Raw genomic sequence first — 142,851 nt, 5'->3', positions numbered from 1 at the left:
AAAAAATTAAATACTTAATACAATGTGAACATTGTACTTACAGAAGCACTGTATATGGCCAAAACCAATATTTATTTCTTACTACATGCAGCAAAATGCAATAATAAGTTCACTTGTCTGTACATTCTCCCACTGAGAAATTGCACAATGAAGTTTAGAATAAGATAAAAAATCAATCATGTGGGAAATGCGAGTAAGCCACCATGTGAGAAAATAAAGCAATCACAAGCACACACACACACACACAAAGTTTCCAGTGATGGAACTAGTTAACGAATAGGTTTTCTGTAGAAGTGAAAATGCTTTATCTTTAAACCATCTATGTTTTTATCCTTATCTACTCTTTTTTTCTTCAATCATCATAGGTTAAACATGCTGCATGGTTAAACACTAAACAATGGTTTCTGTTGCCCCTCCCTTTTTTTTTCAAAAAAACATACATCAAAAAGCAAGGTATTAAGTGGAGTTTTGTCTTTGTAATGGATTGAATGATATTTACCGGTCATTATATTAGATGAAAATAACATAGGTGCCAAATATTTTCCTATTTTCGCTATCGCACTGGTTGCTACAATGGAACAGTTGTTATCGTGGGTGGTGTCTTTGTAACGAGCAGCGACTGTTATATAATTTATGTACATAGAGAATGGCAAAGAAATACATGAGGATGTAAAATATGAACAATAAGCCAGTATTTAGAGTAATTTACACCTCAATATATATGTATAATGTATATATATATTAGGGTGGCCCTTATTTTTTGATTTTTTAATTTCAGTTCGCCCAACCCCCATTTTTTTCCTTTTATTCCAAGAAATTATTAGAGACCTCAATTGTTCAAATCAGAGGTTGGGAACCTGTGCCTCATCACGGTAGGAGTGGGTAGCCAGTGAGTGCCAAAGCGCTTGAAGGTAAAGCATTGTCCCTTCAATGGCGAAGCAGGTTATAAGCTTGCGCCTAAGCGGTAGGGGTGCAAACTACCATAACTCACTAAAACTGCTATAACATACTAAAGATTCACTGTGCTTGTGAAACTGCCCTTTTTTTATCTCTTGTGGCGTCCATTATTTTATTTTACCCTTCCCATGTGGTTGGTGTTGCTTTTCCCCATCTCATTTCATCTTCAATCTTAGTTTTTTAAATTAATTTATCAAAAGGCCCTTCTCAAGGCTAAATTACTTAGTATTATTTTTTACTTACAATATTTTTTTGGAGTTTATGCTTATTCTTTCTCCTTTATTTCATCTGGAATCCAATGCATATTGAGACAGTTTATTCTTCAAGCGCCTTGGTAGGTGCAGGCAGTGACTTGTTCGTTCATGTGGCACTCCACCTTCCGCCGGGCTCTCGCCCTCAGTCTGCTCTAGTTGCTGTCCGAGCCAACTACAAGTGTAATTATGGCTTCTAATTTGAGACGTGGTGATTGAGACATTTATTTAATTTTCAGTGAGTGTCACTAAATTACCGGAAGCAAACTTCCATCTAACAAGCAAGTACTATCAGTGCTATTTTATAATTTAAGTGAAAGTGCCAACTTAGTAGTGAGCGAATGCCTCATTTTTTGGGAGAAGGCAAGAATTCCTACAAGAACGATACCTCATTGTGTAGAAAAAATTATGAAGATGTACTCTTATTGGCGCAATCTTCAAAAAAATGTTCACCGTATGTCAGACACTCAGAAAGAACATGAACGTAAGTTTATATCAAATTTGAATAATTTATTTGACATTGATCACACAAATGCTTTGGAAATTATAAAAATTGATTAAGACAGAGAATCTTTACAGAGTCAGAGAGCTGGGGCGAAGGGGGATGTCTTGGGGGCATCCATATGAAGCTAGCATAGTGTGAAGAAAGGTCATTATTGAGAGTCGGAAAATGTGAAAGCAGACGTGCTAAGGCTCATTGTAGTTCTGAGATCGCTGGCAATGTCATAGATTCATCAGAAGAATTGTCAGGCATTGAGGATATTTCTGATTAACCTGGGCCTTCATCAAACATTACCCAGACGTCTCTTGAGGAATACATGGATGTGCAGATAGGTTTAGGGATGAAAAATTAAAATGGAAGGAAATGTTTTTTAACTCCAAAATTAATGGTTGTACTCGATCAATGCCACATTAGTCAGCAAAATGCTGTATTATTCTCGAAGCAGCAGCTGAATCTTTAAGGTGCAACATAGATGAATTGGCAATCAACCAAAATACGATCCAAAGATATCGGGAAGCTTTTCGTAAGACGAAGGCTACTAAGATTAAAGAATTGTTTAAATAAAATGAACCCAGTATTGTATCCATTCATTGGGATGGTAAATTGTTACTTGCTTTAAATGTGAGAGATTTATAAAGTGAAAGGCTACTTATCATTGTTACATATAAAGATCAAGAAAAATTACTCACAGGGTAGGAGCAAGCTATGGCTGTATGGAATGTTCTGAAAGATTGGAGATTTTGGAAGATAAGGCTCAAATTCTCTGTTCTGACACAACCAGTTCCAACGCTGGTCGTATCAGCGGTGCAATTACATTTCTAGAGCAGTATGCAGATCGAGAGATGATATATTTTCCATGTTGGCACCACACGTATGCATTCGTGTTACGAAGTGTTTTCGAGCATGAGTTACCTCAAGTGACCAGTAGTCCAGATGTTTTCTTTAAAAAAATCAGAAAAATGGAATAATTTGGAAAAAGAAAATTACATGGACGGGTATAAATACTTGAATGAAATATATAGTGAGAGCAAAAAATATATATATATACTGAGTAATGTGAATTATCTTTTTAATGCACGGAAAAATGGAGACTGAAGCACGATCATCAGGAGCTCGTTGAATTATGTATAGTTTTTATTGGAAGGAACTCAGACTCGACTATCAAAATCAGGCCACCGGGAGTAAATGACAAAGGCAATTTACTCCTTTAAAATGTTTTTATTTAGACAGCCATTGGCTTTAAAAGTTTCTGAAGTGAACTATCTGAAGAACATTTGTTTGTTGTAGCGGTGTATGTTACAGCATGGATTGGACACCTTTGATTTTATAATGATAGTCAATTTTTATCATTTATCAAATTTTTAATAAGGTTTTCTAATGAATATTTACAAATTAAAAGTTATTGAGAATTTAGATATGCTATCTAATAATTAGTTCAAGGTTGTTTTTTTCAGAAAAAACTATAGAATATTTCATTTCTCAGAAAAGATTAAATTTGTCAAAGAAATTGTATGTTGACATTAGCTTTCTGAATCTCAGTATAGATCTTTGGGATAGGCACGATTCTTATTTAGTCACGAGAAACATTCCGGAATCTCAGTGTTGTTAATGAGACAGCTGAAAGATGGGTGAAACTGATGCAAGATGTTAATGGGCTCTTAACTGTGGATGAAGAGCAGAAGCAATTTCTTCTCCGGTGTGTCGAAGACCACAGAAAGCAGTACCCGGATTGCAAGAAGGCTACTCTTAAATGAAAATTTTTTAAATATGCCCTTTTAAAGATGCCATTTCATAATTTTATAGCAAAATCATAGTTTCTTAATATGAGTAATAAATAAACATTTTCAAAAATCAAGGAAACAGTTATTTTCCGGATATTATGCTGAGGTGAACTCGGAAAGAAAAGTCATCACGTCTCCGCTGGGACTCGAACCCAGGCCCTCTTGCATACCGGGCAAGCATGCAAGAGGGCCTGGCTCCGACGTGATGACTTTTCTTTCCGAGCTCACCTCAGCATAATATCCGGAAAATAACTGTTTCCTTGATATCTCTGGCTGAGAAAAAAAAGCCATCTATTTTCAAAAATGCTTAATTTTTAGCAAATTTTTTCTCCTACATCTTCATTCAATCAAGCTCGATGAGGCACGGGTTAATCCTTATATATTGAAGAAATATTTAGTATACTTTCACCTTATGGTAAAAGGAAAAAAATTAAGGGGTGGGCTCATATATATAAAAAATGTTAAGTAAATTTTTTTCACCATTATAATAAGGGCCACTCTAATATATGTACCCAAAAACGTTTTGCTCTCTTAAATTTTGCCACTCTGTGCAGTTGTACATGCCTAAATGTGGACATGCAAATGATAAACATGAAATATTAAAAAAAAAAATCTAATTCTCAAAACATGAACTGTCTTCTTCGATGCAGTACATCAAAACAGGTAAGTCAAACTGAGGACATAGAATATAGACTTGTCTTTAACAATTTTCAAACTTCATGTCAGTGTCTGGTTATTTTATTAACATTTATTTCATGCAAACCTTTAAATCAATTCATAAGTGAACAGTTTAAAAAATTTTAATTTATAATTTTTTACACTACTCTTTTGGCATGACCTAGAATTATTTTTGAGAGTTAGTGATGTTCAGAAGAAAATTTTCTCCGCTTCGAGAAAAGTACATTTGTTGAATGTGTACAGTATTTTGTTCCGCATTAAAAAGACCAGTGCAAATTTCACTAATTCACATCTTGAAAAATTAGCAGGAATTAATCATTTCTTTCAGTCACATATCTCACCGAATTTCGGTCTAAGTGTTCCCGGGTAAATTTCTTTGAGTATATTTAAAGAAAGACAAAATCCACATTTTGACACCTTGAAAATTAAAAGAAATGGATAGTCTCAATCACTGATATAATTTATTTGAGTCCATAAACAAAAGACCCAAATTTCTCTAATTGACATTTTAACACCTTATAAATTAGTATAAATTAATAATTTCAGTCACAGATGTCTTATCACAATGTTGTGGGATAAAAATCGCTGAGTATAATGGAGAAAGACACAAATCTCACTAATTCACAATTTGACATCTTGAAAATCAGAAGAAATCGTGAATTTTGCAGTCACCAATATTGTTATAAATTTTCATCCAAATCTTGCGGGTGAATTTCTTTGAAACTATTAATGAAAACGCAAATTTTTCTAATTCTTCATTTTGACGTCTCAAAGATGAGCGGAAATTAATAATTTTAATCACTGATACCTTTTCAAATTTTCATGTGATGTGTGGTAAATTTATTTGAATTACATTAAAAAAAGGATGAAAATTTCCTCTAATTAACATTTTCTCAATTTGGAATTTCACAGAAAAATTAATAATTTCGGTTACCGATATCTTTATTTTGAGTAAATGGAATAAAGGCACAACTCTATTATCAATTCGTATTTTGATATCTTGAAAATCAGCACAAAAAATAGTTTATTCACGATATCTTATCGAATTCCCCCACTCTCCCAAATATTGCTGGGTGATTATTTGTAAAAATCAAAGACGGAAATTTTACAAATTCATATTTTTATGTCTTGAAAATTCACTCGCTGAAATATTTCCGAATTTCCTTCCAAATGTTGCATGGTGAATTGGAGTGTATTCCGAACAAGAGAGAGACATTTTACTTATTCACTATTTCCCATCTTGAAAATTGGTATAAATTTTCATTCGAATTTTCATTGAAATGTTGCTGGGTGAAATTTCCTTCAGTGCATGGAAGAAAGACCGGTTTCACTAATTCATATTTTGACATCTTGTTAATTAGAAGACACTAACGATTTTCGTTACCGATTTATTTCGCGTTTCCACCCTAATGTTTCGAGAGAAATTTTTATGAGTACATTGAAGAAAGACACAAATTTTACTAATTCACAATTTTGACCGCTTGAAAAGTAGCAGAAATTAATAAATCAGTCATCGATATCTTTCCGAATTTCCACCGAAATGTTGGAGGGTAAATTTCTTCGATTACATTGAAGAGTCGCACACCGATTTTACAGATTCATATTTTGACATTTTGAAAATTAGGAGAAATCAATAATTTTTGCCACTGATTTCTTCTGAGTTTTCACCCAAACTCATAGAGGGTTTACTCACTTGCGAGAGAAATATTTTTTTTTTATATTGTGAAGAAATATACACAATTTTTTTTGATAACCACTATGTGCATCTTGAAAACCAGCAGACAATATCAGTCACCGATGTCTTTCAGAATTTTCACTCAAATGTTGCGGGGTAAATTTCTTTGAGTACATTGAAGATGCAAATTTCTCTAATTCTTATTAGGGCATCATAGGTGTAATGCTTTCGATTTTTAACCTTATTAAAATCTTGCGGTCGGAAATTAAATTCTTCCGATTTTTCGAAGCTTTATAGAAAAATTCCTAAAAATCTTCAAATTGTGCTTTGCTTGAATGAAAAATCTTGAAAAAAATTATTCTTTCTGTTCTTGCAATTCCACGCTGACCACGTTTTCTTACGAAAAATAAGATCAATTTGATTTCACTTACGGAAAATCGGTAATTACCGCGAAATATGATGTCAAAATCGGGCAAAGCTGTCAACCATTGCTAAAAAAATCGGAAAGGCGAAAAATACGGGAACGTCTCGGAAAAAGGGGTCATATGGTCATCGAAAGAAATACCAAAAATCCTGTTTTCCCTCCTTTTATTTGTATGAAATGTTTTTTTTCGGTGCGAAATGTTTCATCACGTGATAAACTACAGATTTGTCAAGTCTGAGAATTGGCACCCATGGGGTATTTTTAAAATTGATACAAATTAAGAAATTCAGTCACCGATATCTCCCGAAAGACAGTTTACTTATTCACAATTTGATATTTTGAAAATTATCAGAAATTTTTAACTAATGTTTCAGCTACCGATATCTTTCCTAAAATTCCACGCAAATGTTGCGGGACAAATTTCTTTGTTTTTGAAGAAATTTACCCCGCTTTTATTTATTCATGTTTTAACTTCAGAGTAACTGCATTTACGAAAAACGTCAATTTCGACGTCTTGAAAATTAGCATAAATTAATAATTTCAGTCATCGTTATCTTTCCAAATTTTCATCCAAATGTTGTGGGCAGAGGCGGATTTAACGGCGGGCGCGTGCGAAGCCTCGAAAAACCCAAACTCACAATTTTTCTAATTCAAGGTTCCCAATATTTTCTTTTGCGCCTAGGGCTTCGACTGACTTTAAGCCGCCACTGGTTGTGGGGTAAATTTGAGTGCATTAAAAAAAAATTCAAGTTTCTCTATTTCACATTCTGAGGTCTAGAAAACTTGTAAAAATTAACAATAATTTCAGTCACCGATATCTTTATATTTTTCATTAAAATGTTGTGGGATAAATAACTTTAAATATATTGAAGAAAGTATTACTAATTCATATTTTGACACCTTGAAAAGTATCAAAAAATCAAGGATCTCAATCACACCTATATCTTTGTGAATATACATCCAAATGCGTAGTAAGTTTGTTTGAGTACAATAATGAAAGATGCAAATTTCTCGAATTCATATTTTGACATCTTGAAAATTAGCAGAAATTAATAATTTCAGTCACCGATATCTTTCCAAATTTTCATCCAAATGTTGCGAGTGAATTTCTTGGAGTAAATCGAAGAAAGAGACACATAAATTCTACCAATACACATTTCGACGTCTTGAAAATTAGTAGAAAGCAATCACTTTAATCATCTCGATATCTTCCAAAAATAAATAATTTCTTCAATGAGAAATCTTTCCGAATTTTCTCCCAAATATTTCGGGGTAAATTACTTTGAGTACATTAAAGAAAGATACTGATTTTAATAATTTATATTTTGAAATCCTGAACCTAAGGAGAAATTAATAATTTTCGTTTTCATTACCAATGCTGCTAGTGAATTTCTTTGAGAGCATTAACAAAAAACACGTTTCACAAATTCACATTTTTACTCTCTTAGAAATCAGCAGAAATTAATATAGTTTCAGTCACCGATATCTTTCCAAGTTTTCATTTATATTTTGCGGTTGTATGAAATATCTGTATGCATACTCTGAGTGCATGAAAAAAAAGAAGAAAAAAGATGCGAATTTTTCTCTAATTCATATTTGACGTCTTGGAAATTAGTAGAAATTTATAAATTTCTGCTAATTTTGCAAGATGTCAAAATGAGAATCAGTAAAATTAGTGTCTTTCATCAATATTTCAAAATAATTTATCCCGCAACATTTTGATGAAAACTCGAATGATATCGGTGACTGAAATTATTCAGTCATCGAGTACATCCAAAAAAGACGCAAATTTCCTTGACCCATATTTAGACATGATAATTAGCAGAAATCAAGAATTTCAATCCCCGATACCTTTATTTTCATTTATATGTTGCGTGGTAAGTTTCTTTGAGAATATTAACAAAAACTTAAATTCCACTAATTCTCTCTCATATTTGGACATCTTGAAATTTAGCAAAAATTAATAGTTTCGGTCAGCGATATCTTTCCGAGTTTTCATCTGAATGTTTCGGGTAAATTTCTTTGAGCACATCCAAGAAAGGCGCAAATTTCCTTGATCCAATATTTTGACATCTTGAAAAAAAAAAAAAGCAGAAATCGAGAATTCCAATTCCCGATACCTTTTTGAATTTCCATCTGTATGTTACGTTTTCTAATGTACATTTAAAGACAAATTACACTGATTCGCATTTCGACATCTTGAAAATTAGTAGAAATTAATCGTTTCAGTTATCGATATCCATATCTTTCCGAATTTCCATCCAAATGTTGCGGGGTAAGTTTCTCTGAGTACATTGAAGAAAGACGCCAATGTCTTTAATTCTCATTTTGACATTTTGAAAATTGGTGGAAACTAAGAATTTCAGTCACCGATATCTTTCCGAATTTTCGATTCGAATTTCGCATGGTAAATTAGTTTGAGTACATTGACGAAAGACAATAATTTTAATAACTGTCATTTTGCCATCTTGTAAAATTAGTAGAAATTGATAACTTCAATCATTGACTACATCAAAAAAGATCACAATTTTCCTAACCCATATTTAGACATGTTGATAATTAGCAGAAATTGAGAATTTCAATCACCTATACCGTTTTGAATCTTCATCCATTTGTTGCGTGGTAAGTTTCTTTGAGAACATTAACGAAAAGTCAATGCCACTAATTCATATTTTGACATCTTGAAAATTAGCAGAAATTGATAGTTTCAGTCACCGATATCTTTCCGAATTTTCATCCAAATTTTGCGGGGTAAATTTCTTTGAACGCATCCAAGATAGACGTAAATTTCCCTGATATGACATCTTGAAAATTAGCAGATATTAATAGTTTCAGCACCGATATCTTTCCGAAAGTTCATGTTGCGGGGTAAATTTCTTTGAGTACATCCAAGAAAAACGAAAATTTCCCTTATCCCTATTTTGTCACATTGAAAATTAGCAAAAATCGAGAATTTCAATCACCGATACCTTTTGATTTTTCATCCACATGTTACAGGGTAAATTTCTTTGAGTACATTAAAGACACAAATTTCACTAATCCACATTTTGACATCTTGAAAATTAGTAGAAATGAATCGCTTCAGTCATCGATATCTTTCCGAATTTCCACCCAAACGATGCGGGGCAAATTTCTTTAGTGCATTGAAGAAAGACACAAATTTTTATGTTGACATCTTGAAAACTAGCAGGAATTAATAATTTCAGTCAATGAGGGAGTAGGTGATGGAAAAAGGTGTAATATTTAGCAAATTGATATTTTTTACATTAGGACGCGGTATACATATTCTAATTTTTCTATATTTTTCCAAATTACTATTTCAGGCGCTGTTTTTTTATTGCATCCGATCTGGTGAAGTCACTTTATTGTATCTTACAACCTTTTTCTCTTCAAGTTGTATGATTGAAACTTTCTCCGTTCGCAAATTATGTTAATAGGAAAAAAAACTTTCCCTTTAAAAAAGTGTTCCCACAGAGAGCAACAGGCCTACAACGGTACCAATATTCAATTACTACACTTCACTCGTAGTTAGAAAAATTTATGGAAGATGGCAGCATTATAACAAGCATTATACAGAAATAAACTTAATATAGGTTCACAACACATACACGCACATTTTTCAGCATGGCCCACGTCTTCTTCGACCACCTGCTTGTATCTCTTTATTAAGACAGGGCAGCGGGCCTTGATTGGTTAGGAGGGGAAAAACTTTCTCAAACACCCTGCATCGCATTTTATGTAATAGACCTATTTTGACAACGAAATTTAATATTCTCATCTAGAAATCGATTCGTTTCTCTTCCACCAGGTGGAAATCACGACATCTTTACTCTGTTCATTTGTGTATTACGTATGTGATATTATAATTTTTTTAAACCTTTCCATGCTATCCATTAAAAAAAACTAATTTAAGCGATAGTAAGCTTTCAATTTTCGATGTTTTATCGATTCGAAGGTGCTTATTTTTCCCATTTAAATACCGAGTTCAGTTAGAACTTTCCCCTTTTCATATAGCTTGTTGATTTAAAAAAAAAAAGAGCAAGAAAAAAAAAACAAAACCGTGGCGTAACATTTACGAACGAGACTTTCTCGTGATTGAGGTTTATTTTCGGCCGTCAAAAACTCTAATAAAGCTCAGTATTCTATTGAATGTCTTACGCTGAGGCTTGAAAATTTTTTTATTCTCACACCAGGATTCGATGGTGCAAAATCATTAAGATTTCGTGAGTAATTTATCGATTCGCTACTTCTTTTTTTGTATTGCGTTCGTATTTATTTGATTGGATAAGGGTGATTATTCTTTCGATAGTTCTTACTCGACTTCGATATCTTCGTACCGAACTTCGAATTTATTTTGATGCGCCTTAAGAAACGTCTTCTTTAATCGTTTAATGAGTCTGAGAATTGCTTTCCAATGGAGCTTTGGTGTAGTTCTGAAATTTCATTTAAGAAGCGTGTTAAGTTGGATCTTTAAAGAATTCACAGTTTCGTTCGTGTGTCATTGGAACTCGAAGAATACTAAATTAATCACCGTGGTTTGATTTAAATCTGTACAACATAGTCGAAGTCGATTGATTTGCGTTTGAGAATGAATGTATATTTTTCTGGGATAGGTATTAGATGAAACCGAATAGGACCCTTAGATGAAAGTTCTCGAAACATTGAAGTGAATATGTTGTAATATCGGTACGGATGAGCAAAACAATAGACGAGATTTTCGTGTCAGATTACAGCAATCTTAGAGCAGGCAGGCATCTACAACCCGTCACCCAAATCCACACCTAAGATTGCTTGTTGATTGTATCCGATTTCGTGATTGCGAGGTATTGGTGGACATCTCAATCAAACTCTCCACCCCTGTTGTGTTCAAGGAATAGCGCACTGGTTCTCAAACTTTGGTCACCCGTGGTTCCCTTGCTGTAGTTAACGCTCATGCGCTGTTCCGCAGAACTGCCAAAAAGAACCACTTTAAAGCACCGAACACATCAAAACCAGAAGCTCGCTGCAACGTCCCTGGCAAACGTTGGCGACACCTCTAAGAGCCACGATGCACACTTTGAGAACCACTGGGTTAGCGTATGCTCAGTGGCGTCGAACCGGAGGTGCTGTGGGTGCTAGAGTATACACGGAAATTTGTGGCCGAGCATTATCCCCCCCCCCCAGAATTTATTCAGAAATCGAAATTTCCTACATAACACGTAAGACGTGCGCCCTCAGGGTTGAAACACTTCCAACGCCTCTGCGTATGCTGATGTTTGAGCACACACGTTGTATGTTATCCAATTTTTCCGAGTCCATGAGGAGTATGGGACGGTAATCGCGACTTATAATGGAAGATACCTCTTTGAAAGTACCGCAACTAGTTGCTTGATGAGCCAGGAAACAGTGTTGCGGATCCCTGTCGTAATGTTGAAAGAGTGATAAAGTAAACGCAAAGGGTGGATCCTTCTTTGGAGCACCAGACCTGCCTGCTGTCATTAGTTGTGTCTCTGTGAAAATATCCGTTCAATTTTTTCTCATAGACAGAAGCGTATTTACAAGGAAGGGGGTGGGTTGCTTAGTGGGCTATAGCCCTGGGCGTCAAGTTCAGGGGGGCGATAAATTTTAGGAAGAAGGTCAGGGAAATTAGTAAGATGGGATAAGGGCAGCAAGACTTTTATTAGTCACAAGGGGTCAAATCATAAATCTATGTCTGCCTTAGAGAGTGAGTGACCAAAAGAATGACATTTGCATAATTTCTTGCTCATTCTTTTGGTAAGAGTGTTTTGAGCGATCAAAAAAGTTTTGCAATCATGTGAGCGAATAAAATTTTGACCTGGAGAGCGAGAAACTAGATCAATAAGCGACCAAAAATGTGACTTGAAATGTGACAGTGTAAGCATAGGAGTGACGTAGAGAGCGAAAAATTGTCAGTGAATGACCAAAAAGATTTACCAAGAAAGTGTGTAGGCATGGTGAGTGACGAAAAGAGTTACCTAGAGCGTATGCGAGCATGTTACCAGTCAAAACAGTGTGCAAGAATGTGAGCGATCAAAACAACATGCAAGCATATGAATTGTCAAACGAATGACTACGCCCAGATCAGTGAGCAACCGAAAGAGTGAACTGGAGAGAGAGAGTATGAGCACGGGAGCTAAACTGGAAATAGCCCTGCTGAGCGGCAAATTTGAGGAATGAATAGTGTTCAAGAAAATGAGACCAGAAATAGGAGAAGAGCGGCAAAATTAGCCGCATATGATATAGAAGCAGTTGCTCTCAAATTTTTAGTTCCCTTCACCCTAGCGATGACCTGTCTACGGCTCCAATTTTTAGCTCATTTGCTCACATGGTCACTCCTTTGCTCATTAACCAACTCATTTGCTCACGTGGTCATTCATGTGCTCAAGGATTTGCTCAATCGCTCACTCATTTGTACACTGACCCTCTCAACTGTTCATTCACTCCTCACAAGAGAGCTCACTGAAGCGTGAGGACACGAGCACCAGCATGGTTATGCTTGTGCAAACGCGGGGCTTGAACAAGCATGAGTTATGAAATTCGTCCAAGCCTCATGCCTCTTGTACAATCACGATGCTTGCGCAAAAGCCTCTTGTACAATCACGATGCTTGCTCAAAAGCCTCTTGTACAATCACGATGCTTGCACAAAATCGTCTTACACACGCTCAAACATGCTTGTGCAAAAAGATTAAACATGCGGGCTTGTCAAGCTTGCAGTTAAGTGTTTAGCTACCTTTGGGGAGTGGACAACAGTTTCAGACCAGGAATTCCAAATGCTGGTGATATGTAGCCCCACCCATTTTCTTGACAGCTGAGGGAATGATATCAATATCATGTAATTTCTGAAAAAAATTTTCTCATGTTTTGTTTTTCTTTCAGTTGAAGGTAAAATTTGGAATAATGAGGAGACAAAGGTATCCGCAAACGGTTTCGGCTCCAGACGAAGGAACTCGAAGTAAGCAAGAGGATTCCACTTCGACTTTCGAGAGTAGTAGCCAATCGAGTCAGCAACAGTCCGACTTTACCTGCTGGCCCCAACGTAACTTCGATGCCTCGTCGAGTTCCCGTGCTTCCAGCCGCCTCTTCCCGATGGAGCAGCAGCAGCAGCGGGGATCCACCAACTCCTTCCAGCAGTACGGCGGCGGGGGCGTCAACAACTTCGGTTGCACGGGAGAGTCGTTCCTGCACAGTTTCTTACCAAGCTTCATAGACAACCTGGATTATGTCAGCTATTCGTCCGGCGGAGACTTTCCGGACTACTGCCACCAACAGCAGCAACGGAGCGGCACCGAATCTACGGAAGACTACCAGAACGATTCTTCAGATGGACAGGAGGTTCCCTCGACGCCAACCGCATATCCGGCCCTGTCTCCGAACGGCACCGTGTACCTGGCGCTCCGCAACTGCATCCGGGTTGATATAAACGCCGAGAAAGCCGTCTTCATCACGAACGGTCCCGCCAGATGCGTCGGCGTCGTCAACGGTGCCGGCGACAAGTGCTGCATAATCCACCCGAACGGTAAGATTCTGCAGGATGGGACGACCGTCCACATGGAGACGGGAAACAAGGCCGCCAAGATCTGCCACAGGGGCATCATATTCTCGTCGACGGACCACAGTCTCGCTTATCTCGTGGATCCGTCGGGAACCAAGTCCACGTCGGAGAGGTTCCGCGAGCTGTCCGGAACCGTCGCCGCCAACATGTTCCGCAGCGGCATCCCGCGCACTCCGGAAGCCATCAACATCTGCTGCAGCATGGTGTCCGAAGCGAGCTACAGGAAGTACAGCAACGGCGACGAGGCTTGGATCATAGGTGGAATCAGGATAAAGTTGAACATGTGGGGCGAAGTACGCATCACGACGCACTGCGGTCGTAGAGTCCTCAAGACTTCTCCAACGATACAGTCGATGCTCGTGTCGACTCCGTTCTTCTTCGCGGACGTGTCTTGTAGCCCTTTCAGGTACTTCATAGTACGGCGGGGTGAGAAAACAGTGACTTGCGGCAACAACGGCATGCTAATTCAAAATGGCAGTCAGAAAGCTGGTTTCAACCGGTTGGGAATGCTGGTTCTACATTGACATCAGTCAGCACGAGTTAGAATAGGCTGTGTTGTGTGAACACGTATTTTTTCTTCTCTCAATTTTTTTTTCCTATCTTTCTTGTATTTGACATTCTTTTTGTAGAATATCTCCTTTGAGTTCACGCAATCGAAATTGAGACGCAACTAGTCATGTAACGTTCATGTTGAAGCTTTTTTCTTTGTTGATATTTTCGGCGTTGTTTGTATAAGATATATGAGGACAGAAATGCCGATAAATTATGCTTTCAATAAATTTTTCTAATTTACCTCGTTCGGGTGTGGTATTACATGAATTGTGTTATCTTGATCACATTTCATCGAGTTGAAAACGGGAATTTTTTTGGGGAATAATGGCATCGCCAATTATCGCCAAAATAGGTGCGCATTGTTTCTGAAACTAAAGGATCATTAAAAAACCAATCAGAGGGAACCAATCCAGGACACTCACATGCCACATGCGATTGCACACTGTTTCAATCGTTCACGTGCTTTCACACTGTTTTGATCGCTCTTTTCGTCGCTCGTCAACCTGGTCCCTCGCTCTTTAGATCTATTTTTAAGTCACTCACATACTGGAACACAGTTTTAGTCATCCACATGCTTGCACACACGCACACTCTATATCATTCTTCTCCTTACTTGCATACTTTTTCGGTAATGTTTTGATCACTCACTGATCTAGTCCCTCGCTCTCTTGTCAGAGAGACGGATTTGTGGTTTTACCGCCCTTGACCTATAAAAATGCTGCTGCGTTTTTCTCATTCTACTAATTTTTTTGACCCACTCATTCCTCAAACTTGCCGCCCTGGGCGCTATAGCCCATTAAGATCCCCCCCCCCCATGTAAATACGCTTCTAGACAAAACACGACATCACAAAAAGCATGAGAATACGAGTGAGTTCCCCCAAAACATATATGCTCAACCCATAGCCTCGCGGGCTAAATGTGGCCCTCGGAATCATCTGATGTAGCTCACGACCTCAAACTTACATTTGCAAAATGAAACAGCATATTACCAGATCACTTAAGCGACCCGTAATGCAGTTCCACATCACTTCAGCAGCCTGTGACATATTCTCGAATCACTAAAGTCACTCTGGTCCATTTACAGATCACTTAAATGACCCGGTGGCACAGGACACTTAAGTGGCCCGCAGAGTAAAACGTGGTGACTTTTATTAAGAAATTTAGTTGAATAGCGTTTCTGGTGCCCGAGAGATCGGACAATATTGAGAAAACCGATTTTTTCCTTTGCCTTTATCTGACCGTTCCGGCAAAATTACTGCGTGACGGCACCAAAATGCACCCTTGCCCTTGTGACAGAGCACATTCTTTTGTCGCTGGTATTATGGTCCGAGACCCCTGTTTGTCTTGGGGGCCCAACAAAGAGAAAATCTCAGTATAGAAAACTTGGCTCCAGGAATGATGGGGGCGGGGGGGGCTGCATGGTGAGCATTGAGATACTTGCAGGGAAAGGGGGAAAAATTATTCCAACATAAAATGTGTGTGCCCTCTAATTTTTTTCTCAGATGTTTTGCCGTGGAACGCTGATTTCTACGAAAAAAACTACTATGCATTGAAAGGGAAATTAAATAGAGATCAGTTGAAGCTCGGTGGTCATTGAAAGCTGTACTGCGGTATTTATATCTGTAATATACTTTTGATACACGCCGTCCAAACGAATTCGGAGGGCTCCGGGCCCAAAAACTTTTTGGGGGGCCCTAATTTCATATACTATTTCGGGATGAAAATTTAGCATCCAAAAAAGGTATAAATAACTACAGAATTATTGAGAATCAAAACCTTGACTGAAGGAATGATTTTACAGTTTTTCCAATAAATTTCCAGATATATATAATTTCTGAAAAAAATATTTTTAGAGAACTATTTCCAAAGTATTTCAAATATAGTTGCGGAAAGAAATAATTTTTCAGAATCATTGAACGAAATGATATTATATTCAATTTTAAGGAAAAATCTTAAGGGTTATTGAAAGAAATAATTTCTGGCTTGTTTCCAGAAATAGATTTGGACTTAATAAGAGAAACAGTTTCATAATTAGAAAATTCGAGTTACACTTGGTAAATTTGAGTTACAATTAGTTTCTGGGCTATTAGGCCACGGTCTAAAACATTTTCTTACTGATGTTTCGCCCACATCTGTGGCAGACATCTTCTGAGGTCATGTTGGAGTAAATCGAGAAGTTATCCATACTTAGAATAAGACAACCATAAGTATTCTTTATGGGCATTGCATAATATTTCATCATGCATATATATTGTTTGTAATTGCATTTTTAATTTGGTTGCTGTATTTTAGAAATATATGACATCCATATTTGTTATGGGCATCTTTTTGCTCAGCCACCTCATTGGGCATTTTGCCTGTTGTGGCGTTGTATTTGTATTTGTAAAACGCATGTAGGTTTCTGCGACAAGTGAGAAATGGCTTCGTTCTATATTTTCTAAGAAGGCATATTTTTTGCTGGTAAAATTTTAGTATCAACCGTTTATTGGCTATGCACAAAAAAAGGCATAATTTTTTCATGGTAAATTAATTTTACAAAACATGGATGTTTAGAGTCTGAGAATGAGAAGGATTAGAAGTTCGTTTCTCCTTATAACATATCTTACTCATGCATTGGACTGCATTGTATATGTATAGCTGAGCGATCACTGCCCCAAAGAAGTCATCAATTGACCCAGGCCGTGCAGGAAATGAGGGAGCTCTGAACCGGGACGGGACGGTGGGGGCATATTGTATTGGAGCCTATTTTATTTTTTACATCAAAAATGCACTGCAATGAACCATGTCAGCTTAATTTAGGTACAGTATTTAGTACTCGATTGAATTGACCAGAGACGCCCTCAAGGGTCCGTGACATGAAGTATATGTCCGCATATGTGGTAATATAAATGAAAAAAAAAAGTAGATTTTTTTTTTTACAGCAATAAAACATGGTAGGTGTGTTTCAACTATAATAATAATTTGTGTGTGGGGATAATAAATTTTAAAAGTAATACAATGAATAATTGAGAGTAATTTGTAACGCGAAGGGGCCCCACAATAATTTTCTATACGGGCTCCGCGTCTGGTAATACTGATCCTGGAATCGACCTAATTCTGAAAGACCACAAATCCTTTATATTTTGCTTAAAAATGTGATTTTGAAAATAATGCAGTTATTATGAGCTATAGCCTCTTCACATCTGAGCTAAAACTGAGTATTATGAATGATTATTTTTGATTGATTTGTGTTTATTGTACATGTGTGGAAAGTGTTCTCTTTAACTGTACCTCAGGTCTTAGCTTGATAAAAGAATCATTAAAAACTATTTAAAACCGTTAAAAATAAGGTACACATATGTGTATCTTTGAAGCAAAGAGGGTAATGGTGTGTGTGTGTGTGTGTGTGTGTGTGAAACAGCAGACGAAGTAATGCAACGAAATTTTCGCTAGTTTTCGGACACTTTATGCAGCATCTAGGCTCTTTCAGTTATTTTGCCCTTTTTTCCATTAATTATAAATGTCTATTTTAAGCATTTTAGATCCTTTTTACCTGCTTATTTTGACCATTTTTAGTGCCTAAACTTCCGGGCTCTAATACAGTAAAATCCATCTTTTACGGACACCAACGGAACCAAAAAATTCGTGCGTAAAAGAGGGGTGTCCGTTAATCAGGGGTTTGGAATGCATGCTATTATTACACGAGGGGAAAATATTATTTGGCCGCAAAAGAGGGGTGGCCGTTTAGAGAGGTTTTACTGTAATAATAAAAAAGAATCTATGTAGCAAGTTTTGGAATCTAAAACTAGGTATTGGTATTTTTAGACACAACATCAAGAGAGTATTATGCTTCGTTCGAGTTAATTGTTATGATGTCAGTTTTGTGTGGTGTAATGAATCCCGAAACAAAGCTAGGAAAGATACCACATACTGATTTCTGATATCTACAAATTTCGTGACATGTAATAACCACTCTCAAATAATCACACAATTTCCTAAAACAATAAGAATACAAAGGGGAGAAAAAATAGCATATCGGTACTTTTGAGGTGAAATTCTCACAAAACCGAGGGGGTTTTGCTACACCCCAAACGCAGCTGCCACACACACAAAACTGGACACATCATTCGCCTACGCACTGTCCATTGTCCTTTGTTATAATAGGGTCTTTTTCTTTTGTTCGGTGAATAATTTCTTTCGGCCATTTTTCATTGTCTTATTTTTATACATTGGAGAAAATCGAGTGAAGACTGACGTAAGATGACTTTTTCCTCTGGTCTTAAGAAAAGTCATTATATATAAAAAAATAATAATACGATTATTACAACGATTCTCCACAGAAGATAATTTACGCACTCTTCCGCGTCCGCGAACCATCATCGTCCTTCTTCTGGACAACATTAGGACACTGGGATTCGTCCTAGATTTTTTTGTTCTGACTTTGTCCTGGCTGTGATGTGCCCAACTATTGTTTCTATAGGGAGAAAAAAAAATGATGCAGTGATGCGGCCAAATGTAATCTTCTTCTGTCGATTCTTGAATTCAACGTGGGCCGGTTTTCCAACAAGGTTGTCATTTTATATATGAGTTGGATAAAGAAACCATTTCCTGGATGCTACATGCTTAGTGGATGATCAATAGAAGGCCAGAGGTTTTTGACACAGTTTTGATTGAAGTGGATACATATGAGATATCATGCGATGCCTCGAAAATTTTTCGGGCTGAAGTGAACGGTCAATATGTTGAAATGACCACTCGGAATATAGGGAAAATGCATGCGACAGTGAATGTGATAAATCGGTTGTGCTGTGCATAATCGCCCATCGTTTCGGTAAGCTTGATAAATTTATCACTTTTACCGACGACTACGCGCAGCACCCAAGCGTCGTTGGCTAATTTGATAAATTCTAGAAACATTATCACTTTTACTGATGATTATGCATAACACCCCCAGTGCAGTGGTTCTCAACCGGTGCTCCGAGGAGCCCTTGGTGCTCTGTTGTGCATCAGTAAATCAGATTTTAATAAAAAGGTCTACGAGGTTCCGCCATAGAAATATTTATATACTAAAAAGGCCTCCGTGAGTCAATAAAGGTTGAGAACCACTGCTGTTTTGGTTACTCCCATGCTTAAACAGTTTCTTGGTCGCTCCTTTGGTCGATCGCTGACCCAGTCCTTCACTCTTTTGGTCACTTCCATTCACACACACTTTACAGATTACTCTTTTGGTCAGTCATATGCTTGCACACTTTCTTGATCATTCTTTGGCCATTCACCCACCGAGTTCTTTTCTCTTTTAGTCACTCCCATGCTTAAACACTTTCTAAATTCCTATTTTGGTCAGTCACATGTTTGCAGACTTTCTTGGTCATTCTTTCCTTTGACCGCTTTACTCTTAAGGTCACTCCCCTCTCACACATTCTCTAAGTCACTCTTTTCGTCAGCCATATGCTTGGACACTTTATGGTCACTCTTTTGGTTACTCACTGAACTGTCTCACTCTCTGGGTCACTCTTTCAATCATCCATATACTTATACATTGTTTTCGTCACTCACGTGCTTGCAAGCTCTCTAGGTCAGGGGTTCTCAACCTGTGCTCCGTGTACTTTTCCAAGGGGCTCGGCGGCAGCTCTTCAGCAGCAGGGCAGTAAAATAAATTTGTAGATCTGATAAATAAATTTAAAAAAAAGAAAAAAAAGACGTTGCTACCCCCTATAGAAATTATAGAGTAAAAAGGGCTCCGCAAGTAAAGAAAGGTTGGGAACCGCTGCTCTAGTGTAATTGGTGAATTTGATAAATATGAAAAAAAATCCCCAAAAGCGTCTAGTATGTTTGATAAATCTAGTCGGACCCGATATAACGAACTCTCATTTAATGAATTTCAAGATTTAACGATTTAAATCGTGATTTCCTGATTAATAATTAATTAAATCGAAAATTTGTTAAATGGACGAACATTAAAAATTTGTTAATGCTCGTTGTATGAGGGTACAGTTGTAAAATTTGTCAAATAGATGCTTACTATATCGGGATACGATCGCAAAATTTGTCAAATAGGAGCTTACTATATCGGGGTATTTGTAAGATAATAGTTCGTTATATCGAAGTCCGCTTTCAGTGAATTATATGATGTTTGGAAAAAAATCGTTAAATCAAATTAACAAATCTTGAATTCTATTGCCAAATTTATTGCAAAATTCTAAATTCTATGGCTAAATGCTAAATTCTGTTACTAAATGCTAAATTTTATTGCTAAATGTTGAATTCTATTATTCTATTGTTAAATGCTAAATTCTATTGTTAAATGCTAAATTCTATTGTTAAATGCTAAATTCTATTGTTAAATGCTAAATTCTATTGTTAAATGCTAAATTCTATTGTTAAATGCTAAATTCTATTGTTAAATGCTAAATTCTATTGTTAAATGCTAAATTCTATTGTTAAATGCTAAATTCTATTGTTAAATGCTAAATTCTACTACTAAATGTTATTTTCAAATTTCTCTCATTCCCGAAAACTTAGACTTAAAGATAGAAAAGTTCGAGTTGAGGGAAACTTTTAACACTAAAATACGGAAAAAGTTCTAGGGCCGAGTGAAAACTTCGACTTAAACATATATTGGAGTTATCGGAGTTCGACTTATCATGAATTGACTGTAGCTAGTGAACTATTAATATCGAAAACTCATTCGATTCGAATATTTTTTCCCATAATATTTTTCCAATGATTTTCTATTGTTCAAAACCTACTATTACATTGTTTCAGCCTGGAGAGACACGTTAAAATGTAAACAATGGCAATGAATATATTTGTGTTCCTAATGATATTTAATCTGACTATACAACACAAGACTTCCTGGAACAACTAAACAAAAGGTAATTGTTTCTGGTACAATCAAGCTATGTTATTTTTATTTACAACGTCACTTTTCACAGAAAAAGTCCTTTTCCTCTTCCTTATTGTTACGAGTAATTTATTGTCGGACAGAAACAGTGTCGAGGAAATTGTAAAAATTTTTTCTTATTTGATGTTTGTTTCCTTTTTCATGTTTTTTTCATGAATTAAAAAAAAATGACGCTTTGTGTGCCTGGCCTTTGGTTCACCCAGGGCCTCCCTTATGGGTGTGCGACAGGTGCGGTAGCATCGAGCCCCGCACTCATGGTATAAATTATTGGAGACTTTCACCAATTCTTAAATTATTTCTTGCATTGATTCTGAATTTTCATCAATTCTGGAATCACTTATTTCATTCATTTTCAATTTTTTCATCAATGGCGGAATTATTAATTTCATTAATTCTGGAATTATTTTTCATCGATTCCGGAATTATTTTTAGTTCATCAATTCTAAAATTTCCATTAGTTCTGGGAATTTTTCTCTCACTAGTTTAAAAGTAACTTCAGTGCTGAATTTTCATCAATTTCCGTGTTAATTTTTTTTTTTTTCAAATTTCAAATTTCCTTTATTTAAGATTTTTAAACACAGTTACAAAACATTTAGGGGCTAAGCAAGCTTGTGAGCCCACAAAACAATGTCCGATACATATCTGTCGGCATAAATAATAACGAGAGAAAAAAACACACATATATATATAACACCAAGAAATAAGTGGCAACGGGAATGGAATTGATAAACAAAAAAATTTGGCATTTAGCAGCGTATGCAAGATAAAAGAAGATTACATTACAACATCAAACAGGTAATTTAAATCTTCTTGAGCCAAGATTTTAAATTGATAAAAAAAGATGTACATGAAGATTGTTCTTTTATTAAATGAGTAAGTAAATTAAATATTTTGGGAGCTAAATAAAGGAAAAATTTTTGGAAATGAGTTTTATTTGGCCTTGGTACCTGTATAGTATGACGTCTAAATTGCATTCCAGACTTATGTAATTTCAGACTGAGATGGCCACTTCTTTTATAAAACATTTTTAAACTTTTATAAACGTACAAATGTTGCAGAGGGAGTAGCTTTAATTGATTGAAAAGTGGAAATGTATGCGTGAGTCTATTTTTACTCAGAATGATACGGATGAAGGACTTCTGTGTGACAAAAAGTGAAGAAAGATTGCTGACGTATGTCCCACCCCAACATGTAATGCAGTAACTCAATCTAGATTCTACTAACGCAAAATAAAGAAGTTTTAATATAGATTGGGAACATTTATTCCTGATAAAATAAAATTTCCTAATGTTCCGATTTAATTCTACACTCAAATAATTACTATGCGTTTTCCAGGATAGTTTTGAATCTAAAAAAATCCCTAGATACTTAAAGGTGTCTACTCTATTTACAACTGTGCACATACAATCCGAGATACAGCCATCTGTCACACTATGATATTTTAGGACACCAAAATCATCGAAAGTACCAGAACCAAATAACATATATTTAGTTTTATCTATATTTAATTTTAAATTATTATTTCTAAACCAGATATTTATTGAGTTAAGATCATTTTGCATGTTATTCCTAGAGTTAATTGAAAAGTTTTCAGAGTAACAAAGAGCTAAATCATCAGCAAAAGCAGTGATTTTTCCTTTCAAATTAAAGTTACACAGGTCATTTATATATATTAGGAATAAAATAGGTCCAAGTACTGATCCTTGAGGTACACCAGATGTAATTTGTCTTTTAGAACTCAAAACGAAATTTACTTTCACACTTTGAACTCTGTTAGTAAGATATGTTTTGAAAAATTTAAGTGGCAAACCCTGAATTCCTGCATATTCTAGTTTGGTTAGAAGAATACTGTGATTCACGGTATCAAAAGCTTTGCTGATATCTAAACATAATGACGCAACTTTACAATTATTGTTATCTGCTATATACACATTTGAAAGAAAATTAACAAGAGCGTCCTCTGTACTTTTTGCCTTTCTGAATCCAAATTGGTTCTCACTAAAAAAATTAATGCTGTCAAGAAATTTAATTATTCTGGATTTAATTATTTCTCCTATGACCTTTGAGAAGACAGATAGTAAAGAAATCGGTCTGTAATTAATAACATTCTTTTTGTCCACTTTCTTGTGTATTGGAGAAACGATTGCAACATGACAAGTAATAAAGAGGGCCACAGAATGAAGAAAATATCAAAAATTCAGATAAGAAGAAATAAATCTTTCAAGTGAGATGTGGGAAAATGCGCGACCGTTTACAGAACTGTCCATGTACTGTATCAATGTTAGCTGGGGATGGAACGAGAATGAAATATGATCCAAAAGGGGGAAATGGACGAAAAAGCTTAAGAAACACAGTTTCTATAATATAAGCACAAGTAAAAAAAAGCTGTTCAAGGCAAGTCTCTTACAAAATTTCTCAAACTTTTTACGTTCATGTGGATTTTGAATATTCCGTGGCCCTTTTGCTCGATATCGAGGCACTTGGGTATCATTTTGAACTGCACTTCCTTGGAATCACAGCCTTATATATATATATATCACCACGTTGAATATAATCTTTTTCTTAAAATATCAAGTAGCAACGTAGCTCTCATATGAACGAACCTCACATGAAGTACCAAGGTCAATCGTTTGGGAAACCCTGCGCTCATGACACTCACATGGATCCTGGAACATAAGCACCGGAACCTGGAGGGCCGAGGCTGATTTTTGACCAATTGAAAATCTAAAATTAGTCAAACCTCTAATTGTAATTCTTCGCGATGTTGGCGTCGGAAGAGTCACTGAATTCACCTCGCTTATAGAACCATAGCCGATTTACGGTACGGGAACTGACTTTGGCAGGCGCGGGTCTAGGACTGGGTAACCAAATCATGCGACTGAGAAACCGGAACCTAACGCAGATTAATTTGATAAAAACTGGGAAATCTCTAAAAAATGTTTTCAGAGGGCATTATAGTGTCGAATCGTAATGCAGTGAATGAAATTTCCTCTTAGCACTAGAAGAATGGGATTTTGTACGGTTTAGTTCATTGTTCTCAATTTTTTCTCATTTCAGACAGCTAAAATAAAGTGAAAATTTTCGCGAATCGGCATGAATTGGGAAAAATACTAATATTCGAACCGATGAAAAAAATATTAGGAAGAAAATTTCCTCTCTATCAGTTCTAACTTATTACATTTCACATTGCCATTAAAAACACAAGAAATCCCCGTTAAGTTAGGACTCCCCTGCTGAAACCTATAGAATAAAAACAAAACTATATTTTATAGTTCTTGAAATAAAATGATTGTTGGCTTTAAACCGATGAATTGAGTGGAAATGCGAACAACATGTGGTGAAGTGATCTATCTATAGGCAAACTTAAAAACATATTAACTGGTATTTTAGCGCATAAAAATTTGAACCGATATTATAACATAACTTGTTCGATTTCATTCTGCAATATACACCGGTAAGAAAACATCTAACTGCTTGAAAAACTATAATAGAAAGTTAAGTTTCTCATTTTTGATATAGGTGGCAGCAGAAATTCTATATATATTTTTTCTTGGACTGAACACAACGCATAAAACCTACAATCAAAACAACTAAGAAAAACACACACAAAAACAAAGACATTACGATGACACAGACATTCAAGGGAATAAAAGTACCTTCCTGTGTGGGTCAGTCAGTTCTAGCAATTAAAGAGTTAATTTTGGAGAGATTTTCTTTCCGGATATTTTGAAGAGAAATATTTTGTACAATTTTAGAATCAATCGCAGAATTTTTTTCCATCTCGGGCACTGTATACTATACAGCAGGAGTGGCCAACTTCTTTCTGTTCGCGGGACAACATAATGGTCAGCTATAGCGTCGCGGGACGCATCAGTGGTGCAACTTCGGTGTACAAGCCGCTCCATTATTAATTGAATTAATTTCGTCACTAGAAACAAGTTCGTAAGCAATTTGTTAATCAAGAAATCTTTTCCGGCTGCTTTTACCTTGTCGCGGGCCCCACAAAATCACTTCACGGTCCAGACGTTGGCCACCCCTGCTATGTAGGGTGTCCCGGAAGTGCTAATGCGGCTTTTATCTCATCAATTGTCCATCAGATATATAGTTTAAATTAAAAAAAAATGCTCAAAAGCCGTTCAAAAATTCCCGTTACCAGTTTTGAGATTGAAACTAGTGTCAAAAAATAAAAAATTAAATTTTTATACGGTCCCCATGTTTTATACTTGTAATTTCCAATCAGAAAGTTGTTAGCCCGTCTCTCCGAGGCCAATAATATTGACCGAGATATACCCGAATTCTCGAAGACGGCATAAATGATGTAAAGGGGCATTGTCCGTTAGTTTGTTTTCATATTTTTTTCCATGTTATTTGAATTAAAAAATCTCAGCGAATATAGCGCTTAGAAACATGGAATTCTTTCCGTTGGCCTCAGGAGATACAGGGCAACAACTTCAACTGGAAGTTAGAGGACAAGGAGAACGTATAAAAATTTAGATCTATTTTGCGGCACACTGCATTCTCACTCTGAAAACTGGTACAGGGTAATTTTTGAACGCATTTTGAGCATTTTTCTAAATTAGAATCGTACCTCTACTACGAACGGTTGATGAGATAAAAGCCGCATTATCATTTACAGGACACCCTGTATAATAGGGCCATATATTGAGTTAGCTTGCATAAAAAAAAGAGGAAATATATTTTTCCAAACTACGACTTTTCTTCTATGAATCCATCGGGATATTTTATTTCGCTGGAAGTGAAGTTCCTCGTTTTCCAAAAACACCTGTTGCAGCATATGAGGGCCCCATGACCGCACTGGGCTGCTAAATTAGACCGCAAAAATTGAAATTGATCAAAATACGGCCATTACACATTTGCATCATAGCTGTCAAAGAAAGCATTTCTGTAGAATTTTATGCATGTGAGCAGAAACACTTGCATTATCGTCGATGAAAAAAATTATGAAAAAAAACGAAAGTAATTTTTTTCATGACAATTAAATTTATCACAGTTTTAAATTTTTTGGCTATTTTTTTACGTGACCGCGTCCTGCATGTTGTCGACATTTTTACATGCCCGGGGCATGTTGGGAAATACAGTAGATATACTCAGTAATGGTGTAGTTATTGAAAAATCTGAATTAAAAAAAACTAACAAAATGAATATTCTGAATTTAAATTTTATTGCATGCAAATATACATATCCAGGTCAGAAAATATTGCTTTATTTTATAAGATTTTTTTTTCAAGATTTCATTTCCTTATGGTTGCAATAAAATGCATTCGAAAAAAAATTCCAGTAAAACGAATATATTTCAAAATGCAAGAAAAATGATGTAATAATACCATACAGTTATACAAGGTAGAATTTCGTGGCATGCATAAAAAAATTGCAATAGAATTATATATGGACTAATTCATCTATTATGAGGCGGTGGTTCTATTAAATGCGATGATGATCATCATATACGATATGATGTATTTCTGGTTAATCCGTCAGTATTTCGTGACGAGAGTATTTGCGTAACTGACGTACTCTTCTTTTGCAGCACTTTGATCCATTCCTGAAAAATAAAGTTAATTATAAAAATTTAAAACCCCACAATGGCATGTAATCAACTTCCAATTAATACCACCCAGCCCAGAAAAAACATTAGGAGGCAAGTAAAGCTGTGTGAATTACAGCCAAAAATCGTCAATTCAAGTAATGTTGCTAATTGTAGCCAAAAAATTTGTCAAAGGAATTTACACTATAAAAGTTTGATAAAGTGATGAAAAATGTCACCAATAAGATTATTGGTTACATTCTAGAAAATGCAACCGATTATCTTATTGGTAGCATTTTTCACCACTTTAGCAATTTTATCAAACTTTTACAGTGTAATTCCGGCCAAAGGCAGATAACTATGTCCCGCTGTAGGTGTGGTAATATGGTATGGTCATATACATGTTTGTCGCATATAACAGTCATGAAAAAAATTATATTATGATTTTCATGAAAGTTATCTTAATTCTTGAATGCAAAAACTCAAGTAAGCTTCGATTGAAAATAAAGGGGGGGGGGGAACGGGACATTACATAAACAAGTTGGGACGGCCAAAATTAAGGGAACATGTCCCGTAAAATACAGGTGTTATGGTCACCGATTTATATTTAAGTTTCTGGCCCGCGGACTGAAAAGGTTGTGTACCACCACCACCAATTATTAACGTTATAACAGAGTTCAACTGCACGTCCAAAAAAACTTATTACGAATACGGTCGCTCAAATAGGGGGGCCACTTTTGAGTGCGAACTATTTAAAGAACAGAGACGAATTTACGAGAGAGTTGCGAAACGCGTTCAACGTACGACCAGTATCTTCTGAAATATAGTGTATAGATGTAGTAATAGTTGGGAAGGGGGTCATCTCCGGGTCAGATCTCGGTGGGAACAAGGCACGTATTCAGCGAAAAAACTAGTTTTACGCGTAATATAAATTCCAACTATTGAAGGGGAAAAAGATTTAGAGCAAAATATTAATAGTGAATGAACGCTTTTTTCCAGTTTTATTCGTGGAAGCTGACCGCCAAGTTTTTTTTTTTGATATAACCTGTGATTGAGTTGAAACACGTGTGAAAACTAGGATTTCAGAAAACTTCGAATTTTTGCGGTTTTTGGGACGGCAAATATTTTCCGATTTGCTCGAACTTCCAATACTGTATTTAGCGAAAAACACCGAGGAATTTAAGGAATAACTCTAATTGCACTGAGGAATAACATTAGCATTTCTTATACTCGTAGTTGTCGAACACGGGGCCGCAACTGGGGGGTCGGGGTGGGAAGCAGGCGGGTCTAGTGCCTCGGGTGCTGGACCAGAGGGGTCGCAAATCTCTTCACATTACAGGGGTGGGGGCGTCGAAATGCGTACTTGCCCGGCTGACCAAGCACCTAGTTGCGACCCTGTCGATATCTATCACGAGAAGTATATATCAGGACCCACGAGAAGGGCGTGGTAGCCCAGGGCGATGAGATACTCGCCTAAAGTACCAAACGATGTTTAGGAGGTGCCCCCGGCTGACCAAGCATCTACTTGCGGCTCTGGTCGCACATTCAGCAGAGGCGCATTTATGATTTTGCCGCCTCTGGGCTATAGGAATTTTGCCGCACATAATCGGGAAAAGATTCTCTTCTTGAAAACAGGAGTGACATTTTGCTGAGGGTTTTAATGATTTTCACTGTGTAGATCAGAGAATTTTGAAAACCGCTTAAAAGGGTTATCGTTATTTTCTGCAGTAATCGTCTCAGTTGGTTTTCTGTGGTTTTCCAACTGCGTCGTGAATGCGACCCGGTCCCCATTCGATTACGTTTCCCCGCAGAGTGGACCTACAACATGATGTATTCACATAACGATGATGAATTCAAACACTTACCGTCTTCACTTTAAAATATGGAAGAAAGCTGACAGCAAGAACACGAAACAAGCACAACTATGACGCCATAAATATTTTAGGGGCCACACACACATTCCGGCATGCACCGATTCATTAGAAATTCCGCAGAGGAATGTGTACGAGGTGCATGCACAGTTAAGTAACTGTAGTCCCGTCTAATTTCATAAATATAAAGGAAACCATCTTACCTTTCTTGCCGTTCCATGCTTCCCATTTGGCTTTACCTTTCAGGTCTATCAGGCCCGGTTTACCTGAGAAAGTATTCACGTATTACTCGAATTGCATTCAAATCTATTGATTGTTAGATATCCATAAAGAAAAAGTAAAATTGTGTTTCTTGAACTAAAAATGCTGAGCCACCTGGCGGACGAGCGGTCAGCTTGCCAACCCGTTCTGGGTTCGAGGCGTCCGAAAATCTGTTCGTCCCATCAAACTTCATTAAACCAAAACTACAGCCGAAACTTAGTACAACTTCAGGGGACAGAGTTGGCTAGCTGAAAATGTGGCCAACATGAATTATCCGATCTGAAAATGTGGTTCATAAAGCAAAAATTGGCACAAATATGTACCTAGGTATAAGCATAGTTGCACCTAGCAAAAGATGCCAATATGAATAACTAGGAAAAACTTTGGGTTAAACTGCAGTTATATGCATTGTTTTTTTTCCCAGCTTTGTTATTAGAACTATAACGCGTCATGTTACCAAAGCCGTACAGATTTGTTTTAAGAGACTGATACGCCTTCTGCCTTCTTCACGAGCAGTGGGGACATTTTCCAGTGCTGTTTTTAGAGTAACTTCATTACATTATAGTCACTAGTTTGTTTTAATTTTCCGTTCAACCCTTTCTCATGAAAATATTTTCTAGACTACGTTAATTCTCTCCAAGGTAAGTTCATGTTCATCGGAATTTTCACTCGATTTCCATATGTGACGGTACATCCTTGTTCTGATGTCAAAACATGGACGATGTTAAAAGTTTAGAATATTCAGTCGAAACAAGGATTGCATTACGGAAAACAGTCAAAAACATCAATGAAGCTATATTCGGATTTTTTGTAGCCGTGTATAAAATTTGAATGTTCCGGAAATTTCTTTTTTTATACAGGGTGTCCTTAAGTGCTAATGCGGTTTTTATCTCATCAACCGTCTGTCGGAGTGGTACGATTTCAATTTAAAAAATGCTCAAAAGGTGTTCGAAAATTACCCTGAACCAGTTCTAAGAGTGAGAATACAGTGTGTAACAAAATAAAAAAATATATAAATTTTTTATACAGTTCCCCTTATCCTCTAATTTCCAGTTAGAAAGTTGTTGCCCTGTCTCTCCTGAGGTCAACCCAAAAAAATTCCAATGTTTTTAACTTCGATATTCAATGAGATTTTAATTCAAAAATCGGAGAAAAACAGCAATCGGGAAATAACAGCAAAAACTAATTATGGACAATGCTCCTTTCCCTCATTTATGCCTTCCTTTCCACAACTTTTCTCCAATTTTTGAATTCGAATATCCGCGAATATTGCAGTTAAAAACATGGGATTCCTTTTGTTGGACACAGGGCAACAAATTTCGTATCGGAAGTTAGATGACAGGGGGGAACCGTATAAAAATGTAGATTTTTTTATTTTGTGACACTATTTTCACTCAAAACTGATATAGGGTCATTTTAAACATTTCTTAAATTGAAACCATACCTCTACGACAAAACGATGGATATAAAAGCTGCATTAGCGCTTATAGGACACCCTTTATACAGAGGTTCTATACGAGTTCGACATTTGACTGCGCTATAGAATCATTTAAATTGCATGCTTACTCGTAGTGTTGTCACCAACCGTGGCCTGCTTGTAGAGAGCGTAAAGCTCGAGGAGTTCACTGTCGGACGGACGGTTCTTAAGGTTCTTGATTGCATCAGCTGCAGCGTTGAATTTCTGTTGGAGAAAAAAAATTCATCCAGTTCAAGGTTTCGCAAGACAAGACATTAACAAGCATGCAAATATCGAACCGTGGAAAATATAGTCTGTCCTTGCTAACGTGAAAACAGAAGGGACCAAGGAAATCATTTCAAGTTAATCGGATGGAATGTTCTCCGATAAAATTTTGACAATCACTTTTAGACGGAATCAACAATGTTTCACTTTCACGAGGTCAAACTGTGATATCGCTCACCAATAATATAGCGACTAATAATTTATTCTTCATCTCTCCAAGCTGATTTATGTTATTTCAGGGATTGATCGATTGATCGTGACGGTAAATAGATCAATTGCTATTCGTAATTAAAAATTGTGTTAATCGACTCGATCAATCAATAAAAATTTTAATCGAATTTTGATCGATCAGTTTATAATTTTAATTTAATCAGTTTAGTCAGATAAAGTATGTTTCTATACGAAACATTTCAGATAAGTGACCGTATTTAAAAATAATTGAAAATCAATATTTTGATCAAATTTTAGGACACGAGGAAATACAAGTCGATTCAACGAAAACTAGTGACGGTTTCTAAAATTACCGAACAAAAAAAAAAGATCCAAGTTGAGATTTTCCGGGATATGACAAGCACGTTCACAGCATCTCGTTCCTTTCATACTAGAGACATGAACATAAACTCGAAAGTGAAAATTTTGCAACTAGTTTGATCACTTATATATGCTAAGGTTTTCCCAGAAACGCAGGTATGTAAACGCATGCATCCACTATTGAAACACATTTTACAAAACATTTTAGAAAGAATTACTTCCATGGAGTAACATGGAAAACGACTTCTAAATGTTTACTCGGCCCAAGTTCTAGAAATTTGCACATTCATGTTTCTGGTGAAGGGGGGACGATATTAAATAACTTCAAACGGGTGCGGCCTTTATTTCTTAATCTATTTCTGTATTTTGTTTAAATCCATTCAGTGGATAGATTCATGAAATGAATAGAATATATTCTTATAGTATCAATCAATTATATAGTTACCAACACTACGTTTGCTATGAATGAATAGCATTTGAAAATAAGTCAGTGAGTGACCGAAAAGTGACTTGGAGAGTTTGCAAGCACGTGAGTGAGCAAAAGAGTTACCTAGAGTAAGCACATGAAGCATGTGAATGACCAAAAGAAACCTAGAGAGCCAAGGACCAGGTCAGTGAGTGATCTGGTGCTGACCATGCTGCGTGTGAAAGCATGTCAACGACCAAAAAAGTGATCTAGTGATGTGAAAGCTTGTGAATGACCAAGAGCATGTGAGAACGTAAATAATTAAAAGAGCGACCCAGCAAGGAGCCATGTCAGTGAGCAATCAAAAGAGTGACCTAGAGAATGTGTGAGTATGTGAGTGATTAAATGAGTAACTTCAAGAATGCGAGACCGAAAGAGTGACTTAGAAACACAGGTGTACTTGCAAGAGTAGAGGGAGGTGAAGCGGGTGGTGAATTCGAGGAAAAAGTCAAGAAAATTAAACTAGAATTTTGTTAAAGGGCGGCAAAACCATAACTGCGCCGCTGCCTATGGTCCGCGGACCATAGGTTGAGAAACGCTGCTCTATTGCATTGGAAAGAAAAACCTGTTCCTTCGAAAACAGACAATGAGAAAGTTGTTCTTACGTGTAATAATATTCCCATCCAATGTTTTTTGTCACGCAACCCTCTCTCTTCAAGGAGTAATTATAGATAGGGTTAAGAAAAAATGGTTGCGTTTGTCTTATCTTCTCTTTACAAAGCGTTGCCGCTTGGATGAGTTCGTTCCTGTGCAGCATCTTCTAAAGTTTGTTTTCAACAGGGTCTCCTCCAGTCACGTTTTATCCCAAGGAACCATTTCTTTTTTCGTATCCAAACGATTTCCGTCATGAAACATTGTTCTTCCATAACGAGTTTTCCTCTCTAAAACAGATAGGAAAGTCTTTCATTACTGTCTGTGAGACGAGTTTTTTCTTCGGGAGATTTCGGTACATTCTCAAAAGGTATCCGAGCTGAACGAATGGGCAATGAAGCAAATTTATTGAAGCGAAGTCATATTACTGTTCACATCTCTCGATACTGCGATAATAGTCACAGCCTTCCTTAGCGGTATACGACAGGTGCGATCACACCGGGCCTCGCACTCACGCTTAGAAATTGGAGTCTTCCATCAGTTCCAAAATTATTTCTTACATTTACTGTTAATTATCACCAATTCTGAAACTATTCCTTGCATTAATTCTGAAATTAAGCGATATAAGGAATAACCTAATATAAAAAATTATGAGTGCAGAGAAACAGTATAACCGATTGGTCAAATAGCGATAAATCGGTAGCCAGACTAAGGATTTGTTCACGTGGATAGGGTATTAGGATTGTTTTTCCCTCAACAAGATCAGTTGATAATGCGTAATATGATGCTAATGAAAGACTAAGTATAAGGTGTCCCATAAAATTCGTAAATAGTTTAAAAATTCATAAAAGTTGAAGGAATCTGTACATTTGAATACGGTTAGCGGAAAAGTAGTCCTCGCAAAAGGGGATTTCAGGAAAAAAAAAAAAAAAAAAATTATAAATTTGTCAATAGAGAACACTGAACAGAAACAAATAACTACATAGATATATGCGAATTAGAGTCCTATAAAATGTAGGGTGTCCGATTAAGAGCTCATATCTGAATTTTCCCTGTTACCGGTGCTTACATAAAAGTATTCAATGTGATGTTGACATTGGTGGATAAAGCATTTGAAGTTTTTTTACCTCAGCTATGAATCACCGGCCGAAGATTTACCAATGTTTCGCACATAAAAGAGATTGAAGAAAGGTTCTGTCCAATCACCAATGATTTGCTTTCATGCAGTGTCCTCTATCCAAAAAAATTGTCCAAATAAAAACCGCCCTTCGTGAGAATAACTTTTTCGCAAACCGCATTCAAATATACAAAAATTCCTTCAAATATTTTTTTAATGAATTTTTAATCTATTCGCGAATTTATGGGACACCCTGTACTTTGTAAAATATAAACGATTCAAGTGTGACCCGTTTCCGTGACACAGTCGATCTGGTAGTTAAATTTTAAGACGTAATCAAAAGAATTGGATATCACGATGTCTCGACAAGATCGGCAGACATCATTCCCATTATGATAAATTATGTATTTTCCGAGCGTTGTTAACGGGCCGTAAGTGTAATCTGCTTTAGGGAAGGTATATCACGGCTAGTCTGGTACTCAAATTTGAATACGTATTTCACATCGATGAACCATCGTTAGATTTTTCTCATAGACAAGCTTATCTGCGTCGTATACTCACCGAGATTATAGCGTCCAGATATACCTTATAAAGACGCCTTAACTGAGATGAGCGTTTGAAGTGTGACCGATTTCGGTGATGTGACGGTAAACTTCTCGAGTTCAAATTCTGGTACCTGGCCCACAGGGTTGCAAAAACGTACCGTATTATGAAAGTCAATTATTGTGTGAAAAAGCGATCCGAAATCAAACACTTCATGTGATAAGAGATAAAGTATTCAGGTCGTGTTGCCGACATCAAACTTGTCATGCAGTGTCATCGGTACACGTACTTACACGCACGGTAGTGAACTGCTGTGTAAACTACTGTCTACTTAATCATGATGACAACCAGTTTACGTGAACGCGTCTTAAACAGGTCAATGCGACTGGAGAAAAACCCTTAATAATCTTCCTTTTGAAACACGTGCCCTTTCACTTTTAACACGAAAGGGGAAAAAATACACCAGAAATAATCTTATTAACAAGGCCGCAACTAGGAACGAACATTTGCTGTCACTCTGGCCAGTATCAATTTTGGTGCCTCCCCCCCCCCTCCCATTTATTTTGAACGGAAAAGAGTAAACTCTGTGCCCTTATCGATCACCCAGGGCACCGGTCACCCCCCCCCCCCCGCTCTCCCTTAGTTGCGGCCCTGCATATAATGACCAGGACATTTTTTTTTTCCCAAGACATTCAAGACGTCGTAGATTAGTGAAAAAAATGAAAAAATCCATTTTGACGATGAGCAAACATCTAATGACCTCGACATGTATATGAAAATAACAATATTCCTTCTTATTAATCATCCATTACCACAGATGACGGTGTTTTCTTTCGTCGCGTCGCAGTTCAAGGCGACGAATCAAAGACGCCATTAAGTCCAGTTTTCGGTTGCAGAAATGCCGATTCATTTTGAACTGACCTTTAACTATTGGGAAATAACTCTTGAGCAATCAGTAAGAAATACGGAAAACATTCAATTTCACTGGCACTTGTATCAATTTTCCTCCGATGACAACTCCGGAAGTTTCCAAAAGTCAGTGGGTTTTAGGATGGATATTACAGGTGGAGATTGACTTGAGAATATGGAGGGGGAAGGGCACGGTTATGACTGAGGAGGGGGGTCATGGTGATGCCAATTCATGTCTATGCATATACGTTACATCAGTCGGCTTCTCCGTTGACGCTGGGGGGGGGGGGAAAGACCCCATGCCCCGCCCGTATTTCCGCCTATGATCGTTCGAGTTGCGAGCACTGCTTATGCTTATCAAATGAAGAGCACCTTTACGGTAACGTTGCATATGCCTGAAATCTACATTAATCGTAATTCTTGAATACAATTTTTACAGGGTGTTTTAATTGAAACGTTGATCAAGTGCTCGCGAGCACGAAATCGGGCATGAGCATTGAGCACTCTTGGTACTCGCTTGCAATAGGTAGAAGATGGCTGTGCTAATTAACTTTTTTTGACCACTCATTCCCCAAATCTGCGAACCCGGGCGAGAGTCCACTTTGCCTCGTCTGTCTGTCACCTCCTTTTGGTCGCTCACTGACCTGATCCCTCGCTCTCTAGGTCCCTCTTTTGGTCACTCCCATGCTCACACACACACACTGGGCAGGGCCATAATTACGATTTGGGTGGTGGGGGGTGGCAAACGTGATTTTTCAGCCCTTCCAATGAAGGAATATGAAATTATTCTTCCTTTAAGGTGTTTTTAGTATTTCCGTGAATTCTGTAATTATGTATACCTTTTGTGGATATCGGATTTGGTCTCTCGAACTATGTAGCCTACATAAAATCATAGACCTCAAAAACTGTTTCGGATCAGGGCTCCCCGAATCCGTTACGACGGCTCTTTTAATGTATCTAATGCAATCGTTTTTCTACGCAAAGTAGCCATTTTCTAAAAATGCTCGGTGGGGCCGCAGCTAAAAGCTCGGAGGATCCCATTTGGCCCACGGGCCATGAGTTGGAGACTCCTAGTGTACGGTTGGGTAGTAGTAGGAAAAAGTAATATTCGTAGAAATAAAGTTGCATCGTTACAATGAAATCTGAATTTCCCTGTATATTCCCCCTTATGGTTTACCTCGTGCTCTAACGAAGTATTTCCTGGTGATTGTTAATTACCTCCGTTTCGAGGAAAAAAATTCGAGAAGCAAAGTCTAGACGTTTTTTTTTCCTCTCTCTCTCTCCTTAATTCCAGAGTTCTCGATAGTGACTCATAAATTTTACACGAGGAAAAGAAAACAGTTATCTAGAGCTATATTACGTACGCGAGAAGCTTATTTTCAAAAAAGGGAACATTTCCACTTTTGCTGAATTTACGGTAGAAGTAAAAAACCATTTTTCTTCATAAAGGAATGCTTTATTAAAAGTAGAAAATAGCCTAACAGGTAGCAGAGCATAAAGGAGTGGTATAAGAATATTTAAATATTATGTTTCTTGATCAACATCAAGGGAGTTAGGCCGGGATTATACTATAAAATTTTCATAAATGTTTATTTACAAAACTTGATAAATGCAAGCAATTAAAGTGAACGAATACATTCGAACAAATACAACCGGTAACCTTATTTGGTTGCATTTTTTCATGTTTTATAAATGAACTTTTATGAAACTTTGTATATAAGGCCCGGGATCGCACTATAATTCAGATTTTGTAAATGTTCCGTTTTCAAAGCAAATTAGAGGAAACGCTACCTATTGATGCAAAATGGAACTAGTTAAGTCTGGAAAATTGGAAATTTATGCGCCACCCGTTGATTCCGGAATGTTACACCTAGCCAAGTAAGGTACCCTTACTTCTCTCGTGAATAGCACAGAAAAAAAAACACGGTCATCCTGCACTGGAACCTAACTTATACTGGGCGCTACTGTGAGGTCGTGTGCAAATCGCGCTGGACTCGTCCTGAGGATCCAGGTTCGAACCCTGTTGACGGCACTGTGGTGGTCGGCTGATGGTGGTTTTCTGCGGTTTTCCAGCTTCGAGGTGGCCCATAGTTAGAAAAATTTATGGCAGATGACAGCACTACACATAACATTGAAAACAAACTTCACGTTAGGTTCACAACACGTACACGCACATTCCAGCATGTACCAATTCATTAGAAATTCCGTAGAGGAATGCGTACGAGGTGCATGTACGGTTAAATAGTAGTTTCGGGGTGCGAATGCGAGCCGGTCTTCTATTTGGAAAAGTGTCTCCGCGGAGAGCAGGCAGACCTACAACATACTGACATAACATGAAAATTTAAGTATGTCCGTCTTTATTTCAGAAAATGTAAGACAGATGGCAACACGAAACAAGCGCAACTCTACAACATAAATACGTTAGGGCCACACACTCAGAACACACATTCCGACATGTGCCAATTCGTTAGAAATTCCGTATAGGATTGTGTGCGAGGTGCATGTACGGTTAAGTAGTAGTGGAACCTCCCATAATGGATGGACACTCGTTAGCGGATATCTCCACCAACTGACTTCTTGTGGATGTCAGAACTTTTGAAACTATGTGGATGGGACTCAATTACTATTTACTAACGAACACTCCTCGTCAGCGGACAAAATTTTCGGTCATTTGGATGCTCGTTATCAAGAGGTTCTACTATAGAATGTGACTTTGAATGTGGTTCTAAAAAAAGTGTCGTTTTGAAAAAAAAAAAGCCTTATTTCAGGTAGGAAAATTGCTTCGTTATGTTCCGTTTTTCAATGAAAAATACCGAAGTGAATGAATAAGGTGAATATGTTGTCTTTTGACAGAAATGACGCACTTTACATTATAATTTCGACCAAAAATATTCCCGTTTGAATAAACACTGTTGCATAATCCGACAGAGCTCATCCCAAAGATTCAGAAACCGGTGAAAAGTGCCTTTAGAAGAAAAGTGGAAATTATCCCTTTTGAAAATAAGCTCAATTTTTCATTCAATTTTCACTTTTAAATATAGTATTTCTTCTTCTACTCCTATGCGCTGGACTATTTCCACTTTTGTGAAGCAGCCCATTCTGAGAAATAAGTTAATTTTACTTCTACTGTAAATTTTCTAAATGTGGAAATGTTCCCTTTAGAAAATAAGCTCCTCACATATATTCATCTACGATAAGGGCTAAAAAAAGTTTTATGAACAGTAAACTTAGATTCAGATAAGACAAAAGCCTGGGCTAAAAAAATATTAATCTTTACTCAAAAAACGTTCAAGGGCAAGTGGACGTCCGAGTGTCAGCATCTAATAAGAAGTAGTCTTCCATCAGAGTTAAAAAAAGTGTTCATTTTCAACTCTGCTCTTATAATTATCAGATAACTGAAGTTACTCATCCATCTAAAAATAGGACTAAAAATATCTCATTGACTAGAATTCTAGAATTTCCCATTCTATAACTTTTAGAACTCTTTAAGCGTCATTGACGAGATATCTCGGTTTCTTAAAAGCCTCTAATTTTAGCATTGACAATCCCAGATATCCTGTAAAGTTGATTTCTCAAACGTTGACACTTTTCCCTGTACTCTCAGTTTGCAACTGCCAAAAATTCGAAGGAAGCCTACTTCATTTTAAAAAATGACATTCTGCCGGGTGTTTAGTGATTTCTGCTGTGCTGCTTAAAATTCTTAATATTCATACGCCCCATTCAAAATAGTCATGTTTTTAATAAAAATAACATTAGTAATTTCATAGTTTGGCTTTTAGGTTCGAAGCAATTCAAACGTTAACTAACTTGGATTTATGCTATTATATTAATCCTATCGAGCATGCATAACACTCATTAGGACGAAATGAATCTAAATTTTTAATTTTTTCATTTGAAGCCCGATTAAACACGATAGGCACAACTGGTCGGAAGACTCGCGCTACCCAATAGAAATCTAGATAACGTAAAGATTTTTAATAGAAGATCCCCAGCATACACAATAAGCGGTCACGAGTTCAAAACAATACTCCGATCCATAATCATGAAATACGTATCCTTTATTTTCGAATAGGGATGTTCCTCTAATCTACGTACTATCAAATGAATCGATATTCTCCGACATGACAAAACATTCGCATATGCATGTGCGACTTCCATTTAAACCTCACCAGGGCAACGCGATCGTTCAATATTAAAACATGATTTAACACGAAGGGAAAATGGTATCCAGCGTGCGTTAAAAAACAAATTTAGGGAAATACTGTATATACAGTACTGTAAATACTGTATATACTGTATAACTTAGGCCGGGATTACACTATAAAAGTTTTTTAAAAGTACTGCTATAAAACATGAAAAATGCCACCAATAAGATTATTGGTTACATTCTAGAAAATCCAAGCGATGATCTTATTAGTAGCATTTTTCAAGTTTTATAATAGGACTTTTTATAATGTCGTAAACGTTTTCATTTCATATATTTACCAAGTCGAAGCCCGTTTTTAATGAATAAATTCACCATCACGAACTCAGTTCCTTATTAATAATTATAACATAAAACTAATTAATTGCCATGAACTTTATAGTTGCTAACACTAATTAAGCAATTGTTAAAATTATTTACTCCTGACGCTGATTAAGCAATTAGCAATTATTAAATTACCTATTACTATAACCTACTCCGACTATCAATAATCGTCATGACCATCAATTGGTTCATTGTAAACGGGTTAACTGTTCAAATTAATTAATTTTCTCCCAACAGTATGAAGATTAAATCAATTAATGATAATTGGTCATTATTTCGTTAGCGTCAGGAAGTATTGAGTTCTAGGTGGTTGATTAATTCAATAGTTAATAATTAATTTAGTGTTTAATAATTATAATTAAGTAATTAATGAGAGTCAGGAACTAAGTCCGAAATGAAAACGCTTACAAGCGTATTTCGAGCTTTTACCGACTCGCCTTGGTAAAACCTAGGTTTTATCAGTCTTCGGGCTTTTACCGTAACAGTATATATACAGTAGACTCGACTATCCAGCTTCCGTACTATCCGCGGCGTAGTTAAAAAATAATTATAAAAAAAATTCTCAGTAATAAAACGGTGAGTAATTTACTTTCCCAGGGCGTCGCGAATAATCATTTATTTCATTCAATTAAGCTTACGTTTCATGCTTATATTTTGTTTATTTTGGCCCTTTCGAGCAGCCTAAAATCACTAAAATCCCTTGTAAAATGTTATACCTTTTATAAATGAAGTCGGCTTTCTTCCGATTTTCAGCAGGTACGAACTAAAAAGATGTAGTGAAAAGTGTTCTATCGACAAATCCACTTTACAAAATACATGAGCTTGTAAAAGTTAAAACAAGAGGCTTTTAAGGCGGCGAGATACCTCTTCAATGCCACTGAGAGGGTTAAAGAGCATTTTGTACAGTGTGTACATGAGCTTATATTTTCTGCAATTAAGTTGGGCATTATGAAATTTACCTTAAAATTTGTGCAATATCTTCATTCTCTGACTTCCATTTTTTGTAATAAATTTTTAAAACATATATACCGCACATAAAAGATATTTATAGAGTACTGGCCTGTACTAAGAGGTCAGAGAATATGGATAAGAGGATTTTGGTGTAAAAAGTGAATATAAAATTAACTTATTTCACAAATTCTACAATCAAACCACGAAATAACGAAATCATAACTATCAAATTTTACGATCTTACCCCGGTATAATTACCTCCCATTTAACAACCTTAATTATAACCAACGACGTTAGGGTATTATTGCCGGTAAAAGTGATAATTTTTTTTTGGTGCAGTATATTTATCAAATTTGCCAACGCTTGGGTATTTTGCATAATCACCGGTAAAAGTGAAAATTTATCAAACTTACAGAGATGCATATTATGCATAATAACCGATTTATCACATTTACTGTAACATATATAGCCCCTCCCCAAAAAAAAAATGCAGATTTGCCCAGGACCCTAACTTATGAGGGAACAAGCCCCGATTGTTGTAATCAATATTTTCATCGATAAATTAATTAATTATTTATACTCACATCGTCCACAGACATTGTACTCAAAGACGAACGGATTTGTTGTTTAATCACAGAGAAGCTGCGTAACCAATTGCTTCGAATGATCGACCCGAACTGGTTCCAACTCATCGTTTGGATTAAAATTTTGTAGCCAACGATCAGATGGGCGCCAAAGGAAGCGACTCCTGGCGGATTCCGCTCCAATTACGAACAAGGAAAAACAACATTTTCATTTTCATAGGTTGTAGTATTTCGACATTATAAAATAACAAAAAGAAGAGTTTTGTCCCTTTTTCCTTATATTTTTACAATGATGTCACCAGGAAGAACATTCATTTTCTGTCCCAACCTTTACTTTTTTACGTTACACCATTTTTTTTGCTCGCCAATTGCTGTTTTCTGCGGTCAATGAAGCGAATAGAGTTGTGTAAAATAAAAACACAATTTTCCTCAAGTTTTCGTTTCGAATTTTATCTTATGTATCGTGAACACACTCATATGCACTCGTCCATACCAAACACAACACGCAAGTCGAATATTTAACCCATATCTACAATAGCATGAGTCACATCATCACTTTAGTTCAGCAACTGGACTTCCCCCAGCCTCAACGGTCTAAATTCACTGATTCCGGAACTATAATCAAACTCGGTTATAACGACATTGAAGATTGCGTGTAATTGTGCCGTTATAATCGAAAGACGTTTACGAGATTCGTCAAATATCAAAAATGTGATCTCATATGCAATCACACAAATACTAATCATGAAGGTGAGATTTCGATACACTCAGGGTGACCATATTCTATCGACAAAAATGCGGGACACTGGGATCATAAAAACCAAAAAAATTTCACCCCAAATTTTGCTAATAATCAGTGAAAATTACCGATTAGTGCTTATAAACAGGCCATGGTGGAAAATAAAGCGCTACAGTAACTCTACAGTGAATTAAAATGCAAAAAGTAAAGGTTGAACATATTGGCACATATACATATAGGAGTAAACTTGTAATTTGAGCGTAGTACACATTGAAACACTTGTAACAGCAGGGGCGGCTTAAGCGAGGGTGCAAGGGCGCACCCGGGCTTCAAGATTTAAGGGGCGGCAGACATCATTTTCGAAATTGAAAGTTTACATGTTGAAAGTTCACTTGTTATATTTTGATATTGATCTTACTTTGATGTGTGTGAGAAGAAAGATGTTTTGAAACTTGAGAACACAGACAGTAGCTGTTAAACTAGAAATAAGAATGCACCCAGTCACCGGAGGCAAGTATCAGTTTCGGTACCGTCACTACTGCATAATTTCTATGGAGCCGCAAAGTAAAGGCAAAAGGGGATATTCGACCTCTCCCTAGTGAAGTGCTTGGAGCATCAGAACCTAGTTGCTGCGTGGGAACAGAGAGGAATTTTCTTTTGCACACCGTGTCCAGTGCCGTTGCTATTATAAGGCAGAGGTCTTCAACGTTTTTCTAGTCGTAAGCACTACCTGTATCCATCATTAAAAGAAGAGCACCCTTACAGGAAGTTCGACATACGAATGCATGAAATCAAGATTGATTTCAATCCTTAAATGCAATTTGTACAAGGTTTTTGATTTTAACTTTGACCAAGTGCTCGCGAGCATGAAATCGGACACGGGCATCATCGAGCACTCTGGATGTTCTCGGGAGCACCGTGGTACTCGCGAGCAACGGGTTAAAGATGTCTGTTATAAGGATTCGGCCTTTTCGGGAGCAAAGACGTTTTTTCTCTTTAACAAATGTATGGATATTTTTTTAAAGGTTTCCCCCCCCCCCTCCTATTCTTTTTTTAAGTATGCTGTTTGGTAACGTTGTATGAAAAAAGAATAAAAAAGAAAATTTAAAATAATGCAATGGGAACTACAGAAGAAGCTTAAACATTTGGTCTGTCTCAAAGTTTTGGTTTGTCATCGAATTTTATGACCATGTGAGAAAATGAATACAGTAGAAACAAAACAAAAGCAAAATTTTCCATAGCAGAGATTGGGAGGAGTCTTCGGAAAGTGATATGAAGAAGAAGAAGCAAGACTGAAGACACGTTTACCCAGGGTTTCTAAAATATATGGACACTGAAAAAAAATAACCAATGATAAGAAGCTGATAGTCTGAACACAAGAAAGGGTCAACTTTCTTCAACTTCAACAAAGAAGAAAATATTATTCTTTGATCAGCAGCAACTGAGAACTGAAGAAAAAAAAAAGAATAGTATCAACAAACATCCATTCCTCCAACAATAAGAATTATTCCGTAAACTTGACTATAGCAAAAGTGGACATTGTTGGGCATATATATTCGCAGACTCGCTTTGTTGATATTTTAGTTTAAGTGGATACTTGGTTAAGTTCGATCCTCAAGGAGACGACAGTGCTATGATGCAGAAATATGCAGTTGGATAGATGATCTATTGAGGTGAGTGATATGAAAATTTTATGATAATTTATTCTTTTTCTCTATGCATGCATGTACACTACATCCAGCAGAAGACCTTTGGGCTGGGAATTTTTACGGGCCCCTCTATAGTGAATTCGTACGGGTATAGTGGAAAAAAACAAAGCAAAAAAGATAAAAATCATCACTATCCTTGTCATCTTGTGGGAACCACGATGTATACGCATATGCTTATAAAATTCCGATATTATGTGTGACGAGTGAGAAATTCTTTTACATTTTATCCTGTTAGCAGTGTTTCTCGATCTTTAAGTTCTTGTTAAGGACTAAAATTTCTAATTACAATTTTAATTACACCCTTCCGCTATATCTTATGTTTTATTTTTGAAAAGCCGGTGTTCTGCGAAAAATGCATCAAAGACAAAATATATATCTTAGCAATATCTTATATATATCGTAGAAAGGGAGCTCAGATATTTTTGTTTACAATTTAAATTTATCACCTAATAAATTAAGCTTTGCTCTGCGGCTGCTAGACAGTCTCAAAGATGCCGCTAATTTTTTGGTGACTGATAAATTCATTTTTGTGTTATACCTACGTATACGTAGGTTATGTATTAATGTATTTATCTATGGCTATAGCATTTAATTTTATATTATCAGAAAGAAATTTTTTCCTTTTGATTCCAATAACTAGCCCCTTTTTGCCTTCACCTTTCCTTTTTTGGTAATTTGTGCGGCGCAGATTGAGAATCACTGCGTTAATTGAAAGTTTTGATTTAATAAATATTATGTTGACGTCAAACGTGTTTGAAAATCAGAAAAAAAGCAACGTTGCTACGGCAAAAATATCGAATTCAATAAGAGAGTAAAATATTACTAAAAGCTCGATCCCTACGATCGTGTTCTAACTAAAAACGTGTTTTCAGTTAGGTTTTGTTTATTGATGCTGTTAACATGAGTCAATCTTGATCATAAAGTAACTATAAGTTTTGTTTTTATCGGTAGCAGCAGTGAGTATCAGAAGTGTTTCATATTCAGTGACTGCTCGGCCCTCGGCCTTAGCTTTATATTATGTGATGAATTTTTACTTCTGAATTTGTTCTGCGAATGCTGTTTTGTTCCATAAATAATAAAAAATGGTTTGAATAAATTTGAAAATAAAACAAACGACATGGTAAGACCCAATGAATGAATGAACGCCAGAACTTTGCCACTGGACTTATCCCGTTGCCGAGATCTGTTCCAGCCCAGCTTCGTGGCAGAGTCTGGAACAATGGTAAGACCCAAAAGACCGCAACTAAATTTGCTAGTCAATTTACTTTATGCTAGAGTAAATACAACATTACCTAGACCTTTCAGTTCATGAGTCGGAAACCAAATTTAAATCTCTAGATACGTGGTGACTTTTTCAAAGATTGCATCCGTTGAGAGAGCCCATGCCACCTTCCTGTACAATATCACCAGAAATTTCACTTCCTATTTTGTCTTTTATGCGTCAAAGTCGTCTAAAAGTGTCTTTCATTGGTATTGCAATAAAAATAGTTATGATAAACGAATGTTTATGCTTATTTAAGTTCCGTGGAACCAACCACTTCATCATCAATGGTTTCGTTTTTATGAAAACATTGAAACCTCTTATTCTTGAAATAATGTTTCTACCTTTTCTGAGCACGCGCATATAATGAGATAGTTAGAAAGAAAATATTATATTTTCTATTTCTACTTAACTATTAAGCTCCTCATCATATTGGATTTTTTGCGCTCTAGGCAAGCACTTCTGTGCGTCTCAGAAAAAAAGAGGCGAATATTTGATTACGAAAATGAACACAATGTCATACAGAATCCGAAATTACATTTTAAAATGAATTTCTACTTCTTTTTATTAGACATCGTCGTTAGTAAATTAGAAGAAAGGTTTAAATTGTTTCAGGATCAAAACAGTTGTTTTGCTTCCTTAGAGAACTTGGGAAAATTCACGAACTTGAATCCAGAAGCTAAACTAAAGCAATGCTTGAATTTACAAAATAAACTGATGGATTTTAGTACTAATAATTCGGACATAAATGCACAGTTGATTTAGAAAACGAAATAGAAATTCTTTCGACACAGATAAAATCGGCAGCATCTTCAGTTGAAATTTTGAAATATTTGTTTAAAAATAACTTAATTAGCATATTTCCGAATTTATCAATAGCTTTACGCATTTATCCTTCCCTATCACTGTTGCCGAGGGTGAACGATCATTTTCTAAGCTAAACATTATAAAAAATTATTTAAGATCGAGTATATCACAGAAAAGACTATCTAAGTAGTTTAGTAATAATAAGCACTGAAGATGACATTGACAGATATAAATGATGTGATGATTACTTTATACAGTCGAATCCCGTTGTAACGAATACCGTTATATCGAAAATCTTGATTTAACGAACACTTTTCTAATCCCCCAGATAAGCAAAGACCCGGAATTCCTTTATAGGGGCGTGGTGGCCCAAGTCGATAAGATACTCGCCTAAAGTATCAAAGGATGTTTAGAGGTGTCGCGGGTTCGATACCCGGTTCATCCTTGTCAGAAAACTTTCCTGACACAGGGGTACAACAAAAATGGCGACATGACCGCAGAAAAAATTGCTACCGCAGGGAGTCCCCCATCGAGGGGTTAGCGCACCAACCTCTCGATGAGTGTAAAAAACAAGCCTGCACCTTTTGTTTTTACTTTTAAACCGTACACCACCCAGACTCTGTCAACATTCGTCAATATCAGCCCTTGCCCGGGTTAAGGGGCTGGGTGGTGTCGGGGAACTTTATTTTCCATGTACATAGAATAGATTAAAAAAACAAAAAAAAAGGACAGGCAAAAGAAAATACTAATTAATTACAATACATACAAACATTATGAGCCTTCATCGCAGGACTTGCTTGGGTCCAGCATGGTCAGGGGACGAGTTTATAGTCAGACCTAGTCTGAGTCTTCGACGTATCGCTGATGTCTTCCTGCCAGTCTGGCCGAGCGTCTTGACTCCATAGCGGTGGTGGTGGACCTCTCCTCATCCAAGTCCGGTCCGATCATCTTAGCCTTGTCCGGGCTTTCTTGTAGAAATCTGACAAGCTTAATCAGTTTTCTTGTCGGCTCCGGTCTTTTTAGGGCATCGGCCATCCATGTTGCTTCCATGGCTCCCGAGGGAGCTCTTAGATGGAACTCTTTGGTGTGACGACATGATGTGGCGTAGTGGAGTTTTGTCCCAAATTCACCACAGCTGCAGCGACATTGGGGATGGACCTGAACCTTCGGAGGTTAACAGAGAATGGGCCGTGTCCAGTAACGAGCATTATCAGTTCTCTGCGCCACTTGCTGTTCCAAGTTTTCCCGCGACGCAGGATCTTATGCGTGGACCTTCCCGAAGCCTCCGGATCATCCTAGGCTATTTGCCAGTTCATCATCATGTCTGCCCATAGCCTGGCTTTGGCAGCGGATGCCGGCAAGCGGATTTCATTTGTGAAGCTGACATTCCTTGTGGCCTCCTTTGCGTAGCGGTCGGCCTCCTCATTGCCCCACAAACCCGCATGTGCCTTTATCCATGATATTTTGATGTTCGGGTGTCTGTGGAGCAATGTTCTTATTTTCCGGGCCGAATGGGGGTGTGTCTGTGCATTCTGGATGGCCATGATTCCGGAGAGACTGTCCGTTCTTATGTGAGCATGTTCTTTTCGTCTTGCTGCTTCCTTAACCGCTGCTAGGATGGCATGTAGTTCTGCTTGGAATACTGAGTTTCAAGGCTGGAATTTTGACTTCCATATGTCCACGACCTCTTCGTTCCGGGTTCTTACTTACCCTGCCCCTGTTGCACCTTCAAGCTTCGAGCCATCGGTGTAGTAGATATCGTGCTCTGCGGTATTAAGCAAATACAATCAAATACAAACAAGCCTGCCGTTCGGAATCGGTATTAAATTGTAGGTCCCGGTCTAATTAGCCCTCGTGTGCAGTAAATGACCGTGGTGCGACAAAAGTGATCAAATGATCAAGTGATTCCTTTATAACGAAATTTCGTTTTAACGAAGTGATTTCTTCAGTCTCTTGGAGTTCGTTATAACGGGATTCGACTGTAATAATAATATTATATGGTAACAGAATTCGCAATAAGAAAATCTATAAAAATAGATTTTGATTGCTGAAATAAACTATTGGTATTTTAATTTTATTATGATTGTGTATTGAATATATAAGAATGCGTTTGGTTTGTATTAGTGTTTTTGCATTCACTTGTTTCAAATTACTGTGCTCTATTTCTACCATCATTTTATTTTTTATTTTACATCCACACGCAAACCGGCTCCACAAAGTTTCAGAGCCGTGGCGTGAATCTCTGATGTAACCGACCGCGTTCGGTTACTTGTGACTAGTCGTTTCGTTGCTTGTCAAGTTGCGAGAACGCACGAGCTCTTGCAACTTGTAGAGCGCTCTGGACTCGATAATACACGTTGTATCATCATAACATGTCATATTCACATTAAACAGAGCTCAGCTAATCGCTGAAGGACAACTCATACAGTGGCTATGCGCACGTTATTATGAAGCCGCGTAAGTTTCGGCACGATTGGACTCAATTTAGGCAGACCAACGGCGACATATTGTAAAGCAGCGGTTCTCAACCGGTGCTCCGCGGAGCCCTTGGGGGCTCCTTGTGCACTTCCCAGGGGCTCCGCGGCGACTCAAGGAAAAGAAAATAAATAAGTAAATTTGACAGATAAATGAAAAAAAGAGGCCTACGGGGTTCCGCCATAAAAATTATATACAAAAAGGGCTCCTCGAGTCAAAAAAGGTTGAGAACCGCTGTTGTAAAGTATCCCTATTAAAAAAAATAAATTGGCGCTTGTGTAAACTTCATTATTTTATTCACAATAATGTATAATTAAAGTATAATAAAATTAGTATTATTTTAATAAATATTCCATTGCTTTTATGGTCAGGTAATGAAATTTCATACTAATGATTGACTTTTTTTGGTGAGTTGTTTATGTTACTATATATCTAAAAATTAAAATAGAACCTCGATTATACGGTCAGGTTTTGATAACTGAGACAAAAATACAGTCGGTTATAGACAAAACGGAACTATTCTCTTTCGTTATACGCGAACTTTATTGTATCCGTACCGGCTCGAAAAATGGTGCTCGTGTACGATACATATTTTTCAGAAATCTAAGCATTCGGAAAAAACGAATAGATTAAAATAATATATTTTTTAATGAACAATGACAATTTAATTAAAATTTCTCGTAGGTCTAATTGAATACATCAACAAAAATGTGTGCCAATAATTGCTTTTTTTTTTCCTGATAATAAATTTTTTTCGCTTAAAAAATGACTTTAACTCAAAACTTTCAAACGCTCACATATTTACAGGTCAACGCAGTACAGTTCGAGATCACTTATGTGACCCGCAGCATATTTACAGGTCACCGTAGCACAGTTCCAGAGCTTTAAGTGACTGTAGTCATTGACATATCATTTAAGTGACTTGCGACGGGTCGTATCCGGAAAATTCTCACTGCCATGCAATTCACCGCTAGGAAAATTCACCGCCAAATTTTCCGTGAACCGCGACGGGTCATATAAGTTATCTGGAACCGTGTTACAATGATCTCTGTAAATATGCTGCGGGCCACTCAAGTGGTCTGTTAATATATCGTGCAACTCAAGTGATCTAAGAATGCATCTCACTTCGGCGATTTGGAAATGTGCAGTAGGTAACTTAAATCACCTGTAAATACATAATAGGCCGCTTAAATGCTTTGGAACTGCGCCGCGGTGATTTTTTAAATATGCTGCTGGTCATTTAAAGTACCTTGAACTTGAACTACCAGACAGATCGTATATGAATAGTTGCCTCACAAATTCGAAATGGTCCATAAGGATATATTCACGGTATCAGTTACTACCACATGAACATGATGATTCCTTTTCTTTCCTAGACGTTATTCGAATACACCGTCAGTACCTTTGCAGTATTTCTAGTCCGGAGGTATTCGAGAGAATCAGCGCTTCTCAAATTCGTAGCTGTAAGTTTCATTTTATTTATTTTTTTTCAAAAAGCTAAATTCAGTGATTTGAATCAAATTCGAGTCTTTTGATTGGATAAGTTTCACTCCGATGAGGTTTAGGTAAGTGAGGTGCCCACATTTAAAATTTTGGGTCTAGTATTAGAGTTTTTTTTACTATTGTACTCTAGCAAATTAACATTGTCTCTTATGCAGAAAATGCATGTATACATTTTTTTTGGTTTTTTTTTCTGGGCCCAGTCTCTTACCACTAAAATCTATTAGGCTTGACAGAACTTGCTGAAGCCGAAACACACTGCACTGACGTGACGTGACGCGATTATCACGTCAAGTCAGAGCCATTGTTAATTCCGATTCGTGGAAATTCTGTGACGTTGAAGTTATATGACGTGAAATTCCCACGTCACACCGGATTTCCACGAAACAGAATTTACAATGGCTCTGACGTGACGTGAAATCACGTAACATCAGTGTAGTGTGTTTCAGCCTTCATGCGCCTTCCATACTTGGAAGTAATGAATCGGGGCATATGCGCTAAATGAATGTCTAATGTAGCACAAAACCAGTTTCGATTCCCTTGTGATTGTCTAGCAGAGTGTTTTATTAAAACAGGGAGCCATATAGCCTGTTCACGGGTCCTGAGCTATCCTAAGGGAGCAAGTGCCATCTTAACGCGTGGGTCTACCCCGGCACGGCCCGGGGGCCTGAAGCTGAAGAGAAGAGGAGCCTCAGAAAAATGAGAAGCGGTTGAATTTTTCGAATGTTTGCTAGGTAGGGCCTCGGAAAAATCACTTGGCCAGGGTGGCCCATGATGCTCTTAAGGCGGTCCTGTAGGGAGCCACAGGTGAAAATCAAATTGAAGAGCCATGAGAGGTATCTGGGGGGGAGCTGTGAAAAAAATTCAGATGTGAAGAAATAAAGCTGTTAAGCGAAGATAATAGTAGGAAACAAAAATGTACCAACATGTTTGAGTCATTCCACTAAATGTAATTTACGTACGAAAACCAAGCGAATGCAATCTCTTCGAACGAGGGGGGGGGGGGCGAATCACCGAAGTTGTGTATAGTAGTGGGGGGGGGGAGGCGTTAACGACTATATTGTTTTTGTGTTTGAATTTTTTAATTTTTAGATAATTTCGTTGGAATCGCTTTACATCTTGCAACTGCTAAAACTGTATTTTCTTTTACAATTTAGTAAATTAGTGCCTAAACTTCTGGTCTCTAATCAGGATTTTCAATCAATTTGCAGGCAAGCCTTGGTTTCCTGTTTGTTGCTGCTCATCTACGTAAATTTCTAGAAACAAGTCTATACTATACAGGAAAAAACTTTTTCGGCGTTGGGACATTTGCGATTACGATAACTTTCTATTACCTCACTCAACAGTTCAAGAGCCATTCCAAAATTCCCACTTTAATGAAATCACCAAACAAGGAACGCCATTTCACAAGACAGTATTTCCCGAGGTATATATTATTATTATATTACTTTTATATTACACATATTATGATATTACAATAAAAAAGTTCGTTATACATTGAAACCTCCCAACAACGCCCACTAATGGGATCGAGAAAAAGGGCCGGTAATGGGAAGGTGCCGTTTTTAGAAGATTTAGTACAGGCCTATCTGACAAATTGGCATTTTCAATTTCATATGAAACTAAAAAAAATCTAAAGAATCGTGGATAAGAGATAGGTCGCAACAAGTTATGGTGAACGGGGAATTCTCTGGTTTGCAGACGTGACAAGTGGAGTTCCTCAAGGAAGTGTCCTTGGCCGCATACTTTGTTCACTTTTTATCGATAAACTCGATCAGGGTATCGATGGGATTACTAGAAAATTCGCAGATGATGTGAAGCTAATGGGGGTAGTCGCGAATCAAAGCGATAGGGAGTTGATGCAGACCAACTTAAACAGGGTTGCAGCATGGACAAATGAATGGAGCATGACGTTTATCGTTCATAAGTGCAAGGTTGCTCATTTTGGTTCGAACAACCCACGGTTCTCTTGCGAGTTGAATGGTGTCACTATCCCGGATGCAACTAGGGTCACCGATTTGGGAATTCTCATTGACAAGCGATTTAGGTTTTCTGAACATCGTTCAGCGGTGGTCAAAAAAGCGAATAGAATGCTTGGTCTCATTTTCAAAAAGGTCTCTTCGCGTTCTCCTAAAGTCATTCTTCCGCTTTTTCGAGGATTAGTTCGTCCTGGACTGGAGTATGCTGTAAGGTTTTGGAGACCATACCTACAGAGGGACATAGACTTGGTTGAAGGGGTGCAGAGAAGAGCTACGCGTGTCCTTGTTGGCACACAGGGCCTGAGTTATGAAGAGAGACTTCATTTTTTGAATATGTTTACATTGGATGAACTTAGGTGTCGAGGAGATAGGATCGAAGTGTTCAAAATTTTCAATGGGATGGATAGGATGGACCATGAACTTTTAGTACACCGCCAATCGACTGCTTTTACAAGGGGACACCAGTATCGATTGGTGAGGGACAATACAAGGTTGGTGTCGCAGGGAATTTTTCTCTAATAGGGTTGTTAATAAATGAAATAGCTTACCCCCGGACGTAGTAAATTGTAACACAATTGACACGTTTAAAAAGAAATGCGATAAACATGTTGGGGTAAATCGAGAAGCTATCCATTCTTAGAATAAGACAACCATAAGTATTCTTTATGGGCGCTGTATAATATTTTATCATGTGTATATATTGTTTGTAATTTGTGTTAATTGCATTTTTAATTGGGTTGCTGTATTTTTGAAATATATGACATCCATATTTTTATGGGCATCTTTTTATCAGCCACCTCGTTGGGCATTTTGCCTATTGTGGCGTTGTATTTGTATTTGTATAATTCCAGGTTTCAGTGTTGCAGGGAGTTTTTCCCTAATAGGTTTCTCAACAAATGGAATAGCTTACCTCCGGGGATTTGTGAATTACAGCACAACTGATACATTTAAAAAAGAAGTACGATGGGCATAGTAGGATAAATCGAGAAGCTATTCATACTTAGGTAAAATGATAATAATAATCTTTTTTTATGGGATGGGCAGTGCATTATATATTATTAAATTTTTTTGGTGATATATGCTTCGACATTGGGTATTTTAGTTATGTTATTATCTGACATCCATATTTTTATGGGCGAATTTTTTCGTCGGGCAATTTGCCTGTTGTGGCCCTTGTATTTGTATATAAACCTGTAGAATATAGGAGATAGTGGTTTAGCTCAGTACAAGTTTAGGTTGCTCTCAGTGCCAAAGTTAATATTACTATCTATATATTATACCATTATCCGAATTCTCGTTATTGCGCAGACCGCTCGCTTTATTAGACCATTATTCTAGCGAGCGGTCTGCGCTGCATCGGATTATTGTCTCTTGGTTTTCCACTGAAAAGGGAACTACATTAGCTTCAAAACGACTGTATGGTTTTTGTGTTTGAATTTTTTAATTTTTAGATAATTTCGTTGGAATCGCTTTACATCTTGCAACTGCTAAAACTGTATTTTCTTTTACAATTTAGTAAATTAGTGCCTAAACTTCTGGTCCCTAATCAGGATTTTCAATCAATTTGCAGGCAAGCCTTGGTTTCCTGTTTGGTGCTGCTCATCTACGTAAATTTCTAGACACAACTTTATTCTATACAGGAAAAGATTTTTTCGGCGTTGGAACATTAACGATTACTTTAACTTCCTATTATATCATTCAACAGTTCAAGATCCATTCCGAAATTCCCACTTTAAAGAAATCATCAAATAAGGAACGCCACCTCACTAGACAGTACTTCCCGAGGTATATATTATTATTATATTACTTTTATATTACACGTATTATTATATTACAATAAAAAAGTTCGTTATACATTGAAACCTCCCAACAACGCCCACTAATGGGATCGAGAAAAAGGGCCGGTAATGGGAAGGTGCCGTTTTTAGAAGATTTAGTACAGGCCTATCTGACAAATTGGCATTTTCAATTTCATATGAAACTAAAAAAAATCTATACAATGCAGCACGAAATTTATTTTGCATTAAATGTACTTCAATTTTGCATAGAAAATCTTGCTCAACCGTTAGCAACTACTTGTGTAACTCCGGGGACTTGGAACGCGTTCTGTTCTATGAAGATGTGGCCGTTGTTCAGTGGAATGTTTATGTTGTATTTACAAAAAAATTGTTTAAAAATTCTAGCGTTAGTAAAAGATGAGAAATAAGCTATTTTTCTGAAATTTTTTAAGCGTATCAAAGCTCGTAATGCTATGTCGTTTTAAGAAACCACATCTCATTTGAAAATTCTTTGTAATTGAAATTATACTTCTCAAGTCAACGGTTGCAGAGATAGTCCTATGGACAAACAATTAGAATCACTCTGTACAGGCTGTCCAAAATTGTTTGCACAGTGGATATCTCTGTAACCGTTGACTTTCGAGACATACTTTCAGTTACCAAAATTTTCAAATGACGTGCAGTTACTTAGTCTCAAAATTTGTTTCAGGAGTCATATACTTGAAAAAAATAAATTTACTTTTCATACAGCTCCCCCTGCTACGAAGCTGGGCTGGAAGAGATCTCAGCAACGGGATAGGTCCAGTGGCAAGGTTCTGGTTTTCATTCATTCAGGCTTCTGGTGCTCGAAACCCAAATTAGAAAGTTATTACGGTATCTCTACTGATGCCAAAAAAAAAAAAAAAAAAAAAAATAATAATAATAATGTTTCTAAGCGTGCAATATTCATTGAGAAATTCGAATCCGAAAAACGAAGGAAATTCAGGAAAAAACAGTGTTTAATATGGATAAAACGGTTTTCCCGCATTTAAAGCTGCTTGTCTCCCGAATTTCCTCCGTTTTTCGAATATTTGAGTGGATATTGCACTTAGAAACGTGGACATTTTTTTGTTGGTATCAGTAGAGACACCACATTAACTTTATTATTTGGCTTTCAGAGCACACGGGGGCTGTATAAAAAATAAATTTCTTTGGACAGCCTGAATAGTTATAAGCCAGTTGTTACTTCAAAGCGTAGACATTTTTTTCGAATTTCTAGAAAAACACTGGAAGAATCATTATGTAATTTCGAACATGTAAATATGATGCTTGAATCCAAGGATGATATCACTCTCCGTTATATTCCTACAACGGTTTTTAACAGATGGCTGATGCGAAGATGAATTCAGGAAAGAAAATAAAATTCAATTGCCCTCGCGGGAATCGAACCCACGTCCTCTCATTTGCCGGGTGAGCGCACTAGACTACAGAGGCAACGAATTTCAATCTTTCCTTTGAGCTCGTGTGCACTGAACGTCGAGTTGTCGTTGGAAACAAATCCTACATTCGTCTTTGCAATCAGCCAGTTGCTAAAAAACCGTCGTATAATTATAGCGGAGAGTGACATCACCTTAGGATAAGTCGCCATCTGGTGGCAGTGTCAGCACTTGTGAGCTTTGGCCTGGGTTAAGCCCGACCATTCATGTACGGTCCCGTTCAGCGCTCACGAGCTCCAAGGAAATACAGTATTGAATCCTTTGTAGTTTTAATGGTCTCTAAGGCGCTCACTCGGGAAGTGGGAGGACGTGGGCTCGGTTCCCCGCAAAGGTAAGTGAAACGCCTTTCTTTCCTATGTTCAGTAAATCCCATCCTGACGAAGCCACCTATCAGTGAAACCAAGAAGCTCCAAGAACGTGAACTCAAGGGAGGAGCAAATGTTCTTGAGGCCTGAGTTGAAATGGTGGATACTACTCCTAAGGTTTTTTTTGACGATGCGAGAGAAAAACCTCCCTCGTTTTGAGAAAACGCCCCCTCAGAATATTGCAGGAGGAGTGAAATTACTCTTCACAATTACTTTTTCGGATAACACTGATCTTGAGTGTATAAGAGACAGCTGGTGACTGTGTGCAAAAAAAAAACAAAAAAAAAACACCGATCCAGACAACACCATCTATAGCAGATCTCTCCTTTAGATGGTATTAATCCAGGACGATGTGTCGGGAAGGGGGCAAAGTTTGTTGGATCATCCGGTATTTCACGGGTCCAACTAATTTTTCCATATTATTTGGCTCTTGGACGGAGCAATTTATCCTATCGCTCTCACTCACTTCTGGATCCGTGCCTGAGCGAAGGCAGACATCTTCAGCTGAGCATAAAACAGAGACAGGCAAGCACAGCTATCTTCAGCTGCAAATGAAGCGGAGGCACAAGCATCTTCAGATTCGAATGGAGCGAAGGGGATATCTTCAGCTGTGAATGGAGTGGAGGCAGGAAGCTTCAGCTGCCAATGAAACCGAGGCAGATATCTTCAGCTTCGAATGGATTGGATGCAGACATCTTCAGCTCCGGAACGAATGGATGCAGATATTTTCAGCTTTGAATGTAGCGAATGCAGACATCTTCAGCTGTGAATGGAACGGATGTAGGCGGATCCAGTGGCGTAGCCAGGTTTTTTTGTCATGGGGGGAGCGAAATATAATAAGGCGCCTTATTCGGTTCCTCATTTAGGCGCAATTAAAAAAATAAGTATAGAAAGAAACTTGTTAAAATTTCAATAAAAACTTCATTTGTTTACGTTTTGTTTTCGTGTTTATTTTTCGCACAACTTTTTTAACTGAAATAAAAATGTAAATAATAGTTTAGTGTAAACTACAAGATATGCGGAACGAAAAAAAATGAACTTGTCACGACAGTGGGGAAAAAAATATTTATATGGGTTTCTAGAACTATGTAATATTGTTTTTATCATGGGATGTTTATGCAACAGTGTTTTGCAAGTAAAGTTTTGCTCATAAGTAAAGCTGAAAAAGTTCGATTAAAACCTATATGTTCCACTTCCTCTCTGAGTTTTGACGCGAATTTTTGCTAGAGCAAAATTCATAATCATAACTTTTTTCCGCCTTTTTTCATCTTTGAAAAGTGCTCAATTACTTTTTGAATATCAAGTTCATTGGCTAATTTCCTTTCTATCGACAACGAAGCCAATCCCGCTAATCTTTCTTCTTTCATGGTCGATCTAAGGTTTTATAATTTTTATATTTATAACCTGTTGAATGATCTTTCTGCAGAAGAGCTGGAAAGTTAGATAAAGTCTGTATTTGGAAAAATGCCATGTGTAATTATGAATTGGCATTGTGCTGATATTCCAAGCTTTTATGTCGTCCGATATACCTTTACAGAGGTTTCTAAATGAAAGAAATTCCTTCACCAGTTTGTCTTTATCTAAGACATCGTCGTATCCTTTAGCCAAAACAGCGATTTTTTTCTTGCGCGTCGTCTTCAAAAAAGTGAATCGGATCCAGGGAGACAAAGTTGCATGCTGTTTCTTCGAACTGCCTGAATCTTTCTGTTAAGATGTTAATGATGGAATCTAGTGAGACTAGATATGTTTTCGTGATGAAGTTTCTCCGACTATTCGACGCAACTTTATCTTTGGTGATCTCATCATAGAAAAGTTTTTTTTTTCGCATCCTGTGTTTTTTGTGCTCGACAGGAATACCGCACGTTCCCGTTAATTCGGAAGCAGTTGATTCTAGAGTCTGAAATTGACTTTCATAATTTTGACGAATTTCGTTATTTAAGAATGTATTCTGCACAATCATCGTAATGAGAATTGATGAATTCAATGTTGAAGGTACGATTGAGGTATAAATTCATGAACCCCAGCGGCGATGTTTTGACGCAATACATTAGGTAACTTTATGCTACTGTTTGGGGAGGAAACCAGGGCTGACAAAATATCTCGTCCTTGATCGTTGAGGGGTTAATGCTTGTTTATGTTTCTAAAAGGAAACACACACGGTGTGAGTGACTTTTTTTTAATTGTAAGAAAATAATTTTCACCTTCAAACTTACAGTAAACCCCCCCCCCCTCATTTGCGGACACTGGTGGGACAAATAAACTGATCCGTAAAATATTGATGGCAGTTAAGCGAAAGGGGCGGCAAGATTCACGTAGCCCACAAGTGGCAAAACCATAAATCCACTTCCGGACATCATGACGAAACTGTGACTAAAAAAATTTGAGGTAAATTAAGGTATGTTACATTTTAGTCTATTAGAAAATTTTTATTCCAGGGATGCATGAAACTCATTGCTGTTAGCATATTTTGTCCTGGTAACTACTCATACAATTATCATGTAAACGTAAAACACGGGGAAAAGAAATGATTCTAACCTGTTATATTACGTTTCACACGAGGCAACAAATAATTCATATTCGGGGTCTTTTGACTCAAAAGGTCACGGCAAGACCTTGAATAACAGAGGGAGGAGGAGTCCAGACCACATGATACGTCATATCCCTTTTCGTAGATTTTCGAGACATTTTTCCCCGTTTTCTTTAATTCCATTTTTTGTCAAACCAGGAAGTGTGTAAATAATATATATATATATATTCTTCTTTGCCAAATTTTTTTTTCTTACATTTTTCTTTTTTCGTTACGATTTACACGATAATAGCTACCGTACCATTTAGATTTCCTGAATAGATCGTGACCGAAATGACTGGCTGAAAGTAAAATTATATTGAAACGAGACTACTACTACTAAACCATACATGCAGCTCATCCATATTCTTTTTTGGAACTTCTAAGGAATCGGTACATGTTAGAATGTGAGTGTACGAGTTGTGAACTTAGCGTAAAGCTTGTTTCTGTGTAATGATTGTTATAGTGCCATCTATTTTGCGAACTATGAGTGAAGTGTAATGATTGAGTATTTTTTTACGCGATTGATAACCAATCTCGTGACACCTTACACCCTTTGCCTTTGTGATTTAATGTTCTAAGAATGGTAGTTTTTATTTGCCAAATGCCAAAGGAATCAAGGACTATCTGCGCTGTGCAATATATAGCCAGTATTTCATTCCAATATATACTTCATAATGAAATACGTAGGAGATAGTAGAGATAGTTGAGCCACATTTTCCCTTTAGATTTTTGTAATTCCTTGAAGAAAAATAAAGCATATATGGTGGGGTTGTAAGTTTGACACTTTTCCTTCAAAACCAACTGAAAAATATTTCATTTTCAATCATTATATTTGTCTAATATAGTTTTACTTACAGCTGGATGTACATAGGGGGCTCAAGTATCCCCCGATCCAGGGTGCTTGAGACAACATAAAAAAATAATACTTATAAAAGATAATCTTTTCATTCATGCCATTATTTACTATTGTTTTATACATGGTCAGCGATTGACTCGTAGTTCACGAAATAAAAATCTCCAGGTCTGAGCAAAAGGAGTATTGTGCAAGTCACTGCGATGCTTTTATAGGCTTCTTGAGCCAAAAAAAAAAAAAAATTATATCGAAAAATACAGTATTTTTTAAAGACATTTCCCATATGATCTTCACTGCTCGTATTTATATATATTTTTTCCCCGCTCTCTTCTCTCTCTCTCATTACATTTTAAACTTTTCATTCATCTGACGTGGAAAGTCAAATCAAGCTTTGAGATTTGTTTTCTCTTTCTTCCTTTTTCTTTCATTACCTAAATCACACATAGTTCCATTCTTTAGAATTTTTTTTCTCTTATTGCACCCCCCCCCCCAACTCAAGTGAACCCGTAGGACCCTATGTTAAATCCGTAACTCCTATCGCTCCCCTGGACCATTCCATCTCCCACCGGGGCCGATGTTGCCCAATTTGTGAAACACTGACCTAAAGCAAAGCTTTTGGATAAGGGTGCACAGTGGCTTGGCTAATTGAAGGCCGAGGCATAGGATGTTTAGTAGGGACGTTTGTTTTTTTGGTTTAACACCATCCTTTCTCCTATAAAACTGCAGAATAATCCGTAACAATGTAATTAAATAATGTCTAAAAAAATTTATTTAAAGTTTTATTGAGATTTGCTAATAACTAAATTTGTTTAATTGGTTTCACCGCAGTGATAATTGAGCCATGGCTCATCCATCCCCACTTCCCAAAACGTTACAAGTATATCCCCATTACCATTATCTTCATTCATCGAGCCCTTACTATATAAGCATGCAGTTGTTTTTTTTTAATTTCAGATTCACAATGCAGCTGTAAGTACGATCATTACATATAAATAAAGTTCTTGAACTAAGTAAAACTTCATAATGAAAAAAAAAAAATGCACAAAAACCACTACTAAATATTTACTTCAGATGGAAGAAAAGTAACAATTGTCCAGCATACTTCCAAAATATGCAACAGTTCCCCTCCCCCACACACGTGCAGAACTATAAACATTTTTACCCGTTGTCATTTTCAGCAAGTAATAGGGGAAAAAAACGAAGTGGCTTAAGTATGATCAAGTAATTGCCTACTTCAGAACACACAGGAACCTTTTTTAATGGTATGCGAACATCTCTGGAGTCTTCTCTCTAGCTTACTTCAGACTATACTTGGGTTGAGAAGAGAAGTTAAGTGTTATGAAACTCAAAGATAGGTGGTCATAACTTGCCTGTGACCATTTTTGCTCTTTACTGATGGGCCAAACAGGAAATCTGGCAGGTTTTTAGCCCCATCAGTTAGCATGTCAAGGAAAAAGCTTGATTAAAATCAATGTTTTAATTACTGTTGCTCCTAATATACTATAAATGTGATTGAAATGTTTCTGATATTGCTATTTAATGTTTGTTTCGCTTCAAATGTTGTGATGAACCGTTAGTATTTGCTCAAGCATGACAGGCTGATTCATCTTTAATTACACAGTATGTTTCCTTTAGAAATCTCTCCCGAGTATAACTACGACAATAATTACAGAATATTATGTCCTGCCACAGTTTCTACCTTAACATCGACCCTTTCAGCAGAATAGCTGGATACAATTCATGTGTAAAGTTGGGATTACACTAAGAGTTTAATAAAAGATCTTTTACAAAACTTGACTTATTGGTTACATTTTTCAAGCTTTATAAAAGAACTCTTCTAAAAATTTTATAGTGTTATGCCAGCCTCAAGATAGGAAAAAATAACAAAAAGGATGGTTCAAATAGTTTATTTCATGAACTAATAATATAATAAAATGTACAATTTCAATATTTGTTTCCATTCACAATCACATCAAATGTTTCAAAGTGTGACAAAATACTGTTTCTATGATTAATGTACTATTCACAATGAAGATAATATTGTTCCATGCATTGTATCAGACAAACAAAAAAGAGAAAACACTCAAAACTAAATATTTTGGGCATTTCCAGGGGGGAAATTGATACAATGATCTAAATGAAAATCACCATTGTCTTAAGACAGTTATAAATTCTTGTTGAATAATATGGCATAAATGATGGAAAAAAATTGGCATGATTACACAGGGTTTGCACAAATGATTGACACAAAAAATTTTAAAAACTTCTATTTTCAAAATTTTTTCCATAATATCTGTAATACATGAAAATATTAAAACATTTAAAGGTTTTTTCAATACCGCTCATGTCAACACTTCTGTAGAATGGAGTGTCTAAAATTAAAAATAGTGACAGTGAGAGAAAGTTTTTGTGTATAAAAATATGCAAGGTTTGCTTCGTGGCATGCATTTAGAAATTTGTAACAGAAAAAAAAGAATGGTTCAGTCAATTTCAGTTAGTATGTTCTATGGAAACGATGCTATCCATTGAGTTATTTTGAAAAAATAAACTTTAAATGCTTTTCTTTATTTTTATGTGTCACAGGTTATATTACGTGCGATAGTTTTGAAAATATAAATTTTTAAAATCGTGCTATTCACTTGCGCAAACTCTGTATTTAGGATCATGATAACTCATTGAACACTGTTTCTGAGACACACAGAATAAAATAAAAAAAAACAAAGTATAACAAAAACCTTAATTTGTATCGTACCCCTAATCATGCATGGAATTATGCAATAAAAAGGGGAGAAAAATATAATTCTTAAAAGAGGAACTCTCAAACGTACAAATATCTCACAAAATAACATCACACATCACGACAATATTCCAATGTATGCATTCCATATATACCCACAATTTTATATATATATATACACATATATATATTCTCCACACACATGTAACCATTCCATACAGATGCCAAATCGATTTTCATCAAATTCAAACCCTTAATTGTTTTATAGGGAATGGAAGATATAAGACAAAAACAATATTATGAGCAATTCAAGCAAAATTATGCTCAATGAGGATTTGGAAAAAAAGGCTTCCCCATATTTTTGATTTATATAACATTGAAATTTAATCAATCCTGCAAATAAAATAAAACAATTTTTAAAATCCCACAGCAGAAATTATTATGGTTACCAGATTGCCAACTGGTATAAAGTATGGACACTATCGCTGATCATTTTTCTTAAAGAAAAAAACGAACCATTGCCAGACAATCGGTCAAAATTCATGTCATAAAAATGAGCGAAATGAAATCGCATCAATTCCAGAATCAGGCAAGACTATAGGTGCAAACCACCAGAGCACTATATGTCGAAAACAGTGATGTACTGTCAGATGGGGTTATTTTCCACCAGTCATGCCTACTTTTCTCCAAAAATAGAAAAAACTTTGACGATAACATCACGTCAGACAGTTTGACGTAGCATCCCAACAGGAGACAGACTCTTGATCCTCACAACTCAGTCATAAGTTCACTTTGTCAGTGAATGTTTGTGCAGCTTCAAGCTAATGCCACAGTGGGTGAATGTTCATGCTATCTTGATAGAAAAGTAATGTTGATTAAGAATGTTTTGAATTTTACTCTTGACTATTTGTACAGGGGAAATATTGCTCCGCAAAAAAAAAGGATACTTTGCTCCTTTTTGTTTTGATGAAGTTTAATTTGTTCAAGACATGCCATACTTGGAAGATTGGCAGAATTATTGTCGGAACCAGTTGGAAAAGGAAAACATTGATAATTTATAATGTGCTTGTCACTCAGATATCACAAAGTGGTCTCAAGCCTATAGTAAAAGAGACCTAGGAAAGATTGAATAGAAATTGGCATCCTATTTAACAGAGTTAGGACAAGGAAATTAAGAGAGTATACAATGATAAAAGGGATTCAGTGTTGGAAGTGGCCTGAGAGGGAGGATGCCATGGACTACAGATGAGATGACCCTATTTGTGGCATTGATGAAACCACATCAATGTTGCACACCAGGAAAATGTATATCGTTTCCGAAATGATACAACTGATATCTGATTAAATTTTGATCCACATTCTCCTGAATTCATCTTTTTGATCTATTTAGTATGTACGACTATATTTTATGGTATTTTTAATATTTTCCTTGTCATGTGAAGGCTCATTTTATTGATCCAAAATGGTTTATTGATTCAAATAAAATTTCTCTTTGAATGCTTACAAATTTTTAATCCCCTTCATGTTTTGGACTAGGTTACATTGCGGCAGGAGTAGATTGCAGGGATTCAAGTAAGAGTTCTTGAAAGTGGTGCAAAGTATTCATACCCCTGGGTAACTTCGCTCTGCTTTTCAAGAAAAAAAAAATTCATGCCCTTTCACTGCCCCCCCCTTCATATTCATTTGTAATACTTCAACAAAGCACACACCAAAAATCATTCCCTTTGGAGCATATTAGGCACCTCAAAACTGAAATTAAAATAAAATGGAGCAAAGTAATCCCTTCTGACAGTACGTTGTAGAGCAATCAATGCTGCTGCTGTTAGAATCTCTGGAAGAATAAGAAAAGCATGAAAAATGCTGACATGAAACCCCCAGAAGTTTTGAAAGTATAAATTTTTAAAATCGTGCCATTCATTTGTACAAACATTGGCCTAGGTGAGCCAATGCATTAAGATGGCACTGTGCTTAATGACTTTACGCTTATGTTCAAGACCAAAAAACAGACATATTGATGACGTAGTCTTTCTTTGTAACCTAAAAATCAACACTTGACAAATTAGAAAGTGATTTAGTTGCTGGCAAAATCTAAGTCAAATGCATTTTCCCAATGATTCAGTGATAGTCTTTCCGTGTTTAGAGTGATACTAATGTCATAGCTGCCAACTTTCGAGAGAATTAAGGAGGTTTTCGAGCACATGCAAATTCTGCGCAAAAATAAATGTAAAAGGGATTTTTCATTGTATAAAAATCAAAATTGTAGAAAATTTTTTCCTTTTCAAAAATGGTGTTAACACTCACCAAGCAAAAAAAAAAAAAAAAAGAAAAAAAAAAGACATGGTCGAATCGACATTGCACATTTCAGATGTCGATTCGACACTGGCTGTTTAACGAAGTTTGTCCTTCCCCACCAAAAGATAGAGTATTTTTTGTAATTTGACACAATGGTGACAATTTACACTGCACTTATCATTTCTGGGATTAAAAACGAAAGCAACAGTCATTTTTCCAAGTAAATTCTTTGGGAATAATTTTTACGATTGAAAATTTTTACAATTAATCCCCCCCCCCCAAAAGTGGGGATTTTTACAATCAAGGTCAAAGTTCAGGAGATATAAGAATTTTTTGTTAGTCTGAAACATGAAATAGGAAATTCTTAAGCCATCCAGAAAATCTGGGAGAGTTGGTTGTGGCTATGTAATATAATTTTTGAAATAACATCTTGCATTGTGATTAGACTACATTTCAGTAATCGCAAATATAAAATTTGAGATGGCAATGCCCATCTTTTAATTTTCATGGAGCTCTACTGCCATTGTCATATTCCCCCCATGGCTACCCAATATTTATTAAATACAGCAAAAATTATATATTTAGAATTAAAATAAAGTTTTTCCCAGATTGAACGATACATATACGGCTGAAAAATTATTCAACCTTTTAGTTAATTTCATAACAGTATGGTATGATCACGAAATCTTGAAAATACAGACCATCCGTACTATGTATCAAAGTCTGGCAACTTTATTGTCATTATGACTTTCCATTTAGGACAAAAAAGGCCACTGAATTGATGATTGGTATGTTTCAAATAACTAGATGTTGCGCGAATACTTTATAAAATTTTATAGATATCAATGCCAATTGCTATTCATGTTTGCATTACTATAGCTATGCATCAATACCATACATTAAGCTTGAATTTCTGCCCTGCACACATGCAACGAGAATTCACTTGGATCCATATTGTATTAAAAATCTGTAGAAATTACATCTAATTGCAGAAAGAAAAAAAAATTGATGTAGGTAATTTTAAATGGTGAGCAAGTACATAATATAGTGAAATCTTGATATAAACGATACTCTGGGGACCAATCAAAAACACTGTTGAAAAAGGATTGTTATATCGAGAGGGTTATTTAACATTAGCCTACAGCCCTTTCCAAACAAATCTTGAAGAAGTAGTGTTATAGAGGACTTATATCGAGTATCATTATTGCAAGGTTTCACTGTATTGTTTTTATCACATTTCTCATTATGGCAAGCATCATGCACAAATCATAACTGTATATATTTTAAGAAATTTAAAGGGAAAACCCATGAGAGAATTGTTTAAAAATTTGTAATTTTAGAATCAATCAAAACCCTTTTACATGAAAGTTTTCAACAACTGGCTGATGTAACAATATTATTAGGGAAAGAGAAAATTCTACTGCTCTTGCTGGGAATCGAACCCATGTCCTCTCTCTCTATAATGTTTTTAAGAGGAAAATTAGAAAATAATCTACAAAATAACTGAAGTCTATTAGTAAAGAATATTACATAGGATGAAATATGAAAATAACCAAGAGGTCTAAGTGGGGAAAGAATTTTTTTCACATTGGAATGAAATAGGGGAAAAACCAAGAAAATAAGAACTATTATCATAGGATAAAATGGTAAAAAAAACCAAGTCTTATAGAGAAAAAAATATTACGTAGGATGAAATAGGAAAAAAAAGTTACGACGCATTAAAGAGTAGGAAAAAGTTCTAGAGAGGAATTTTTTACACAAAATAAAATATTAAAAAATATATATTTTATAAAAGCATTTATTGCAAGAGATCAAATAGAAAAAAAACCCCAGTATCAAAGAAAAGAATGTATTGCACAGTTTGAGGATGATGTCACTCTCTGCTATCAATATGAAAGTAGTTGTTTTAACAACTAGCTGATGTGAAGATATTTGGGAAAGAGAAAACTCTGCTTTTGCGGAGAATCAAACCAATGTCCTCTCTTGCCGGGAGGGTGTTCTAGACCAGTGGTTCTCAACCTTTAGAAGCCTGTGGCCTAGTAAACCTCTTCTGCATGAGTGGAAGGCCTCGCCATACAAACAACTAACGAGACATTAATAGGGAAAAATGAAACAGTGAATTACTCACGGCCTGGTGTGAGGGCCCGGTACTGGGTCACGACCCGGCCGTACATGGACAGTCTGACCTAAGTCAGGCCAAAGCCCACAGTTGCTGACACTGCCACCAGATGGTGACTCATTCCAAGGATAAGCCTGAATTAAGTACGACCATCCATGTATGACCTCGTTCAGTGCATACGAGTTCCAAGGAAATAGAGATATTCATTGCCTTTCTAGTCTAGTGGTCTAGGGCAGTGTTTCTCAACCACCGGGCTGCGGCATGGTACCGACCAGTCTGTGAATGATCAGCCGTTTCATTTTTCCTCATTCATTTTCAGTTAGTCTTGTGTTTGACTGGGCCTTCCACTTACAAAAATTACTGAAACCGGGCAGCAGGCTTGAGAATTACTAGTCTAGGGCACTCTCCTAGCAAGAGAGAGGACATGGGTTCGATTCCCAGCAAGGGCAGTAGAATTTTCTCTTTCCTAAATGTATCTTTGCATCAGCCAGCTGTTAAAAACATTTGTATGGGTAGCGGAAAGTGACATCCTCAGAAACCCCCCACTTTTAATTTATCGAAAGTTCTTTAAAAGAACATTAAAAAATACTTGAAAATGAAAATAAATATCCAGACACATTCTATAGCAAAAAAAAAAAAAAAAATTATCCACATGATATTTTCTGGTTTGTTTTCGCCACCTCATGAAATCTTAATCCAAAAGCACAACACGCACATAAAATCATCGATTTCTCCCTCGGTAACCATCCATGGGGGAAACACTGCAGAGGGAAATGAAATGAACAGCAAAAATAAAAAATACAAAGTGGATACTTATGACCACCCAATAATTGCACACGATTCCTTGTGAAAAACTAATATAGGAAAGTTTTTTCATTTTTTTATTTGACAAATAATTATGGAGTTATAATGCATTACAAATTGATGCAGTCGCTTCAAAATCCTGCCAAATTCACCGAACGTGCACCAAACATATAACTTTTAAGCTCTCAGCAATGCCATAACCCTGAGAGTAAATCAAGAAAGCTAAAGCTGTGAAAACCAGTTTTTTCCCCCTTTCCCTTAGAAAAATGAACCTAACAGTGAAGGAAAGAAAACATTGCCACATTTGGCAAAAAAGTGCTTATTTTGGGAAAAAAAACTTTGCAGTGGATCTCGTTCGGCTAACACTTAACAAATCTGGTCATAAATTTGCTAATGGGGGAAGGTAACACGTAATAACAAGGTTATTCTCTCTCTACACAAAGAGGAAAAATAATCAGTCATGAACGAAAATAACTGAAATGTCTTCCTATAGGATTGAATATTTAAGCTGATTTTACATAAATTAACAGCAACCCGCTGCATGGGGAAGTTTTTTTTCCGTTGAATGTTTGGCATGTAACTAACCTTTAGAAAACTGACAAGTCACAAAATTTCAAAATGTTATAACTCCCTTAATATTCGTCCAATCCTAAAATGAAAAATCCTTTTCTATATTAGTTTTTTTACAATAAATCACATGTGTAATTATCAAGCTGTCCATAGTATCCACCTTGTATATTGAGAAAAAAAAAACAGTCAAAATCACTTAAACATAAGATACACTTTATACAAATTAGCTTGAGTACAAATGCGCAAAATATAATAAATTAGTATCACACACTTGCTTCAGTCTGAGGTGGGGAGGGGGCAGGCAGAGCGGAGAAAGAAAAATAAAATCATTTTGCGCTTTCAGTTATTTCAGTTTCTTCCAGTATTTCAAAATCATCCAACTCCCCATCAGAGTCACTCGGGGAAGAAATAACTTTGGTGTGCTCAGATTTTTTGGCTTCATTCTTGGATGATATTGGTTCTTGCTCGACAGGAGGCCCGAATGACAGGCCTTCCGTAAACGGGGCATCACTGTCTGTCTCGCTGTCATCATTGAAGTAAGTTGAGACAAACTCCATCTTGCTTCCTTTGGTGATTTTTGGCAAGTTTTTGTCACTTGGTAGGGCTAGATCATCATCTTCGTCCGATTCATTCACTTCCTCGACACTGGGAAACGCACCTAAACCAGCATACAAGGATGACTCTTCACCTGAAATTAGTCAGATTTTTAAATCATTAATACCCCAGAAATTCATGAAATGAGTTTGATTCATAATGCGCACAAGTTACAGATCGATACCTCCACTAACTGCATCTAACGAGAAAAGCGGAATAATATTGCAATATAAAAAATGGTAAGAAATATCTCTCCAATAAGTGCCAATTCACCCTTTAACGCAACGGTATGTAAACCTTCTCAGTTAAATGTTAAAATTTAACCTGCATGGATCATTAATACTCTTTTCGGTAAAAATTCAAAGCCATAGGACCCATCAGTAGATAGACTAGCAATTTGCACACTGAATGTTCAAATCAGTGATTGGTGAACTCCCCCCCCCCACCGGCGGTGATGCATGCTTGTATATGCCGATGTAAGAAGTGATAAAGATTCCTAATCTCATCTTGCGATACATTCTGCCAGGCATTTATCAATTGTTGCTCCAGATCTGCAACATTTTTGGGTGCCTGAATCTGGCAGCCTACCATGTCCAATACATGTTCGATTGGCAAAAGGTTTGATGGCCAAGAAAGAGTATCAACAGCATGGAGGCAGTCTAGAGATATGCGAGCTGCATGAGGCCTGACATTATCTTGTTGGAAAATGGTTTGAGTATTAGGTGCCATGAAGGGTAATGCAACTAGCCACAGGATGTCATCAACATATCATTGAGCTGTTAAAGCTGCACGCAGAACGACTAGAGGTGACCTGCTGTCGTAAGAGATAGCACATCACGCCAGGGGTAATAGCTGTGTGCCTCTCTAAAACAAAGGCCAATTTGGACTGCTGGCCCCGGCCTCTCCACACACGAGTCCAATGATCATCTAATTCAAGACTGAAGTGGGATTCATCGCCGAACACTACATGATGCCAGTCTGCGAGACTCAACCTTACCCAACACTGTCTGGACTTCAGTCTGCTGGCCATGATGATTGATAGAAGTCTTAAAAGCCGCTGTAAGAGTAACAGTGGCACGAAATGGAAGGTGCGACAGGTCGTATGGAGGAGTCTGCAACACGTTTAGATAGCAGACAATAATGCTGTTGGGGCAGTTTGGGCCTGTACCATACAGTCTTGCTTCGCATTCCTTGGCCTTCCAGAGCCTTCATTCCGCTGATTGGTTCCTTACAGCAACCATTGCTGCAAGCATCTTTGCACAGCCGTGTCCGTATGGTGCAGGTGACTGACTATTGTTCAGTATGACCAGCCAGCTTCACACATCCCGACTATGCAACCACATGCAAAGTCGTTCAATTGGTTATAAGGTCTGACATCATAACAGCATTATTGGATGTGTCTCCAGAGAACTGTAACGCCAACAAAGAGAAAAGATAAACCATCTGCGATTGTTACCTGTTTTTATAAAATGCTAGTTGGGCAGTAGAAATGAGCACTATGATCGAAGCTAACATTCATTGGCCTTGTGAAAATTTACTCATTTGCATACTTGGCATAAAGGACTTTGCATGTGAAATTGAGATGATCGGATTTTTAGGGGTGCTTTTCTTTTTGCAAAATAGTATTTATAGTACTATAAATATAATATTCATAAATTAATTATAAAATATAGGATTTATGTCATGATAACATTGTGTAATTGACGTGTTGTATATAAATAAAAATGAAATATTTTAACTTCAAAAAGTATAGAGTAATCAAGGCCGAAAATAACGTATAAATGGAGGGAGTCATGTAAACAGGATTTAACTGTAAATTTTTTTTTTACCATTTAAACCTTTTTCTTACTATATTCATGAATGAATTAATTTAGTAAATGCCCACAAAATTCGGGTTTAGCGGAAGTATGAAATTTGGAATTACAGTGAACCCAGCTTAAAAGTTTCCAATAATGTTAAAAAAAGGAAATCTTGAGTGATAGCAAAATTTGAGACTACAAAAATCGAAGTACTAAGTGGGTACGTTATGAGCGGGAACCACTAAATATCAAATTTACAACTACTGCATGTTTAAATTTTAAAAAGCGGTGTGAAATGATATATATTTCTTAAAGCTTACTGTCGTATGTAGTTCCATTTGCTTCAAGCTCATTTGTAGCCGAATTTTGTTCTTCTTCTTCCTCATCTTTCTCTTCTACGGTATTTAATTCCTTAATTCCAGATGGATAATTTGGAAGTGAAAGCTGCCTTAGAACTGCTGCAGAGGTCTCAGGCAAGAACTCATCAAAATCATTCTCATTATTTGATACTCGGCCCAAGTCAGGTACTAGGCATAAAAATGAAAGAAATTTTCTTGAGAAAGAATGAGATGAATGTTACATTAGGAAAAAAAAGCTAATAGCTACACAATGTCACAATGTATGCAAATGGATGAAAGCAGCGAGTATGCCTCAAAATAAATGACAAAACCTACAAGGTTTTGCACTCAAGGAAAGCCAGGAAAATGTATTACCTTTACCACAATATAGAAAATTAGTTTAAGTAAAATATAATTAACATGAAATTAAATGGCAGCTCGTCAGAATTTTGGGGAAAAGCAAAAAATCATTTTGTATTTTATTACGATACCAATAATCTGCTTTTTTTTCAGTCGAACTATTTATTACATTATCTTTTTACCTCCATGTCATATGGAAATAATAATGTTCTATCTGTAGAATATTAAAATACATAATTTGTGCAGTGAACCATAATTGATATCTTTCAAATGTTGAAAATCATCATTCAGCTTCAGCAGGTGTCATCGGCAACATTTTATTGCAAATTGTGAAAATTTACTTCAATATTGTATTGTAATTTAAAAGACTGCATCAATATCTATGAATGTTTTTTTTTCTGAGTGGACAGAAGAATAAATAACACGTGCAACCAACCACTGCTTTCTTCCTTCCTATGTTTTAACACAACCAAGGCTCTTTTTTGCAGTGCTTGACACTTTTAGGTGGAAAATTAACTTATTGACATACAGTAATTTCTTGAATTATGTTGGGGCAACTCTCAATCAAACACATTTTGAACAAAGCTTGAAGGCTTTTCACACCATGTTCTGAAAGAGAAATTTTCCCCAGAAAGAGAAATATATAGGAAAGGGTGAAGAAAATCTGCAAATTTGCCCTTTTTCTCTCCTCCTAAGGAGTGTGGGGACATTACTATTGAAAAAGTTTACCTAAAAACTTATTTTTTCAACTTAAATCACTGAGAACAAATTAATGTGAGTTGGGGTACTGCTGCATAAAAGATTCGGTTCTGGATATGAAGAGTGACCATATGATCTATATTTTATGTGAAACTTTATTTATTAGCACATTCAATCAAATTTATCAAATTGATAGTAATTCAACGACATTAAATTAATATCAAACCCATTTGCAGAATTAAATTAATGCTTAAAATTTTCTGCAGGGATATCTGCCTTTTCATCCTTTTCAAGAGCTGCTCCTGATAATATCAGAGAGAACTGAATGAAAAAATTAGGATGATGCTATTGACATGAAATTCAGATTAAAAATTTGTTACAGCTACATTTGAGCAAAATCATCTGCAGTGAACCTTACTTTTTTTTTCGATAACGTAAGTGAACAATTAATTGCAAGTCTTAGGGGCATTGGAAAACATACGTACAAGCATATTTTTTGTAAGCAGGTCTGTCTGCATCTCTAACTTGAAATATGTCAAAACATGTATTTTCTCTAATAGGATCTTTTATGAAAAGTTAATTTCTGTGTCTATTTGAATAACAGATTAAAAGAAAAGAAATCAATGTAAGAATGAAAGTAGGTTATTATTCAAAGCTCTGATGATACTTACCAACATCAGATGACTTGTAAGAGCGCAAGATGGCTGCAATGTTCTCATGAAAATGTATAGGAGTCACAAACAGCATAACGCCAGGTGCTAAGCACAGTGCCAAGACTTAGAAGAAAAAATATTAGGATTATACATATAATATATGAAACACTTTGTAAGCCATTCCCAAATATTTTTAGTAAAATTGATTGATACAAAAAAAATTGATTATTAAATTGATTTAAACAATTATAGACAATAGATAAAAATAGACTACTTTTTTTCTCAGCCCAATGTATCAAGGAAACAGAAATCCAAAAAAGTATATACAAGCATGATTGCCCAGTATCCAAGAGGGCCTGGGTTCACATCCCAGTGGAGACTAGATGACTGTTATTTCAGAGTTCACCTCAGAATAAAATCCAAAAATGTCAAAATATCTGTTTCCTTGAACAGATTATCTTAATTACTCTAATAGACTATTTAGATCAGTTGTTAGAATAAAGTATTCAACAAATTATTAAATGCATATACCAGGGGTGCACAACCTTTTTAGTTCACCGGCCAGATATGCAGTATTTTTGCCCTTCACGAACCAGAAACTTGTATACAGGGGCAACCACATGACCCATATTTCATGGGACATTCCCACAATTTTGGCTGCTCCACCTTTTTTTTTTTATAAAATGTCCCGCTTATTCCCAGTTATATTCAACAAGCTTTGCATTCTTCATTCAAATGACAAATTAAGACTATTTTCATGACTTATATATAAATGTGAAAGTATGCATGTTTGTCCTTTATACAAATCTGTAATTTTAGACTGACCATTGCCAAATTTTATACTAAACAGGACTGGGATTGAATCACAGGCTACTTTGAAAGTTTGTCAGAGCTGGGCAAAAAAGCATAGGGCAACAATGGTTCCTGGGTCCCAACAGTCACTTTCGGAATGTTTACTTCAGTTACCATGGTTGCCAAACAATGCGTTTCAGACATTCATTCCTTTACAATGGTTTGCCTCTTTTTAATGCTGCCTGTATAATAGTTTATTTCTTCATAATGGTTTGTCACTTCAATCCTCCCAGTAATTGAAGAAAGCCTGGGCAGTGCCAGGTATTATGGCTAGTAAATTACATTGTGATTATTAAGACTCGCATTAATTGCAATTATAAAAATTCATCTCGCATATCTGTCAAACATGTTTTTTGTGAATTGCAGTTTTACCTATTGTGACTTGCAGCAGCCCTCTATTCCCACCATTGGTGATTTTTCAGCAATTTCAGCGATAGTTGGCAACTTCACTTGCATTTGACAATTTTTTGGATATAATTGACAACCTCCATATTGCAATGTCTCGTATGGATCTCAATTTCATGTATTCTTATGAAGGAAATATGGTCATGCTAGGTATTCATTATATTGTGTGTGTATTGACACTTTTCTACTGGAACAACTTTCACAGGCTGAATGAAACTCCTTTGCGGGCTGCATTTGACCCGTGGAGCATTTTTGCACCCCTGGCATATACAATCAACACCTATTGTAACTACCATGCAGTACTATGATCATTCCATTATGATGACAGGTTCAATGAGTCCAAAATTTTCTTCTAATCATACAATGTTATTTTTCATCCAATATAGGGCCAAATGCCATTGTAATTTTTGCAAAGAAATCAACAAAAACTGCTTTTAAGTGTGTTCGAAATTGATCTTGGCCCTTGATATTAGAGAACTTGGCATTATCATCTTGTTATGGCAAGAGAAACAAAGGGATGCCAAATACATACCTGTGTGTGACTTTCTTTCAAACAGAGCATAACTTCTGTCTATTGCCATAGGTGATCTACTACAGAATAAGTTGTGCCAGAAGTGTGAATGTGTACCTTTATAGTCCGAGTGTGTATCTAGTATTGTACATTGATTTTTAGCAATACAATTTGTTTCAGAAACTGAGTGAAGTGCAATGATTGAATATTTGTACAGTTGTAGGTATGCTGCTCTGTGGCGAGACATTTTAATGGGAAAGATTGGCTCACATTTGCGCTTCTGTGATAAACTGCCACTTTTCACCTACCAATCTTAATTCAATGTTAACAAGTTAGGCCTATTAATATAGTTGTCTCGCCTCAACTTGGAAATAGCTTGGGCTAGTAATATGACCCCAAAACTGATAAATACTTGAGTGTCTCAAAGTCCAGCCAACACACCCTTCTCAGTAATGAGTTCACGGAAAATTTTGTAGATTTGAAAGCACTTTATATAAGAGGAAAAATCATGTTAGTCACCACACATTCACAGTTTGTCACACCCGAATACACCACTACTACTAAACCAGACATGCACCTCATGCACCTTGTCCATATTCCTTTGCGGAACCTCTAACGAATTGGTACATGTTGGAATGAGCATGTAGTGAAACCTGGCATGAAGTTTGTTTCTGTGTAATGCTTGTTATGTGTAGTGCTGCCATCTACCACCAGTTTTTCTAATTATGAGTGAAGTGTAATGATTGAATGATTTATCGTTGTAGGCATGTTGCTCCCTGTGGCGAGACTTTAATGAGGAGATCAGCTCGCATTTGCACCTCGAAGTTGGGAACCACAGGAAACGAACTTCAGCTGACCTCCACTGTGGTGACTGTGGGGTTCAAACTCGGATCCTCGTGATGCGAGTCGGTCTCACTATGACCACTTGACCATCACAGCGGCACCCCGAATACACCAAAAACCAACTTCAGCTGACCACCACTGATGCTGGTGAGGTTTGTGTCCTTGAGATGTGAGTATCCCTTATGACCACACAGTGGCACATGTGTGACTGCTACATGACTGATCCCTCCATTTCTGTTGGAATCCAGATTGAGGACGAAGGGTATGAAAGGTTCTGACTGAGAAAAAGACATGTCACCTAATAGTCATTTATAAAAAATGACTTCTTAACATAAGGAGAGAATATACAGACAAGCGAACTTATATCTTCATGCTGAACCTGAAGAATCAGGTGCAACCAGGTATCCATCACTTATGCGATTTGGAACCTTCCCGAACAATGGATGCAACTGGAGGTCACAATCTCAGAAACCTTCACTGAAAATTCCAGTTTTAAACATGCCTTCATACTGAAAAGCAGAACTTTTTTCCAAACAACCTCCAAATATAACATGTTGTCAGATGCAAGAAAGCACGTTCTGAGAGTATTGTATGGCCCCCTAACATTCATGTTGTCAGAGTCATGCATATTTCATGTTCTGATCTGCCGAACAAATGAATGAAGGCCTGAACTCTGCCGCTGGACTTCTCTTCCAGCCCAGCTTTCTACTGATGCAGCCATCTGTGTTCTATACTTTGAAATGAAATTGACCAATGCCTGAATCTTCATGTTATGTAACTATTGCAATAAAAATCTGCCCTGTGTAAGGGATAAAAAATGCATAAATTTCAGAAATTTTGAAAAAAAAAAATGATCCAGAGAGAAATTACACCGTAGGACCTATACCACCCTGAGTTTTATTAAGAATGTTTGCTTACATCTATTTAGGAGTGAATGATGTGTATTGATAGAAAAAGCCCTTTCAATTCACAGCCAGGTTGAATACGGGATAAGTCCAGTGGCAAAGTTCTGGCATTCATTCATTCAGCCATGTAGAATACATGTATTGCTGATGAATCTGAAATTTGGCTTCATATACAGTTCACAGTGCAGCAAATATAAATATGAAGTTATGAAATGATCAGCACCATTTATAAATACGTACAAAGAGTAATGCCTTATTTTGTTCTATACTCAGCGTGCATTGAGTTATTTATTAATACATACATGCAATATTTTTGTTTATTTCCACTTCTGATTACTAATTTTTTTTCCAATCACAGTTCTGAAGTTAAATAAATTTATATTGTTTCATTATGAGACAACATGTTTCACATTGAAATCTATTGAAAAAAAAATTTATGAAAGTCCCATTAAATAGAATTTTACTACAAGGAACTTACCTAGAAAATACACTAGAAGAACCCCTGGAACAGCATAGCCCAAACATGCGAGCCAAAAGCAAAGTACAGACCCAATTATGCAGAACTGCAATTATGCCAAAAAATAAAAAATAAATAAAAAACACTATTTGAAATTGTGATGATACAATTGATACATACAATTTTGAATGAACTTTATAAAAAAACAATTTAATACAACCAAAAAAAATGTTTTCCTTTGATATTTTAAGGAAATCAAAATTGTCCTTTTCAATTCTCAAACACGAATGATTAATGGTGTTCATATTTTATGGAGATAATGTAAAAAACAATAACTGATTAATAACTGTTATAGTTGATGCTGGTTGTAATGGTGGTTCTGTTTTAATCAGACATCCTAAATAAGGTTGTATCGTTATCGGATGTGCCCTCCTTTTTGATGACATTTCAAACATTCTCCTACATTTCAGAAAATTTACCCTTTTGTCATCCTTTTCAGAAATTTTTTTTTTCTTAGGAAAATTTCTTTCCCCAATTTGAAACATATCTTTTCATTGACATGTTTTCGTGGTTTTTTATTGACCAATAGTAGTCGAAATTCCCACAATTTTTCTGTTTTTTAGCAATTCTGTTCTAGTTGGAAAAAATTATTGTTGTCAGTTTTATTGGTCAGAATAGTGGCACAATCTGTTGTGAAAATTGGGAAAGTGATGCTACTAAAGGTTTGAGAGCAGGAGTCTTCCTTTCTCGGTTTTTGGATCCGATAACCATACAAGGTGGCGATATAGATATTGGTGATATTTTGCTGTGCAAGTCTAAGCGTTGTCATGAAGCCAGCAGACACTGCTTGTCAACGTTCCCTTCCATTTGTTTTGAATAGATCAAAGGCATTGGAAGTTTCGGAAACATGCATTTACATTATGCATTAGTGATGCTGGGAGTCAATCAGAAAAATTATTTTTTCATTTGAAAAAACAGAAATTACATTCGTGAATTGATTTTTTTGTGAAGTGATTTTTTTTGCTTAAAATCAGGTTTCGCATTTCTCTGGTTTTGATGAACGCAGATGACAAAATTACCAATTATTGTTGCTTCAATTCATGAAGAGCTTTCTCCAGAGGTCAAGCCAGTAGAGAATTTAAAGCATCAGTTCATTACATTTGTCACTTCATTTTATAGGGATTTACATAAACATAAACAATTTATTTGTGAAATACCCACTGGGTGCTAACGTTTGAGAGCACACTTCACAATCAGCAGGATTCTGAATCATACTATATCACAGCCACTGTAGATACTTGCAGCTCGAATCAGACTCAACATAGAAATGATGAAAAACCATGCTGGGGTAGGATATCTAAAAGCTCATGGTCACAGTCAGCATTGTTAACAGATGCAAAAAATATGTATAATACAATGTATCCTTACTTTCTGAACAACTTTTCATTTACTCGAATTTGACTCGCTTTTGGGCATCAAAATATACTAAAGATATTTTTCCATGTGCATGTTAGAAGCTGCTTCAAACTCAAGACAAAAATATACATTTTTGCAGCTGAGAAACAAAGCAATAAAGACGAGAAATATTTACGTAAATTTTGAGTTATTCAGAGTATTTTGTTAATTTTTTTGCAAATGATGCAAGAGATTGCAAATAATGGTCAGCAAAAAAATTTCCCCAAATGTAAAAAAGTGTCTTGTAACCAATAAATTTTTATAGTGAAACCGCGCTACAATGATATAACAATAACTTCCTCTACAACGATAACTTTCCATATCTATGAAGAGATGGTAAATCTCCAGATGGATGGCAAAATCCAGAAAATTCAATTTCTCAGTATATTTCCATATCTACTTTGAGAGAAATTGCCTTTATCCTAATGTTAAATTCCTCTCCATACAATATCTCCCACTACAATATAATCCCCTCTATAACAATATTTTTCAGAGAGCCACAAAGATCTTTTTTAGCTTCGCTGTTTCCCCTCAATCTTTTTTCAAACATTTCTTCAACGACTCTGTTAATCCAATTTTGTGGTTTTCTTTTCCTGACTGCTTGTTGTGGTATTATCAGATTTTTTTCACCATCTGAACCACCCCCCCCCTTTACCCAGCTGCTACTACCTGTTAACATTAGTTAGCTCACTAAACAACCTTTTTTTCCCATATTACTGACAATACTTTTAGGTATTGCATAGGTGCCAATTTGCATACTAGAAAAATCTAGTTTATCATGTGTGATAATATACAACCTCTGACAATAAAGTTCGGTGAATGAAGTCAGAACGGCCGATCTGGCAACACTGGCGAAGCAAAACTCTGCACATGCATAGCGGCAGGTGTTGACCATCTGCCGCCAGTCGTTTGTGTTCCGTGAAAGACTTGTTTGTGCTTGTTTAGTGCATTGGTTCTTAACTGAGAACAGGAAAATCCACAAGGAATTTCTACCTGAGGAAACGACGATGAATGCTGCAAGGTACATTGAAATTTTGACCCGTTTCATGAAACGCCTATGCAGGGTACGACCTCAGTATGCACAACAAGGTTCATGGTTTCTTGTTCATGACAATACTCCCCCTCACACAGCCAATATCGTCAAACAGTTCCTGGCAAAAAATAGGGTGGTGCAAATTGAACATCCACCATACTCGCCAGATCTCAATCCTCCAGACGACTTCTCCTATTCCCACGACTCAAATTCGCTTTGAAAGGAAAGAGATTTGACGATATTCCTGACATCCAATGAAACGTGACGAGGCTTTTGAACTCCATCCCAAAAGAAGACTTCTTGCAAAGTTTCCAGGACATGTATAGGAGATCTCAGCGGTGCATAGTAATGGGAGGTGACTATTTCGAAGGATAGTAAGGCAAATTTTGTTAACATTTCATCTACGTTAATATTACAGGACTATTCACCGAACTTTATTGTCAGAGGTTGTACTTCGCATCAAAGGAAACATGTCACAAATAAAACGAAAAACTCAGGGATTTTTTTTCCCTTGGGATTGCAATGGGCGACTATATAAATCCAATTTTTGCTTATGCATTTTTCGAGGTCCTGATTTTTTTAGCAATAATTGCAACTTTGCTTTCTTTTGGCATCACATTTGGCAACAATTACTGATTTTTTGTTCTTGAAATCCTAAGATTTTTCATATTTTTCCAGAGAAAACGTGGTCAGCTTAGAATAGCAAAGAGTAAAGGAATATTTTCTTTAGAGATTTTTCTTTGAAACGAAAAACAATTAGAACTTTTAGGGGATCTTTCCATGAACACACGAAAAATTAGAATTTGATTTCTGACTGGAAGATTTTAATAAAGCTGAAAAATCAGAAGCATTAGAAAATGGTATTGTGTCCTGCATGTAAAAGCTTCCTCAGTATTTAAGAATGGTAGCACAATCCAATTGTTTTCTACTGTAGTTACATGTAGGTTTTCTGACCACCACCCACATACCCAAATCATGAAATTAAACACCACCTTCCGTTATAATAATGAAGTGTGCTTCTGCTATAATGACACGAAACCGCTGCACAATAATTTTTCCTACAGGGTAGATCTTCAACAATTACAGTAGATAATGTAGGTTTTCAAAAACAACTCAAATGTTCGGTTAAGACTGTCAGAACAAAAAATTTCTGCCATCAGCAGGATTCCTTTCTCGGTAACTACAGTATTATGCTCCGCATAAAGCTGTGTAAAAAAAAAAGAAAAGAAAATTGACTTTCAGCATCTCTTGTTCGTAGTGATAGATGTTGACGAACCAAAAGAAAATATTAGATTATTTCAGATGAACATTAGACAATCACAATCAGGTAGTCGAATCATTAGAATTTTTGCTTTCAACATTTTACCAATTTTTTAAATGCATCTTCATGTATCAAAATAGATCATATTTGGATGAAAAATAAATGTCCTTAGCAAGTTAAAGTTAGATAGAACACTGCATAATATTAAAATTCTGAAAAAAGAACGTTGATAAGATATGTATTTTCTAAGAAAGAGCACAAGGAAAAATGATGAAACATCAATTTTTATAACTCACCCGGCCAGGTGATACTTCCCGAAGTTTCAAGCAGCCTTTGTAAAAGTCTACAACTATTTCCCAAAGAGCATTGATATGATCGAGCAATTCTGGTACACTCAGGTAGTTAGGGTGTACTGGGGTCCACCTGCAAAAACCAAGAAAAAAGAAAAAGTTAAATACTAAAATTAAGACAAGTAAAGAAAATTTTCAAGTGGAGGAAAAAAACCAGATGATTGAATAGAAAATGTAACAATGAGAGTATAAATCAGGTAATCTAACTAAAAGATCAGTAACATGCAATTGAGAGACATTAAAACTTAATAATGGTATAAAAAATTACTGATATGGTATATAGTAGAAGCCCTACAAAGCTAACAAAGCATCACATTGGAAGGCCCTGCTACTACCATTTAACCGAACATGCACTTCATATACATTTCTGAAGAATTCCTAACAAATCAGTGCACGCCGGAACATGTTGTGTGAGCGTATGTATATGTATGGCCCTAACACATTTATGTTGTTAGAGTTGTGCTGGTTTTGTGCTCCTACTAGTGGTTATCTGTGTTTCATATTTTGAAATAAAGATGGTGAATGTGCTTGAATTCATTACGTGAGTATTATGTTGGTCTGCATGCTCACTGCAGAGAGACTTTCAAAATGGGAGGCTGGCTCGTATAATTGGAATGGCCCAACAGATTAGATAGCTTTCTTTAATTCTTTGTGGGTGTCTCAGAGAGCTGGAATTTTTTCTTATTTTTAATATAAAATTTTCATTCTCAGAAGCAAAGATAGTTTTTGAAAATTCTCAGTTGAGCCCAGAAAATAGGAAGGAAACAATGAAAATAGTACTATGCAAAGATCACAGAAAGTGGGTAACTGATATTCATTAACCATTTTTTGCAAACAGGAACAAAACACTTTTCATGAATTTTAATTTCTCTGACCTCACAGGAAAAAAAATGTATGGGGGGGGGGGGTACCTTAGAAATTTTGTGGCCACTATTTCTTGTATAAGTCATTTGACATTTTCCCAGTTCTGCAAGTCTACAGGATTTAGTGTAAATACTTTGGTGTATTCTCTGTTTAAAATATTGTATTTACTTCAGCAAAATATCATTTTCCTACTCTATTAATCACTGAACTATATCCACAGTTACGTAAATTAAATGCCTTGGTATCCTTTATTGGAACAACCATGTCAACTACATATCTTTAAAAGCGTTTTTTACTTCCTAATCATTGACCTGCAATGTGAAATAATATTTACATCACAGCCAATGAACGTGTTCTCTTGTATAGGCCTTGCAGGGGGGGGGGGGGGCCTCATAGGAACATGCAACCCATGCGGCAGAGAAGTTTGACAGAAAGTGACAAAAAAAGTTGTCTTTGAGGTTCAAATTATAAATGCACTGAACAGGACAAACTGTAAAATGTGTCAATAAATTGAGAGCAAGTGAAAATAGCCAGCATTTTGAAGTTGTTTTCCAAGTGTGGCTTATGTACCAAAAGGGCACTACAAAGATGTTTCACACAGGTGAAAATTCTCTCTGGAAGCCTCTGGCAACATTACAACTTCTATTACTTACACTTGAAGACACCACTGTATTCACTGACTTGGCTGAAAATTTCAACAAATGACAGACTGGTTACCGTGCTAAACTTCTCTGCAGGTCCGGGTTTGAATCAGACATGGATGTCTACTAACACTAACAAATTCCCCTGAACAGATATACAGTCTTATAACAAGGTTTAAGTGAATAAAAAATACATTAGGCTTTCAATAAATTTTTGCAGATGTAATTAACAGAGCCATCCTTAGGAATGTGAAACAGGTGCAGTCTCACTGGGCCCCACACTTGGTGAGGTCCCAACTATCACAGTAAATTATTGGAGGCTTCCTCTAATTGTTTATTTCATGCATTGATTCTGAATTTTTATCAGTTCTGGAATTACCTTTTTCATTAATTCTAAAATTATTTCTTTCAATTGTTATTATTGTTATTCTAAATTTAATTCTGGAATTCTTTTTTCCTTTAACTCTGAATTTTCAAATACGTTCTGGAATTATTCCTTTCAATTATTTTCAATTCTAAAATTTTCATTAGTTTTGAGAATTGTTTCCTCTCATTAGTTTAAAATTATCTTTAGCGCTGAATCACAGCGATACGATGATACACATTGATAATACACATCGATTTGTGTTAATTCACATATAATTAAATACTCAATTTTTTGTATGGATATTTCTCAGTATTTCTATATATTCTGAAATAATAGATATTGATCCTTGTCTCCCATGGCAAAGGACATAAACATTCTTGGTGCCCCAAAGTTTTTGAGATGCACCTGGCTCAGCTATTATTTTTGCAGTGGGGCCCTGCATTGGGTAAGGGTTGCCGTGGTAATTAATGCAAGTTGAAGTATCTGATGCACTCTCATCTTTCAAATAGTATACTACTTAAAATTTCCTAGAAAGACATGAAAATTTAATTTGTGCATGCCATGACACACACTTATTCAGTAAGGACCCATGTTTTCCTAAAAAACTGGGTTTCAGGGAAACAGGTGAGTTAGAACAGAGTGACTTCACTGAATGAAATATTGCTAATGTGGATGATTCAGACACTATTTTATGTGATAGATAAAAATATGCATACTCTTCCTCTGTACATTGAGCTTCTCCCTCTTCTGGTGGCACTGTAAAGCAATAAAAAAAACTGTATAAGTAGGGATAAATAAAAATTCAGTGTTACAAAATAAGCCACTGCTTGACATCCCAAAATTGAGCTGTTTGCAAACTAGTCCTTTGTGTATGAACATCATGACATTTTTCTTTCTTTTAGGTTCATAAAAATGAATGTCAACTGTACCAAGTATAGTGTATTATTAATACTAAGCAGAGTTTGACTGACAAATCAAAAGAAAATTTAGGTGCCAGTCAAATTTCTTAGGAGCCAAGCATGGTTTTTGTTCAAGAAAAACAATCCTAAATTATATTATTTTTTTACTTTCCAGAACTTGATATCTTCTTCCCATGTTGAAATTTTCTGATTTCATGCTAGTGTAATTTTCATTAGTCTAGAGTCCAATCCTTAGAATTAAAGCTTAATTTAGCAATAACAAAAAATTCTAGGTGCCACTACAGATATTTTGGTCGATCTGGCACATGGGATTTGTCAACCAATGAATATAAATTTAAAATACGATTAGTAATATTAAGTACAGCAGACTCTGAAATCTGACCAAGTGCTAATTCAGAGTTTTTAGGAAGACTTCCTGCAACTGTAGAATGGGAAAACATGTCACTGTATGTCTGCCCCCCCCCCCCACAAGTTTATAGTATTTAGTATAAACAGTATAAAAAGTTAGATAGGCATTATTTCAATTAAAACTTTTATTAATCCAACTCACTCTGGTCCAATTATGTGCCAGATTAGTGATAGTCAACTGTATATAGCCCTTCAAGCACATGAGACTAGACTGTCACATCATGTTGGACGATTTAACTTTTTTTCTTTTTAGGTAAAGCAATTGCACATTAAGAATCACTCGTAAGAGACCAAACTTTTACATTTTGTTTGTCTTAGAAAATAAAATCCTTCGACATGACATGGTATGATGTGACATAGGCAAGTAATCTCGTGGTTGGAGGACTATAATATAATTAAAAACAATTTATTAAGACCATCAACAAAATTCAGGTTGTGAAAATTAATTTATTACAAAAATTGAAGACCAGTCAATCCTATGAATATCAACTCCAAGTTTGTTGGAATGCTTTAAAAAATATCAATAAAACGGATTCAAAAAAACGAAATTAGAACCTCTGATTTCTGGCCATATCTTGTTGACCCATACTCTGTACAAATAGATCAACAACAAAACCCATGCTACTACTGATATGAATCTTCGGTTCCATGATACAGCTACCCTGTTGAGTAGAAAAAAAAAAGTTAACATTTTTTTTTTTATAAAAAAATTTAAGTTAAAATATTCAGTTAAAATATTTTTTTGTTATATGAAAACAAAAAAAACCAATAATTTCATAAATGAATAAATCAATTCATTCCATAAGACCTACTAATAGCATAGGAGAGAGAAATACACCATACTACATTTTATTTTTTATATTATCTTTTATTTTAAAAACTCAACATAGCCTAATCCAAAACTGGATTGCTTTCCACCAGCCTTTATCTAAATCAATTTAATTTTCCAGACCCATTTTTGTCAGAAATCATCATGGTTCCAGCAGACAGTTCAGCTCCAGCAATCTACCCTGGTTATTATATAAAAGATGCCACAGTTGATTATAAAGAATGTCAACACTTGTCATACACAGCAACTTTTGGCTCTTTAATATATCTAGTATTTCTTCCTTCGCAATGCACAACTGAGATTTCTGCATTATTGATTTCTCATTGGACCGATTTTTGAATTTCACTGAAAAAGTATCTAGAAATGCATGAAGAAATTTAATTTTTTTTTACGAAAGCAGAATTGAAAATTAAAACAGCAGCGTAAGCAAATGACAGCACAATCTCAAGGAGTTCGAGTATCAAACACTGAGGCATCACTGCATGAACAGAATTTGTATTTTTTTCAGTACTTGAGAAGAAAAAATAATTTCTCATTCTCTAAAAAATTCAGAAGAGAACACTTCAACTAACATCCTCATATGTATACTTTTTAAACAAAAAATTTTAATCAGTGCATGCTAGAAAACATAATTGAAATTTAGAAATTTCACTACTAGAAAATCGTAACTTGGATTTTCAGAAATAACAAATTAAGCACCAAAAGATCGATTGCAGACATACATGTGTGGATGTAAAAATAGCAATTTCAAAATTTATCAATACTTGAAATGGAACATACAGAAATTGAAAACATTTAAATACATCAGATTAATTGTTCATTATTCGAATAATGTTCTATATATTATGATATAAAAGCAAAGATACACAATGAATTTCAATTAGCTATTATCAAATGGCCATACAAACTACCATTCAAGATAATTGTATTTTCAGTTCATTCTTACTTTGCGCAGTCGAACCTTATTTACATGAAATGGAAAAAAAATTTCATTTCATAAATTTTGTGTTATTCAATAAACCCAGAACGTCAAGTGCTTTAAGAAATTGGCACATTGGCACTTGAAATATTCTATGTACAATTACTAAATTTAGGCTAATACAGAATTTGTGGAAGTTGCATCAGCATGTCTACCAGCCCAGGGGAAAAGTTCACTAAGTCCCGAAAAAAAATTCTTTCTCACCTTTTGTTTCCTCAAAAAAATATATACTTGAATCTTGAAAAATTTCGCTGGTGCCCAAATTATTTTTAAATTTGTCAAGCCCTATACACAACACACTTAAATCAGTTATATTTGCATCCAATTTCTTTACTAAAATCCTACACTTAGACAGGAGCAAACATGTTTTACATACAACAGTGTTTCGTGTTATGCAGATCATGTGTCAGCAAGGTTTCAATTCATTTGCATGAAAGACTCAAATTTCATTAGTGGATAAATGAGCGAATATACAGAAATTTAATTACTTGCCACAAAAATCAACTTTTTGAGGACTTCCTTACGGAACCATGTAAGTGTTTAAACTGATTACATAATTCTATCCTGTTTGATTTTATTGTGTTTACATTTCTATGTCATACCTTGATGTAATTGGATTGTTTTCTGTAGCATGGTATAAAGTAAATATTTTGATAAGTGGAGATTATATACCAAACTAAACGATGTAAAATAATAAGGTTAAATTTTTAATGCTGCATGAAATAGTACGGTCTTTTTTTCTTCAAGTGTTATATAATGAACTATTCACTAAAGCAAAACTAGACTTTACATATAAAAAGCACTTAACATGACCCATGGCAAAAGATTTTCAAAATCATTTTGTATCTTATTTCAATTTTCGTTCAAACAAAAAATAACGGGGGAAAAACTCAAATCGGACAGAAGCAGTCATGCCAAAACAAACAAAAAACTCACCAAAACAAACAGTTAGCTGAAACAAGAACAGCAGCACTGACCAAGGGATGTTCCCAAGCCAGCACATTAAGAATAACAGAAGAAACTCGATTTTCCAAAATGGATCGGTGCCGGCTATTCTTGGCCATCATCACTTGATGACAATCTTAAGATAAACAATATTTTCCCTCTCTATGGAAAACATTATAGACAAATAATGCTTATCAAACAGCAATGAAAAGAAAATAAGTAAAATAAAATTGTTTGGAAAAAAATTAAGAGAAAGATTTAGCAAACAAAGTCCAATTCGTACACCATAAAATTGTAGCAAGAACATGCAGAACAAATTTCTAAAGAACTAAACAAAATGATATGCCATGCATAAGAATGTGTAATATTAAGTGTGCATGCATGTGTATTTCTACATCATTATCTTTCGAAACTCATTAGAAATTTTCAATGTTCCATAAGTATCAACATTATTATTCGATGATTAGATAAAAAATAAGCATTATGCATAGTCATGCAATATTTCAAAGTCCTCCAAGAACAAGATGAGACTTGACCATGTCGTGTCAAGCTGGACAATTTAATGTTTTTCTTTTATCTGAAGCAGTTGTGCACAGAAAATCACTTGTCAGAGAATGAACATTTTGCATGTCCTTCTAGAAAAGAATCCTCCAACATGACACGGTGTAACATGATGTAGCCAAGTCTTATCGTGGATAGAGGACTAATATAATTTAAAACAATTTTATGCAAGAAATAAGAGCATCATAACATATCAAGCATGTGCAACTACACCTCTAAAGATGCATGCCATGGAAGTGGTGTGGTTGCAATGACGACATGATTTCCCAGACCAAGCCCCAGTCACAAAGAAGCTGTACATAATTTAACTAATGCCAGCAATGAAAGTCAAAGACATTGCATTTAAAACATTATATTATAAAAAATGAAAATAATTTAAATGAAAAAAAAAAATTTTTTTCAGCCCAAGAGAGGAAATCAAACTTATGTCTTTCATTATTTCTGATGTCATAAGAGTAAACTTGTATCTAGCCTCTGGGCCTGAGGCCCCCCCCCCACAACATTTGCCACGATCTCCATAGTAACCTATGAAAATAGGTTTGGGCTCCCAATAACTCTGAGCCCTTCTTAATATTTCAAACAACTTTACACCTATGACGAAAGACACTTTTCCATAATAAACACGAAGCATAATACATTTTGATCACAGTGTCCCCATCCGAATGAAAACGAAGCATCACATCATCAAGCTCTGTTCTTCAATGATAAATACAGCAATGAATTAAAAAGTGAGACACATGATATAACAGGCTATAATGCAGTATCAAGCAAAAACTGAAACATAAAACAGTATCTAGTAAATAGTGTTACTATTTAAAATGCAGCATGCTTCCATTTCAACACATTCATAGTGTTATAAACAGTGCAACATTAAATCATGAAAATGAATTTATACATGAAAATGTTGGCAAAAATAATTTTTTTAAAGAATCACAAATGATAAATTAGAAATAAATTTTCAAATTGACTAAAATTCGACACAGATTCATTTTAGATATAATACAAATAAAAATCATTTAAAGTACATATTCAGAGAATAGCATAGCTAAACTATAAAAATTTTAATTTCTAATATCTCAGATTACTGACTGGAAAAATTTCTTAGTCGCAGCCGAACTTCAGTGATTCTGGAAATCATTGTCGCGTCAGGCCATTTTATGAAAAATTCCAAATGTGCATGGTGGGCCACTTTGAAGAAAGGGCATCCAACTGTATAACAGGAGTCATTCATTGACAAAAAAAAACTACTAGATCATAGACCCTTTTTCTCTAAACTGGTGGGTCTAAAACCCCCACCAGTTAACATGTTATAAAAAAGGCTCGTGTCGAGAGAGTTATAGACATTAGATTTATAAAAAATATAGGCTATTAATACCCAACTTCAAGATATTGGAAATTCAAGTTAGAGGTTTGACAGTATAATTAAAATCTTAAAATTATACAACTACAGTAGGAACCACTTAATCGAATATATTCCAGCACACGATATCTGATTAAGCGGGAGATATCCGATTACCTGGGGTTTATTTGATTTATATTCAATCGCCATTTTACAATGTTAGTACAGTTCGTATATTGCAAACTGATGAGAAGGACTAATATTAATAAATCTTCAGTTAAAATAAAAATATTTAATTACAATTTTCACAATACCAAAGATTTTTACTTTTCATCATTAGGAAAGTTAGCGCTCTGTATTAGCTAAACAAAAATAAAATTAAATGCACATAATTGAAGCCAACTTGAATACTTGGAGAAAATAGTACTCTCAAATGTATTTTTATTTTAAAACTAAACTGTGTGTGTACCATATTTTATATTTATTCCAAATGTTTCATTCAATTAAAACATTATGTGTATAGTGGTTGATGTGCATTAACAGTTCACATGAGAATCATATTCGATTAAGCAGGGAAAAGTTGAAATTATATTACGTGGGGGAACTTGTTTTTGAACTTTAAACATTGACTCTATGGGAGAAATTTTGGTGCCAGAGCATTTCATCCGTTTAAGAGGGGGTAGCCTATCCGTTAATCTGATTAAATGGAGCTGACTGTATCCAATTAAACGAAGTATATGTAAGACTGTTTTAAGAAGAATGTTCGGATCAGGGATGATTCAAACTATGACTTGCAAACTATGACTTGCAAACTATGACCTGCATAATACTACAAGTGACACATGAACGTTTTACAAAAAATAAAATTGACAATTTTCAAATTTAATTAAAACTTTAGGAGCATTTGGAGATTAATTCTTTGGAACACAAGATATTTGGACAACTCAAAATAAGAGCAATAATTTAATTCAGAGTTTTGGCAATGATATCGGAGCAGAAAAGAAAAAGTTGGCCTTACTCCTCAAATACCTCAAAAACAAGTATAATCACTAAAAAAAAAGACAGGCATTGGAGCCAGGGGGTACTCCAACACTAATAGCATCGTGTAGCGATGGCCAGAGCGACCCCAGAACTGATTCAGAAATCAAAATTTACCATGTTAAGCTAAAGATGAGCATTTCCCAAAGGTGGAGACTGTTTCTCACAAGGGCAAATGAGGCATATGCCCAATGCCTATAAATTTCTGAAGCACTTTTGGATGCCCAAATTGGCATCTCCTTCCGATATATATCATCAATTTTTTTAAAACAACAAATATTTTTAATTTTTGACCATCTTCTTGGGGGGGGGGGAAGCACAGGCCCTCTACCCGTGTGTACACACTTCTGCATTAAATAGTTCTATATATATAAAGGCCCCCAAAAAGTTTTGTTTGCCCAGGGTCCAGACTTATGAGGAACAGGCCCTGCCCCCAGAAAGCTAAGAAACACTTGACAGAAACTGAAAAAAGAAAAATTCTGAAATTAAGTATGCGTACGACTGGCACATGGGGAATGCTTTAAAAATTTTATTTTTTAAAAACAATAGGCCTAATTTCAATTACTTTCTGAAAACCAAAGGATCAAGAAAAGTGCCTCAAAGAACTCCAGGTCCAGTTTGGGTGTCCAGGGGGTTTCGCCTTCCATTTCATTCCAATTTTTTTACACTATAAGTTTAATACAAGGCATGATGTAAAGGGGCATGGCAGTCTATATCCACTATGCCAATGTTTCCACAGAGGAGGAATATCAGCTCTGGAAGTGTGGCGCGGGGGGATAGAAGCTTGAAGAAAAATGCAAAATGAGCAAGTGCTGATCTAGGGTGATCCGCGGGGGGGGGGGGGGCGAAAATTTAGTGGAGGGGAGGATAAAGGTCACATGGGGACCATATATACCTCATTTTTCGGGTTGGAATTCGTTTACCGAATTTTTTTTGGTCTGGGCAAATCCCCCCATCACACCAAGCTGCCATGGAGGCAGAGCAGGAATATGCTTAGTGATGGATTGCCCCCCCCCTCCCCCAACTGCACACTAAACCAAGGATCATAGGATCTAAAATCAGGTGCCGATCCAGGGCAGTCTTCAGAGTATCATGGGCCCCGGGCCAAGTGGTTTTCCGGAGTCCCAACCTGGTAAATTCTATAAAATTTCAACCGGATCTCATTTTTGTGAGGCCTCACTTCTCGAGGCCCACCCGGGCACCATGCGTTAAGACGACACTGCGCCGATCCCGAGGGGGGTGTGATAGGATTAATTGCCCAGACCACGAAAATTGGGAAAAGGAAGATTCTATCCCGAAAAATGTGGTACGCATGGGGGAGGGGGTGACGGCCGCAGCTGAAGGGAGGAGCAGGCAGAACCGTTTTGAAAGCATCATAGCCCCCCGAGGCCGAATGATTTTTCTGAGGCCCCGTCGGGCTTGATAATCTTGAGTTTCGATTAGTTCTCATTTTGCGAGTCCCCGGCCCGAGGTGGTGGGGCCTATGCGTTTAGACGGCAATGGGAGCAGGCGAATCTGTTGCACCAGGCCTTATGGACATGGGGGAGAGCAAATTTCTTCCCTTTTCACTCCGAGGGGCGCCAAAATCCGTGTTTGCTCCAGCTGACAAAGCCAGTGAGAAGAGGAATCATGAATTTGGATCGATTTACCTCTAATAAAAATTTTATTCCGCGAAACAAACGGAAATTGGTGGCACATAGAATGATATTTGAGATGAGCACGATTATGAAATAGGGCAAAAGGGTAGTGACATTTGAGTAAACTTTCCTCATCATCAAGCTGAATAGACTTACCTTTTTTTTCAGTTTAATCAATCATAATAGGCTTACAATGATTACGTTGTTAGCTTTCACGGGTTGTTTACTGTCGGGATAATGACGGGGGAAAAAAACTCTGCGGATTCTGAGGTGATTTATCAAGAACTCCGCCGCGAAAGAGAACTACAACGCAATACAATGACGGAGTTACACAACAAAAACAGTCCGGTTTTTTTTAAAGAAGATCGAAAGAAAGGGGGAAGAAAGATTTAAATATGCGCAGTTCGTTTTGGCACCGGTCCACCAATCTCAACAAAAAGTGATGAAAGATCTTTATTTTTTTCGAATCATTCACCTCTTGGGTGAATATCGAGTAGTTTGATTGATGAATCATTCAACTATGACCCATGATATTCCTTCCGCGAAATATTACGTTCATTGTGAATGAAAAGGGGCGGAAGAAAGACGAAAAAAGACGTTCGTAAAAAATGATAAAGATTGGAAAAAAATCTTAATCACTTGAAAAGAGAAGTTAATTTATCCATAATTACGAGATCAATGAATAAAAAGTCTCAATCTAAAGCAACGTTTCTCAAAGTGAGTTCGCGGCTCCTAGGGGCATCACCAACCTTTGTCAGGGGTGTAGCGCTGAGCTGGAGATATTTGTGAGCCTAAGCTTTGAAATGGTTCTTTTACAAGTGGAAAATATCTGCTGAACTATTCTAGGGAGCCGCGTATGAACCATACATTGGGCAAGGAAGCCGTGGATGACAAAAGTTTGAGAACCACTGATCTAAAATAATACTAGGCAACTAAAGGTTTCTTTAATTTGCAGTTAGAGGCAGGGTCCATTCCCTTTGCAGGTTCGGGCCTTAGGCGAACAAAAATTCATGGGCCCCTTTCTATGCATAAAAATTTTTGCAGTGTACTTACAGAGCATTATTGTGTTATAAACAAAATATGCAATTACTATAAAAATAGAAATTCTGACATGTGCTATGGAGGAAAAATTACTAAAATATAAGAGTTAATTTTAGGGCCAATGAAAATTTGTGGGGCCCCCTCAGGTACATGGCCCCATTTGCCCATGCATGAAACAGGCACTGGTTATAGGTAATATTAATAAAGGGGACAGAACCAAAAAGATGAATTTTTTTACACAAAAGCTTAAAATTCATTAAATTAACCTAAATTAGTTTTTTTAATATAAATAAGTTCAAATTTTTACTAAAGCCAACTAAGCTTAAAGAAGCTTATCCTATTGAAAAGTAATTAATAAGTAAAAAAAACATAACATAATTATTATATTAGAAAAGTTAATTTATCCACAATTAATAGATAGGTGAATAGATAAAAGTCTTAGTCTGAAATATTACTTGGCAATAAAAGGCTTTTTCTAATAGAGGGCCAGTACCAAAAAATAATTTTTATTCACATGAGGGCATATAATTAAATTAACCAAAATTTAATATTGAAAATTTTAAAATATTCAATAATTATGTCCTTTAGGCTTGCCGGAAGAACACTGCAGTCTCTTGAGGTCACAAAGTGTTTGTTTATACAGTAAAACTCCTCTTAATGGACACCTCTCAGATGTGGTCACCCCTCTTTTACCGCCAAATAATCATTTCCCCTTGCATATAAAAGCATGCATCTCAAACTCCTGATTAACTGTCACCCCTCTTCTATGGATGAATTTTTTTGTCTTACTGGTGTCCTCAAAAGAGACATTTTAATGCATTATATGTGTGTTCATTTGTGTATTACACATGCGTTCATTTGTGTATTACACATGCGTTCATTTGTGTATTACACATGCGTTCATTTGTGTATTACACATGCGTTCATTTGTGTATTACACATGCGTTCATTTCTGTATAATATGATTGCATTTGTCTATTATGTGTTTGCAATAATGTAATAAAATAAAAAAAAAATTACAGCATTTTTTTTAAATAAATATTTTTACAAAGCTTTACTAGAAGCCAGTGTCAGCCAATACACGTCAAAATTCGATTCTGCTCCTCCAAATTTTGTTGAGTGAAAATACACCTTCAAATTTTAGGTACTTTTGTTTTAGTAGTTATTTCTCACTGATAAAAGAAAAAAATACACCTTAAAATTTTGGAGAAGAGTGAAATTACTCTTCAAAATTATATTTTTGGATAACAGGGGTAGAAACTAACTAAGCACAAAGAAGCTTATCCTATCGAAAAGTAATTTGATGTTATTAAATGGCTGCCATAAGGAGACCAAAATTCATATTTTCCCAGACACAAATTAATGAGAAACAGGCCACAATCAAAGTAACGTTTTGTAAATTCCCTATGGATAAGGAATATCTCAAAAGGACAAAGAAGAAAACAATTACACTCCACTTACTAAAAAAAATTTTTTTCCTTACGGAAATTTGAATGGTTTTAGGGTACATTAGGGCTACTGATTTCAAATCTGGCATTGGTTTTATGTGTCAGATTGACTCTAGTTTTGAGATAGTGAAAATTGAATTACAACAGCAATACCATAAGCAGTGTACGAATCACATTGTTGGGAGTATGTATTATCTAAAAAAAAACTAGAGCCAATCTGACAAACCAATGCCAGATTCAGAATCTGTGTCCCAAAATCATCCTAAAAAAATCACTGAAATATCTTTAAGAACAAAATCAGCGTTGAGCAGTGTTATTACACAGGTCTGCAATGAAAAAGCTTTCATTAAAAAAAGTGTTTCTTCTAAGATTTTTGGATGCTAATTACTGGAAAAATAGTTAAAACTTCCATCACGTCTAGTTTTTTGAGATAAAGCGGAAATTAAATTTCAGTAGTAATGCATATAGGCAGAATACAAATCCCATTGAAACTGCACTTACAAACAAATACAATAAATCATGGCCAAAGATAATTCAGTGATTTTATAGGAGCACTGATTCCGAATATGGCATTGGTTTTGTCATAATGGCTGAAGTTTTGAGATAAAGTGAAAATTAAATTTCGATAGTAATACCTTAAGCAGCATATACAAACCACATTGAAACTGTGCATTATGAATAAATAAATATAGTAAATCATTGCCAAAGATATTTCATTGATTCTAGGGCCTACAGAGCTAGGATATAAATGTATGTATTTGTGAGGTAATAAAAATGAAAATATTTAGATTTGTATTTCTCACAAAATATGCTCAATCGTTTTGTGAAAAAAAAAATTCATTGAATTTTTGGAATCAGCACTGAAAATCACAAAATTAGTCTTAAAAACTAAAAAAAGCATTCAGAATATACATATATATATTTTTGTAGACCTGTGTTATGAGAGAGAGAGAAGACAAAAGCATTCTCAAGTGTACATACCAAAACACTAAACTTAGGATGATGAGAGCTAGAACAGTCAATGGTGGTCTCTCCCAGATGAGGAGACTTTGGAGTGAAGCGATGTTGGGTTCGAATGCACTTAAAATAGATGCACAAACATTGCTCTTTTCATCCGATGGCGTAATATCACCGAAACCACGAAGCTGCTGCGTTCTCCTACGAAAAGGTATCCTCTCCAACAGCGAGTCGTAAGTTTTACGGATCCTGGACACCACGAAATCTTTCATCTTTTTCGCATCGAGTCTTTTCTCGTGTATTGCCTAATATAACAAAAGGGGGCTTTCTTTTCTTTTTTTTATGCCGACAAATAATGCTATGTTCTCATCGACGGTTTATAGTAAGAAATAACAACAAAAAATTATGTTATAACACGAATGATGCGATAACAACACGCACGTAACCACATGTAAACAAATCGAGAATAAACACAAAATAATAAAAGACGACGCGATTCAACTCGCCAGAGGGTTTAGAGAAAAGCGTCAGATATACAAAAGGGATGGGCGTAACCTGCTGCGATTGGTTAGTGAATCATGGTTTGGCGAGATTCTGACGTGCAACACGCCAAGTTCTATTTTTTTTTGGGTTTTTTTTCCGCCATTTTTGTCATGAAGTTTATTGTCAACAGGGCCGCCTCTAAGACGTGGGGTCTGGGATGCGAAATTAATAGCGGAACAGAGGCGTATTAATACTTTTGCCCCTTATCGATTTTATGTATTCTGTGGGGAGGAGAATCAAATATGCAGAATAAATGCAAAAATATCTCCGGCGCCCACGAAAATTCAGAAAAAAATGAAACAATTTCACTTTGATAATAAGTCAAAGTAAATGAAACAATTCCAGCTCCCACGAAAGTTCAGAATAAATTAAAGAAATAACTCCAGCACCAGGCCCGTAACCATGGCCCCCACATCCTATAGCAGGGCCCCTAGACTAGGATTTTTTGCTGGGCCCCCAGTCAGACTTTTCACTATAGTTAATTTATAGCGTGAAAAAGCCAAAAAATGGAGAATTGTCCTGGGCCCCTAGGCTAGAGCCCTGTCAGCCCCGCCCTTGTGAAGGCCATGGCCGTAACTAGGCTGGGGCAACCGACAGCCCCAAGCCGAAGAGGGGCACCAGAAAACTACACTTGTTTTGCATAATAACCCTTTCAAAAGGGGTCCCTCCCAAGGAAAGTGCCTGCCCCGGGAAGGCACATTACGGACCTGTCCAGCATTCGTGAAAATTCAGAATAAATGAAAGAAATAACCCACGAAAGTTCAGAATATATAAGATATATAATATTCCAGAATTATTTCTGTTTTAGATGTAGAATCCCAGAGTTGAGCATTTAGAATTTCTAAAAGAAATTATTGTTAATGTAAGTGCAGGGCCAGGAGTGACCGCATCTGCCACACACCCCCGAGGGGCAGCTCTGATTGTGAACCATGTTTGGGGAACCTTATCAGATGTAGAGTTAAAGGCACCACTGCTACAATTTCGAAGCCTCGACTTTATTCATATTTGCGGCGGGGGAATCGGCATCCAAAAATGAATAGATTGTTGCAGAAATGCTGGGAAAATATAGACGCAATAATTTAATAAATAAACAAAAAATGAAAATTTCGAATTGATGAAATGCTGACTGTCAATTGATGAAAGAAATAATTCCGAAAAGTAAGAAAAAATTAGGACTCAAAAACTAAAGAAGCTATCAGACAACCAATGGAAATTTCGGATTGATCAATTAGAAATAAGAAAAATGACTGAAAGAAATAATTCCAGAGTTTATGAAATAATTTCAGAATTGGCGAGAATCTGGAAAAGTGTTTCCCAAAGTGGGCAATATCGCCCCCTGGGGACAATGGAAGGATCCAGGGGGCGGTAGAAGCTTGGGGTTTAGTATATTTTATGGGTTGGCTTGAGTTGGGGGCGATAAGAAAAAAAATATTGGAAAAGGGAGCGAAGGAACCAAAAGTTTGAGAAACTAGGATCTAGAATTTGTGAAATAACCAACCCCGTAATTGTCGATTTTTATCGTTTATGAAATTACATATTTATATCAATTCCGAATTATTAATCATGAAAAATTACTTTTTTCACTAATTTGAGAAAAAAAATTACATTTCGTGAATTCTGGAACTATTTCTTTGATTCTAACTCTGCAATATTTCTATCATTAGTGCTGATTTTTTTTTTTTACTAATTTCGAGATCTACAAAATTATTTCTTAAAATGAAAGTTTAGGAAAGAAATAGCTCCAGAATGAATTAAAAATTATAATTTAGGAAAGAAATAATTTTAGAATTGAGGAAAATACAGTATTTAAGAAAGAAATGATTCCAGAATGGATGCAAATTCAGAACGTAGGAAAGAAATTATTTCAGAATCAGTAAACGCTTTAAATAATTTGGGCCCCACCCTTTTTGATTCGGAGCCCTAGGTGGCCCGAAGGTTTTCTGTCACGGTCCCAGGTTCAAACCTGAGGGAGTTATATAGATAAGATTTTTTTCCTTAACGAACTTGAAGCGACCACCGATAGATAGCACCTTCATTTCCAACCCGTCTCATTAATGGCAGTAAATTGCAATATAGCGATATGACCAGAGTTGGTGTTTGGTGAAGTGGGTTCAGGCCCTGTTGGCCTACCTGTTAAGACACCATGTACTGATTTCACTAATTTCGATAACCAAGCATTTTGTTTATTAGAAATATTTAATTAGAACTTTCAAATTTGAAATTGTCCGATGGGTCGCGAAGTTGGTCATGCTGTTGATTATGAGTCGTTGCTGAGAAAAGGTTAAGAACCCCCTCTTGTAGACTCACACATATGGTTTTTTAATCTTTGACGTAGCGCGATTAAGAAAAATATGTAATTCACACACAATCTAGAGGCGTATTTATGGTTTTGCCGCCTGTGGGCTACACGAATTTTGCCGCTCCTCTGATTTCAGTCGCACTTTCTTCACCACTTTTCCTCAAAAATTCGCCTCTATGCAAAATCATATTTGACCACTCCCCCACCCGTTATGATGCCTGTACCTCTAAGTTACTCTTAGTCACTCACATGCTCGCCAGTGCCGTCTTAGGGCATGGGCTCACCCGGGCACGTCCCGGGGGCCTCAAGAAAAAAGGGGGGCTTCACAAAAATTGGATTTGGTTGAGATTTTCAAGAATTTGCCTGGTAGAGCCTCAGAAATATGACTTGGTCCAGGGCCCATGATGCTCTTAAGATGGCCCTGTTGCTTGCATGACTCCCACATCCTGGAACAGGGCCCCAGGTTGGGATTTTAGGTGGGCCCCTGCTTAATGTTTTGGGCTCTCGCATGGCCCTCTTAAGAGTGGGGCTGACAGGGGCTTCATCCCTCCGGTCCGAGAGAAAATTACCATTACCAATAGTCAGTGTTTCTCAACCACCGGGCCCTAACACTAGTTACACCGGGCCGTGAGTGATTCAGTTTCATTTTCCCCATTAATTTCTCGTTAGTTTGTGTACGACCGGGCCTTTCACTTATACAAAAAAGGGGATTTACCGAGCCGCGGGCTTCCAAAGGTTGAGAACCACTGCTCCGTCACCCGTTTTGTCACTCACTGACCCAGTTTGTCGCTCTGTAGGCAGAGATGGAGTTAAGGTTTTACTTCTTGTGGTCTGTATAAATTTTGCATTCCTGCTCCCATCCTACTAATTTTCTTGACCACTCATTCCTGAAATTTTTCGCACCCTGGGGCTATAGCCAGCTAAAGCCCTCCCATAGACTAAAGATATACTATTATAACTCTGTGGGCCTCATTCTAAATTCGTCGCTGATTCAATCAGCGGAAAAATCAACTGAAAACGATCAGTTTTAAGATTTTTGTTTTAAAGATAACTTTTTTTTTTCTTCTAGAGAAATTTTAATCGAATGCGAAGACGGGTTCAGTGAACAAAATGAATTTCCGAACGGAAATGTTACAAAGGATCAGGGGCGTAGCCAGAAATTTCGTTCGGGGGGGGGGGACCACTTTCATTTCGGGGGGGGGGGACCAAAGTGACAGAACAACGGATTTGGCCATCTTTTTCCCTTTTTTCGGTCATTTTCTCACATTTCGGGGGGGGGGGACTAGACCCCCAAGTCCCCCCCCCCCGGCTACGCCCTTGCAAAGGATTGGAAAGTCCAGCTGATTCTATTTTTGAACAGTGGGGTTGGAGGGGAGGAATTGGTCAACTGCGAAAAAGTTTCAACGCACACTGTTGTTAGCCATCAATGTTTAGAAAATGCTTCTGTGGGAGAAAGGAACTATTTACGAACATAGGCATACCCAGAATTTTCTCAAGGGGGGGGGGGGTTCAATTTTTTTTCTTCTCAAAAGGGAGTTACATTTTTCCTGTAAAATAACACTATAATCTCGGCTTGGGGTGGGGGTTAAAACCCCAAACCCTCCCTTTACGTACGCCCATGTTCACGAAAGGGGAACGAGGGTCAGAAATGACCTTGAATGCCCCTAAAATAGAGCTAAGGTCGGACAAGAAGGACAGATGGTTCTGGCTATATAAAGGGGGTACAATATATAAACCTATAACTGGCGTCTCAGTTACCATGCTGGGGGTGGGGGGCTACAAATTCACCCTCTGCCCTCTCATTGAACATTGGGAGAGAGGGGTAGCAAAAATGCATACATTCCCCGATTCTCGGCTGACTACACTGTAGTTGCTGTCCTGGGAGGAACCACTTTTTCGCAGGGGTGTGATGCGATCGGAGTCAACAAAACTTATAGGAATATCTAGAAAGTGACCCCTACTTCTATAGGTGTGTGGTGTTGTCGAAGTCCGTTCCAAAACTTGTGTAGCGTTTGCTAGTCGTCATGGTGAACGGAAAAAGCGGTTGTCCACTGGTGACGATTTTTTTTTTTTCACATGAAATACAAAAATACTGTATAGTCGAATCACGGGATGTCCTTACCAGATGTCGGGCCCGGTGTGAAAATAGCAGCTGGCCAGTTAGCCCTGATTTCATATATTCTGTGGGAGAGGGAAATCGGCATACAAAAGTGCAAACAAAATGTACCGGAATGTTGAAAAGTATCCATACGAGAAAATATACACACATAAATGTGAATAAACCTAAAAAAAAAATTTCAAACTGAAGAAAATTTTAAAATCAATTAAAATTACCACCTAATGAAAGAAATTGTCTGAAATAATGAAAATTCGGAAGAATTAAAGAATTGGTGGAAATTCAGAATTTATCGAGAAGAAAATGAAGAATTCTAGAATGGATGGAAATTCAGAATTTATGAAAAAATTATTGGTGTCGCAAGTGCGGGGTCCCAGTGCGACCTCCCCCCCCCCCCCTCCGAGGGCTGCCCTGAGTCGAATCCTGCTGTAGCGAATCTGGCTAACAATAAGGAACCTCCAAAATAATGAACAAAATTTATTGTCCTGTCCTGTAGGACCCGATTGGTAGGTCAGATATAGCGAGTGAAATTTAATTTTCTGTCACCCCGTTCTATAGGATGTTTTCTTTTTGTTCGGATACCGCGAACAAAATTTCTGCTCTTTCCCCATAGGATGTTTTCTTATTAGGTCGGATGCAACAAAATAAAATTTTGGTTTCATCCCATAAGCTATTTTTAATTAGCCGGATATAAGGAAATTTTTGATGAAGTCCTATAAGATGTTCTCGCGTTATGTCGGATATAGTGAAAAAGAGCTCTGATCTTGTCACGTAGGATGTTCCCATCTTAGGTCAGATAGAACGAAATGCATTTTTGGTCCCATTTCCACGGAGTATTTTCTAAAAATATCGGATGTAACGAAATATTTTTTATCTTATCCCACAGGGTATTTTCATGATAGGTCCAATACAACGAAATTTTTGGTCCCTTCCCATAAAATGTTCCCGTGTTAGGTTGGATACAGGGAGAAAAAATTCTAGTTCAGTCATGTCATACAGAATGACTCTTCTTAGGTCGGAGATATAACGAAAAATAAAATTTTTGTTCCCATCTCACAGAGAATATTCTCTAAAAAAATAGATTTTTTGGTCCTGTCCCATAGGATGTTCTCGTGTTGGGCCGGATGTAACGAAATACATTCTTGGTCCTATCCCAAAGGATATTTCTTTTAATGAACTTAGGTCGGATATAACGAAATATTTGGTCCCCGTCCCATAGAATGTTCTTCAGGTCGGAAATAGTGAACGAAATTTTCGGTGCCGTAGAGTTCGTTACAACCGGGTCCAGCTGTAGCGACGTAATGGTTGATCACAGAACAAATCACGAAAAGAAATAAATGAATAAAATGCATTACGAACGTAATTAAGTTCCTCCCCCCTCCCCCATTTAGAAAATTTATAACTACAGCATTTTAAAAAATTAAATTTTTTAAAATGTTTTTAGCCTCATTTTATTACGTCATATATTAGCACGAAAACATAATTTAAAGAGGGATGAAGGTTTGTTCCAAAGAATGTTTTTTTATGGGGAAAAGAAAGACATTTACCGTGACTATGTACGTGTACAACTGAAATACATGAGAATGTACATGGAAGCTTATTAAATGTGAAATACAATTCATTGTTTTAATGTAGAGGAATCGTTCTGACATTTCCTGTGCGTATTTATGAACAGGATTTTAGTATTTGACAAGAAATCATCGGAATGTTGTTCAAGAGGGAGATTTAAGGGGAAAAAAATGTAATCACAGCAAGAATCTAATTTCTTTTGCGATCGATATCGTGTGTCCATGAAATGGATGGCCGCTTTCGCATCGAAGGCCAAACAAAGCGGAACAAAACCTTGACCCTGGTGAATCAAGCGCAACTTTGTATCAATTATCACTTCGCATAATAATAATCGTAAACACAATTGTACATACACAGCATATCATGTTTCAATAGAATTTTATGTGCAGGGGTGTTTATTATTAAAGTGTGCGTGCTGCCTACAACATACATGCTCAACTCATGACCCGCGGGCCACACATGTGGCCCTCGAAGTCACCTGATGCGTGTCCGTGACCTCAAATCTAATTTAGTAAAAATGAACAAAGCGGCACGTTCCCGAATCACTTAGATTCTCACACATTTACAAATCACTCAAGTGGTGGTCCGTGGCACAGTTCCAGATCACTAAAGCGGCCCTCCCCCAGCACGAATCACTTAAGTAATTCGCGACATGTTCACAGATCACTTAAGTGACCTGCGGTGCAGATCAAGAGAGACTGCGGAAGACCGGCACAGTTTCAAATCACTCAAGTGACCCACGGAACATTTACAGGTAACTTAAGTGACCAGCGACGCCATTCTAGATAACGGGATCAAGTGGCCCGCGACACGTTTTCAAACCAATGAAGTGGCCCGCACTCTCTTGGCGTGAGAGCACCATTGCTATAATACTTTGGGAACGTTCCAATGAAGTCATGAGAAATTTTCAGCAAAAATTTCATCCGACAATCAGCACTAGACTCAATGTAGTCCACGTTGCAATTGGCTATTTTTAACCCTTTAAGCCAGTGTTTCCGAAAGTGGGCGATGGAGTGGGTCCGGGGGGGGGGGGTGATAGAAACTATTGGTATGACATAGGATCCTATGGGCTCGCTTGAGTTGGCCATGAAAGAAAACAATTTCTGAAGAAGAGGGCGATGAAACAAAGTTTGAGAAACTATGCTTTAAGCTAATGGCTGTCTTGTGTCACCCGCGGCTCCCTTGTCAAATTCATGGGTCATCTGCGGCTCCCCAGAATAGTTTGTGATGGATATTTTCTTGTATGACAAAACCACTTTAAAGCATAAATAGGCACGCATATCAATATATCTGTCACCTCTGACAAAGGTCAGCGACGCCCATAGCAGTCGCGAAGCACACTTTAAGAAACACTAATTTAAACGGTTTAAAAAAATTTCACTGATTTCGCGTTGGAAATAACCAAACCCTCTGTAAAATGCCACATTTGTTTTTCAAGAAAAATGAGTTTTTTCCGATTTTGTGCAAGTGTGATAGTGCTTCCCCCACCCAACTCCGAGAATAGCAATAATGAACACCGAGGAAAGCTTCCGAAAACGCTTTATATCTTGCAACATAATTCCCCCCCCCCTCAATTTGTCTGTTAAAGGACCACCTCTCCGAAGATTCTTGTGGTGGCCCTCCAATTAATATTTCTACGGAGTATTTTCAACGGGAGGGAGGCTTAATCACCTTTTGAAGAAATATCAGTAGTTTTACATTACGGTAGAACCTCTCGATAAACCCTGGGGACCGAATATTTTGTCCGTTGAGGGGCATTGTCCGTTTATGGCAGTAGATACATTGGGGGTCCGTTGACGCAATTCAAAAAGTGTTCGTTAACGGGAGGTGACCTCTAATGGGGAGTGTCCGTTATGGTAAGTTCTCCCTGCACTACCCTACTGTAATTGGAATTTTCCTTGTACACAATTTTTCTGGCTTTGGAATCGAAAGTAAATATATGAAAGTTCTCAAATTTATCGCTAGAGGGCGTAAAGATCTTGCTATCTGATAAAACATGTAGTTTATCTAGTTTAACCGTTATTCTGTGCCTCTGTCTGTTACCGTTACAAAGATCTCATCTCCTCTGCATATTTTCTATCTCAAAACTATAATTTAATTCACTGTTGGGGGAAAAATAACTTGCTCATGGGAAATTTCGGAAATCATTGTTATAATACAAACAAAGTTCAAGGTCATATCAAAACATTGTTGGAAGCTGACCTTGCTCAAAGTCATCAAGAAAGCATTGTTGTCGAGAATGATGTTTATTTACCAACACGGTAAATAAGTAACAATTGCTGTTTGTACGTGGGAAAAACAATACATGACAGGCAGCGCCTCGAGCGGAGAATGAAAGAACCTATCTCATAAACAAAGCAAAAAAAAAGGGGGGAGGAAATATCTATAATTTTCTGCTTTTGAAGGCAATGATTTCCAAGTGACGCACCGCGGCACATACACGTGTCGCAAATACTATGGTGATTTGGCGTGCCTCCTCCCCCACCCACAAAGACTCACGGCTCTCTTGCCCTATTAACCATTTACCCGTGGTTCCCTTGCTAGAGGTGCCACGTAGGATGGATCTTACCAGATCGTAAAGCAAATAATTTACTTCAAAATCCTTACATAAACATTAGGTATTACATATAAGATTATCAAGGTTCCCCCTGCAATTGAGGCCTCCTCCCCGGACCGTTCCTGGGGAGGCCCATGCGTTAAGACGGCACTGCATATACATCTAATAAGAATTTGAATAGGTGCCTTCCCGAAATGAAAGTGTCCCCAAAAAAATTCTGGCTACGGGTCTGTCACAGTGGGAGCGCGAGCACCCATACTCGTATATTTTCGTGTATAAAGTGAACTCATTTTTGTTCGGTCTCCAAGGGGGTGACATTATACTGAGATTTGATACATCAATGCCACAATTTGGGGTAAAATTTTCGGAAGGAACGAGGCTCGTCGCGTCTGCGTATTCTCAAAAACAAGTAATAAACAAATCTCACCACGAAATATAAGGAAAAGCGAGATGTACTGGTACTGGGTACCCATTAAATTCATAAATAGTTTGAAAATTTATAAAAATTGAAGGCGTATTGGTATATTTCATAGTTTACCCAACTTTTTGTTCCACACACATCATCCCCTTCAGAAATTTTTTCTCTCATATCCCCCCCCGACTCAAGCGAACCCATAGGATCCTATGTTATATTCGTAGTTTCTATCACCCCTCCCCCTCCTGGACCATTCCATCGCCACTTTGGGAAACACTGGTATATGAATGAATGAACCGTACTTGATCATTCTGGGGTCCCATTTGTGCTGCAGTAGCGCACCATAACCCCTTCGTCAGTCTACGCCATCTGTCAGCGATTGATATTTGATCGATTGATCATCTCACGCGATTTTGACGATTTTTTTCATATGTATTTGAATATTTATTGAATAGAGTGTTCCAGAGGTACCCATGTCCGTAAGGGCAATGTTCGATATCGCCGTAAGGCGATTTTGTCTGGGTGAATCCTCTGGCTCCAAAGTGGGGCCCCTAGCTGAGATCTTTGGTGGGTAACCCAGAGGTCAGACTCTTCACGGGACCCTCTATTATGAACTATTTATAGTGTGAAAAAGAAATATGATGAGAATCATCTTGGCCTCCCCCGGGCTGGAGCCCTGCCAGCCCCCACATCCTTGTGTTGTGGGGCTCCCACGCGCGGACCTATGATGTGTTAAGACAGCAGTGACACTTTTTTGGATAAATATTCAACAATTGGTTTGGGTTCTCCGTAGAACGACCTCGTTATCATCAAGGGTTCCACGTGAAACACTACGTTGAGAAATCCTCACAGAATTCTTTTCCCAATCAGCATTCACGGGAGACCACTTGGTGGAATACCAAGAGAACTACGACCGTAGCGAGAGGGAGGGATGGATTAGGGGGGGGCCAGTTTCTTCCCCCCCCCCCAAAATTTGAGAAAACGGCGGCCGAAACGTATGGATTAATATGTTTAAATCTATTGTTCTACCACTTTGGTTCCCCGGAAAAAAATTTCTGGCGACGGGCCTGTCGCCAGTCGCTTTATTTTTGTATCTTCTCTATGGTGTTCTGAAATCCCATCCTTTCAAATCACCTTTTGATACCACCAGTCCAAGACTTTGTGCTCGAAGGAGGCAATACGATAGGTTTATAGAATATATAAGGGTAATATGTCTCCTCTAAAAGGACTGTAGCAAGCCTTCCCATGACTTCCACATATATGGGAAAGTCATGGTAGAAAGCGTTAACCCCCCAACCCTAGAGGGGATCGAAGTGTCCAGGAGGTACTGTAGAAACAAAATTCTCAAAACATGTACGGCCAGGAGCTTACCATTAAGGGGAAAAATTGGATTTTTTTTCTTGTTGGCCCCCCCCCCCCCGATCCTCCCTGATGTTTTCTCACAATAGTATTCTCTACCCAAATTGTGTATTCTATGTACAAATCGCACCTGCTGCAGTATTTACCAAAAAAAAAAAAAAAATCCCTGCATCATGACCATCTGGCTCAGAGTATAGCCTCTTGAATAGACCTTATACAGACGCTTTAGCTCAGAGGAACTCTCCTTTCGAGAAGGAACCTTGACAGAAGGATCAATTGAGCTGACCTACTCCAAAGCTGTATTAAGAAGCACAGCTTTGACCTACGCTCTGAGATTGATATTATTCTGTCTTTTTTGCTTATGCCTCTTTCACTGTTCGGAGATACATGTATGAGGGAAACTTGGTGGGGAGGGGATGCACGAAGAGCACCGAGATGCTCGAGGGGCAAGAAATATTTTTATTCCTACATGAAATGTGTGTTCCCTAATTGTTTTCTTTCAGATGGGGGAGCACGTTGTCTTTAATTTTATCTGCACAGACTTGTCGTATCTCTGCACAGGTATCGAAATTCTGTGCGCAGACTGAAAAAAAAAAAAACATGCTACCTTTTATACACGATATGGTGAATTTTTTTTTCCTGCGCAGCCAAAACTCTGTACATAGAAGCATTCTCAGCGGTGTTTGCCAGCCATTTACGCATCTAGATGCCTGATTCAGGAATCGATATTAAATTTTACTCCTATAAAATTTTGTTGAGGAGGAAAAATACTCTTGCAGATTTTAGGTAGTTTTTTTTATTAGTTACTAGCCATAATACCCGGCGCTTCCCGGGTTTTCTTCAATTACTGGGAGGATTGGAAAAGTGACAAACCATTATAAAGGAATAAACTGTTACAATAACAGAATTAAAGGTGTGACAAACCATTGTAAAGGCATATATTCCCGTCTGAAACGCATTGTTGGAAACCACGGTAACCAAAGTAAACGTTCCGAAAGTGATTGTTGAGGCCCCCAAAACCATTGTTACCCGACAGTTTTTTTTGCCCATTTCGGGCATTTGCCCAGCTCTGACGAACTTTTAAAGTAGTCTACGGTTCAATCCCGGACCTGTTTGGTATATATGCAAAATCTGGCGACGATCGGTCTAAAACTGTAGATTTGTATAAAGAGCATACATACATACTTTCACATTTATATATAAGATTTCTGTTTTTCATGAAAAAAAAAAATATATTCCTCTTCAATTTTTTTTCCGGAGATAACACTGATTTTCACAGTCATTCTTAAACTCCATGTTTTGTAAACACTGAAAATATAATGCCTTCCTTGGTTACTTTTGTCTATTACCAACAAACGGGTAAAAATAAAATTTTATCTCCAAAATATGCCTTCTAAACTACGGTACAGGATGTGTTATATTGAGAAACATCATTAAACTAGAACTCCTTCTGCCACCTATCAGATAAAAAACATAACTATAGTGATTGGGGTGACTGGTTTTGATTAATGAAACAAAAAAAAAAAAAAAAAAAAAAAATACAGTATGATTTCATAGGAAAACACTAGTTTCTGGATTGGGGGGGGGGGAAAGGTTGTATTAAAAAGAAATCCTGGATATATACACCAATTGATTTTGCCATGGTAAGATAAAGATGTGTTGGTATTACTGCTGCTCAATGTTCATTTTAATTTATTCTCGAAGCATTCTTGTTGGCGAAAACTATTTTTAACTTGGACTAATAGTTTAACCTATGAGTAAGAATGTGGAGTTTATTTTGGGTCCATAAGAAATCCTTAGGAATAAAATTTGAGTATTCATCCCCTCTCCTTAAACAATGTTTGGTTAAATACAAGTATGCGAGACAATTTTTTTGCTAACCACCATGGGATATAAATTTTTCCATGAAAGGTGACCAGTAACAGGATTGAAATGCATACTTTTATTATACCAATACTAAAATTGTATGAGAAAATGACTTTTATTTTAATATCAATGCCGCTGTGGTGGTCGAGTGGTTATAGTGCCGGATTCGTGATGCGAGGATCCGGGTTCGAACCCCACAGTGGTGGTCGGCTGAAGTTGGTTTTCTGTGGTTCCCAACTTCAAGGCGCAAATGCGAGCCGATCTCCCCGTTAAAAAGTCTCGCCACAGAGAGCAACAGTCCTACAACGGTAAATCATTCAACCATAACACTTCACTCATAGTTAGTAAAACTGGGGGCAGATGACAGCACTACACATAACAAGCATTATACAGAAACAAACTTTACGTCAGGTTGCACTACACGTACACGCACATTCCCGCATGTACCGATTCGTTGGGGGGTTCCGCGGGGGGGGGGCAGCATGTGTGGTGTAGCAGTAGTAGGTAGGGGCTCGGGGATCCATGATGTTCTTAAGTCAGCCACCTCGTTGGGCAATTTGCCTGTTGTGGCGTTGTATTTGTATTCTTGAATATCAATAAATATTTTTCAAGCAATATAATAAATTGAATTTTAAAATTAGTGACTAAATTTTAATGATTGATGTTTGAATGTAATAAAATAACATTGCTATTACTATCAACATCACTTTTTAACATTTCTGTATAAATAAAAGAATTTAACACTTCACGAGTGTTACTTTACACAACATCAACCATTAAAAATATTGAATTTTTCAAGTTGCAAGTAACTTGAAAATTCAATCTATATTATTAGTTAAAAAATAATTACTAATATCATTATATTGTTTTTTCATTTGACACAATCAAAAACCGGTCACCAATCTCAATTATAACATTTGTGTTTTTTACAGTATCCGATAGGTGACAGAAGTGGTTCTAGTTTAATGATATTTCCCAATATAATACATCCTGTACTGTATAGTTGTTTTCTAGAAGGCACGTTTTGGGCGATGAAGTTTTACTTTTACCCGTTTGTTGGTAATAGACAAAAGTATTAGTTAGAAAGAGTTTTGAGTCCGAGAATGACTCAGAGTGTTATCCGAAAAAAAATAATTTTTAAGGGTAAATTCACTCTTCAAAGTTTTAAGGGGCAATTTTGTAAAAAGAGGAGTATTTTTTTCATGAAAAACAGAACTAACGAAAGAAACCTAAAATTTCAAGAAGTATTTTCACTCCTCAAAATTAGGTATTTTGCTGCGCAGAAAAAAAAAAAAAATTCACCATATTGTGTAGAAAAAGGTAGCGTGTTATTTTTTCGTTCTGCAGATATCGAAATTTTGTGCACAGAAACAAGTCTGCGCAGGTGAAATTATAAAGAAAATGTTCGCTATTTGGACAATATGAAGGATCCTGGGTACCACCGAAACAAAAAATTTTATTCAGCTCAGCTGCAGCAGGATTCTTTAGCCAGCTGATGTTCAGTATGTTTCAAATTTCACAGACTGCAGCAGGGGTTCCAGTCAGTGCCGTCTTAAAGCACGGCCCGGGGGCCTCAAGAGAAGATAGGGCCTCACAAAATATCTGGTGGAAATTTAAGAATTTGTCTGGTAGGGCCTCAGAAAAATCACTTGGCCTGGGGGCCTATGATGCTTTTAAGACGGCCCTAGTTCCAGTGCGTAACACTATTATTTATTTTTACGTACTTATGCTTTTATTATTCATTCGAGAGAAAGCGTTGGTCTTGGATACCAGAAATGGATAAATTTGGACACGAGGACGAAAGAGCAAGCATTCACCGCTATGTTTCTTACATGTTTACAAGAGATGGCGCCACTACACCAACAATGAACAACAGAAATTGTTTCCCAATGAAAATAGAACTGCACACTGCACCTCCGGTGCTTTTCAATGGAGGGGTAATTTATTAATTATCAAGCATTAAATGCCGTTTCACTTATTTCGTTTGTTTCTTAAATGGAGGAAGATATAGCTTGATTCTTTGATAAACACCCACGGCAGTTTTAACGGATGGGCCCGCCAAGCGCGGCCCGGAACGTCTTCTCGGCTGCTTAGGACACTCCACTAATTAGATCATTTGCAATGATAAATATATTTATATATATTTCGTATAAACATAGTTTTTTGGCAAATTTTGGAGGAAAAAATGATTACCGCTTCATGACTGCTGTATGTGATGGGTTGCCATAACTAACGTGGGCATAATTATCACGAAAAAATACGCCAACTTGACGATGATCCCGAACCATGTCTTTTGTTATCGGACGAAAGAGATCACCGGCCAACGAAATTAGACAATTCGCGAATTGGTCGGTTCCATCGCGAATTGGCCAATTTTGGCAGTAACATATATGTTTATCTTACAGAATGGGAAAAGCTCCCAATCTCTTCCAAGCTATCGTCATATGTCTGATGCTAAATACCCATATGCTTAATAGTTGCGATGAGAAGTCTCTGGAATTGGTTCATGCGGGAATAATCAAACTAAAGTGGTGGAAAAAAGTAAACCGAAAAACTGCCCCATATCTTGAGAACTCGTGCTTTTGTAGATACATGAAAATTTTAGCGTGATATCTACAACTGGAACTAAAATTATTCCAGTAAAAACAATTCAGATGAGTGTTATGCTGCTTCAGGAAATTAAAAATCTTATATATAAATGTGAAAGTATGTATGTATGTATGTATGCTCTTTATACAAATCTACAGTTTTAGACCGATCGTCGCCAGATTTTGCATATATACCAAACAGGTCCGGGATTGAACCGTAGGCTACTTTAAAAGTTCGTCAGAGCTGGGCAAATGCCCGAAATGGGCAAAAAACTGTCGGGCAACAATGATTTTGGGGGCCTGAACAATCACTTTCGGAACGTTTACTTTGGTTACCGTGGTTCCCAACAATGCGTTTCAGACATGTATATGCCTTTACAATAGTTTGTCACATCTTTAACGCTGCCATCATAACAGTTTATTCCTTTATAATGGTTTGTCACTTTTCCAATCCTCCCAGTAATTAAAAAAAAACCCGGGAAGTGCCAGATATTTTTGCTTGCATGTCCTGTAAGTGCTAATGTGGCCTTTATCTCATCAACCACCCATCGTTGAGGTATAGTTTCAATTTAAAAAGTGCTTAAAAGGAGTTTGAATAATATTCGCTGCAGAAGCTGGACATATGGCGTCACTAACAACAGAGAACAACAACTACGGCGATAAAACTGAGAATAAAAATGTTCAACGCCAGCTGATGAACTCAATGCTTGCCTCAAATCATCAGCACTCTACTTCACCAAACACCAACTCTGGCCATATCTCTACATTGCAATTTACTGCCATTAGTGAGATGGGTTAGAAGTGAAGGTGCTGTCTATCGGTGGTCGCCTCGAGTTTGTTAGGACATCAACACTCTGGCACGAAGCTAAAAAATTATCATTATCCACCAACATGCGAGTTCAACTGCAAAATGACTCAGCACTGCTATCATTTTCACATCAGTTGATCAAACTTGGCAATGGAAGAATTCCCGTAGACCCAAGCACTGACTGATAACGTTCCCAAATGGATTTTGCCAGTTATTATATATATAGACTCAGTTCAAGAACTTGCAGACAGTCTTCCCAAACATTCAACAAAATCACTAAAACCATGCGTGGCTTTGTGAGAAAGCGATTCTGTCATCGAAAAATGACAGTGTGAACAAGACCAACGAAAAAAATCCTAAAACTTATTCCGGGAGACTCCACATCTTATAAATCGGTTGACACTGTCACAGACACAGCGCAGACAGTTCTCTATTCTGCAGAATTTCTGAACTCTTTGGATATTCCGGGCGTGCCACCACATGACCCTCAAAGTAGGAGCACCTATAATGCTTTTAAGAAATTTGGAGACACAGAGACTCTGCAATGACACCGGACTCTGCCTGAAGAAATTGCACAATTACATCATGGAAGCAACGATTCTAACTGGATGTGCTGGAGGAGAAGACGTCTTCATTCCACGTACCCCAATTATCACTGAAGAAATGCCATTCACTTTAAAGCGATTACAGTTCCCGATTCGTTTAGCTTTTGCCATGACAATCAACAAAGCGCAAGGCCAGTCGTTAGCAATGGCAGGTATCAACCTACTTGAGCCCAGTTTTTCACACGGACAGCTTTACGTCGCGTGTTGGTAATCCTAAAAATTTGTGCATCTACTCACCAGGTGGACAAACAAAAATATTGTGTATCCACAAGCGATTGGCTGAAGATTTTAATTAAAATATTTAAAAATAAAAGTAATTTTTTCTTACTTGATGCAGAATTTTTTTTGATTAAGAAATAATTAGTAAGCTATACATACTGTATATACATTTTTTACGGGGCGGGCAACGTCGCCGGGTATCAGCTAGTATATAGTAAAAGTCAAAACGTGGAAAAACACATAAGGAAAGTTTAAAATCATGCTCAAAACTTTTGTTTTAACCAAGAGAGACCCCTTTTTCTTCCTAATCTTTCGGGATGTCATTTGACAGCGATAAACCATTAATAAAACTAGTTGTGTGTAATCTTCTTCCAAGCTTGTTTAATCACTGCAATAAGACCATGTTTGTTTTCGTTCTGCGTATCATTTCTATGAGAGAATCCATTGGCGTACGCAAAGGGGAGGGGGTTTGGGGTTCTAACCCCCCCCCCCCCCCAGCCGAGATTATAGTGTTATTTTGCAGGTAAAAACGTAAACCCCTCTTGAGAAGAAAAAAAAAAAGAACCCCCCCCCCCTCCTTGAGAAAATTCTGCGTACGCCTATGAGAATCTATCATTACGAGCCAAAATGCCACACAAGTGCTATACAGGATTATGAAAACGACTTCTCGATCACCGCTCGAGGGGTTCCACTGATTAGGCTCCAAATCAACGACTTTTAAACATATACATGCGCATTGTCCTGTTGAAACAAAAACTATCTAGTAATGAGGAATTCTGAGGAAATCTTTTTCCTCAGAAAATAGAAATTCTGTCGAAACTGTCTTGATATGCCTATATTTTCAAAATATGGCTCTGCTATTGCATAGGTTCGTAATATTTAATACTATCGACCAGAGGCACCGAAGTGAAGAAAACATAGGAGGGCTGAAAGTTGTTGGTCGTCCCATATATACGGGACTCAAGCGCGTACGCAGGAATGAGCATTGCATTTTTCCCCCAGAAATTATTGGAGGAGCTCAGCACCTTTACAAAATTTATTGGAGGGAGGGGGCTCGAATGACCTCAGCCCCTAAGTTCCGGCGCCTATGCTACCGAAATAATCTAAATTGTTTTTCATTAAAGAAAACATCTTCATGCAACATAGCATCGAAGTATACACGCTCTTTGGCCAATTCAACGTCGCTTATGTCTGCTTTTTTATAAGGGAGGGTTTTGTATTTCGAGGTTTTACATACCAGATATTTGATTTTTTTAAAACATTAGGCACAGTTCGACGTGTGCAAGGCAAGTATTATTCCTTCTGAATTACACTAGAGATTTTGACGAATGGTAAGAAAAAGAAGCCTTCTTGTGCAAGCTCTAAGTCCATAACTCTTGGCTCATTTATGAAACTACAACAAAACTTTTCTATCTCTTAATTCTTCTCACCATTTCATGACCAGGCATCACGCTTCCTCTAAAAGAGCTTTTCGCCCCTCTAATGTCCAATAAATATGTTGTCTTTGACATTTTCACATTTTCAGAAAAAAATTAGACTTTCCAACGCATGACTGATCAAAACAATCTCAGCTGTTATGAGAAAAATGCAAATTTTTTCTTCAACGTCAGAAAACACTTGTCTGCTTATACGTTTTTCCAGGTTTTGAATTTTTTACCATAATTTCAACAATTTTTTTTCCTCAAAAAATGCAGCACACTTCAAAATTATTTTCAGTGGAAAATGTTTAGTTATACTTGTAGTTATCACTCTAAAATTTCCATACATTTACAAACACAAGTGTTCAAGATATGACGTTTTTCGGTTGTCCTTAAACTTTTTTCCACCACCTCAGCGAATGTCCAGTAAACAGACGTCGTGCACGAATTTTTCATTAGCTTCTGAATTAGCCTTGAATGACGGTAAAAGGAATTTCTCGTGATTCAAAAAGATATTATCTTACGCCAGCTAAATAGCGCGATGATCACGTTACCGCCATGACTCATCACGTTAAAGATCTGAACATCTACGAGCACGCGCTTTTCTTTCCCCCGTTATCGAAAGAGGACTCTTCGAATATAAACATATATGATATCTGTCTACACTTCATTTTTCGTTAAAGAATCGTTTTTTCGCAAAACCTTGGAAAGATACATCATCTACCATATTATGTAGTGCTAGCACACTTGCGATAGTTACTAATATCTCTAAAAATGACGTGGTTCAAAGTGTTACTGTGACGTTTTTTATTGGTTTTTATCACATTGTTTCCTAAACTCACACTGATTTCATAACATACCCTTTATTTACGTTACGCAATTTTGCAGTACAGAAAAATAAAATTATCACGGCATCTGGAAACAAATTCGTGTTCTTACTGATAAGAGTAAAACGCCACTGAAAGTAGTTCAATGGAGAAGCTATTTTATCAGTAGGGTTAGAAAAAAAAAAGGCTACTACCTTGTGTATAAACATTATGGAGTACATATTTGCATATGAAAGAGAGGAGGCAAATAGGACAAATTTACTATCAGTATGGTTCCCCACTATCAAAAGACATTTCTGGCACAAGCTCCGGTTGAACAACAAGATATAAAGATTGCAGTCTCTCAATTTAAAAATCCCTCCTCACAAAGGAAAAATAAAATTCTGTATACATCAGGGCTGGACAAGTCCCAGGCACCGTGTTGCCATCGCGACTAAAAAAATTGGAATTGGCGCTTAATATTTTTTATGTTGATTGAAGTCGAAGGACAGCACAGAATTACATAAATAAAGGGGTCCCTAAGTCCTGGAAAAGTATAAAAATTCGTTATTGGGACCGATTTTTATCGAAAACAAATTTCTTTGAGCTTTTTGCTGACGCCTAAATTTTTTTCGATTTGTCAAGTCCTGGTATAAATATATTGAAAGAGTGTTTTGGTTGGAAAGCAATTGCTGTGCTTTGTTAGTGTACCACAGCCCAATCAATAGACGCTTTTTTCCCCTCCAAAATGAAATTATCCGATGAAATCTGTCCAAAATAATCTGTCAGTATGACTCATGGGAGGTTTTTTTACCCCTTTGAGTCAAAAGTATGTTCATGTTTTGTATAGTCCATTGTCATGTTATGTTCAATAGAATTAATTTCAGAAATAGTGCCAAATGAAGATGAGTAAGCCCTCAATGCAAATGTTTTTTTTTTTTTTGTTTCTCTAGAATATCAGTTCAGAGTATAATCCTTCAGTTTATATACAGGGTGATCGGTGAATAAGCCCTTATTTCAAAATTAAATATCTCTACAACAAAGATCAATAGAATTATGCGGTAAACGGTACGTTTATTAGCAAAACTGTAAAAATGTTGCACAGAAATTTCGAAAATTTAGTTTTTTTTAAAAAATTTTTAAAATTAAAAAAAAAAAACAAAAAACAAAACTGGAGATTTTGGGGTTCCGAAAATCCTCATTTGTGTGAAGAGAAACCACTGCATTCGCCTAAAGTTACTGCATGGGCTGCGGTATGCGCCAGAGGCATTATCGGCCTCTTTTTCGAGCGAGAAACGATTACTACTGAACGTTACGCTACAATTTGGGAGCACACATGGCGCATACCGCAGCCCATGCAGTAACTTTAGGAGAATGCAGTGGTTTCTCTTCACACAAATGAGGATTTTCGGAACCCCAAAATCTCCAGTTTTTTTTTTTTTTTTAATTTTAAAAAATTTAAAAAAAAAAAAAAATTTTCGAAATTTCTGTGCAACATTCTTACAGTTTTGCTTTCTTTAACTCAATTATCAACAAATTTTCATTCGTTCATTTTGAATGGAATCAATAACTGTTTCCATTTACGCATTTTAGGTATGGGAAATGATACCAATACAAGCTGGAATGAGTAATCAAATATGAAATGCAATTCTGTTGCAAAATAAAAATTCACAATCTTTTCTAAAACACCTGCATTGGTTGCAAGTTCTCACGTTAATTCAGCTAACCCCTTCAGTTGAAATCAATAGCACCTGTGAAGGGGCCTGGTCGATCGATGCTGATAAATCACATTGAACAAGTTGATGATGTGCGGGTACAGGAATCCCACCATGAGGGTTATACGGAGTGGAAAAGAACTTTCGTAGGGAACCAATTTCAAGAAAAGAATAGAATACTCTCTCTGACACAAATGTAGCAAATTCAGTTACACATAAAAGCCTCTTCATTGAAAATCTGTTTAGACTCTGAAAAATATTGTTTTTTGTGAGGTGGGGGGAGAAAAAAATCTGAACTTCCTGTGACATAACTGAGAGATAAATCGTAAAATGAGTGTTATAAATGAAAAATTCATACAAATGAAAAAAAGAAGAAATAGCACTATTTTCCATCCTTTTGGACAGATACTAAATTGAATTTAGTGAAATTTTGCGGTAAAAATTGACTGAGAAAAAAAAGTTTGAAAAATAATGTGACAAGGTATGTCTCCTCTATATGTATAAGTACGGTAAAATTGACACAAAAATTAAGAAAAAAAATACAGTAATGGTTGAAATTAAGTACACTGTCGACTGTCTTCTTTGGAATCCCTTGTTTACAAGAGGAAAAACAACACAGTATCTTCAACAATGGAGGGCAAAAAATTGGGATTTGAGAATGATTGATCTTATCAGAGTATCGAACACAGGCAAAGAGGCAAGAGTGTAAATTTATTTAATTACAAAATTATTACATTGAGAGCCTTCCGAGTTTTTGCGTGGGATTTTTCGTAGACTCCGCTACTTTCATAGAGATCCACAGCAGTTAGGAGGCAAAGACAAGGATTATGGTAAAAAAGAAAACTTCACCAGACAAAGATAGACCAGCTAAAAGCTCAAACCGCTACCAGGTCAATCCATACCTTTCGATCGGTTACGATAACTTGCTGCAACTGCGAAGGTTGGCGAATCTGTCTGAAGGCAACGCCTTGACGAGGTCCCAGCTCAGCATCTACCAACAGCATCCGGCTCCTCTCACAGAACAAAACAACTTCGTCAACGTTCTGCCGAAGATGGGCGATGTGTCAGACTCTCGCGAGCTGGACGCGGCACGCGACAAGCCCCGTGCAAATTCCAAGACCACCACTCGTGCTGCCGTCGCTGCTGCAGATAGCCCTCCAAAGAAAAGGGCCAAAAAGGAGGCTCTGGCACTGATGGACATTGGGGAAAATCAATCCAAACAGAAAGTCCAGACGCGTAAGAAGGCGAAGACGTCATCAAAGGCTGGCGCAGCAGTAAGCGCGCCCAAGAAACCGACCATCGTGAAACGTCCGGTGCCGAAGAACATGCAAGAAAGCGAACCGGACAAGGAAGTCCGGAAACGTAAGTCACCCAAGAATACCACAAAGGATACAACTGTGATGTCGCCAAAGAAGAAGATCGCAAAAAAGACGGCGACCTCCAACAAGAAGCGGACACTCGAACCAATGGAGTTAGTCGACGACGAATCGGACGAAGAAATCATGCCGCACAAGAAGCCTAAAAGAACAACGAAAACCGCCGCTGAAGTTAGCCCGCTCAAGGTGAAAAAACCTGCCAAGATACCTGCTACAGAACTTCGAAGAACCTTACAAGTAATTTTGAATAACTTCGTGGAGAGTGAACCGGATATTAAAAGGCGCGCACTCAAAAAGCCTACCGTCGCAAAAGTTAGCCCGGTCAAGGTGAACAAAGCCCCGAAGAAAACTACAGCGGCAGCCGTCGCTGATGTTTTGAAGAACTTCGTCGACTTGGAGAAAACTAAAGACACCCTCAAACACAAGAAGCCCGTGCGTATGACATCGACCATCGCTGCTCCTAAAGCGAAGAAGTCCCCAACCAGAAAGCAGAGGAGGGTGCCGAACGATGAAAGTGAGGCGGACTATGAAGACACCCGCGCAAACAAGAAGCCCGTGCGTATGACATCGACCACCGCTGCAGCTAAAGTTCTTAAAAAGAAGGCCACAACCAAAAAGCAGGCCTTGGTGATGAGCGATGAAATTCCTGCGCGCAAGAAATCCGCGGGCACAGGAAAGGTCGCCACTAAAGTCAGCAAAACCAAAAAAACGACGACAAAGACCACCGCCACCAAGAGGAAAATCGTCGCACCGAAAGATATCCTGGGCGACGAATCTGACTAAGAAACCGGAACTCGCATGGCAATGTCCGCCACCGTTGAAGTTGCTGATAGGAAAAAAAAAAAAACAGGAAAAACTTAGAAAACCAAGGACGTCAAGTGTTCCAGGACAAAAACAAAAAGACATATAAATCAGGAATTTTTTCAGTCTAATGGATTCGAAAATTGGTCAGGAATTATCATGTAGTACGTTCGTGTAATGCACAAAAAAAAATCAAATAAAACTAAAAAACTTAATCTGATTGTTATTGAATCTTCTCTCTCGTACAGTAACATAATGAAGAAAAGTCAATAGCAGACAAGTAATAATTAACTAATAATAGTTAAATAATTTCTTCCAAAGTATCATTCATCTCAAGCAATGTTTCTCAAAGTGGAATGGTCCGGTGGGGGTGAGACAATGGCGTTATAGGGGGCGGGCAATAGCCTAGGGTGGCAAATGTAAACTGTTGTAATGTATGTAAACTGCTACTTTTAGCCAAGTATTGGAAGCCCCAGAACATCACATTACATGATGTTTAAACATTAGGCATGATTATTAGACGGCCGTGTGTAAAACTTCAACGAGAAAGAAGCTAATTGATGGCCAGCCCATAGCCTCCCACATTCTGGAACAGGGCCCCTGAACTCTGATCGTTGGCGGGCTCCTCTATAGTGAATTCATAACGTGAAAAACAAAATGACGAAAAGCGTCACTCATTCACTAACTACATTCACTTAGTGAGCGACAAATAACCTTGTGAGTGAATCAGTTATACTGGCTCACTGACTCGCGTCGAACTGTTGTTGGTGAATTTTCTTAGCAGTGAAATGCTATGCACCCTGCATACAGGGTATCCTGTTAGGCTAATGCGGCCTTTATCTCATCAACCGACCGTCCGTCGTAGAAAAGTATAATTTTAATTTAAAAAATGCTGAAAATTCATCCAAAAATTACCATGTACTAGTTTTGAAAATACTGTAGAGCAAAATAAAAAATATAAATTTTTATACGGTCCCTCTACCGCACACCAACTTCGATCATATATCCCTTACGGCGATTTCACTACCAGTGGAATTGGGTAAGAAATGAAGTCACCATCTATGTCGGTGGTCGCACTAGGCTCGGTAGATAAAGAACTTGTTTCTGACGTTCTATGCCCGGATTCGAACCCGTGGAGCTTGATGGCGAGCGTCTTACCTGGCACATTCCTCCTGTACTCTAACTTCCAATTAGTATGTTGTTGCCCTGTCTTTCCTGAGAACAAAACAAAAAAAAAAAGAAATTCAAGTTTATACGTGCAATATTCGCTGAGATATTCGAATTCAAAAAAGAGAAATCGGAAAAAAGTTGGAAAATTATGATTTTTGAATTAAAATATCTTAGCAGATATTGCATCTAGACACACGGAATTTTTTCTGCGGACCTCAGGAGATACAGGGCAACAACTTTCTACTTGGAAGTTAGAGAACAAGGAGACCGTATGAAAATTTAGGTTTTTTTTATATTTTGAGACACACTGTGTTTTAACTCTCAAAATTGATACAGGGTAATTTTTAGTGCTTTTTTGGGCATTTTAAATGGAAACTCTACGACGGACGGTTGATGATATAAAGGCCCTATTAGCACATACAGGACACCGTGTGTATGCATATGTAACTTCCACTAAGAATATTTTTGTCAGATCCGTTTCAGTTAAATCACGTACGTTAGTTAACTTTTATTTGGCTAATTGAAAGCCAACTCGATACAGATGATTTCAATTATCTTCTGAATTTTCTAATAATTTTGAATTAACTTTGTTTTTCTTTGAATTAGGTGTAGCTTTTAGAAGCCTTGGACATCGTTAAATACAACTGCAAACATAAAAACATGGGAAACAAAAAACCCTAATACAAAATGTTTGAAGTTATTATTAATGCAAATATCAAAAAAGATATTATTTACACAAACACTATTTCTTAGATTTTATTCATTTCTTTGCTTTTTTCATCTCTTTCCGAATGCACTTTTGTCCCTATTCAAACTCTTAGTTCTGATAAACGTCCTTATTATTTTTTGGTTCGAACAACTAACGTTTCACTAATGAGTTGAATGGTGTTACTATTCCGGATGCAACTAAGATCACCGATCTGGGTATTACCAATTCGTCAAATAGAGATCATCCGAATTTGTTGCCAATCGCTTGTAAGCGGGGGGGGGGGGGGAAGCATCAATCCACAAAAAGGATAAAGTATGTATCCAAGAGAAATTTATCCGAGAATCGTTTTTGCACTTTGAAATCGCGCAACTCATATTTGTTTGTCACTAATTTACACAAGCATCACAAAAAATATTATAATATACCACCCGTGCCTATCAGTGCCGCAAAAAAACACCACCATGAACAACATCACTGACTTAAAATAAAAGTATACTAAGCAACTAAAATTTAAAATAATCCTCTTCAATACATTATGTTTTGTAAGCTGGTGTCATCTGCGAGAAAAAAGCAGCAGGGCCGTGACGTCACCTAGAAGCGAGACCACGTCCACTGATCCAAGGCGGCAAGCGCAACATCAAACAGATGAAACAGCCTTTAATATATATAGCCCTGACATGCATCTCGTACGCATTTCTCTGCATTTCTTATTTTGATTGTTTTAGATGAACGCAGCCTATGAAGAAAATTAGAAATTTTTGTTTCTCCACATGCTTTACATAAAAATGTCTCGCTGGCTGAAGCATCGGACTGCATGGTTTATGTATAGCTGACCAATGACTGTCCCAAGAGGTCATCGATTGACATCATGGCTCACACAAGGCGGAGTAGGAGCAGACAGGGCTCTGGGGGGGGGGGTCCCATATTGTTATGCCGATTGTTTTTTACACCATAAATGCACTGCAAACAACCGAGGCTATTTGTTTTACATACATATTTAGTATTTGATTAAGGGGTGTGCGATAGATGCGGCCACACAGGGCCGCGCACTTGAACGAGTCCCGCACATGTGGCCATATATGAAAAAAAAACCTAATTTTTTTACTACATTAGAACAAGGTAGCTGTGTTTCCACTATAGAAATGATAATGATCATTCCAAATAATACAGCAAATAAACGAAAGTTATTCACAACTTGGAGTCCCAAAGGCCATTTTCTCTACGGGCTCCACGTTTAGTAATTATGGTAATGGAATTGACCTCATAATGTGCGTCTACTGACATTTAATTTTGGGCATGAAATTAGTTCAACTTGCATTATAATGCAGTTACTATAAACCATAATTAAAGCAGTAGAGGGAATTAAATGCAACAAATTTTTCAGCTAGTTTTTAGACCCTTAATACCTTAGTTTTAGTTATTTTTTTTCCGTAAATTATAAATGCCTATTTTAGGCATTTTTAGTGAGTAAACTTCCGGGCTCTAATCATTACATATTAAATCTAGGTAACTATTAGCAGGTGATTCCATATCCAACCAATTGACAACTTTCATGGGCCTCTTCATCCTTTACCTAAACATTATACTACTAAATCATACATTGGCGTACGCAAGGAGGAGGGGGCGGGGGTTCGGGGTTCCAATCCCCCCTCCTTGAGCCAAGCTTATAGTGTTATTTTTTGCAGGAAAAAACAAACCCCCCCAGAAGGGAAAAAGTCTGAACCCACCTCGAGAAAATTCTGCGCACTCCTAAGAAATTATACAAGCACCCCGTGAATTCTTTAGAGAAACTTGTAATGAACTGATACTTGTTAAAATGCAATGTGTGTGTCAAACGTTGAGTTTCTTTCTGAGGGATGCCTGTAACTGCTGCTATCTGTCTTCCAAATTCAAAAGAAAACAATTCGGCAAGTTATTTTGCTTGTATTAAGTGCGAATTTTTTGTAATGTTGAAAGCTTGATTGTTCTCTGTGGAGAGCGCTTTTTAAATGGAAATCCCACACACACCTGTTTTTTAACATCTTAAACATTATGCACAAAAACCCCTCTTAATGGGCAATTTCTAAGTGAAAAAACTAACTGGGCAGGGAATGCGATTAGAAAGAACTGTAACTAAGCTGGGGCAACTGGGGCACTGTTCCTGGGCCCCCAAGCTGAATGGGAGCCCCCACAAAAGTTGGCATTCACTTTGCATCATAATTACCCTTTCAAGAAGGGGCCACCAGAAGACACACTACGGCCCTGGATCAGAGGCTACAAATTTTTGACTAATGGGACAGTCAGGAACAAAATTAACTCCAGAGACTGATTCCAAAACGTAACACATTTTTTTTAACGATTGTCCATTTTTAGGTGGTAAATCGACCATCTTTGTATGCATTTCAAATCCCTACTTTAAGGTCGCCCCTCTTTTACAGATTATTTTTTTGTCCTGGCAGTGTTTGTGAAAGAAAGTTCTTTTTACTATACTACACAGGACCATAACCTTCATGTTAGGCCATTACCTTCTTTGGGCCTTGGGGGGCAGATATTTCCCCTAGGTAGCCCTCTTAAAAACGAAAAAATTATACAAAAGAAGTGTTCATTTTTTTTGTGGCCCCCATTTCGCTCGTGGCCTTGGGGCAATGCCCCGGTTGCACCAGTCTAGTTATGGCCCTGATTGCAAACAAACTTATACAGGGTGCATACGTAATAGGGCACATGACATTTTATTGGTGAACTGTTGTTCCTAGAGGCATACTTTCAATTAAAAAAAGTATCCAAATAATAACATGTAGTACTCAGATACATCATTCATGTTTCAAGGGGTTGTTTAGTTATTAAAATAACATGTGTGGGAAAACTAGTTTATCTGCATTTAATGCTGGTTTTTTTTTCTCCAACTTTCCTCCGTATTTTTTAATTCGAATATCTCTGCAAATATTGCACTTGGAAATGTGGAATTTACTTTGTTGGCATCAGGAGAGACAGGGCATCTACTTTCTACTTGGGTTATGAGGGATATGGGAACTGTATAAAAAGTTTATTTTTTTTTTATTTTCATAACTATACAACCCCTTGAAACATGAATGATGTATCTGAGTACTACATGTTATTTGGATACTTTTTTCTAATTGGAAGTATGCCTCTAGGAACCACAGTTTATCAGTAAAATGCCTGTGCCCTGTTACACATACGCCCTGTACATATATTTTCTCAGATTATTTTTAAAGTGGTTAAACAATAAAAAATGTGGATTATCTACTGCTGTGGACAATCTACAGAAAATGATGTTATCAGTCTGATAAGTATTCTGATGAATCTGAATTTGAAGGTTTTTGATTGCACTGTCAATTATGTTCTGTGTGTAAATAATGCTATTGCGTTGTAAATAAATTTCATTAATTAGCACAGTATTTCCCAAAGTTTGAAATATTGCCCCCTTGGTGGGCGATGGAATGGTTCAGAAAGGCAATAGAAGCTACGGGTACAACATAGGATCCTATGGGTTCACTTGAGTTGGGGGGTGATAAGAGGAAAAAATTCCTGAAGAAGAAGAGGGGGGGGGGGTGATGGAACAAAAAAGTTTTTGAAATTATGAATTAGCGTATTAATGGATTGATTATTGAAACACAAGGTAAGTTCATTTTTTAAAAAAAAATCCTGCAGATAAAACGCTGTCACGCGGAGATAGTTTTTTTCTTTCTTCAAATTTCGCATGCAGATTGTGCACCACCACAGATTATATGCAGAAAAATACGGTAGTCATTGCTTCATTTATTCAATATAGTAACTATACAAACAATAAAAATTTTACTCATCACTGTATATACATGTATCAAGATATCATAAAAACATTAATAATTTCTTTAAATAAATATATTCATAATATGGATGATGTAACAATGATTCTGTTTATACTATGATACAATCTGAAAGAAAAATATTGTACAAGAAAAACCCACAGTGAAATTTGGCATTTTTCTGTCTCTCCAGTCTTCTTATGAGAAAAGTTTATTTCTTCACTTTAGGACAAGGAGCTATGATGAATTAAAAAGAGAGGGAAAAAGATTTTTTAATAATTCTTTGCAAAATTCTTTACAACTCAAATAATTTTTATGATAAAAAGAACAGCACATGCAAAGTAGAGTCTCTGTATAACAAATTTGTATACATGAATTTTCATATTCAGATTTTTGTCATTTCACTTCACATTGAAAATTATATCGAAGAGAAATCATAAATTGTCAGTTTGTGGTAGTATGCAAAAGAGGTGTTGTGCGGGCGGCCATCACCAACATGGACATGATGTAAGCAGTGCCCCGACAAACCAGTCACGGCCCAGGCTCTGTCCCTCCAGGGATATAAGCCTTTTACCCTTGCGGGTTGGGTCGCGCTGGGGAATTATATTAGTAAGCAGTGCCCCAGCAACAGAGGTAGTGCTGCTCACAGAAGCACAGTCATAGTTGAATATATTATATGGGTAAAAGAGATAAAGGATCTAAGTGCATTTGATTATGGACAAATTGTAACTACCTGACTTATGGGTAGCTCCATTTTAGAAGTTGTGCAGACAATGTGATTTTAATGTGCCACAGTGTTATGGTATACTATCCTCAGTACATAATTTCTGGTAAAAAAAATCCCTGCCATGGATAACAATGTGTAGATGAGTGGGGTCAATGCCTGCCATGCTTGTATGGTAACAGCAGATAGATAGCAGTGAAGATAGATAGTGCATTGTAACAATCATTCACTGATTTAAAGCTGGTGCATCAAAACATGTAAGCAGCCACACCAACCAGAATTATCTTGATACAGGGTACAAAGGCCTTTGACCGTTGAAAATCGGCCACACCCCACTTCCCGTCTCAAAGAGATATCGAAGCGCCCCTGAAGGATGGGTGTATCCAGAAAGTTTATTATAAACAACAAAACATTGTCACTTCAGATGAAGGCAACAAAAAATAAATAATAAATAAAAACAATCGTCAATTTGAAATCATATAGGGTACAGAGAGGCCATTCTCTCACGAGATATAATCTCACATACTCCGCAATTCAATTGCTCTTTGTTATGCTTCCTAGTCCCAACATAGAGGTTGAGAGACACACACATGCCTACAGTGTTATGCTCATTGTGCAATTCTGAAATTAATAAAATTGGGTTCCGTCATTTATCCTATAATGCAATGGCCTGGAAAACTCCTTAAAAGTATTCATCTTCCAAGTACAGCATATCAAAATTTTTTTCACCTCAAATAAATCTTCTTTTCCTCCTACAACAGTGCTATAATTCCCAAATCACAATTATGAAAATTTTGGATGTTTTCCTTCCACTAACCTGTCACATATATATACTGAATACTGACATGGCTTAGTTACTGACAGTTTCTACCATATGCACACAAGGGGTAATTAGATCAGGACTTACAATTTATTGCTGATTCCGAGAATGGCAACCTTTTTCATACTCACAGAGAGGTTGGTATGCTAACCACTTGATGTGGGACTCCCTGAGGTAGCAATTTTTTTCTATGGACATGCTACCATTTCTGTTGCACCTTCGTGCCAAGAAAGTTTCTGACAAAGGCGAACCGGGTATCAAACTCGTGCCACCTCTAAACATACTTTGGTACTTTGGGTGAGTATCTCTATGACCTGGACTACTGCGCCTGTTTGTTTTTCTCATACATGACAGTAACATAAACAAGCTTTAGGAAAGTGTATTTTCTAGAGGAATGTGATCAAAAAGTAGAAAAAAAACAGCACAAGCACATGGGGGTACATTGAATACAGTGCAATACATAGTGGCAATGAATATACAGTTGTGTGTGTATGTAAACCCTGTTGCAATTCCCCCTGAAATTGGGCAAAAACTGGGTACCAGAAATTTTTGGTGAACAAAATCTTTTATATATATAAAGATTACACAAGTTAATTTGTGATTTAATATAATGCCAAATTCATTGTAGTGCCAGAATTCTGTGAAACAAATAGTGGCATTGAATCGGGATTTGGCTGTACATAGGAATACATTACTACAAGTGGTAGAGTACTTTGCTGAACACCAGCTCTGGTCATATCGCCTTACGGCAATTTATCAATCGAGTCAGGTTGGAAAAGAATGCACCATCTATCAGTGGTTACGTTGTGTCTATTTAAGGAAAGAACTTGTTATCTATGTTGTCTCCACGATCAAACCCACGAACCTGATAGCAACATTCATAGTAATAGGCGAGCATCTTACCACTGCACCACTTGGGTGCAGTAGTAGAGTACCAGCAGTAATACATAGGAATACAGTGGAACCACACTATACAATGAGTTATCCTGGCATTTCAACCTAACCATGGGAAAATGGGTTGTAGAAAAGTGTATTTCATTCAATTGAATAAAAGTCCATGACAGTGATAACAATGCATTCAATTCCTTAGTGTAAAGAGAATAAATTCTGAAAAAAAATGTGTACAAGGTTTATGTATGGTTGAATAGTAGTATAATAGGATTCTAGTACACATACAATAAAATGCAAAGCAATAAATTTTTATAGAACTTTGTTTGACAGCAAGAATGTGATGAAAAAGTCTTTGTATTTACCATTTGGGTTTTCACCTCTATAGAAATCTTGGAGTAAGGTGACAGCTTCTTCAGCACGTACACCCTTGGTCATCTTGAAATAAAAAGAATAAATACAAGTGCCACAAAGACAAAGAATATCAAAAATAGAAATAGTAGAAACTGTCACATCTCTATTAACTGAGTCTGTATCAACTTGACTATGTGAGCAGACCAAGGTAGACCAGTCACATATACCTTTCACATTGGAAAACTGCACTCAAGAGTCATGGGTGCCCAAACTTTTCTGCTTGAGAGGGGAATATTTTGCATAGGATTATTCTTCTGGGATGTATAAGAGCAAAATTATCTTTCTGACCATCAAATATGAATAAAAACACTGACAAAATAATTATGCTCATAGTTGTTTTGATTAGTGCAGATATATCTTTTGCATAATTATGGATAATTTTCCCACACATAACATTCAACTGAACATCCTGTACCATATTTGAAGTAGTGGGGTATTTTTAGAATTTCTTTGCTGGCTCGAAGAAATTTTTCAAATGGATAGAATTGAATGTAGGTGAACAAATTTAGGATTGAAAGATTCATTTACACATGAAAATATCAAAAATATCATATCATATGATATTTTAAAAATAAATATTGGATACATATCGATTGATATATATCAATGAACCCTGCCTATAGGACAGAGTAGTTTGTGCATCAATATTCTAATTCTGGGGGTTCTTAACTTTTGATAATCAGATGAAGGCCACAGACTTCATTGGCCAATAGAATGATGCCCATGGACCTCTTGACTGAATAATATCCAGTGTATAGGTAAGAATGTAAAGACAATAAGTTAATTAGTTTCTCATCTAAGCTCACAGACCTCTTGAAATCTCTCCGCTGACTAGGGTTATAAGACATCCTCCTTTTTGATGTCATTTCAAGAGCCCTCCTACGTTTTAGAAAATTTGCCCTTCTGTCCTCCGTTTCCAAAACTATTTTTATTTTTTTCCTTGGGAACATTTTTTTTCACTCTGTAATGTCATCATTGACATGAGTGTTTGTGTGCATGTTTTTTTTCTCCAAACATGTTTATGTGCTGTGACCAATTGCCCTCAAAATTCTCAGAACACAAGAACCCAAGTTGCCTCCAAGCAGGGTAGATGCCCATCCCGAGCATAGCTCAAGCATAGAAGAATTTGAAAGATGATAGAGCTACACATTAGCCATGCATTTTAATTGGGCTACCATGTTAAAAAATATACTTGTTGAAAATAAGTACAGTCCTGATAATCAGAGTCTCATAAGTTTGAGGTTCCAGACAATCAGGTGTGCTGAAATTTTTCAAAATTCCTTCTTAAACTTCTGTTTTTCACCAAGAGAACACACTTTACATAATTTCACTTGATTCTTCCAACAACAAGTAATTTTAGTTTTAAGGATATTGATAACAAGCCAGAATTTTTTACAGGTCTTTCAATCATAAATTTACAGTGTAAAAAAACCATTCATATCGGGGCCCAAGGGGTATAAGAGCCCTTGTCAGCCTCCCTTATAAAAAATATCGTTCTTGCCAGCCCTAATTTTAATAAACTAAGCAGCTGAATTAGGAACAAAATAGCTAAAAGTCAGCATGAATGTGTACATTTTAGACACTTTTGAAAGCAGATTTCTACTGCTTTTTGGATAATCTGAGTTTTTAGTAATCTGAGGTAGCTTTGGTCCCGTTCACCTCAGGTTATTAAGACTTTACTGTAAAAAAAAGATATTTTTTGAGTCACAAACGCAGAATGAAGTGAGCCTCAAAGTGGTTAAAATACACGAACATCCTAAATTGAATGAACGGAAAAATACTTGACTCACTTTGAAAGTCTGGTCTCCAAAACATGAGGTATCATCATGTATATCAAGGACAGTTCCACAACCACCAAATCTTTCATTGCCACACCCATATGTGACACTTGAGACCACTGACAGAAGTTTAAGGCAAATGATTCTCAATGCATTTTAGCTATGATTAAAAAAAAACAACAACTGTATAACATGTGTTAGTATTTTAAAGAGGCTTATACAGCAGATAGAAAGAAACAATGTCACTCTCCAAGTGCTCATACAAAATACAAAAGACTGGATACCAAACAGAGATGAAGACAAAGTTCTTTAACAAATATTTTTGGCTGTAATTTGAAACTTTACTTGCCTTTGACAATGTTTTTTCCTGTGATTGGCTACTTAACATGCTTTTGCAAATTCTTTGGCAACTTGCCTTTGACAATTCTTTTTGGCAATAATTGTCAAGGCAACTTTACTTGCATTTAACAATTTTTTGCGATAACTGGTGATAACCCATATAGATTACAATTTCCCATATTTTTATAAAGGAAATATAGTCAGGCTAGGCATTTATCATGTTGTGTGTATTGGTACTTATCCGATGGAACACCTTTCATGGGCAAGATGGAAACTTTTGGCAGGCAGTATTTAGCCCCCCAAGATGAAGGTTGTGCACCCTGATAATAAACATAACTGTGCATGGGCAGCCTCCTAACTAAAAATGTCAATAGCGCTTAATGATAATAGCCTCTCCCCAGATGTCCTTGGTATCTTTAGGGTAGAGCACTCATTCAGACTGCAGGATGTCGACAGTTTGATTCTCGGCAGAGACATGTAAATTTAATTTTTCACTGCAAATTTAGTTTTGATTAAATTTAATTTCATACGTAAAGAGAGTTTCTCAGATGAGTGTGTGTGTGCGTGTGTGTGGGGGGGGGGGGGGCAACAGATGGGACAGGAGAGTCATGAGAAAAAAAAAAAAGATCCAATAAGGACCATGAGCGGAAAAAGGTTGAGAAGCACTGGTATACATCACATGTGCTATGCTTTGACCTTGAGAGATCTGATAAGCGTCTACATAATGTGAATGGAATGAGAGGTTACAATGGTAAATGAGACTGACAAACCAGTCACGGCCCAGACTCTGTCCCTCCAGGGATGTAAGCCTTTTACCCTTGCGGGTTGGGTCGCGCTGGGTAGTAAATGAGACTGGCAACAAAACAACTAATTGCAAATACTGGATTCCTGCAACTACATCAAAGAAACTCATGCCACACCTCCAGAATCTTGTATGGTAGAAGGATGCTTAAATTAATTATTGAAACTAATTTCTGCATGGGTGGGGGAAGAAATTATAGAAATTTCATGCAAGGATCAGTCTATATCAGCGTTTCCCAACCTTTTTGATGTCACCCCACCCCCCGCACTGAAGATCATTACACTACAGACCCCCTGTAGTGTCAAAAGGTCAATTTCAATGCTCCCTCATAAAATCTGAAATGTCCTGTTTTTATTTCATATCATAAAAAATTGCATGAGTTACAATTTCACAGCACAAAATGTGTCATTCATGCAATGGTGCAAATGAAAATTATCTGTTGCCCCCCCACTACAAAGTATTCATAGACCTCCAGAGATCTGCGAGCCACAGGTTCAAAAACACTGGTCTATGTGATGATTCTATAAAATAATAAGTGGAAAAAAAGTTTATCGAATCAGATCTGAAAAACTGTTGCATTTATACTATATGTTGTGAAGCATGTATGAACATATGCACCTCATCAACATTCCTTTGAAGAACTTCTAACAAATTAGTGTATGTTTGAATGTGACATTGTGTAGGCCTATATACATTATCATATGCAAAGAAGGGGTGTTACAATCCCCTCCCCCCTGGAGCTAAGATTATAGTGTTATTTTAAGGGAAAAACATAAAAACCCTCTTCTTCAGAAGAAAAAATATTTGGGGCCCCCCCGGATAGATAGCTAGAAAAGCTTACAATCTTGGACTGATACAATAGCACACACAACTTCAGTTCATTATCTCAAATGATCATTTGTGAAGTTTGGTTCCGAGGAATGCCTGTTATGTGTCTAGAGAAGTGCTGCATTCAGAATTCAGATGTTCAGCATTTTGTTTTGTCTGTTTGTGTTATGTGCGAATTTTAAAAATGTTGTGTTGCATACATGCTGAATTCATGAAATAAGAGTAGGAAAATATTCATGCAATAGACATCTTCTGAACAATGCATTTGGTTAAACAGCCTCAGCACTTCATGCAAAGATGTAATTGAGAATTGCAATCTAATTCATATTTAGAAAATTAAGGCTAATACAGTCGAATCCCGTTTTAATGATTACCGTTATAGAGAAAATCTTGTTTTAACGAACACTTTTTTTAATCCCCCAAATAAGTTTACATAGGAACAATGCTAGGTAACCTAGAATTCTTTTATAACAAAATTTCGTTTTAATGAAGTGATTCCTCTGGTCTCTTGGCGTTCGTTATAACGGGATTCGACTGTATATAAAAGTATTTTAGCATGACTGCTGTATTTCAACTTGATATTGAGCATGGCAAGAAAGGATACACAGCAGTCTCAGAGCAGCACAACACATTATACACGGTTCTACGGTAACAAATATTTCTAAATTTCGGAACACCTCCTTGTGATTTTTGGCATTTTTCTCACACCATGTCATAACTTGGTCTATACAGATCATCTCGGCATGCCTGGTAGCCTGCAGATAAGAACAGAAATAATCAAAAAAGTACAGGAGAGTAGGGCGTGTCCGGAAAATTCACCGCCAGCAATTCACCGACCAACAATTCACCGCTAGGAAAATTCACCGACCAACAATTCACCGCTAGGAAAATTCACCGACCGACAATTCACCGCCATGCAATTCACCACTAGGAAAATTCACCGCTAGGAAAATTCACCGACTAGCAATTCACCGACAACAGTTCAATGCGAGGGAGTGAGCGATTGAGTTACTGAGTGAATGACTGAGTGACCGAGTGAGTAAATTATTGAGTGACCGAGTCAGTGAATGAGTGACCGAGTGAGTGAGTGACCCAGTGAGTGACTGAGTGACCGAGTAAGTAAGTGATTGAGTGACCGAGTGAGTGAGTGACCCAGTGAGTGACTGAGTGACCGAGTAAGTGAATGAGTGACCCAGTGAGAGACTGAGTGACCGAGTAAGTAAGTGATTGAGTGACCGAGTGAGTGAGTGACCGAGTCAGTGATTGAGCGACCGAGTGAGTAAATGATTGAGTGACCGAGTAAGTAAGTGATTCAGTGACCAAGTCAGTGATTGAGCGACCGAGTGAGTAAGTGATTCAGTGACCGAGTGAGTGAGTGACCGAGTAAGTGAATGAGTGACCGAGTAAGTGAATGAGTGACCCAGTGAGTGACTGAGTGACCGAGTAAGTAAGTGATTGAGTGACCGAGTGAGTGAGTGACCCAGTGAGTGACTGAGTGACAGAGTCAGTGATTGAGTGACCGAGTGAGTAAATGATTGAGTGACCGAGTCAGCGAATGAGTGACCGAGTGAGTGAGTGACCCAGTGAGTGACTGAGTGACCGAGTAAGTAAGTGATTGAGTGACCCAGTGAGTGAGTGAGTGACCCAGTGAGTGACTGAGTGACCGAGTAAGTAAGTGATTGAGTGACCGAGTGAGTGAGTGATCCAGTAGTGACTGAGTGATCCAGTAGTGACTGAGTGACCCAGTGAGTGACTGAGTGACCGAGTGAGTGAGTGATCCAGTAGTGACTGAGTGACCCAGTGAGTGACTGAGTGACCCAGTGAGTGACTGAGTGACCGAGTAAGTGATTGAGCGAGCGAGTAAATTGGTTAGTGAGTGAGGGAGTGAGTGAATGGTCAGTAAGTGAGTGAGGGAGTGAGTGAATTGGTTAGTTAGTTAGTTTTTAACCTAGTAGTGTCACAAATGATTAAAAAATCCGATTGTTCCGATAACGAATTTATGATGAAGTATAGATTTGAAGACACTTGGATCGGGCGTCCTCTTCGTCGTCAGCCGCACTTTGACATTGACATTCGGAACTGCTTTCAAGGAGAACCCGTAACGGTTTCCCTAATACCAACAATTCTATAGAAGGATGGCATCGAACGTTCCGACAGCAATTATCTGCTCACCACCCAGATATGTGGAAGTTCATCAGTGTCATAAAAAGAGAACAGAGTTTGAATGAAGTTCGGATGGAGCAAATTGTAAGTGGACAAAACCATCACATTAGGAGAAAGAAATACCGGGACTCTGCGCAGAGATTAACATACCCCCTGTGAGTGGCCACGAAAATTTTTAATTTTATCAATTTTAAAACGAATAAAATCCAGGGCCCACATCCAGTAACGGGGACCCAATACGCAGATATTTAGTGGGGCACCCATACACTGGATTTATCTCGGACTTCCGCTGTTGAAAATTCTACAATGTTAAACGACAGAAAAGAATGAGATTCATCCAGTGCCCCCAAAATGAAACGAGACCCCTGACTCGGAAGCCAATCGGGCATCCCCCTGTGAGGGCCACTGCAAATATTAATTTTACCAACGAATAAAATCCAGCCCCCCCCCCCTCACGCAATTACCCTTGACCGAATTCGCAAATTTTATGGGGTCCCAGACTGGATATACCTTGGGCTTCCACTATCGCAAGGACCCCTGGAAATGAAACCTTTTAACTTCCCCATGAAGGTATATGTGCAATCCCCCGGGTACCCCGACCCTGTATGTTGGGAGCACTGGTGATATATGTATATTTTACGTATACATACCTCTCGGCATGACCCCCACGAGGGCAGGGCTGACAGGGGCAGGAACGTTTCTTATCGCTTTTTGATATTTTCACACTATAAATTAAGCACAGAGGGGCCCGTGAAAAAGCTGGTTTGGGGGCCGCCATCTATTTCAGCTTAGGGGACCTGCTGTAGGATGTGGGAAACTCGGGGTATATGCACATTACTTGGTCCCGATGTGTCAAATGGGTCCCGATATATCCAAGAGTTAAATGAAAACTTGATCCCAAAATCGTAACCGACTCCCGTAACACAAAAACGTAACCGACTCCCGTAACACAAAAACGTAACAGATTTCCATCACTCAAAAAATCACCGACTCCCGTAATAAAAAAAATCGTCACTAATTTCCGTTGCATAGGAAGTATATATATATATATGTATATAGTAAATATAGAGTACATATACTAGATACGCACTAAGGCGGGATTCCTGAAAGTACATCACGTGAAATCGCGGGTAACAGCTGGTTCAGCATAAAAAAAACCCATTGGTTACTGATGATCAGCGATGTTTTTTATAACATCAAAGTGATAACAGGAGATGATTTTAAGCATTTTTAGGAAGTTAATTCATCGCGTATCCACCTACTTTATTATCTTTTAATTCTGTTATTATCTCTTTTAACATTTCATTAGAAGTTTATGAGTAAAACAGAGTTAATGGAATTTTGTTCAATATACTATGTTGTATTGGGCAACAGCAATTTGTAATTTATACAAATACAAGGCCACAACAGGCAAAACGCCCAGCGAGGTGGCTGAGAAAAAGATGTCCACAATAAATATGGATGTCATATATTTCAGAAATACAGCAACCCGAATCCGTATCATCTGAATTTCTTCTCATAAAGTCATTATTTAAACTTTCCGCCATGTCTTTATGATATGGCACTTATTCACTCAATAGATCACTCACTTACTAGATCGCTCACTCACTTAGCAGCTCGCTCGCTCGCTCTCTCACGGACTGACTTACTCGCTCATTGAATCAGTAACCCACTCGGTCACTCAGGGCCGTATTCACCGACATGGTTTAAACAGTAGTCACAATTTTTGGATCACCATAGATTGGTTAAAAACCTGAATTTAACCAATCCGTGTCGATCTCTTATCCAAAAATTGTGTGTGTGTGTGTGACTACAGTTTAAACCATGTCGGTGAATACGGCCATCAGTCACTCACTGGGTCACTCAGTCACTCATTCACTCAATCGCTCATTCCCTCGCTAACTGACTCGCATCGAACTGTCTTCGGTGAATTGCATGGCGGTGAATTGTTGGTCGGTGAATTTTCCTAGTGGTAAATTGCATGGCGGTGAATTGTTGGTCGGTGAATTTTCCTAGTGGTAAATTGCATGGCGGTGAATTGTTGGTCGGTGAATTTTCCTAGCGGTGAATTGTTGGTCGGTGAATTTTCCTGGCGGTGAATTGTTGTCGGTGAATTTTCCGGCGGTGAATTGTTGGCGGTGAATTTTCCGTAAACCAGAGTAGGGCCATCGTATCATAGGGTGGAAAAAATAATGCACAAGAGTATGATGCATAATCTATTATAAGATTATGAACAATATCTATTATAAGCGAGAAACTATGATGATGAAAAATGATAGAAGTTTTAAAATATAAACAAAAACTGGTACAGCAGAATCCTGATTATCTAGAGTGTTTCGCAGATTTTTTTTGAAAAAGTGCACAGGAGGCCTATGTTCTGAGCAGGGCTGGATCTTGAATCCTGAAAACTACACAGCCGCAGAAGGGGTCAACTGAAAGAGGGCAATTTTTGAAGTGATAGATGGTGATTTTTAAGGTGATTGAGGTGGGGTGGAGGCTCCAGAACAACATTTGCTTAGACTTGAAAAATGCTCAGAACTGTCCTGGCTCTGAGTTGCCTATGATCTTAACTATTCATTAGGAAATCATGAAATTTATGGATGCCTTAGTGAAGGGATAGGCATCTCTAGTTTTTAGGCACCTATTGAAAGACAGAAAATTTTTGCATAGTTTTTGGTGTAGAATCGCAGTGTTCGTAAAACAGTTTCACCAGTAAAACATATTGGTCCAAAGAGAATGGAAACGCCAAAACAACAACATATTCTGATATCATACAATGGTGCAAATGAAATTATCTGCTGCTCCCCTTACAAAGTACTCATAGACGTCCAGGGATCTGTGAGCCACAGGTTCAAGAACACTGGTCTATGTGATGATTCTATAAAATAATAAGTGCAAAAACAGCTTATCAAATCAGATCTGAAAAATTGTTGCATTTGTATTATACGTTGTGAAGTGTGTATGCACCTCATCAACATTCCTTTGAGGAACTTCTAATGAATTAATGAATGTTTGAATGTGATATTGTGTAGGCCTATATACATTGGCATATGCAAAGGGGGGGGGGTGTTACAACCCCCCCTTTGCATATGCCAATGCTCTTGGCTCCTGGAGGGGGGGGGGGGTATTACAATCCCCCCCCCCCGCTCCAGGAGCCAAGATTATAGTGTAATTTTAAGGGGAAAACATAAAAACCCTCTTCTTCAGAAGAAAAAAAATTTGACCCCCCCCCCCACTTCCCGAAAACCCGCCTTTGACTTCAAATCATGGTGCATAGTTAACTTCAAGGTAAAGCCATTATCGGAAAGATGCTATGGAAAAAAGTGGAAAAAAGGGTTTTTCCTCTGAAGTATCAAGTTTTTTTTCAGTTCACCTTTAACCCTTAAACACCCCAAAGAAGTCTTGTGCCATCCATTCATAAGCAACAAAATGAATGGTGACACTTTCGTCCTATCAAAAGTGAACAGTTATCATCCAAAGATTCCTACCATTGAAGCATTTCCATGCCACTCTTCTAAACTGCTGATCAGTATCTTAAAAATGAACAGCCTACAAAAGTTAAGCCAATACAATACAAAAGTTAAACACCCCGGAGGATTTTGAAAACTTTTATGAAGGCATTCTGCAGTGGCCGACAGATATGGTATCACAGATGGACGTCAAAGAAGATTTTTAATGAAAGCAATACTTTTTGGGAGATGCTTTTATACTTGTAGCACAATGTAATCACAAGGGATAAAAATATAATGAAATATATAAGAAACCATTAGTATTTTTGTTCTTTTCAATGGCATGCATTCTTTACTAATGCGTTTTACTTTTAAAACGAACCAAGTCCTCAGAAGAATTTTGAAAAGGACTCATCTTAAGAAACTTTAATGATGATTTTCTTCACGGATACTATTTCGCTTTGTCATAATGGTACACACTGGCCAGTATCTTTAGGAGAGAAAAAAACCTGCTAAAATAAATCAAAGGGTTCAACAGAAACTCAGTTTTTTATGTCTTCTAAAAATTTAAATTTTTGAAGTAAGCTCTATTCAAAAAATATAGACACCCTGTACAAAAAAATTTCACATAAAAAATATGATGCATGTAGTGCAAGGCTTGACAAATCCCAGGCATCAGGTTGCTTATAAACAATCTCTACATTTCTAGCTACATTGTAGAAATTTAGTGCATCATGATTGGTGATGAACCAAAATGAGTGCTGAACTATTACGTCACTCATGGTGAATTTTTTGCTGACAAAGTTTAACAATAGATAATACATACCAAAGGCTGTGTGTTCGGTTCGGTCTGAAAAACAAATCCAAATTTTCTTCCCATCATTCCCTCTTTGCCGTCATTTATTGATTTACTAAAAAATTTGTTCATTTTTGTTTCTGATTTAATCAAATGCGGTTCACATGCATCGAGAAGACAATAATAACGGCTCGCTAAGCTGGGCCCAGCTATCATTTACTGATTTAATAAAAAAAAATTCGTTAATGAACTTTGAAATTCAGTTTCGCTTAAAACTCTGCCTCTCGTGACATCTTGCTAGCTTTTTGCTCGCAGTAACCAATCATTGGCGTGCAAATGCTTCCTGTGTTACTAAGAAAGTAGGGATTGTAATTACACCACCAGGTTACCACAGTGACTAAATAATTGGTATTGGTGCCTAAAATTTTTCACGGATGATCACTAGCTCAGGAAAATATACTTAGTTCCTAAAATATTTGGTAGGTGCCTAGATTTTTTCATTTTTTCTCGTCAAGCCTTGGTATAGTGTACATGAAAATAAATTCAGAAGAATTAACAGCAAATTTTAATTGCAGTCATATCTTTATTGCTTCAATTTGCAGATTATATGCACCCCCTGTAGCCAGCTAACTGCGTGAATAGTTAGGAATTTATGGTGAATCTATTTGTACTTGCATTTTTTGTCTCATTGACTACATTTCTTGATTCAGCAATAATCTGACCATCGTACATCATAACACATCCGACGGGAACTTCTCTAGATTTGAGACTTTCATGAGCCTAAAAATGAAAACAAAAATAATGACGTCACATACACAGAATTGGTTCATCATCATAAATCATTGGTATCCCAAGAGGGAGGAGTGTAGACAATACTACTAGTACTAAACTATATACATGCACTTCATCCACATTCTTCTGCAGAATTTATAACGAATCAGTACATAATGGAATGTGTGTGCAAGTGTTATTAACCTATCATGAAGTTTGTTTCTGTGTAATGCTTGTTACACGTAGTACTGCGTAGTACATCATTTTCTTCTAACTACAAGCGAAGTGCAATGATTGAATAATTGTACCATTGTAGACCTGTTGCTCTCTGTGGTAAGACTTTATAAAGAGTAGATCAGCTTAGGTAATACTGCCAACTTCAAAGCAAAATTATTGGCATAAATTAAAAAAAAAATCATTAACATTTCTAAAAATGTCTGCATGTTATTGTACATCTTGTTTTTGAATAAATTTCCAAAGCTTTTCAAACATCAATCAAAAAACTATATTGACGATGCTATCTTACATTTCAATTATGTGTTGCATAAGCTTATTTTGTCCACGGCAATCTCAATAATGCATTTTATGCATATATGCTATTGCTATGTGATCTAATTTCAAGACCTTGCTTATAACACATACACCAATTATTAAATACACTCCTTGAACTACCTGGAGAGGGTATGTTATAACAGAACTCGACTACAGTACAGTGAAACCTGTCTAATGTATGAAACGAAAACCTTTTTAAAATGGAATCAAAATCTAGTTTGTTCAATGATTAGTGCTCTGATTTGCCTATATATAAAAAGGAAATCTGTCTAAAACGAAATATTATTTCAGTCTCTTGATGTTCTGTTTCAGATAGGTTTCACTGTATAATATAAAATTGTAGATAATATGAAGCAGTATACTTCTGCTGGGATTTCCCAGAAGTTTTTGCAACATTGGGAACAAAAGACATGGTAACTGTTACAATTCTGTTGAATACTAGAATCTGTCAGTGGGACATTAAGTGATATCTGAGAGAGTGCAGGGCGATTCATTGGTTTGAAAACATGTCACGGGACACTTAATTAAGTGATATGGAACAGTACGGGGGTAATTTAGGTAATATGGGAATGTGCTGCAGTCTGCTCGAGTGAACTGTGAATGTGCCACGCGTCATTTGAGAGATCTGGAAATGAGCCTTAATTCATTTAAGTGATTTGTAAATGTGCCTCAAGCCACTTGAGTGATCTGTTGATATGTTGCAGATCAATTAAATGATCTGGAAATGGGTCGCGGCTCACCAAAGTGATCCGTAAATTATTTTCAGATTTTGGGTCATTTAAGTGACCTGTTGCATTTTTGCTCTTGGCTGGTTTGCTCCTCTTTAGAAATTGACCTGGTGGCCATGAGCTTCCCCAAAGTCACCAAAAAGAGGTTGTAAGACACAACAGATAACTTCGAAAATCACATTTGGCCTGCAAACCATGGATTAAGCATAAAAATGCGCCAAACGTTTTTTTTTGTAGAATTTAGGGTCATGTGCCAGGAGGGGGTTGAAGAATTATATGGGTTCTTAAGATAATTAAGAAGGGACAGACCAATTTTTCCCATATTATCCACCTTCTGGGAGAAGCAATCACCCACTCTTTGGATGCATCTGATTACGATCAGGCGGGGGAAGGGCTCAATGAGGGTATCTCCCTAGTGGAGATAAAAATATTGTTGCAAATCAGGGGTCAATAATGCCTGGCTTGATGAGATCTTTGGTAATGAGGGTGGACTATGGCCAAGGGGTCCACGGGACTGATTAAAATGTGAAGTTTAGCCTGTGGTGCTGTGGAGACAAATGTTGTAAACACCACTTCGGGACAATCACAAAACAATGTAACCACTCAATACTTGGCGATTTTCTTAAACACATCATTCTCTGACCCACGTCTGGCAACATACTCAAATAACACCATTCTCGACAATCTGAATTCTCTCCAACTAATGAAATACATGAGCATACCATATCACAGCAATAGAAGCAATATTATCGGTTGTCAAGAATTGTTATAATCAATTCTGAGCGGTTTCAAGCAAGAGGCAACAAAATGGCAATTGTTAAAATCAGATATCATATAATCAAATCACAGTTGTTGACAAGACGTGTCGATACATCGCCAAATTATTGCCAAATCACGAATAGTACTACTATAAAATTATTTTTAAGTTTGTTCAATGCTATCTGATAAATGGATCATCACACTAATAAGTATCGAATATTGTTTATTTATTGAATCTTTCTTTGTAATTTGATAAATTTGTAAGAAATGCAAGAAAATCGTGGAAATTCATTGAAGAAATGACTTTATAAATTAAATAATTACCAGTTCAAAAGCACGCTCCATGTGTGGTCGTAATGTAAATAAAGACGGCTCTGACCAACTATTTTTTTAGAAATATTCGTTACAGACAGCCATCTAGTGAAGAAAGAAACACTTACAACTAGAAAAATTAGAAATACATAAATCATTATTTTGACCATATTCTTTTGCAGAAAAATACGAAAACTTGGAATAATGAAAACCGAAAAATACAGAATGTCATCAAAGGAGGTGAAAAAAGTTTTGCACTAAAATTATTGAACTATTTAAAACTATAAAATTCCGTTATCACTACATATGGATGAATAATGTATGTAATATGATGAGTAATCTATATATATAAATATGAATTACTACACCACTCATCCAATCGCCATGAAACTTTGGGAAGTTGCTGAGTACACTCCCGCGAAGGTTTCTGGCAGTTTTTTTTTTTTTAAATTTTATTTTTCCTTTCCTTCCTTTCCTTGAATTTCCTTTCTTCTGAGATCGCAGCAACGCGCGACGGGTAAAGGCGCGTATACACTAGCGCGCGGATCGTGTAATGCAAGCGTTCGCAATCGGTTGTTCAGTAATTTGTACGGTGTTGCGAACGATTAACTAATCATTCTTGATCTGTTTGAACCGGTCCACTGGGAGTCGGTTTTTTCGACGAACACAAAGGGATTCTTCCTTCTAGTTTGGACGGTGTCATTATCGGTGTGCGTGTTTGTACGTGCTTCTGAGCCTATCTAGAGCCTCAATTTTTTTTCCTCGTCTTATTTCGCGAAAGCCATTTATAGTCCTAATAAATTTGTCATTTTTAATAGTCATTTATCGTCATTTTAATAGTCATTTATCGTCATTTTAATAGTCATTAAATTCGTTTATCATATGGCATGGACCGAAGAAGATTGTTTTCAGCTGATTGAAATGTATAAATCCCAAACATTATTATGGGATCCTCGCCATGTACATCATTTCCGCAAGAATTTGAAGGAGGATGCGTGGCGAGAGATTAGCTGCACCATGGGCCGACCAGCAGATGAGTGCAAGTCGAAAATAATTAGCCTGCTGGCATCCTACCGTAGAGAAAAAGCCAGAGAAAAAAATAGTAAAGGAACAGGAAAAGGTAGGTGGTTTTTTTGTATTGAGAATTTCTATATATTTATCTATAGTTCTAACTTGAAGTAAAACATGATCTCTCGATAATATTTCTTAACGTTTACCCCTAATTATTTTGTTATCTCGATTAATGTGTGTTGATTGAACAAAATTGATTGCAAAAAACATTGAAATGATGTAATATTAAACCTGTTGATTGTTAAACCGATCAGCACACATTAATGATTATACACCCAAATATATTTTTTTACATAAACTGGCATTGAAATGTTGCATGAATATATTTTTTTTCTAGGAACCACGGACGTTTTTGTCAGCAGATGGTTTGCTTATGAAGCGTTCCGATTTTTACAGGATAGGGATACTCCGAGGAGTAGAATAGATACAGTGAGTAAAATAAAGCTTTACTTATATGTTCCAAACTTCATTAAAATACAAGTAGGGACAATAACATAGGTTGATTAAATACTCCCCTACTGTACCGAAGAGTGTTCAAAGACATGATTCCCTACCCTGCCTCGGGCCCATTTTATACTGATTTGTGTTTATTTTTAAAAATATTTTTTTCAAACTTACTTGGTTTTTATTTTCCTTGAGTGGCCGAGGGGTCCCTGGGAGTCAACACAGAGCCCCAAGGGATCCACCGAACACCATTTGGGAACCGCTGGTGTAATGACATACAATTGCATCAAAATAATTCCTTCACATTCGTTTAATAATTTTTATTACCATATTCGTCAAGATTTGACCATGTTCATGAATATAAATTCTGCCAGGACAGAGCCCCTTCTTTCATGCAATAGTCAGCTAATTCATATCTTATTTTGTGGAAGTTGGCTGAAGATCTTCTAGGTGTATTTTTCAGCGGTACCATAGAGGTCATGTCTTCGGTGTTCCTCCACGACCCTATAGTTAAAACACCATTCTCTTCATGATCTAGTGAGCCAGGTGGTGTGTATAAATTCTTTGAATTGGCCCTTAAATAATTATGTAACATGATGATGCACATTATTATCAACTCTGCCTTCTCCGGCTCCAGAAGCATTGGTTTTCTCAGTACCCGAAATACTGAGCTTGATATTCCGAAAGCATTTTCCACAACTCGGCGAGCTCTACTCAGTCTGTAGTTGAAAATCCTCTTGACTGAACCTTTTGGATGCTCTCCCGAATAGGGCTTCATGATGTTTTCACTTAGAGGAAATGCACTGTCACCTACAACGAAGTATGGAACTTTCATACTGCGTCCAGGAAGTTCTTCTGCTAATGGCAATCCCATTGTATTTTCTGTGAGCATATTGTACAGTTTACATGTTTTGAAACCCCCCCCCCCCCATCCGATATTCTGCCTTGACACCCTGCGTCAGCAAAAATGAAATTGTACTCTGCATCCACCAATGCTAACAGGACCACACTGAAGAAAGATTTGTAATTGAAATAGTCACTGCCAGATTTTATGGGGGCTTGTAGAGTTACATGTTTGCCATCGAGGGCACCTACACAGTGAGGCAGATTCCAAATTTTTTCAAAGGCTGTAACGATTTCCTTCCAATCAGTGGGTGTGCTGGGACGCTGAAATAAAATAAAACAATATAATTTCCTAAAGCAAAAATCATTGACTAATCATTGAACATATTAAATTTTATTAAATGAAATAAATCATTTTTAATCTTCATAAGTAGAGAAATTTCTTTCTAACACAAAAAAAATACATGCTGTGGTTAAGAATGGTTTTTCTCTGCTTCAAGAACATGAAATAATTTGTTCATTGTATTGAACTCATGGTTTCTCACTATATGTATTTTCAGGAAAATTTGGATGCTGTTGGAGAAGAAGAACTGCAGGTGGAATATATTGTGGCAGGAGATGAAGATGCTCCACCAGAGGAAATCGGCACTCCTCAGAGACCTCTTAAACGGAAAAGTAAAGACAAAGATTCCAACGCAGAAATGTTTTCAAGCGCATTTTCTATTCTGAAGAGTGCTTCTTCGAACCTGAAGAAAATGCCAGCAGAGAATGATGAGATTTCATCTTTCTTCAATTACGCCGCTGCGAAAACAAAAAACTTTTCTCCAGATGCACAGAGAGCGGTTCAATGCGCAGTATTTGAAATTTTGATGAAAGCCGATCAAGGGTTGTACGATTGGCCCCGTGAAAGTGCCTTGACAACATATAGGCCATCTAGGCCACACATCTCTCATCTTTCTGCGGTAAGTTCATCACCGCGCCCTTCAAGGCCTGTCTCGATGGAGTCACCATCGACTTCAACAATGAGCCAACAGTCACATGATGATTTCGATGATTATGTGTAATTTTTTTTTCTTTTGTCAATAAATATATTTAAACTGAAATTTTTGAGAAAACATTTGAGTAATTTTTTCAAACTGTCCATACTGCAATTTACTACCATTTCCTATGGAAGAGGCGAGTTATGTGTGTAGTGTAGTCAACCACATCATAATGTGTTCAACTTTGCCACGAAGCTGGGCTGAAAGATATCTCCGCAATGTGATAAATCCAGTGGCGAGATTATCCGTATTTGCGTGTAATGAAGTTATATATATGTTGTGGGTCTGATGCTTACTGTTTTTCAAATGGGAAGTCGGGAGCCACAAGAAACCAATAAAAAATATCGAACAAGCTAAATTTTTTTTAATTACCTTAACGTATCCTTTCAATTCTTGGATAAGTGCTGCACAAACCTCTGGAATTATTCGTCCAATTGATTGCTTTGAAATTCTGAAGAGATACTGCAGACTGGTATACGAATCTCCGGTTGCGAGGTATCGCAGCGTTAAAGCCAACCTGTATAAATTTATACTCGCATTATGCATTGGCTGACTTCGTATTGCTTATTTTCTATTAAGCAACTACAATTACTATCAAATTCACGCCAAAACTTGTCTAAATCGCTCTATAAGAACTACACATTTATCGCAGCACATTTTTTAAAATGTGCTGCTTATAGCTGATAAGATATGCACAATTATAAGCAACTAATTTGACTAATAAATGTAACAAAAGAATTAAACATGACAATTATAAAACTCCAAAAGGAATTTGTGTCTGCAATGATTTGATTTTCTTTTTAAAATTGAAAAAGAAGGGAAGGGGGGAATCCAAGCAAAACGTATTAACAATATGACGCTTACCTGTCTTGAGCGGAGATAGGAGAACGCATACGAGTTTCCGTCTTCGAAATTAAAGGTCCTATTCTCTTGAGAAGATCCTCGAAATCGGAAGGAGACATCCTTGAGAAATTTTTGTATTGCCCACTCATACTCTGAGCCTTTAAGTCCAACATTAATTCCGCGCCAGACCGTTTTTTATACAGCTCCGTCCTCCACCAACGTCGAGGTTTTCTCTCTTTTTTATTTAGCCCAGCCATTAATATGACCGCACTACTCATTACAACCAAAGCCAAGTTTTCCTCACGAGACATTTTTTTTTATGACAAAAACTACTCACTAGTTCCTCAATA

The 142,851-nt window shown here is 37.0% G+C and overlaps 5 protein-coding genes across 6 annotated transcripts; 2 read left to right on the top strand and 3 right to left on the bottom strand.

Annotated features, from left to right (window-relative positions):
• Positions 1–13,166: 13,166 nt before the first annotated feature.
• On the top strand, positions 13,167–14,345 carry fest (wurstfest). Its single transcript, XM_089241133.1, has one exon. The coding sequence runs from the start codon at positions 13,167–13,169 to the stop codon at positions 14,343–14,345; it is 1,179 nt and encodes a 392-aa protein (XP_089097259.1).
• A 12,071-nt stretch (positions 14,346–26,416) lies between these two features.
• Positions 26,417–41,039, bottom strand: LOC149078582 (acyl-CoA-binding protein homolog). The gene is made up of 4 exons (XM_089240695.1): positions 40,896–41,039; positions 30,501–30,615; positions 28,877–28,939; positions 26,417–26,820 (listed from the first exon to the last, which is right to left on the bottom strand). Exons 1-4 carry the CDS (start codon positions 41,001–41,003, stop codon positions 26,753–26,755), a joined length of 354 nt encoding a protein of 117 aa, XP_089096821.1. The 5' UTR covers positions 41,004–41,039; the 3' UTR covers positions 26,417–26,752.
• A 19,257-nt stretch (positions 41,040–60,296) lies between these two features.
• On the bottom strand, positions 60,297–93,933 carry LOC149078581 (reticulophagy regulator 3-like). Of its 2 annotated transcripts, XM_089240694.1 has the most exons (9): positions 93,441–93,544; positions 85,387–85,557; positions 83,198–83,304; positions 82,031–82,070; positions 79,389–79,515; positions 75,365–75,449; positions 71,389–71,493; positions 69,641–69,847; positions 60,297–67,615 (listed from the first exon to the last, which is right to left on the bottom strand). In XM_089240694.1, the coding sequence occupies exons 2-9, from the start codon at positions 85,515–85,517 to the stop codon at positions 67,254–67,256; spliced, it is 1,164 nt and encodes a 387-aa protein (XP_089096820.1). In that variant the 5' UTR covers positions 85,518–85,557; positions 93,441–93,544; the 3' UTR covers positions 60,297–67,253. The 2 variants fall into 2 exon arrangements, with proteins under 2 accessions (XP_089096820.1, XP_089096819.1); XM_089240693.1 differs by lacking the exon at positions 85,387–85,557 and having other exon boundaries at positions 93,441–93,933.
• A 28,159-nt stretch (positions 93,934–122,092) lies between these two features.
• LOC149078580 (tRNA-specific adenosine-34 deaminase catalytic subunit ADAT2) lies at positions 122,093–138,335 on the bottom strand. Its single transcript, XM_089240692.1, has 6 exons — positions 138,273–138,335; positions 135,814–135,918; positions 129,335–129,485; positions 126,774–126,880; positions 124,935–125,007; positions 122,093–122,374 (listed from the first exon to the last, which is right to left on the bottom strand). The coding sequence occupies exons 1-6, from the start codon at positions 138,291–138,293 to the stop codon at positions 122,349–122,351; spliced, it is 483 nt and encodes a 160-aa protein (XP_089096818.1). The 5' UTR covers positions 138,294–138,335; the 3' UTR covers positions 122,093–122,348.
• A 1,300-nt stretch (positions 138,336–139,635) lies between these two features.
• On the top strand, positions 139,636–141,721 carry LOC149078579 (uncharacterized). Its single transcript, XM_089240691.1, has 2 exons — positions 139,636–139,760; positions 141,179–141,721. Exons 1-2 carry the CDS (start codon positions 139,641–139,643, stop codon positions 141,680–141,682), a joined length of 624 nt encoding a protein of 207 aa, XP_089096817.1. The 5' UTR covers positions 139,636–139,640; the 3' UTR covers positions 141,683–141,721.
• The last annotated feature ends 1,130 nt before the right edge of the window (positions 141,722–142,851 follow it).

The sequence above is a fragment of the Pholcus phalangioides genome, unplaced genomic scaffold (assembly GCF_987345545.1).
Source record: "Pholcus phalangioides strain wild (caught in Gottingen) unplaced genomic scaffold, Ppha-v1.0 ptg000013l_1, whole genome shotgun sequence".
Taxonomy (NCBI): domain Eukaryota; kingdom Metazoa; phylum Arthropoda; class Arachnida; order Araneae; family Pholcidae; genus Pholcus; species Pholcus phalangioides.
This window is presented reverse-complemented; position numbering and strand designations above follow the sequence as displayed.

Excerpts from the sequence above, each read along its gene's own strand:
- fest (XM_089241133.1), top strand. The coding sequence starts at position 13,167 with ATGAGGAGACAAAGGTATCCGCAAACGGTTTCGGCTCCAGACGAAGGA.
- LOC149078579 (XM_089240691.1), top strand. The coding sequence starts at position 139,641 with ATGTTGCATGAATATATTTTTTTTCTAGGAACCACGGACGTTTTTGTC. Across the intron at positions 139,761-141,178 it reads CGAGGAGTAGAATAGATACA|GAAAATTTGGATGCTGTTGG; the intron begins GTGAGTAAAATA and ends ATGTATTTTCAG.
- LOC149078581 (XM_089240693.1), bottom strand. The coding sequence starts at position 93,688 with ATGAAAGATTTCGTGGTGTCCAGGATCCGTAAAACTTACGACTCGCTG. Across the intron at positions 71,494-75,364 it reads TCTTCTAGTGTATTTTCTAG|TCTTGGCACTGTGCTTAGCA; the intron begins GTAAGTTCCTTG and ends TTTTCTTCTAAG. Across the intron at positions 67,616-69,640 it reads AAATGGAACTACATACGACA|GTGAAGAGTCATCCTTGTAT; the intron begins GTAAGCTTTAAG and ends GACTAATTTCAG.
- LOC149078582 (XM_089240695.1), bottom strand. The coding sequence starts at position 41,003 with ATGAGTTGGAACCAGTTCGGGTCGATCATTCGAAGCAATTGGTTACGC. Across the intron at positions 30,616-40,895 it reads GTACAATGTCTGTGGACGAT|AAATTCAACGCTGCAGCTGA; the intron begins GTGAGTATAAAT and ends TTTCTCCAACAG. Across the intron at positions 28,940-30,500 it reads GGTTGGTGACAACACTACGA|GTAAACCGGGCCTGATAGAC; the intron begins GTAAGCATGCAA and ends ATACTTTCTCAG.
- LOC149078580 (XM_089240692.1), bottom strand. The coding sequence starts at position 138,293 with ATGGAGCGTGCTTTTGAACTG. Across the intron at positions 135,919-138,272 it reads TGGAGCGTGCTTTTGAACTG|GCTCATGAAAGTCTCAAATC; the intron begins GTAATTATTTAA and ends TTTCATTTTTAG. Across the intron at positions 129,486-135,813 it reads TAGTCAATGAGACAAAAAAT|GCTACCAGGCATGCCGAGAT; the intron begins GCAAGTACAAAT and ends TCTTATCTGCAG.